We start from the raw sequence: 114,862 nt of genomic DNA on the forward strand, positions 1-114,862 counted from the left end.
GCTGTGTGCCACCTCCAGTGGCGTGGTCGCCGCGTGTCACCAGAAGGCCCATACTCTGCACCAGCTGAGCCTGTGCTGCTCTTACCATCACTGTCCAGCTTTCAGGGAGCCTTGGGGTTCACAGGGGCTGCACCTGCAGAGACCTTCAGTTACGGTTCCACTGAACGATCAGGACGTCGTAAGGATGGCAGCTGCCCTGCGTTTAAGTGGAGAATGAAATCTTCGCAACCGTGACGGATGCCCCTGAACAAACCTCACTCACATGCGCACAGAGGTGAGAACAAACGAGGAGCCCGCAAGTCATCATCGCAAAACTCTTTACTAACAAGACCAAAGAACCCCACACACTTTTTTGTGGCCATTGGCCTTTTTTTTCTTTCAAATTTTAAAATGGGATTGTGCATACATTTATTTTTTAAATTAAGACACATTTTGGAGGTCACAGACAAGTCAAGGGATCACTGTGAGAGGTTTCGAGATCTGAATTCCAAACACTTAGAACCGTGAGCCTAGCCGTCTGCTCCTTGAAGGAGCTGCCGTTTTCTGCCCTGCCTTCGGGGACAGACGCTGGGCCTGTCCTGCCGCAGCCACGGGGCAGGCGCTAGGAAGCGGGCCTCGGTACATTCGTCAGAAGGAAGCCTAATGCTTACTTGTCATACGTGGTGAGAGGCTCAGGGAAGTGGGTCACCTGCTGTTTCCGGTCTGGAGATACCTGTCCAGGATCAGGGCTTCCGCGCTCCAGGTGGGGCAGGCCGTACGGGGCGTGTCGGGGCGCACCCCTGTGTAGTCCCACCGGCTTCCCCTATGGAAGGAATGAGGTGGGGCAAAGCTCTCAGCTGCAGCCCCGAGGCAGGCAAGGCCTTGGAGGCCGGCGGGCTAGCGTGTGCGTGTGCGTGGTTTGGGTGAGGCGGGTGCGGAGGGAGGGAGCAGTGCTGTTTGGCTGGGCTGTGGGGTCGGGTGAGCACTCCTGCCTGACAGCCCCCCTCAACGCATTCAGGACGACGGGGGTGGGCTGCCCGACGGGGGCGGGCTGCCCGAGATGCACAGGAGCAGGCCCCGGGGCTGGCTAACACGTGACCATGAGCGTTTATGCTCTGGAAGCCATCAGCCTACCTTGAGAGAAGGCAATCATCTTAGGAACAGTGTCTGGGGGCCTCCTGGGGGCCCAGCGGTTGAGCGGCTGCCTTTGCCCAGGGCGTGACCCCGGGATCCCAGGACTGGGTCCCGCATGGGGCTCCCTGTAGGGAGCCCGCGTCTCTGCCTTTCTCTGTGGGTCTCTCATGAATAAATAAAATCCTTAAAAAAATAAAAAAACAAAAACAAAAACCCCAGTGTCTGCAGTGAAGGGATCCTTGAGGCATCATTTAGAGATGGAAGGTCACATGTTAGGGTGCCGGCCCCACAGACAGGGCTCAGCAGCAGCCTACGGATTGCATACGCGTGAGATTTGTCTTTTACATCGATTTTCTTGCTCCTTTATGATAGGAGTGGAAACAAGGGCTGACACATGATTAGACCGTCCCTCCTAGACAGGGACCACGCGGCCAGAGAAGCCTGTCTAGGCTCCTAGAACCCATGCCTTAGCTCCCAAGAGGAAAAGTACATGGAAAGTCCTAGGCCACTCGTATCGTGATGACAAAATTTTCTAAAAAGTGAAATCCCCATGAGGGTGTGCTTACACAAATTAATGTCCATCTTTTTACATAAAACATGTCAGACCCACAACTTTCTGGGTTCACGTTTTCCCTATGTATAAATGCAGACTAATCCCGTTTTGGCTTAATAGGTTTCAACAAACGTGAGATTTCAATCACCCAAAAGTAGACCAAAAAAACGACTGTATTCCTCCCAAATTTATAGTGTGACAACTCAGGAAACTTTGCAGTAAGTTTAATTGTAGGGACATGGGAACAGTTGACTATCTGCTTATCGCCACCTGGAATTGCATCCACTGAACTTAATAATGTTATGATGTTGATAAAATTGAGGTGCCGTCAATTTTAACACCATAAACCAAATGTAGAATTCCAAAGCTTCATCACTGCTGCTTGACTTACAATGTGGCCATGAAAGGGCTTCCCTTGAATGTTCTCTGCCACCAAGCCCACTGCCCAGGGTGCTGGGACCAAAGGAGCCCCAGGAGCCCCATACAGGGGCCCGACACTTGTGCTGAGGACAGGGAGCCCCGGGAGAGCTGCCCTGCATGCCCGGTGGCCTCGTAAAAACACTGAGGGTGAACACAAGACACAAAGTGGGAGCGTTCAACTACCCTGTGCAACGGCTCAACCCGCACCCCCAGCCATTCCAGCAAAAGCCCTCTTATCTGTTCTGTTTCTTTTCAGCGTTTGGAACGATCTCTGCCTCGTGCTTGTCTGAACAGTACTCACAGGAGCGCTGACAAAGTATCACCAGGACATCACCTTCGAGAAGCTTTCTGACACGTAAGAGAGACACCATTGACTAGTCCCTGCCAATACACAAGACACCTCACTTTAGCTATTATGTACAGAGAAGGGGTTGCTGCCGTGCTCTCGCGTACGGCCAGCTCAGGGCTCATGGCAAGAGCAGGGCTTTCTGTTTGGAACAACTTACACCTACAGACAACAAACACCAAGAAACATGCAAATGCTGCGGAAGGCTGGGTGTGAAGAATTCGTATTTTACACCAGTGAGGGGGACACTGCTACAAAACGTGGATGGGATGGTTTCTGTCGTCCATGCTCGAACACGAGGGTCTCTGCAACACAGGGGCCCGGGAAGGTGTGTGCTTCTCCTTTTTTCCTTCTTCAGGATTCACAGTTGGTTCTGTGTCAGGCACTGAGCAATCTGGCTTCTGGTCCGAACAGGTGTCTTAGGGGTCACTTTATATCTTTCTGTCCCTCTGCGGAGGAGCAAGTTCAAAGGCCGGGAACCGTGAGGTCTCTGGTGCCAGGATGTCGGAGAGAAAGTGAATGGCACCGGCCATGCCTGCAACGTAAATGTGGATCCTCTTACTAAAGGGCACATGGGGAGGGTCGGAAACACACTGACCTTTAATCATTTCCTGTACCAGGGGCTGTGACGCTGATGGAAAAGGCGCTGAGGACTTTACGAATGACTTCATAAAAAAAACAAGCAGAAAATGGAACGAAGAAATTCTGATATTAGCACCCAGCAGATAACAGTAAGTTTTCTTCCCTGTCTTATTTTTTAAAAAAAATCTGGGCTTTAATCTCCTAACAGAATGGCTCCCTAAATAGTTATGGGTGCTGCTATCCCTATTTCAACAAGAAACTTTCCTTTCTCAAAGCTTTATTCTTAGTCCATACAAAAGGCTGCATTTTGTATCTTCTTTAGATTTTAAGAATGCTACTTTAATTTTTGAGAAAGTTTGAGTTTTCATTTCAGTATAGTTAACATACACCGTTAGCTCCAGGTACAATTCAGTGATGCGACACTTCATACATTACTCAGCGCTTGTCAAGTGGACCCTTCATCCCCAGCACCTGTTTCCCCTCCTCCTGCCCCTCCCTCTGGTGACCAGCAGTGTGTTCTCTATAGTTACGAGTCTGTTTCTTGGTTTGTTTTTCTTTTTTCCCTTTGATTTTTCTGTTTCTTAAATTCCACATAGGAGTGAAATCACATGGTGTCTTTCTCTGACTGACTTACTCTGCTTCAGCAGAATTCACTTAGCTCCATCTATGTTGTTACAAATGTTAAGATTTCATTCTTTTTATGGTTGAATAGTATTCCATTATTCACACACTCACACACACGAATGCTACTTTAAAATAAACTTGGTTTTTGGGGTGCCTGGGTGGCTCAATAGGTTAAGCATCTGACTTCAGCTCAGGTCATGGTCTCAGAGTCCAGGGATCAAGCCCTGTGTTGAGCTGTGTTCAGTGGGGACTCTGCTTGTCTCTGCCCCTCCTCCTGCTCACGTGCTCATTCTCTCAAATAAATAAAATCTTAAAAAAAAAAAAAAAAGAAAGAAAATGAACTTTGTTTTCATCAGAATCCCCATTCCAGGTCACTGCAGTCTGCATTAAGATCAGGCTTTAAACTGACCTACAGGAGGGTGGGCGAGGAAGCCTGTGAGCCGGCTCCAGCCTACAGGCCTCTCATCTCCCTTTTCAATCAGAACAATTCTTCCCTTACTGGATTTTTATTTATACTTTTTCTTTTCTTTTTCTTTAAAAAAAAACACTTGAAAAAAATTTTTTAAGACTTAATTTATTTATTAATGAGAGACAGAGAGAGAAGGCAGAGACACAGGCAGAGAGAGAAACAGGCTCCATGCAGGGAGCCCGACATGGGACTCGATCCTGGGTCTCCAGGGTCATGCCCTGGGCTGAAGGTGGCACTAAACCGCTGAGCCACCCGGGCGGCCCTATACTTTTTCTTTTGATGTAAAATTTACATGCAACGAGACACACAAGTCTTCAGGGGACTCCTCTGAGTTTTGACAAATACATACACTTGTGTAAACCAAAGTCCTCTCAAGAGATATGGAATATTTCCATCACCTCCCCCAAGAAGTTCCTGTGTGTCCTCTGTAGCCTACCTCTGTCGCCATCCCCAGCATGGATTAGTCTGGCTTGTTTCAGAATGTCCTTCGAATGGAACCCCATGATACACAGCCTGTTGTGTCTGGCTTCTTCCCTCAATCATTTTGCAATTCATTCATATTTTGTGTGTGTCACTAGCTGTTTTCCTATATTTGGGTTGTTCCCAAAGTTCCCTATACCTTTTTGTTTGAAGAAAAGGTTCTAGTAGCTTAAGAAATCTGAAAACCACTGACTTATTAGAACCTATTAGAAATAGACAATGACTCATGACACCCTAGAGTGGTCCATGCTGAAATAACCTTTGTTTTCTTCTTTGGTGGGGTGGAGCATGCATCCTTCACGAAAAGATTTAGAAATATTTGAAGGGCACTAACAGGTGCACAATATAGGTAAGGCAGAGAGACTCAATATAGTTTTAGCAATAAACTATTTTGTTCACAGTTATTTTACAGTTGTGGAGTTATTACTCAAGTAAGAGCAGACGTAATTGACCCGGTGCCGAGAGACACAGAAGGACCAAATTCACTCAGGCAGAGAGTTAAACAGTGAGTTTTCTGCTCACTCTTACCTTCAAAGAGAGAATAGGGTCTGTCAGGAATGCGGCACCCGTGTGCTCCATATTCTAGACACCACTCTGCAAACTAAGAAGAAACATATTTAAGAGCAGAGATTTCACTTGGTGAAGAGGCAACAACGAATTCACCAAGAACCCAAGGAAGAAGATTCCTGAGCACCAGAGAGGGATCAACATGCCAAGACAGGCCAGGGGTATGGCTATCCTAGAGACACAGGGGAGACCATGGAGGTGGGAAAAACAGGTTAAGAGGAGAGAAGCTGTATTTTTGGATTTTGTGCATGCTCTGGAGTATTCAAAAGTTGCTGGATAAAGACTCCTTACTTTGCAAGCTCGGTAGAGATACTTTTTATCCTGCGTGAGATGGTACAGGGACAGGAAAGAGTAGCCATTCCCAGCTGTCCCGTGGCAGATCCCATAGCCCTTCCGAAGCAAACCTCGCTGCCAAATGACATCGCTACACTCCATGGCATCTTTCAAGTATTTCTCCTCCTTAAAGACCTGGGCAATGAAAAAGCAAAGCAGTGTTAAAAAGAGGTTTTTAGGGACTTCAGGGACACCTGGGTGGCTCAGTGGATGAGCATCTGCCTTTGGCTCAGGGTGTGATCCCAGAGTCCCGGGATCGAGTCCCATGTCGGGCTCCCTGCAGGGAGCCTGCTTCTCCCTCTGCCCGTGTCTTTGCCTCTCTCTGTGTCTCATGAAAAAATACAATCTTTAAAAAAAAAAAAAAAAAAGAGGTTTTCAGTGATGAGTTAGCAAATAGTTTCTCTTTCTGGTGAGTAAATGATACATTAAGAAACCTGAAATAGTTCTGGGGGCAAAACAAAAACTACCAGGAACATCACAGTACAGCACCTCACAATCTGCCCATCTCTTCTCCTTGTTCTCTTTGTTCGAGGTTTTGCAAAAGCAATTCTAAAATTCAGTTAAAAAATTAAAACAAGGGCACCTGGGTGGCTCAGTCAGTTGAGCGTCTGCCTTCGGCTAAGGTCATGATCTGGGGCCTGGGGTCAAGCCCCACATCAGGCTCCCCGCCCAGGGGAGAATCTGCTTCTCCCTCTGCCTACTGCTCTGCCTGCTTGTGCGCTCTTGTTCTCTCTTTCTTTGTCAAATAAAAAAATAAAATCTTAAAAAAAAAAAAATGAAAACAAGAGCTACCAGAAACTCTTTGATTAAGAGGTTACGTCACAAATAACCATTCTGTGCTTCCTAGAGCAATATAACCTGTAGTGCTAAAACCTCTGCTTCTGGTCAACTTCTGAAGTCAACTGAGGGATTGATGATTCCGCAATATCCTGTCACCTAGGTCAAGAATCCTCCATATCCTGGGGCAGCTACATTATCTGTAAGACCCTGAGGGCCTGGCACTCTCCACGTTGGGAGTTGTGTCATAATCCATCCCAGGGAAACCTGCACGACGCCTCCTGCAGTTCCTGGAGCAGACTTGCTGGGCTGCAGGACTCACTGGCACTGCCTCCACTCCGTGGTTTACATGCAGAGACACAAATGAGCTCAGTGAAGACAACTGCCTGGCAGGAGGAAGCGGTTTTCGCCTCCTCAAATTACCTTTTAAATTTTCTTCTCTTTCTCCTCACATTTCATTTATTCTGTGTCTCTAGTCCTTCCTTCAGAATCTATCAGTAATCTCCACTTGCTTCGCTCATTCCATGCTAGTGTAAGTCAGTTTTGGACAATGAATTTGAGGCAAAAAGGTCACCAGAGATGATCTCCTTGGGGGTAGCAAACAGGATTCATCTACCTGTGACTGATTAGTAGTGGCCAAAAAAAAGAAAAAAAAAGGGATGAACTATGTGAATCAGTGTCTGCAGAGGGCAGGAGAAGGGGAAAGAGAGAGACATTTGCGTTTTACCCACTATTCCTGATGCAGAATCTATTCACCAGGGTGGGAAGCAACACTCTAACTCATGAAAGCAACTGAGATGGGGACTCTGGGGTCAGAGCGCCTGAGTTTGAATCTCAGCTCTGTCACCTTTTAACTATGTGGCCTGGCCCTGGACAAGTCGCTCAAGCTCTTATGTCTCAGTGTTCTCAACTATAAGAGGATACTACTAGTTCTTCATCTCAGTGGCTTGTTATGAATATTGATGACATCAAATCAATCAAATGGGGGAAAATAAACATCTTTTCAATAAACAATGTAGGAACAATCAGATATCCTGATTAAAAAAAAAAGAATCTCTCTTCTTACCTCACATATAACAACCTAATATATAAAATATACATATAATATACAAAACTTATTCAGAGTTCTGAATCTAAAACCTTGCAGTGTGAAGAATATTAACTGTATAACCTGGGGGTGAGTAAAATTTTGTGACATATAAAGGGAAATCTCACTAAGATGGAGGTGGGAGGTGAGAAGGGAAAGCCCGCCACTCTAGTTAGTTCCATAAGACTTGTCAATTATAGACCCCAACAGAAGAGGAAACAGAACAGAATCACTGATTATAGGCCCCAATAGGGAAAAAGGTCTACTGAATCTCCTACTAGTCGATTTGACTACCCCTGCAACTCTGCCAATGAGAAACTGTCATGACCCCGAACTCCTTTTTTCCAATGGACTTACATTCAAAACAACCTCTCCCCCCTTTTTCCTTCTCCATAAAATACTGTTTGTCTCCTTTGTTTGTTGGATTGGCCTATGGTTTTGTCACAGCTTGTATATCCCAAATGTACTTCTCTGCTATTCTCAAAGAAGCCCGTTTTGCTGGTAAAATAACTGGCTGTTTTATTTTTTAGGTTAACAGCTTCTTAGACAAGATAATGAAAGAAATTACCATTAAAAACTTGATAAAACAAAACAAAAAAAAACTTGATAAAACATAGACTTTATCAGAATTAAGAACTCTACTCATCAAAAGATACCATAAAGATTATGATTAGCCAAAACATATATGCAAAACAAGTATCTGACAAAGACTTATAACCAGGACATATGAAAGACTCTCACAACTTAATAATAAAAAGATAAAAGAAAGAATAAAACAACATGGGTAAAAGAAATGAACAAACGTTCAACAAAGGAAGATATATGAATGACTCACAAACATAAGCAAAATTATTACCCATTAAAAAGTACAATGAAATATCCACCAGAATAAAATTAAAAAGCCTTTCAGTATCAAGTGCTGCCAAAGATATGAACTTTCTTACATTGCTGATGGAATGTAAAAGGTACAACAACTGTTACTTTTTAAAAAGTAAAAGCAGTTTCTTACAGTTCCTCTCTGATCCAGCAATTCCACTCCTAGTTTTTGGTCCAAAAAAAAATGAAAATGCACGTCTACAAAAAGATCTATACACAACAATGTTCATAGCAGCTTATTTGTTAGAGTAAAAAATGGGAAACAACTGGAAAACAAATTGCTAGAGTGTGGTAGATTTATATAAAAGTGATGCTTAAACTTAGGAAGGCATCAAATCTGGAGGAAGAGGGGAAGAAAGTATAATTTGAAAGAATCTCTCCAGCTGATCCTGATACGCACTCCTAGAAAGACAGTCCATGCTTCAAATAATCAACTTACAAATGAGCTTTGGGAACACAGTTTATATGAAAACGTTTTCTGACATATGGTCAACAGTTAACCATCAGGGAGCATTTCTAATACAGCTCTCCTCTGGGGTTTTCAGCTTGGGCGTGTAGGTATAGGCGTGGGGAAGGCATGGTGGCTTCAGACATTAGCACAGAATCAAAAGATTACATCAGTAGCACTGTGGTTTGACAGACATGGTTCTCCTGGGCAGTAGGTTTGTAAATACCTTCCCAAACACAATTTTCACTTGACCAATGTTAGCATTTGTTTATAGTGCCTGAAGCCACAAAACCTGCTAATGCCAGAGGGCCCATAGTGTGCAGTTAGAAGAAGGTAGAATTTGTTATCATTACCTGTAGTTTACTGTCAGATAATCAAGAACTGCTCAGCAAAATAGCTTCCAGCCATACAGTCCGCAATGGACCTTGTTAGAAAATCATTTGCAATTGATAAAAGTCCTAATATAGCATAGACTATTATTAAAACCTTGACATTTTTTTTCAAGGATCATTTAAAATCCCATATAATTTTAAATTAACAAATAATATATGTTCATACAAAGTAGAGTACACCTAACTACACGAATGATTAGCTATAGGAAGGGAAAACAAATTAAGTGAACCTAGACTCAATTTGCAGTTTTCTTTGTGAAGGATATTAGCATTCTTCCAAATACCTGAAAACCTATGCTTTCATAAACATTCTTGAAGTACTCATGAGTTCACATGCCAGCAAGAGAAACTGTTGAAAACTTATTACATAAAATGTAAGCACTTTGTAATTCTGAGAGAGCTTCAATGAATGCAGATGCTTGTAATTTGAGTTAACAATACCTGAGAGTTGGGACGCCTGGATGGCTCAGTGGTTGAGTGTCTGCCTTGAGCTCAGGACTGATCCCGGGGTCCTGGGATAGAGTCCCGCATCGGGCTCCTTGCAGGGAGCCTGCTTCTCCCTCTGCCTGTGTCCCTGCCTCTTTCTGTCTCTCTCATGAATAAAAAAAAACATAAAAAACCTCAATAACTTGAGAGAAAATGGAGCCTTGAGCTGTGTTTCTCTAGCTTTGCATTTCCACTCCTCCACCCACCAACCCTGCCCTGTCTCTGCCCGTACCATCCTCTGCCTTGGTCAAACACGAATCTCACACTTCACTCACACCTCTGATTGTAAAACTACGCCATATATGCCTTTTCATTTTTTTAAAAGACTTTATTCATTCATTCATGAGAGACACAGAGAGAGAGGCAGAGACACAGGCAGAGGGAGAAGCCGGCTCCATGCAGGGAGCCTGATGTGGGACTCGATCCCGGGGCCTCAGGATCACACCCCGGGCTGAAGGCAGGCACCAAACCACTGAGCCACCCAGGGATCCCCCATATATGCATTTCCAAATTAAAATCGATGCCTTCTGCCCCCAGAGATTCTGGTGTTCCTTGCCTTCCTCATGTTTGAGAATCTGGATATAAATGGACAGAACTGAGCTTCATTGGTCTTAGTATGTCTTTGTTCCATGCTTTCTAGGAGAGAACTTTCTGTTTTGGAGTAAGCAGAGCAGGGACAGAGGTTCAAATGATGTTCTGAGCCAAAGCTGGACAGGTAGCAGCTGGTCTGAGACATCTGTGGCATTGCTAATAGCAGAGCTCTGCTATGTTTGCTCCCGGCGTGACTAGCAGTGGTAGAAACAGATGGCAGTGCTGGTCAGCAGGGCTAGTAGAAATGGACCTCCTTACACTGATGGCCCCACTGGAAGCCCCGGCTCCTGATTACCTGCTTACCACTGGCTCAGGGGTAGGGGTGGGGGAGACCCCCAGAAGGCAAGACTATTAGTCATGCAGGGTGCCTCCTTGTATTGCTTATCCTCTTCAGTGTGAAAGACAAAAACGAGTCTGACAAAAGTTTTTACTTTTTATCAGTTATACAATCTTTTTTGAGTATCAAAGGGTCCTTTTTTTGTCAGCAGTACATTCCTATTATGGTTGGATATGTATGATATTATAGATTTATCTCTGTCGCTGAAATTACAACAATCACTCTAAAGCCTCTAAAAAGGGAGGCAGCAATTTGAACAGAATTCTCTTAATTTAAAAACTGAGGTGCTGTTAAGAAGATGAATCATAAAGTTCTTCTGATTTGCAAAGAGTTTATTTCACTGTGTTTTGCTCTGACCGAATATCATAACTTACTGAGTTATTTTCTTAAATGCTCATGCCTTTTATATTTCAATACTTTAGGTGTTACTGTTGTGGGGGGGGGGGTGAAAAATTCTAAAAAATTAGCCTAAATCATGAGTGGTAATTCCCCACAATTTTTCTAAATAATTTACTATGGTTAGTCACAAAGGGAAAATAAAATTGATTCAGAAACTTTTGTTATTTCCAAGTAGAAATATGAATTCTGCTTCATTAATTCTGTTTATTTCTACAAAACAAAGAGACTTTGCCAAGACTAATCATTCATTGTGGTTACTGTTAGGTACTACTGGGCAGAGGACTTGAAAAGACATTCTTGCAAAGAAAACCTACAGATGGCTAACAGGCAATGAGAAGACATTCAACGTCACTAATCACCAGGGAAATACAAATCAAAACTATAATGAAGTATCATCTCACACCTGTCAGAATGGCTAAACTCAGAAAGACAAGAAATCGTAAGTGTTGGAGAGGATATGGAGAAAAAGAAACCCTTGTGCACGATTGATGGGAACGTAAATTGGTTCAGCCACTGTGGAAAACAGTATGGAGGTTCCTCAAAAATTTAAAAATAGAGATAAGCATGTGGTCCAATAATTCCACTACTGGGTACTGACCCAAAGAAAACATAAACACTAATTCAAAAAGATATATGCACCTCTGTTTACTGCAGCATTATTTATAATAGCTGAGATATGGAAGCGACTTAAATTTCCATTGACAGATGAATGGATAAAATGTGGTGTGTGTGTTTATATATATATTACTCAGCCATAAAAAAAGATGAGATCATGCTATTTGGGAAAACATGGATGGACCAAGTGGATATTATGCTAAGTGAAATAAGTCAGACTGAGAAAGGGGCAAATAGCATTAAGACTTCCCCCATATGTATTATCTAAAAAAGAAAAATGAATAAACAAACAAAAAGCAGAATCATACCTGTAAATACAGAGAACAAATTGATGGTTTTGGGAGATGGGTAAAATAGGTGAAGGGGAGTGGGCGACACCGGCTTCCAGTTGTGGAATGAGTAAGTTACGGGAATAAAAGACATAGTGTAAGGAATGTAGTCAATGACACTGTGATAGCCTTGCATGGTGACAGACGGTGGCTACATTTGGGAGCACAGCATAACATAGAAGTTTGTGGAATCACTACACCGTATGCCTGAAATTAATAAAACATTGTGTGTTTAAAAATTTTTTTAAAGATTTTATTCATTTGGGAGCTGGAGTATACAAGTGGGGTGGGGGAAGGGCAGAGGGAGGGGTTGAAAAGCAGACTCCCTGCTGAGCACAGAGCCCAAGGATCATGAACTGAGTTGAAGGCCAACACTTAACTGACTGAGCCACCCCAGGTGGGCTCAAATAAGAAATTTAAAAAATAAAATGTGGTAGTTTTCTAAAAAAACTTGCTTGAAAACATGTTTTCATGTTTTACACATTCATTTTTTTTTCCAAGAAAGGATAAAAAAACTTAAATGTTACAGAATATAACAATAAGCCGTTTATAATTTCAACTATGTAAAATGTTAAGAAAACACTTAAAAACATGTGAAAAAAAACTAAGAAGCATTGTTTGCTTTCAACTTACAAGGTTAATTCTTAGTCCAGGAGAAAAATCAAAGTATTCTTAATATTGTGTCTAAATATTATCTTGAGACTACCAAAATTAATCAGTAAAGGTACTGCCTATTTTTCTATAACCCTTCATATGTGTAAAACTTTAAACATCACACTTATCCCTTATGAGTGATTTTATAACAATTTTAAACCCTAATTTAAAAGGCCTTGAATAAGCATCATCATCCAATAATAAAGTCTTGACTCAAGCAAGAAAATAAAATGATCTGAAGTCAAAAAAGCATTTGGTTATAAGAGCGCCTCTGCCTTATCGGACAGTCATACTCTGAATAAAATCATCACTATGCTGTCACCCAGGTTTTCTTTTACACATGAATATAATTCCCACTAACACACACACACATACACTTACACTTACAGCTCCAACCACAGGGGTGATAAAGCGAAACAGGGAGACTTTGTTCTGTAAAAACATGAATTCTAAAAGGTTTTTAGTTTGCAATCAAATGTGCTGGCCAGGATCAAACTGCAAACCTAGTAGAGGAAAAAGTGGATTTCTAAACATTAAATGCTTATGATACGTGGAAGTTCTGACCTTGTAAGCTTGCATAAGCATGTGGATGACACCTGGGGCACCGTGACACCAGTGGACCAAGCGATCTGTTTCGTTGCTTAATGATGACGGATAATTCCCAGATCGGAATCTTTTGTGGCGCACATAATCAATACTAGGCTTCACCATTTCTGTCAAGGTTTCTTGGTCCACTTTTGCTGCTGGCTTTAAATAAATAAATAAAAACAGAACAATGAATTTATTTTTTCTTAAGTTTTTTTTTTTAAGCCTTTGTATTATAGTTAATATAACAAAGCATCAATTACCTGGGCTACTTGAGAAGCATATAAAATTCAAATTAATTCAATTATCTGGGTATTTAAGACTTGGGCAGGTCTTTTTTTGTTTCAGCTTTTTTTGATGCTGGAGACAGAGACTGAAGGGCATCTGCTGGAGAACTGCCTTGCTCAGCGCAGGTCAGGAATTGCTCCGTCCCACTGCCAGGAGGCTGCACTGTGGACGGGCCCTAAGTGCTCAGCAGGGAAGAAGCTCGAATGAGCCAGCTCCAGCACACCACTGTCTAGTGGTCGCTACAAGAAAACTGACACTGATTTATATAGAGAATCTTGACTAAATAATACTTCCACGTTCTTCACTTTAAAAACAGATAAACGGGACAAACTCACTGGCGTTTCTCTCAGGGAAACCCCTAATATCTAACAAAATTAATCTCAACACCTACATCTAAACTAGGTTACGTCTCACTGGTGTGGTTTCCGTATGGTTATGTTCCCCTAACATTATCATTTAAAAAGAAAGTTTCGAAAGCTAGTGGTAAAACATTTTCCTGGGGAAATAGAAAACACACACAAACCAACTTTCCAGAATAATAATGCTATTTCTAAATGAGATAAGGAATTCTAGTTACTTTGGAAACGTGTTAGAAAATTATGGAAACGTGTTAGGAAATTATGCTAAGTGAAATAAGTCAGACTGAGAAAGGGGCAAATAGCATTAAGACTTCCCCCTATATAAAAAAAATGTCACAAATTGGAATATATTGTTTTACTGTCTACAACAATAAACAAAGACAACTAAGTACCAGAAAAGGGCACATTAGTCCTGTTTAGATATGAATTTCCTTTACTAACAGAATAGGTTTAAGAAGGGAACTTGAAATAAAAATTTTAAAAAAGGAATATATGAGTTTTTAGTAAAAAAAGATCTAAATTCTAATCCATGCTTCTTGACCAGCTTTGTGAGTCTGAACATTAATGAACTACTCTGTTATGGGTGTGGCAGATAAAGAAAGGTATAATTGAAAAAAAAAGTAGGTTACACGTGTACACAGCAGGGGAGGGAACCGCAGGCCACAAGGCTGGAAGCAGAGTGATGCAGTATTCGGGGTGGAGTCTCTTTCTGCCGCACAGAACAGCAAAGACTCAACCCAGTAGATGTCAAGTATGATTAAGAGACGAGTATACACACAATAATAAACTAGTAAAAATTTAGAATACAACTGATAGCAAGTTGGGGGTACCTGGATACGGAAAGTCTCTGCCCCTGTCTGGATTCTGGAGGCCCTTGTGCTCCCTGAAGGTTCCCCTCTATCCAGAGAGTAACTACTTCAATGAGCAGAAAAACATGGACAAAGAAAAATGTAGGCAACAGATACCTAACCCAGTACAAAGCTGCATGCGGAATGTGCTCTGAGCACCTCCCTGCTTGGGGTTCATGAAGCAGAGCTAAGCATCTATGATTCAATGTAGAATCCTTAGTTTATTCCAACCTGCTTGACTTACACTAGAATTTCAGTCCCCATTTCCTCTTTGGTCAAACACTTCATGCCGCAGTCACTATATTAGTATTTCAGAGCATTCGTACTTACCTGCATTAACATGTAGTAGATTCCAGCCATGCCATGGGCTGCTCCTACATACTGCTTCCTGTGCCACTGATACAGCAGCGGACAGCGCTCAGCCTTCCTTTCTTCCCTTGACAGAGTCTTGCCTGATTCAATAATAGCACAGACCACCTATGGAGATAATGAGACCGTGTCAATCAAGACACGATCCTGCTTTCATCTAATACTAACAATTCTGTATAGATTACCTAATTTAAAAATCCTTAAAGTAGCCAGTAGCCACCACTGTTATCGTTAGTTTACAAACTAATAAATAAAGGCAGAGAGAAATCAGAAGACAATCTCGGAGTAGAAAAAGAAATTAGGAAGTCAAATTAAAAGTTCTTTGTATGAACAGTTTACTGGAATCTAGAAAAACTTCCTTATAAAAATCAGACTGAGTTGCCTTGTCACTGCAACGCTTCCTCCAAGACTGGCCCTACATCTTCTAGGAGAGGCTGGAGGAACTGGCCTTATTTATGAAAGGCTAATGAAATGAGGTCTATTGAGGAAAGCGGATTTTAGTTAAATCAAAAGAATATCATATCTGTAATGACTATGTAGCAAAGACACAAATTGTTTCCTCCTATCGTTTCTCCCTTCATACTTGGGTAACCACGCTCCAAGTTCTAGCTGGGCATCGGGCCTCTTCGCTACAAACAGACACAGTCCTTTGACTAAGTTCTGGAAGTAGGATGTGAGCAGAAGCGAAGCAGACAACTAACTTCTGGATCACAGCCTTAAAAAAGAAGATGCTTATCCTCTACTCCCCCCTCCCCCCCAGTGTTGAGCCGAAGGGTGCTCAATTAGCTTTAGTCTTGTAGATAAGGGCATGCCCCTAGGATATGGGAGAGAATGAGAGAAGAACCCAGATCCTTAGCCATATTCACTGGGACGGCCTACCAATTCAGATACTTTATGAAAGAGAACTAAATATTCAATCTTTTTGAAGCTGCTGTTGTTTGGTTCTAGTTAAAATGGGTGAATTATCAGGCTAACAGGACAGATTTTTATTTTTTATTATTTTATTTTATTTTTTTTGAGGACAGATTTTTAAAGAACATTCCTAGAAAGGAAAAAAAAAGGAGCTATTTATTGATTTTATGAGCTGCCTTAAGAAATCACTCGTTCTGGGGCAGCCCCGGTGGCGCAGTGGTTTAGGGCCGCCTGCAGCCCAGGGCGTGGCGTGATCCTGGAGACCCTAAATCAAGTCCCACGTCAGGCTCTCTGCATGGAGCCTGCTTCTCCCTCTGCCTGTGTCTCTGCCTCTCATTCTCTCTCTGTGTTTCTATGAATAAATAAATAAAATCTTAAAAAAAAAAAAAGAAAGAAATCACTCGTTCCTATCTAGATGCAGAGTCCAGCCACTAACATAGCTCTGTGCTAACAGACGGGTTGGAATGATAGGGATGGCCCCACAGTTGGTGGCAGCCCCACAGTACCTCTTTAATAGCTGACTCACACACGGTGCCTGGACCGATCTCCGTGTTCAGGTAGAGTAAGGCATACAGATAACCTGCCCGTCCATAAAGCAGCTCATCAGGAAGGTCTGAATCGCGGCACACGATGGTTCTCTGGAGCTGCAAAAGTCTACCCAACAAGAAAAATTCTGTTTTCCCAGAGAATGTCTGAAATACCTCTTCCTAAAGCTGTTGGTAACCTAACACTTTAGAAATTACCTATTATTTGTTTTTAATTTAGAACTGATTTCGAGAAATACAAACAAAACCCAAACAACAAAAACCTATGACACTAATTTCTTTCTCAGATGTCACATTAATAACAATACACCCACCCTCTGTTCAAAATATCTATCTTTATATCAGTTTAAACCATGTAAGAGACGATATTCAATTTTGAAACCCAGAATTAGAAGGAAGTGATTTAAAATTTAAAAGAAAATAGTACTAAAATGTAGTCAATGCTTGGGAAATAGCTCGAGTCGCTCTGTCTTCCAGGCAACATCAACTGAGCAGCATGTGCCAGATACTCCGCCAAACCAAGGGAGTAGGCCCTGATTTCTACCCCTTAAAAAAAGAATGTAAACCAATAGGTGCAATAAAAATTTTATACTTTCTAATTGTTCCAAAACAATAGAACCTAAAAATAACTTGGTTATGGTACTGAATCTAAGGCATATGAGTTAATTTTCACGTGACGAAGACAACCAAAAGTTACTTAGGGAAAAGATTAGAGTAACACGAAGAAACATGTTTATTTGTCCCAAAATTAAGGCCGACACAAGCTTGGATAGAAAGGGAGGCATAGGGGATCCCTGGGTGGTGCAGTGGTTTGGCGCCTGCCTTTGGCCCAGGGCACGATCCTGGGGACCCAGGATCGAGTCCCACGTCGGGCTCCCGGTGAATGGAGCCTGCTTCTCCCTCTGCCTGTGTCTCTGCCTCTCTCTCTCTCTCTCTCTCTGTGACTATCATAGATAAGTGAAAATTAAAAAAAAAAAAAAAAAAAAAAAAAGAAAGGGAGGCATATGATCTTATCATTATGTTTAAGGTTAATATACAAACCTCTTCACTTCCCAGAAAGACCTGTTTGCAACAGCAGATGAATTAAAAAATAATTTCCTTTTTCAATGTCTTTCTACATAAGACCTTGAATGGAGAATTTAGACAAAATACTTCCAGTTTTAAAAACTCACTTTGTGATGCATTCCTGGGACTCGCAATCGCTTTTGAGTTTATGATATACCACAGCTCCTACAGCAAGGGGTCCAGCATCTCCACAGAGGAAAGTGACCCTGCGGCCGTTCAGATTCCGAAGTGTTCTCTTCACGTAATCCAGGGATCGGAGCAGGTAGGTCTGGTCGCATGTAACCCGGTACAACTGTAGGTACAAAAGAGCTATGCCTGCAAAATTCCCCCACCCCCAAAGAAAAGCATTATTACCTTTCTTTTTCACTTTCAGGGCATTATTTTATGATCCTATGAAAAACTTAACCTAAACCCTATGTTTCTGAAGGAGCACCATCAAATAAATTACGTATGGTACAACTTTTAAAAACAGAAGAAAAAAAAAGAAAAAAAACCCCTCAGGGTAGAGAAAGCTTAAACCATTTAAATTAAATCCATCACCTTGCCAACAGCTCTGATACAGTGACTCAGTACTTCCTAGACAAGGTAAAACTTAACACTTCCCACGCATCCCCATTTTCTGTACATTCAGTTCAAGATTTTATTCCTTCTCTGGATTGTAAACCAACTTGGATCCTTTTCCTTTTACTTCTCATATAATCATTTCCTCCTATCTTATCCAAGTTAAATAATTACTTTCTAAGTTTTACACCCTCTTTCTAATTTTTATATATTTCTCACAATTTTTCAATTTTTTTTAGTGACTAACCTATCCAAATGACCAACCAACCAGTGAGTCAACTCACTGCCTATGGAAATGCCATATGAGGCAGAGCAGGATAACAAACACACAAGGCAGTTTATCACCTATGCAACCTTCCTATCTTAAAGATTTTATTTATTATTTAGGGAGAGAAAAGACTCCGAAGACTCCGAGCTGAGTGTGAGCCCAACAGGGGGCTTTGATCTCAAGACCATAAGATCATGACCTGAGCTGAAACCAAGCGCCGGAGGCTTAACTGACTGAGCCATCTAGGCACCCCGCAACCTCCCTATTTTGAAGAACAAATCCGGACACGTAAGTGAACCAGAGAGATCTTTTTCCAAAAATCTACAGAGGATGACCTATATGGCTTCTGAAAGAAGCCTATTATTCTTGGACTCCAGTTACTATGATGGTTACATAAAAAAAAATCCATCTGTATAAATATAAACTTAATAAAACATAAAGTATTGAAGGAAATGTTATGATGGTGAGAAGCGCAAACAGAACGTTTATTCATGTTTGAATTGGGATTCTCTAATATTATGTTGTCTAATATCCTACTCTCACTTCTATTATTTTTCATTTTGCTTTTTATTTTGTTTTGTTTAATTTGAGTATAATTGGCACACATTAGTTTCACATGTACAACATAGCATGTTGTACAACTGGTGAACAAGTCACCATCTATGTTCTGCTATGCGTTTTGCTTTTTAAATTTCTCTAAATAGGTAGCTTCTTTTTTCATTAATTCTCCATTTCAGGGTATCCTCTTTCCCTTTCAGATGCTTAACATCTCTCTCTCTCTCTCTCCATACATTCAGAAAGTCCTTTTCGCATTATGCATTTCCTGGAAGTTGTTAAGTAAGACAGATATAAAAGTACGTGTTGTAAAGCCTTGGAAAAGTATCCTTCCATATGAATTACTTATGGGCTCCTGTATTTGTTTTTGTATTCAAAATATTCAAATTATATACATATAGAAAGCAAGTCAGGGGTGCCTAGGTGGCTCAGTTGGTTAAGCAGCTGCCTTCAGCTTAGGTCATGATCCCAGGGTCATGCCCACTGTGGGGAGCCTGCTTTTCACTCTGCTTCTCCTCCTTGCTCCTGCTCTCTCAAATAAGTAAATAAAAATTAAAAAGTTTAAAAAAAGTAAGTTAAATACCTACAAATTTCAAATGTAGTCATTATAAAAGGTTTACAAATAGGTACTTCATGATTGACTCAGAAATCCCTAAAAAATAGAATGATGATGTGGACAGCCTATGAACCTTAAAACCTATCGTTATGTATGTATCAAATCTTAAATATTTTAATTACTACATTAATTTTATAGAGGGAGGAAAGGCAGAAGGGAAGATAAGGAATCTTAAGCAGGCTCCATATCCAGCACAGGGCCCAATGTGAGGCTTGATCTCATAACCCCGAGACCATGACCTGAGCCAAAAACAAGAGTTGGACACTTAACTGACTGAACCATTCAGGCGCCCTATTTATTTTTTTAATGTTTTACAGTCAGGTCTTTTTTTTTTTTTTTAATTAATTAGTTTGTAAGTAATCTCCACACTCAACATGGGGCTCGAACTCTCAATCCTGAGATCAAGAGTCACATGCTCTTACAACTGAGCCAGCAAGATGCTCCAATGCTCAAGTATTTTAAAGCAAATGATAGGCAAAAATTTTTTTGAAAGATTTTATTTATTCATGAGAGACACACACAAAGAGAGGCAGAGACACAGGCAGAGGGAGAAGCAGGCTCCATGCAGGGAGTCTGACGGAGGACTCGATCTCAGGTCTTTAGGATCAGGCCCTGGGCCGAAGGCAGCGCTAAACCGTTGGGCCACTGGGGCTGCCCCGGCAAAATATTTTTAAAAAAACTCATCCTAACATTTCACCTTTAAATACTTCAGTATGATTATCTAAAATATATAAACCTGTTTCTAGAAGTCAAAATAGCACTATAACTATCGAGTGAATAATTGATAAGTGAAACTGAGCTGTGATTTTTTCTTTTTTAAGGAAATCTTTGTCAGTTTTGGTACCACTATCATCCTTGCTTCATAAAAATAACAGGAACTATTCCTTATTTTCCTAACCTCTGAAACGGTTTATTTATTTTTTTAAAGATTTTATTTATTCACAAGAGACAGAGAGAGAGAGAGAGAGTCAGAGAGAGAGAGAGAGGGAGAAACAGGCTCCCTGTGGGGAGCCTGATGAGGGATTCAATCCCAGAACCCTGGAATCATTCCCTGAGCCAAAGGCAACCACTCAACCACTAAGCCACCAAGACGTCCCTGCCTGAAACAGTTTAAAAGTAGCAAAGAAAAAAAGTAACACTGAGAGTTCCTGTTGTCAATTATTATTAAAATTTTTTTTAAATTCAGTGTAGTTAAGGTACAGTGTTATATTTGTTTCAGGTATACAAAACAGTGAGTCAACAATTTTATACATTACTCAGTGCTCATCACATGTGCACTCCTTAATCTCTATCACCTGTTTCACCTACCCTCCCCCACCCACTTCCCTTCTGGACATATCATCTTTATTCAACAGTCAATGGACATTTGGGCTCTTTCCAAAGTTTGGCTATTGTTGATATAGTGCTGCTACCAACATTGGGGTGTGTGTACTCCTTCAAATCTGTATTTTTGTATCGTTTGGGTAAATACCTAGTAGTACAATGGCTGGATCATAGGATAGCTCTATTTTTAACTTTTTGAGTATGGAGGACCCTCCATACTGTTTTCCAGAGTGGCTGCAACAGTTTGCATTCCCATCAACAGTGTAAGAAGATTCCCCTTTCTCTATATCCTTGCTAACATCTATTGTTCCCTGAGTTATTTTAGCCATTCTGACCGCTGGGAGGTGGTATCTCATTGTGGTTCTGATTTGTATTTCCCTGATGTCGAGTGATGTTGAGCATTTTTACATGGGTCTGTTGGCCATCTGGATGTCTGCTGTGGAGAAATGTCTCTTCATGTCTTCCACCCATTTTTAATTGGATAATTTATTTGGTGTTGAGTTGCATAAGTTCTTGATAAATTCTATTATTCCTTTACAAGTAAGTTGTTTGCAAATATCTCCCACTCAGTACATTGTCTTTTAGTTTTGCTGTTTCCTTTGCCTGTAAAAGCTTTTTATTTTGATGTAGTCCCACAAAAAAAAAAAGTGGCACAAGCATTTCCTGTTCTTTTAAAGAAATTGTCTCTTTTCATTAGTTTATTGTTTGTTTTCCCCTAGTTTTACTGAGGTATAATTGACAAAATTGTAGATATATGTGTACAAAAGGGCGCTTTGATAGACTTATTCATGAAAACATTACCACAATCAGGCTGACACGTCTATTACTTCACATATCATTTTTTAAATGTGTGTGATGCGACCACCTAAGATCTACTCTCTTAGGGCAGTTCAGCAGTTTAGCGCCGTCTTCAGCCCGGGGTGTGATCCTGGACTTCTGGGGTCGAGTCCCACGTCCGGCTCCGTGCATGGAGCCTGCTTCTCCCTCTACCGGTGTCTCTGCCTCTCTCTCTCTCTCATGAATAAATAAAATCTTAAAAAAAAAAAAAGATCTACTCTCTTAGCAAATTTTAAGTATACAATACAGTATTATGTACTATAGTCACAATGCTGTACATTAGATCTAAAGAACTGGTATATCTTGTAACTGAAGGCTTGTACTCTATCTCTCCCATTTTCCCCACTCCACAACCCCTGGTAACCATCATTCAACTCTGTTTCTACGAGTTCAATTTTGTTTTTGTTTTTAAAATTCATATTTTTGTGAGATCATAGTCTGGTTTATTGCACATAGCATAATGTCCTCTAGACCCATTTTTGTTGTCACAATGACAGGATTTTGTTTATTATTCATGTAAACATAGATAGAAATATATAAAAATACCACAACTTCCTTATTCATTCAACCATCATTGAATATTAAGGTTGTTTCCATACCTTGGCTATTGTGAATAATGCTGCAATGAACATAGGGGTGCATATATCTTTGTAAGTTAAGTTTTACTTCTTTGGAAAAAACCCAGAAGTGGAATTGCTGTATCATCTGGTAGTTCTATTTTAAACTTTTTACGTTTACATTTCCACCAAGAGTGTACTAGGGTTCCCCTTTCTCTGCATCCTTGCCAACATTGGCCATCTCTTCTATTTTTGATAAAAACCACCCTAGGGGATCCCTGGGTAGCTCAGCGGTTTAGCCCCTGCCTTTGGCCTGGGGCATGATCCTGGAGTCCTGGGATGGAGTCCCACATCGGGCTCCCTGCATGGAGCCTGCTTCTCCCTCTGCCTGTGTCTCTGCCTCTCTCTCACACATCTCTGTGTTTCTAATGAATAGATCAATAAAATCTTAAAAAAACAAACAAACACCCTAACAGGATTAAGGTGATATCTCATTACGGTCTTGATTTGCATTTCTTGATTCGTTAGTGATGTTGAATATCTTTTCATGTATGTGTTAGCCATATGTATGCCTTCTTTGGGAAAATATCCAATTGGGTTGTTGGATATTTCTTACATATTTTGGATACTGACCTTTGAGCATAAATGTTTTGCAAATATGTTTTGCCTTCTTTGGGAAAATATCCACTCACGTTGTTGGATATTTCTCATATATTTTGGATACTGACCCTTTAGCATAAATATGTTTTGCAAGTATTTTCTCCCATTCTATTTCTACCTTTTTTGTTAACTGCTTTCTTGCTGTTCAGAACTTTTTAGTTTGATGTAGTCTCCCCTTGACTACTTTTTCTTTTGTTGCCTATGCTTTTGGTGTCATATACAAATAATCATTGCTAAAACCCAGGTCAAGGAGCTTTACCTCTATGTATTCTTTTAGGAGTTTCATTGTTTCAGATGTTACATTTCAAGTCTCTGATCCATTTTGAGTTAATTTTTGAGAGTGGTGTAGGATAGGGGTCCAGTTTTATTCTTTTGCATGTAACTCTCCAATTTTCCCAAAATGATTTGGTGAAGAGATGACTTTTTCCCCACTGTGTGTTCTAATTGCCTTTGTCAAGGATTATTAACCATTTATGCATGGATTTATTTCTGGGCTCTCTATTCTGTCCCATTTCAGCTATTTTTCTGTTTTCATCCCACTACCATATTGTTTTGATTACTATACCTTTGCCATATATTCTGAAATCAGAATTGTGATGTCTCCAGCTTTGTTCTTTCTCAAGACTACTATTCTACTCTGGTTCTTTTGTAGTTTCATGCAAATTTTAGGATTTTTTTTCAATTTCTGTGAAAAATATCATAATTTAAAAACATTTTTATTTGAATTCAGTTCATTACCATATTATGTATTATTGGTTTCAGAGGTAGAGGTCAATGATTCCGTCTTATATAATACCTAATGCTAATTATATCACATGCCCTCCTTAATGCCCATCACCCAGTTACCCTGTCCCCCTCACCCATCTCCCCTCCAGCAACCCTCAGTTTGTTTCCTATGATTAAGAATCTTATGGTTTCTCTGATTTTGTCTTGTTTCATTTTTTCTTCTCTTCCCCTATGATCCTCTGTTTTGTTTCTTAAATTCCACATCAGAGTGAGATCCATATGATAAAAATTGTCTTTCTCTGATTGAATTTTCACTTAGCATAATATCCTCTAGTTCCATCCATGTCATTGCAAATGGCAAGATTGATTGATTGATTTCTTTCTTTCTTCTCTTTTTTGTTTAATGGCTGGTAGTAGTCCATTGTGTATATATATATACCACATCTTCTTTATCTTCTTTATCTATTCATCTGTTGATGGACATCTGGGCTCTTTCTATAGTTTGGCTGTTGTGGACACTGCTGCTATAAACAGTGGGGTACAGGTGCCCTTCTGATCACTGTATTTGTATCTTTGGGGTAAATATCCAGTAGTGCAATTGCTGGGTTATAGGGTAGCCCTATATTCAACTTCTTGAGGAACCTCCAAACTGTTCTCCAGAGTGGCTGAACCAGCTTGCATTCCCACCAAGAATGTACAGGGTTCCCCTTTCTCCACATCCTTGCCAACATCCGTTGTTACCTGACTTGTTAATTTTAGTCATTCTGACTGCTGTGAGGTGGTGTCCCATTGTGGTTTAGACTTATATTTCCCTGATGCCAAGTGATGTTGAGCATCTTTTCACGTGTCTGCTGACGATTTGTATGACTTCTTTGGAGAAATATCTGTTCATGTCTTCTGTCCATTTCTTAACTGGATTATTTGTTTTTTGGGTGTTGGGTTTGATAGGTTCTTTATAGATTCTGGATACTAGCCCTTTATCTGATGTGTCACTTGCAAATATTTTCTCCCATTCTATAGGCTGCCTTTTGGTTTTGTTAACTTTCCTTTGCTGTGGAAAAGCTTTTTCTCTTGATGAAGTCCCAATGGTTCATTTTTGCCTTTGTTTCCCTTGCCTTTGGAGACATGTCCAGCAAGAAGCTGCTGAGGGTGAGGTCGAAGAGGTTGCCTCCTGTGTTCTCCTCTAGGATTTTGATGAATTCCTATCTCATATTTAGATCTTTCATCCATTTTGAGTCTATTTTTGTGTATGCTGTGAGGAAATGGTCCAGGTTCATTCTTCTGCATGTGGCTGTTCAATTTTCCCAACACCATTTGCTAAAAAGACTTCTTCCATTGAATATTCTTTCCTGCTTTGTCGAAGATTCGTGGAACATGGCATTGAGGGTCCATTTCTGAGTTCTCTCTTCTGTTCCATTAATCTATGTGTCTGTTTTTGTGCCAGTAGTATACTGTCTTGGTGATTATAGCTTTGTAATAGAGCTTGAAGTCTGGAATTGTGATGCTACCAGTTTTGGTTTTCTTTTTTAATATTCTTTTGGCTATTCAGGATCCTTTCTGGTTCCATACAAATTTTAGGATTATTTTTTCCAACTTTGTGAAATAAGTGGATGGAATTTTGATAGGTATTGCACTGAACATAAAGATTGCTGTAGGTAGCACAGACATTTTAACAATATTTGTTCTTCCGATCCATAAGCATGGAATGCTTTTCCATTTCTTTGTGTCCTCCTCAATTTCCTTCAGGAGTATTCTACAGTTTTCTGAGTACAGATCTTTTGCCTCTTTGGTTAGATTATTCCTAGGTATCTTATGGTTTTGGATGCAATTGCAAATGGGACTGATTCCTTAATTTCTCTTTCTTCTGTCTCATTGTTAGTGTATAGAAATGAAACTGATTTCTCTGCATTGATTTTATACCCTGCCACTTTGCTTAATTGCTGCATGAATTCTAGCAATTCTGAGGTTGAGTCTTTTGGGTATTCCACATAGAGTATCGCGTCATCTGCAAAAAGTGAGAATTTGACCTCTGCCAATTCGGATGCCTTTTATTTCTTTTTATTGTCTGATTGCTGAGGCTAGGACTTCTAGTACTATGTTGGACAACAGTGGTGAAAGTGGACATCCCTGCTCTGTTTCTGCTTAGGGGAAAAGCTCTCAGGTTTTCCCCATTGACAATGATATTTGCTGTGGGCTTTTTGTACATGGCTTTTATGATATAGATATGTTCCCTCTATCCCTATACTGTGAAGGGTTTTAATCAAGAAAGGATGTCGTACTTTGTCAAATGCCTTTTCAACGAGGTCTTTCATCTCATTGATTAAATTTATTCCTAAGGATTTTTCTTTGATGCTATAATAAATGGAATTTTTTTTTAGTTTCTTTCTCCAGTAGTTTATTCTTAGTCTACAGAAACACAACTGATTTTTGCATATTCATTTTGTACCGAATTTGTTCATCACTTCTAACAACTTTTTGTTAGGATCTTTAGGGTGTTCTCTTATATAAGATCATGTTACCCTGCAAACAGAAAAATTTCACTTTTTCTTTCTGATTTTCTTTTCTTTTTCTTGCCTAATTACTCTGGGTGCATGTATATATTTGTTATTTCTTCTTGATGAAGTAACTTTGGGGGGGAAAATGCCTGCTGTCCACCCTGCTAAGGATTCTGAGGCTTTATCACAGCTTCCCTACAAATATGCCTACTCCGAACTTCTTGTTCCCTCTTAGGGGTGAATTCTTAGAACTGTATGCCTTCTCGTAATTCCATAAAGCCAGGCTATTTGCGGAGTCTCCTGTTTGTTCTCGCTAAGGAGTGCTGAATGCTCAAGTTTGTATGCTGTCTTCCAGTTCTACAGGGTTGAGCTGGCTTTCTACTTAATTCTCAGTAACTGTCCACAAAGACTTGCACTCACTGCTCTCAGAGGCACATGCAACTATGGGGTGGAGTATCCTGTGGGTAAGGAGAATAATGCTAGAAATGCTTGTGGTGGGGATCCCTGGGTGGCGCAGCGGTTTGGCGCCTGCCTTTGGCCCAGGGCGCGATCCTGGAGACCCGGGATCGAGTCCCACGTCGGGCTCCCGGTGCATGGAGCCTGCTTCTCCCTCTGCCTGTGTCTCTGCCTCTCTCTCTCTCACTGTGTGCCTATCATAAATAAATAAATTAATTTAAAAAAAAAAAAAAAAAGAAATGCTTGTGGTCAGCTAGAGGGATTCAAAGGCCAAGTGTCCCCAGCAGCTTGTGGTCAGGTTTCCTAATGGAGTCTGTGAAGTGGTAAGACCTGTGTAACTTGAGTTTTGAGGACTGGCGGTTAAGTGTAACAGCACAGAATCTCCCTGCCCCTCAGTCATGTAGATCATCCCCGTATTTTGAAAGAGTAGGAAAGAAGCGGGTGTCTTTGACAACATCCTTTATAGCTGGGGAAGTTGGAAACTCACTCACATGCTCTCACTTTACCCTGTGGGAAAAACTGCAGGCCAAGTTTGTCTCTTTTGGCACAGAGCTGTGCCATCTTGGAGATGCAGTGACATAGGTGAAATGAAACTTTTCTGCTTACCCTCTTCACTCTTTCCAATCTCAGATTTTTTTTGTCCTCCCAATGGTGTGCTGAACTTCTCTACTGGATTCCTGGGTCCCATAAAGGTACTCACAAAAACTTATCAAAATCAGTGTTCTTTGGGGGGAAAGATGGTAGATTGCTGAATTGCTGATGCCATTCTCCTTGGATTAACTGTTCTTTCAAGGTTTGATAAAATTTCCCAGTGAAATTTTAAGGGTAGATCTTTAACAATATTCTCAAGTTTTTATTTGGAAGTTTGTCTATTTTGATATTCCATCTCTTCTAGGGTGAGGTTTGGTAGATTATGTATTCACAAAGAATTATTCATTTTATTTACATTGTAAAATAAATTTATATACAGTGAAATGGAGTGTGGCTTCTAAATTTCCTGTTTCAATAGTTTCTGCATCTCATTAATAGTGTTTCTGTGCCTTCCTCCCCTATCTGCAAACTTCTGTTTGGAACTTAATTACATAATTAAAAATAATCAATGTCACTATAAGCTTATGCTGGTTTCCCCAATCATATCTTGGCTATGGATTCCTCTGCTGTGGGACTGGAATAGTACTTTTCTTTTCTTTTTTTTTTTTTTCTTTTTTTTGGCAGAAAGGGCCAGATAGCAACTTTATATTAAAGTCCCCATTCAGGGCAGCCTGGGTGGCTCAGTGGTTTAGTGCCGCCTTCAGCCTGGGGCATGATCTTGGGGTCCTAGGGCTGAGTCTCACGTCGGGCTCCCTGAATGGAGCCTGCTTTTCCCTCTGCCTGTGTCTCTGCCTCTCTCATGAATAAATAAATAAAATCTTTAAAAAAATATAGAGTCCCCATTCAGTCTCATTGCATGCTCTTCTGTTTATTTCAAAATTCTTAATATAAATATATGCTAGCAGTGAGAGCTCTGGTTGCTCCACATTTTCACGAGGAATTGGTATTGTCAGTGTTTTGGATTTTGTCAATTCCCTAACAACATACGATGTTGACTACTTTGCATCTGTATTATCTTCTTTGGTGAGGGTCTTTTCAGGTATGTTGTTCATTTTGTAATGGGTTTTTTTTTTCTTATTGAATTTTAAGAGTTCTTTGTATATGTTCCATAAAACAGATAAGTCTTTGCAAGTATTTTTCTTTTAAAAAATGGTATTTATTTATTTGAGACAGAGCACGAGCAAGAAAGAGAAAGAAAGCATGAGCAGGGAAGAGAGACAGAGAGAGGGAGAAGCAGGCTCCCCACTGAGCAGGGAGCTCAATGTGGGGCTTGATCCCAGGATCTGGGATCATGATCTGAGCCAAAGACAGATGCTTAACCGACTGAGCCACCCAGGAGCCCTACAAACATTTTCTTCTAATCTGTGACTTATCTTCCCATTCTCTTGACCTTATCTTTCACAGAGCAGTTTTTAATTTTAACATAGGCCAGATTACCATTTATTTCTTTGACTAATCATGCCTTTGGTGTCATATGTAAAAAGTCATTACCATACCTAAGGCTTTCTTCTAGGTTATCTTCTAGTTACATAGTTTTCCATTTTATATCTAGGCCTATGATCCACTTTATTACTTTTGAGAGGTGTCTAAATTAATTTTATTGCATGTGCATGCCCAGTTTTCCAGCATCACTTGTTAAAAATAACTATCTTCCATTGTATTGCTTAACTCCATTGTCAAAAACCAATGGAGCATCTATAGCAGACTAGATTTAAGTGAGTCTATTTCTGGGCTCTCTATTCTATTCTCTCCATCTATTGGTCTATTCTTGCACCAGTCCCACACTGTTTTGATTACCACAATTTTATAATATAATTATTATACACACATGTGGACAAGCAGGGGGAGCAGCAGTGGGGGAGGGAGAAGCAGATTCCCCGCTGAGCAGGGAGCCTGACCTGGAGCTTGATCCCAGGACCTGAGCCAAAGGCAGATGCCTAACTTACAGGTGCCCCTGTGTTGTGTTTTGTTTTTTAATGGAACATTTCATGATTTGTGTGTCATCCTTGCAGAGGGACCATGCTAATCTCTGTATACTTCCAATTTTAGTATATGTGCTGCCAAAACAAGCATAAATGGTATTGTGTTTTTAATTTCAAATCAAACTTACTCATTGCTGTTACATAGAAAAGTGACTTACTTTCCTGCTTATTAACTGATATTTTTGTTATTTCTGATTTTCGACATAGAAATATCATGTCATCCACAAAGACAGTTTTATTTCTTCCTTCCCAATCTATATAACTTAAAAGCAAAAGACAAAAAAGTCTTTACTTACAAGGGAAAACCCATAAGGCTAATAGGAGACTGTTCAACAGAAACATGGCAAGCCAGAGAGGAGTGGAATGATACATTCCAAGTGTTGAAGGGAAAAATACGCAAGGAGCTCGACACGGGACTCAATCAGGAGATCAGGCCCTGGGCTAAAGGCAGTGCTAAACCGCTGAGCCACCCCGGCTGCCCCTAGACCCTTTTAACAGTAAGACCAAAACACACCCAGGATTTAGTTTTTTTGTTTCTGTTTTATCTTTTTTCTTTCTTTTTCTTTCTTCTTTATTTTATGGACAAAACGACAAGATGGATAAATTCACTCCAAAGGAAAGAAAGTAGAACTCATGGCCAAGGGCTTAATCAATAAAGATATTAGTAAGATGTCTGAACTAGAATTTAAAACAATGATTATGGGATGCCTCGGTGACTAGTGGTTGAGCATCTGCCTTTGCCCCAGGGTGTGATCCTAGAGTCCAGGGATTGAGTCCCATATCGGGCTCCCTGCATGGAGCCCGCTTCTCCCTCTGCCTGTGTCTCTGCCTCTCTCTGTGTGTCTCTCATGAATAAATAAATAAAATCTTAAAAATAAATAAATAAAAATTTAAAAACCCAATGATTATAAGGATACTAGCTAGGCTTGAAAAAAGCATAGAAGACACTAGAGAATCCTTTATTACAGACATAAAAGAACTAAAATCTAGTCAGGTCGAAATTAAAAATGCTATAACCAGGCTGCAATCCCAAATGGAGGTCATAAAAATGAGGATGGATGAAGCACAGGAATAATACTGATATAGATGATAAAATTATGAAAAATAATGAAGCTGAAAAAACAGGGAAAGAAAGGTAGTGGACCACGAAAGTAGACTTAGGGAACTCAGCAGCGGATAAAAATGTAGTAACATTTGTATGATAGTAGTCCCAGAAGATGAAGAGAGAGAAAAGGGGGCAGAATGTTTATTCAAACAATTGATAGCTGAAAACTTCCCTGAGGGAATGACACCGATATCAAAATCCAAGAAGCACAGAAAACTCCCATGAAATTCAACAAAAGCTGACCATCAACAAGGCATATCATAGTCAAATTCACAAAATACACAAACAAGGAAAGAATCCTGGAAGCAACAAGGGAAAAATAAGTCCTCTATCTACAAGGGGAGACGGATCAGGTTCATAGCAAATCTATCCACAAACAGGAGTGGATGTAAATGTACAACGTACCGAATGGGAAAAATATGCAGCCAAGAAGTCCTTATCCAGCAAGGCTATCATTCAGAATGGAAGGAGAGATAAAGACTTTTTCCCAGACAATCAAAAACTAATGGAGTTTGTGATCTCTAAAACAGCCCTGCAAGGAATTTTAAGGGGAATTCTTTTGAGTGGAAAAAAACAAAACAAAAACAAAAACAAAAACAAGAAAAACTAGAAAGGATGTAAAATATCACCAGAAACACCAACTTCACAGGTAACACAACACAATGGCACTAAATTCATCTTCCAATAATCACTCTGAATGTAGTAAATGGACTAAATACTCCAATCAAAAGACACAGGACATCAGAATGAATAATAAAAAAAGATCTCTTTATAAGCTGCCTACAAGAGACTTATTTTAGAACTAAAGAATCCTGCAGATGGAAAGTGAGATGGAGAAATCATCTATCATGCTAAAGGATATCAGAAGGAAGCTGGGAGTGGACAAACAAAAAGAAATAAAAGGCATCCAAATTGCAAGGAAGGATAAAACTTCCACTCTTTGCCGATGACATGATGTTCCATGTAGAAAATCCGAAAAACACCACCAAAAAATTGCTAGACTACGTGAATGCATCAAAGTTGCAGAACATGAAGTCAATATGCAGAAATCTACTGTATTTCTATACATCAATAATTAAGAAGCAGAAAAAAATCAAAGAATCATCCCATTTGCCCTGAAAACAATAAGAACCTAGGAACAAACCTAACTAAAGAGATGAAAGATATGTACTCTGAAAAATGATAGATTGCTTATGAAACAAATTGAGGAGGACACAAAGAATGGAAAAGGTTTCCATGCTCATGTATTGGAAGAACACTTTTAACCTGTCTGTGCTACCCAAAGCAATCTACACATTTAATGCAATCCCTATCAAAATACCATCAGCATTTTTCAGAGAGCTAGCAAACAGTGCTGAAATGGATGTGGAACCAGAAAGGGCCCTGAATAGCCAAAGCAATTCTTAAAAAAGAAAAACAAAACTAGAGGCATCATGTATTCCAGATTTCAAACTATACTACAATGCTGTAGTCATTAAGACAGTACGGTACTGGCACAAAAACAGATACATAGATCAATGGGACAGAAGGGATCAGCTGGCTAGAGATGGGTGCTGGGTATTAAAGAGGGCAATTGTTGTGATGATCGCTGGCTGTTGTATATAAATGATGAATCACTGAAATCTACTCTAGAAACCAATATTGCACTCTATGTTAACTAAAATTGAAATTAAAAAAAAAAGAGAAAGGGACTATATAATCATATATAAGGGGGACAATCCAATAAGAAGATATAACAATTGTAAATATTTATAAACTCAATATGGGAGCACTCAAATATATAAAACAATTAATAATAAACATAAAGGAGCTAATTGATAATAATACAATAATAGTAGGAAACTTTAACACCACACATACATCAATGGACAGATGATCTAAACAGAAAATCAAACAGAATTCAATGGCTTTGAATGATGCACTGGGCCAGATGGATTTAACAGATATATTCAGAACACTGCATCCTAAATCAGAATACTCTGGTGCACACAGAACAGTCTCCAGAACAGATCATGCATTAGGTCACACAATAAGCTTCAAGAAACACAAAAAGACTGAAGTCATACTATGCCCCTTTTCTCACCACAACACTATGATATTAGAAGTGAACCACAAGAAACTATCTGCAATGGCCATAAATACACAGAAGTTAAACATGCTACTAAGCAATGAATAAGTGAACCAGAAAATCAAAGAAGATATTTAAAAATACATGGAATCAAATGAAAGTGAAAGCAAAACAGTCCAAGACCGTTGGGATACAGCAAAAGCTGTCCTAAGAGAGAAGTATATGGCAATATAAGTTTACCTTAAAAAGGTAGAAAAACCTCAAAGAAACAACCTAACTTAACTGAAGGAAGTAGGAAAAGAACAACAAACAAAGCCTAAAGCCAGCAGAAGGAAGGAAATAATAAAGATTTGAGCAGAAATAAATGATATAGAAATTCAAGAAACCAATAGGACAGATCAATGAAACCAGGAGCTGGCTCTTAGAAAATATTAATAAAATTGATAAACCCCAAGCCAGACTTATCAAAAAGAAAAGAGAAAAGACCCATATTAATAAAATCAGAAATGAGACAGGAGAAACAACAATGAATACCACAGAAATACAAACCATTTTGAAAAACAGACAATCTGGAAGAAATGGATGAATTTCCAGAAACATATAAACTACCAAAACTCAAACAGGAGGAAATAGAACAATTTGAACAGACCAATAACCGGCAAAGAAGTTGAATCAGTAATCAAAAATCTAAAAAGACTAGGACCAGATGGTTTCAAAGGAGAATTCTACTAAACTTTTAAAGAAAAGTTAATACTTATTTTTCTCAAACTATTCCAAACAATAGAAATGGAAGGAAAACTTCCAACTTCATTCTATGAGGCCAGCAATCTGCTACCAAAACCAGATAAGGATTCCACTACAATAGAGAACTACAGGCCAATATCCCTGATGAATATGGATGCAAAAATTCTCAATAGAATAATAGCCAACTTAATCCAACCAAACATTAAAAAAATCATTCATCATCATCAAGTGGGATTTATTCCTGGGTTGTAAGGTAGTTGAATATTCACAAACCAATCAGCATGATAACATCACATTAATAAAAGAAAGGATAAGAACTGTAAGATCCTCTTAATAGATGCAAAAAAAGCATTTGACAAAGTACAGCCATTCATGATAAAAACTCTCCAGACAACAGGTTTAGAGGAAACATATCTCAATGTAATAAAGGCTATCTATGGAAAACCTATCGCAAACATCATCCATAACGGGGAAAAACTGAGAACTTCCTCTTAATGATCAGGAATAAGGCAAAGATGTCCACTCTCACCACTGTTATTTAACAAGAGTACTGGAAGTCCTTGCCACTGCAATGGACAACAAAAAGAAATAAAAGGCATCCAAATCGGCAAGGGAGAAGTCAAACTTTCCCTGTTTTTATTTTATTTTTTTTAAGATTTTATTTATTTATTCATGAAAGACACAGAGAGAGAGACAGAGACAGAAGCAGGCTCCATGCAGAGAGCCGGACACGGGCCTCGATCCCAGGTCTCCAGGATCACACCCTGGGCTGAAGGTGGCGCTAAATCGCTGAGCCACCCAAGGGATTCCCACTTTCCCTGTTTTTAGATGACAGGATAATCTAGATAGAAAATCTGAAAGACCACCAAAAATTTGCTTGAACTGATACATGAATTAAGTAAAGTCGCAGGACACAAAATCAATGTACAGAAATCTGTTGCATTTCAATACACCAGTAATGAAGCAGCAAAAAGAGAAATTAAGGAATGAATCCCATTTACAATTGCACCAAACAATATCAAGGAATAAACTTAACCAATGTACTCTGAAGACTATAAAACACTGATGAAAGAAACCATGATGCAAAGAAATGGAAAGACAGTCCATGCTCATAGATTGGAAGAACAAATATTGTAAAAATGTCGATACTACCCAAAGCAATCTATATACACATTTAATGCAATTCCTCTCAAAATATCAACAGTTTTTTTTTTTTTTTTCAGAGCTAGAAAAACAATCCGTCAATTTGAATGGAATCAGGAAAGACACCAAATAGCCAAAGTAACTTTAAAAAGGAAAAACAAAGCTGGAGGCCTCACAATTCTGGACTTCTACTTATATTACAAAGCTGTAGTCATCAAAGCATGTAGTACTGGCACAAAAACAGATACACAGATCAATGGAACAGAATGTAAAACCAAGAAATAAACTCACAGCGGTCAATTAATCTTCAACAAAGCAGGAAAGAATATCCAATGGGGAAAAGACCATTTGTTCAACAAATCATGCTTGAAGAACTGGACAGCAATATGCAAAAGAATGAAACCAAAATAAATAATAGAATAAATGCAAAAGATGCAAAAGAATAAATGCAAAATGAATAAAAGACCTATATGTGAGAGCTGAAACCATAAGAATCCTGGAAGAGAACATAGGCAGTAACTTGTGTGACATTAGCCATAGCACCTTCTTTCTAGATATGTTTCCTGAAGCAAGGACAAAAGCAAAAATTAACTATCGGGACTATATCAAAATAAAAAGCTTCTGCACAGCAAAAGAAACAACCAACAAAACTAAAAGGCAACCTATGGAATGGGAAAAGATACTTGCAAATGAAATACCTGATAAAGGGTTAGTATTCAAAATATATAAAGAACTTATAAAACTTAACATCCAAAAAACAAATAATCTAATTAAAACATGGGCAGAAGACATGAACAGACATTTCTCCAAAGAAGACATGCCAGACGGCCGACAGGCACAGGAAAAGATGCTCTATGTCACTTATCATCAGGCAAATGCAAAACAAAACTACAAGATATCACCTCACATCTATCAGAATGGATAAAATTAACAACACAAGAACAACAGATATTGGCAAGGATGCGGAGAAAGGGGAACCCTCTTGCACTGTTGGTGGGAATGCAAAGTGGTGCAACCACTTTGGAAAACGGTATGGAGGTTCCTCAAACCTAGAATTATCCTATGATCCACAACTGCACTACTAGGTATTCACCCAAAGGATACAGGAACACTAATACAAAGGGATATGTGCACCCCAATGTTGATAGCAGTATTATCTACAACAGCCAAAACATGAAGACAGCCCGTGTCCATCCACTGAGGAACAGAAGGTGTGGAGTACATATGTATAATGGAATATTACCCAGCCATAAGAAAGAATGAAATCTTACCACTTGCATTGACATGGATGGAGCTAAAGATATCATGCTAACCAAAATAAGTCAGAGAAAGACAAATACTATATGATTTCACTCACGTGCAATTTAAGAAAAAAAAAAACAAGCAAAGTGGAAAAAAAAGAGAGGAGGGCAAACAAAGAAATACTCTTAATTATGAAGAACAAACTGATGGTTACCAGTAGGAAAGTCGGTGGGGGTGTTGGTTAAACAGGCGATGGGGATTACGGAGTGAACTGCTTGTGATGAGCACTGGGTGTTTATGGAAATGTTGAATCACTATACTGTATACTTGAAAATAATATTACACTAACTGGAATTTATTAAATAGAGACTTAATAAGAAAAAACATTTCCATCTTTCTAGTTACATTATTAATGTATTCTTACATGTTTACTTTTTTCACTAAAACCCTTAGCATATTAATAATAGTATTTGAAAGTTCCTGGTTTGATAATTGCAACATTCCTGCCATAGTTGATTCTGGGTCTGATGTTTACTTAGTCACTTCAAACTGTTTTAATTTTCTTTCTTTCTTTCTTCTTTCTTTCTTTCTTTCTTTCTTTCTTTCTTTCTTTCTTTCTTCTTTCTTTCTTCTTTCTTTCTTTCTTTCTTCTTTCTTTCTTTCTTTCTTTCTTTCTTTCTTTCTTTCTTTCTTTCTTTCTTTTTTTCTTTCTTTCTTTCTTTCTTTCTTTCTTTCTTTTTTGCCTTTTCGTATTCCTTGTAAATTTTTATTGCAAGCTGGACATAATGTACTGGTAAAAGAAACTTCAGTAACCAGTCCTTTAGTAACGTGGCGGTGAGGAATAGGGAAGTAGCAGCATCCTATGGTCCTATGATTAGGTCTCATCTCAGTCTTTTGGTGAAGCTGTGCCCCTGGACGATGACCTTTTACTAGTGCTTCTCAGTGTTTTCCTCCCTGTAGGTTGGACAGATAGTAGTTACAAGGGGCTGGAGTTGGGTTTTCCCCAGACCCAGCCAGAGCAGGGTGGAGTCAGGTATTTCCCTCCCCGCAGGGATGTCTGGCTTCAATAAAATTCCACTAGGTTAGGCTCTGGTAAAACAGTTTTTCCTGAGGGTGGGTCTGGTGAAGAAAAACAGAATGCTCTGGCATATTCTAAAGGGTGCCTTTCCAGCCCCCTCCAGAAGCACAAAGGGATTCTCCCCAATATCAACAGTGAGAACCTGAGAGAACTTCTTGCAAAAGTAAAGAAGCGTCCTTATAACTGGGTATACCTAGAGGCATTTTATTCTCCTGCTTGTTCACACTCAGCCTCTAGCAATTCATCAATTAACCTTTAAATCTCTTATCCCCATGCTGGTTCCCACGGACTTTCCTTCTTGGGGATCTCTGCTCCAGGAAATTGTGATTTTCTCCAGTAAACTCCTGTGTTTTCTTTCTTCTAGTATCAGTTCTTTCTTCAGCCCCTTGTCACTTGGAATTCATTTTTGAAGTGATTTTACCTTTTCCTTCAATTTCTTAGTTCTTTCAATTCCCATTTCACATCATCTTACTGTCTTGCCATTTCCTTTCTGGGCTCCTTTACTTCTGTTTTGTGATTCAACTGCTTAATTAAGTTCCAAAATAAATGTTGGAAATGCTGCAATTCTTCCCCACATTGTAATGGCATCTTCCTGGTGATTTTTCTTCTTCCATTGCCGAAATGTGATATTCTGTTTTCTTCTAATATTATGTATACAATTGAATTTTTTCTTAAGTTTGAATTAGGTGAGTTTTTCTGAATTAACTATCAACAGGAAGACTCTCTAAAAAAGGGAAAGTGTTAGGATAGCTTTCTTAGTTTTTTTCATCTCAAAGGCATCCTTTTCTTACTAAGTGACAGTTTATTTGTGTATGGTGACTTGTGGTGACCAGATTTCCTTTGGTTCTCATAACCTTACTTGTTTCTCGAGGGCTCCTACCACTGATGTTTCCTTCCTGATTATCCTCTTAGCCAGTGCCATAAGGGATGTAGTTCCTGCCGCATACAATAATCCCCTTTTGTAGAAGGATGCTGTTTAAAAAAATTCTATGACCTCTTTTCCCTGAATGCTCTCCAAATCATTTTTCTCTGCCTCTCTTGTCCACTTTACGTTCAGATATGCCCTCAAAAATTCCCCGAGTGTGTGTGTCATCCTTCTGAGAATAATTATTTATTGACTTGGGAGAGGGGGAATTGCAGAATACATTTTGCTACCTATGGGTCACTTGGTGGCTTTCCACAGTGTTTTGGATTTTATTTGTTTTTTTATTATTATTTGGTATATTCTCTATCTCACAATTTTGCCAAAAAAAAAAAAAAAAGTTGTGAGTGCTTCATTCATTCTTCTTGTATTGATTGCATGGTTTTAGGAAGAAAGGTAGGTGTGGGTGTAAGTAGATTCCATAGTGTTACCTGAATTCCAAAGCCCTAAATATTATTTTTAACCATTCACACAAAACACCTCCATGCTGGCTCTATCACTGATTCCAAAAGATGACAACAAATGGGGATTTTTAAGAAATACTGATTCTTGGACTCCTCTGCCAGAGATCCTCATGTAGTTATTCTGGGATGGCTGCTGATAATATGTTGTTTATTATAAAGCCCTCTGAGTGTTTCTGATGCACAGCTAATTTAGGACCTAATAATAATCATGGATTTAAATCCCCTATTTCAACAAGAAATGTTTTAAGTAAAATACTTTTTAGGGGAAATCTATGCTAATAATATCTATGTTATTTTTAATAATATCCATCCTGGGGTACCTAGGTGGTTCAGTCAGACTGAGCATCAGTCTTCGGCTCAAGTCATGATCTCTGGGTCCTGGGATCCAGCCCCATGTCCTGCTCCCTGGTCACTGGGGAATCTGCTTGTCCCTTTCTCTCTCCCTCTGGTTCTTCCCCCTAGCTTGTGTATTCTTTCTCTCTCTCAAATAAATAAAATCTTAATAAATACATAAATATGTCCCTCTTTGCTTTTAACTTCAAGTTAGCTAAAATTATCTAAATTTACATTTAAGATAAATTTCTTTGGCTCTTTAAGTTGAACTAGATCTATGTCTTTCTGGGTTTAATAGTTGGGAAAATTTAATTCTAATGTCTTTATGTAAATGCTGTATTCATAACAGGGAAATACAAATAAAACATCACAGAAATAAATATAAAAATGAAACAAAAAAAGATCAAGGCTGTCATGTTTGGTTGTACACTGTGAAAGCAGGTACCAGTTCTCAGTGATTCTAACATGAAAACTTATGTCTATGCTGTTGATTGACTAAACCATAAAAACTTAACAAGGGCTATATATTGATATGTAAATTGTTAATAACGGTAATCATCCTGCAGTCTAATCTCTCAGAAGAAGGTCTTTTATTTCTTTTATACTCCCTAAATAGTTATTACAATGTTCTGGTTACATGATAAAATAATAAGAGTAAAGATTAGTTATGGAAATCTAATTCTGAAATTAAGGTTTTTGACATAGGGTACGACAAGTTGCTTATTCAATTATCACTAAATTCAACATCTTTATGCGTACAAATGAGTCAAATGAGTACAAGCAATAGGTTAAACAGTTTATGCATAAAAGAGAAGTCATATCCTACAACTTGTTGCAAAGATCAAAGTAATAAAGGCAAACAAAAAACTGACCCCAGGGCAAGTTTCTCTTATTATGCATTTTCAGAGATACCCATATATTGGGCCAAATAAATAATGCTATAAAAATATATATACTTAATATCAAACTTCAAGCAGAAAAGATTTCCTTATAAATAAAACTCCGAAGCATCTTGTCACTGAAGAAGTTCAAGATTTCATTTAAAGAATATAAAATCTCACCATTTTAAAAGAAGAAAAATTTTAAATTCTTATAATCACAAAATAGAGCATACCAATTATTTGTATCCCACATTCTTACCTGTCCAACCAGTATAAGCAGAGCAATCATGGGGATCAGCTGTTTTTAGCCCTTCCTCCATTTGCTGTAGAAGATCTTTGATTTTGGTCTGGATTCGCTTTGTGAAATTCTGAACAATCTGAGAACCAAAAGAACATAGATATTTAAATTGCATAACAATATGGCAATACTGTAATGAATACTTTAATAATCTAAATTGTTGGGCAAAAAAATAAATAAATAAATAAAATAAATTGTTGGGCAACCCAGGTGGCTCAGCGGTTTAGCACCGCCTTCGGCCCAGGGCATGGTCTTGGGGATCCAGGATCCAGTCCCACATTGGGCTCCTGCATGGGGCCTGCTTCTCCCTCTGCCTGTGTCTCTGCCTCTCTGTGTCTCTCATGAATAAATAAATAAAATCTTTAAAAAAATAATCTAAGTTGTCAGAATATAAGAGAGAAAAATTATATTAACTGGCCCACTTCAATCTTTTATAGGTTAGAAGGTGTCTACCTTGCTTTTATATGGTAAGTTTTTAAATAAGATAATGCCCTATATAGACTATAAGGCATTGGCAGGATTACAAAAAATTAGTTCTAGAAACCAAAGTAAAAAACCATTTAAAAAAGATGGATTTGACTACACAAACATGTTAACTTCTATAATTTAAAGAATGTGAGAAAGATGACTTAAAAATTAATGACAAGGGGGAAATATCTGCAATATTAAACATTTTAAGTAAAAAAAAAAAAAAAAGACCACAATACCAAAATAGACCTAAAATTATTGATGTACCTTAAAAAAAAAGAAAAAAATCAAGTAACATGCAAAAAAGGTTAACTTAGCAATTAATGATATGCAAATAAATAAAAGTACCATAGTTTGCATTATTAGAATAATAATAAAAAAATTTAAAAATATCAAGTCCCAAGGCTGCTAAGAGCTAAGGAAACAAGTATTCTTATTTACTGGTAGTCTTTCTCAAGAGCAATTTAGCAATATCCTTAAATAAGTAGTTGATAGTGGTCAGATTTTTATGTATTTGATTTTTTAGAAATCTGCTGCCAATGAGCACTGGGTGTTATATGTTGGCAAACTGAATTTAAATTTTAAAAAATGTAAAAAAAAAATCTGCTGCCAGAGAAACTGCTAAAGTATCCATGACTATGATCACAGAATTTTCTATTTATCCCTTTAATGTCTATCTTTTGCTTTCCTGTATTTTGTAGTTCTGTTATTAGCACAAATTTATGACTGAAGCGTTTTACTGATGGACTAACTTGTTAAAATGAAATTTTCTCTGTAGTCTCATAGGGGGACATGTTTTTGTGTTACTGCACAGCTAGAGCTGTCAGGGAAGATTTTACTGAAATTTGGGATTTTAAACTAAAAGCAAGTATTAGAAATTAAGTTACAATTGTATATGCTGTAAGAAGTCCAGAGAGGTTTACTGAACCCAGGAGGTACGTGTTTATGTTTCAGGGGGATGAAGCTCTAGAACAGGGAGACGTTTCAGAGTTGCAAAACTGAAGACAAACAGGCTTATATTTTTCATAGAGAGATTTATTTACATTCCAAAGACTCAGAGTATAATATTTCCAATGAAACTCTCCCAGAAGGAAAAGGGAAGACAATTTTCTCTTTTCCATTTGTAAGAAGCAGAGAGAAGTTAATTTTCTTCATTATTTGCCTACAACACATAGACTTTGTGTATGGAGGACATTTGACCTGGGTGCATTGTGTTGTCCCACAGGGAAGACCTGAAGCACATGGAGCCACTTACAGGTAGGTTATGGTCTGTCTGATAAATAATAAATCTCTGAACCAGAAACTTCTTGTGTACATTCAGGAAAAAATTAATAGATAAACATTAAAGACCTAAACCAGGGTGACATCAGCATCACTGCAGCATTAAGATTAGGTATCCCTTGTTTTTGTCCTCCTTTTAACAATAAAAATCAGGCATCCATCTACAAATAGAAGTGCTTTTGCGTGAGTTGTCGAACCCAACACGTTACACCAAGGGACCTGTGGCAGGTCTAGCCCACCAGTCTATCTGGAAATAAGCAGAGATTCTGGTACTGGCTGTGGAACCTACAGGAGACTGGACTAGCTGTTTCCCCTGCCCCCTACCACCCTACCCCAGCAGTGATCTGAGAGCACATACAGAACCATGAGCTGAGCAATCAATTTCAGATCAGAAAACCTTTGGGGAAGTGCAGATTTTCAAAGGAAAAGTTCAGTCTATTAAAGAGCAAAAAATGAGTTTGTATACATTAAATTGGGTAAGACCTTGTCTTTATTAGCATCATCTCTTCCCTAAGGTGGAACATTATAGGATTAAATAGATGGCCTACTGTTACCTCCATGGGGAAAAGGGAGAGAGCCCTTGAATGAATGCCCAGTTTTCAAATCTCTGCAGGACTCTGCTTGAAGAGACTCATTTTTTTTTTTTTTTTCCTCATGGCATCCAGAACATTACTGAGAGAGAGTTCCATGACTAGGGAAAAGAGGAAATTTGGGGCAGTGGCATACAAGATTCCCAGAGCAGAGGGCACAAAAGATTGTGTTCTGGAGTCCATCAGGTTAATGAAAAATCAAGGAAACATGGCATAGCCAGAAGATCACAATAATCTTCCACTAACCACACCCAAACACATGAAAATGTATGATTTATCCAATAAAGAATTCAAAATGGCTGCTTAAGGAAATTTAGAGCTACAAGAAAATATAGAAAGGACAGAGGGGAGGCAAGAAGGTGGGAAGAGTAGGGGACCTTGCTTCATCTGGTACCTTAAATTTAGCTAAATAACTATCAAATAATTCTGAACACCTATAATTCAACCTGAGATGTAAGAAAAGAATCGCTGGAATTTTACAAATAGAAAAGTGACACTTTTTGCAAGGTAGGAAGTGCGAAGAAGTGAATCTGAGGGGATATCAAGAAATAACTGACAGGGAAAGGGAGGGAACCTCCATAAGCTGGCTACCAGAAAGTGATGCAGCTGAGGAACATGAAATCAGAAACTTTTAGAAGTCTGCTCCAGTGAGAGACATCCCAGCCTAAAAGGTGCTCAGGTGGTGAAGTGGGGCAGGATCCTAGGTAGGACAGTGTGGTCTCAGGATCCCTGGGGTCTCAGAAAGAATGGGGGTGCCTAAGCTGGCAGAGATCCCAAGCATTGAAACAGGGAAACCAGTTAGGGTCAGCAAGTAGGGGTGGGGAGGGGGGCCCTCTCAGCTCAGTTTGCCATAAACTGTGAACCAAGGCATGACTGAGCGACAGCTCTCCCTCTGAGAGCCCTGCAAAGAACAGAAACACTGCCACCCTTCACCTTCCCCCGGGGAGGATCAGTGTGGGCATGCACCAGAAGTGAAGACTGCTTATCCCTGAGGGTTTACTGAAGAAAGGGGACCATGATCTCTCAGCTCTGGGGCTGGAGATCAGGCCTGGCCGTTTTTATTTTCATCCTCTAAAGAGCCTCAGAAAGTCTTCAGGGAACAAGAGCCACATAGAACAACCAGTAGCAACTCACACAGAGCCTGGCCCCCTGGCAAGGGGCGGTGCAACTCGGCCCAGGCAGATACCTGAGAATCAGCACAGCAGGTCCCTCCCCGAGAAGACCAGCTGGAACAACAGGGAATATCAAGTTTACAGAGCACACAAGACTGTAAACTCCAGCGCTTGGGGAAAATACTGTATAGAATTTGAAGATTTTTCTCATTTATTTGTCTTTCAGATTAAAATTTTCCTTTTTCTCCTTATCAACTAGTTTATCAATTCTTTGTTTTTAAGTCTTAACTTTCATTTTTTTACATTTACATTTTATAGATTTATTTTTTGGCTTCCTTTCACTGTATTCAACTTTATTTTTATATATATGTAAGTTTGCATTTTTTACAATTTTGGGACTTAATGTCTTCTAACACACGGACCAAAATAAACCCAGGACCAAGTGGATCACCCTGTTTTGTCCACCTTTCTTATTTCTTTTTCCTTTCTTTTTGGCTTCTGACCTCTTTGGATTTGTCTAGTGTGTATTTCACTTGAGTCATGGTTGATAATTTTTATTTTGTCTTGTTGTTCATCCATTCCTCTCTGGGCAAAATGACTGGAAGGAGGAATTCACAACAAAAGAAAGAACCAGAGGTAATACTCTCTGCCACAGATCTAACTGATATGGATATAAGAAAATGTCAGAGATGGAATGCAGGATAGCAATTATAAAGTTACGAGCTGGGCTTGAAAAAAGCATAAAAGACACCAGAGAATCTCTTAGTACAGAAATAAAACCTAATCAGGTCGAAATTAAAAATGCTTTGAGATGCAGTCTGAATTGGATGCTTTAACAGCTAGAGTAAATGAAGCAGAATAGAAAATAGGTGACATAAAAGACAAGTTGATGGAAAGGCAGGAAGCTGAAGAAAAGAGGAAAAAGTAACTGATAGACCATGGGAAGAGGCTTCAAGAAATCAGTGATACCATAAGATGAAACAGTATTAGCATTATTGGGGTCCTCAAGGAAAAAGAGAGAGAAGGACAGAAGGTATATTTAAGCAAATCACAGCTGAGAACTTCCCTAATCTGGGAAAGGAAACAGGCATTCAAGTCCAAGAGGTAGAAAAGACCCCTCCTAAAAAATCAATAAAAACAGATCAATACCCCAATATATAATAAGGAAGCTTGCAAATTTCAGACCTAGAGAAAATCCTAAAAGCAACTCATGGCAAGAGGTTCTGAACCTACAGGGGTAAAAACATTAGGCTGACAGAAGGCCTATCCACAGAGACCTGGCAGGTCTGAAAGGGCTGGCATGATATATTCAGGGCACTAAATGAGAAAAATATGTAATGAAGAATACTTTATCCAGCAAGGCTATCATTCAGAATAGAAAGAGATAAAGAACTTGCAGGACAAGCAGAAATTAAAAGAATTTGTGACCATTATACCAGCTCTGCATGATGTATTAAAGGGGATCCTATAAGAGAAGAAAGAGCCCAAAAATAACACGGACCAGAAATAAACAGAAACAATCTGCAGAAACAGGGACTTTACAGGCAACACCATGGCACTAAATGCATATCTTTCAATAGTTACTCTGAATGTAAATGGGCTAAATGCTTCAATCAAAAGACACGGGGTATCACACTGGATTAAAAAAGCAAGACCCATCCAAATGCTGTCCATGAGAGATTCATTTTACACAAAAAGACACCTACAGATTTAAAGTGAGGAGGTAGAGAACCATTAATCATGCTAACAGACCTTAAAAGACAGCTAGGGTAGCAATCCTTATAAAAGAAAATTAGCTTTTAAACCAAAGACTATAGTAAGGGATGAAGAGGGACACTATATCATACTTAAACGGTCTATCTAACAAGATCTAACAATTGTAAATATTTATGGTCCTATGTTGGGATGGGTCAGTTACATCAACCAATTAACAACTAAATCAAAGAAACACATTAATAACAATACAATAATAGTAGGGGACTTCAACACCTCACTCACAGCAATGGACAGGTTATTTAAGCAGCAAGGAAACAAGGAGTTTAAATAACACACTGGACCAGACGGACTGCACAGATATATTCCATCCTAAAGCAACAGAATACCCATTGTTCTTGAGTACACCTGGAACATTCTCCAGAATAGATAACATACTGGTCACAAATCAGGTCTCAACCAATATCAGAAGACTGGTACTATTCCATGCATAGTTTCAAACCATAATGTTTTGAAACTTGAACTCAATAAGAAGAGGAAATTTGGAGGAATTTTGGAAGAAATTCAAATACTTGGAGATTAAAGAGCATCTTACTAAAGAATGAATAGGTCAATCAGGAAAGACGTCCTTCACCCAAACCCCTGTCAGTAAGTGCCCCTGAATAAAACTCTATAAACTGTATGAAGTCACCTGCTTTGTTTCCCAGTCTCAAAGTCTCTTCTCCAGTTGGGAGATACTTTACTGTCCCTTTCTCACCTTCTAACACAACACAAAGAGAGAAAAGATTATATATAACCTACAAAGGAACCTCCAGTAGGATATTAGTGAATTTCTCAGCAGAAATCTTAACAGGCTAGGAGACTAGGATGATACGTGCCAAGTGCTGAAACTCTGAGACACTGATTACTGAACATATGTTTATCTTTTGGCTTCTTATTACAAAGGAACTAAAGATACTTGGGGTCCATTGGTAAATAGGTTTGCCACATTGAAAAATTTACAATGAGGAAGAATTTACTTCTAGAAATTGTGAAATGTATTCATTAAATAACAAATTCACAGAATGTTTGTGGAACAGAATCCATAATTGTCTACTTCTTAGTTTTCACTAGAAATTAATGTCCCTATGGGTTAAGAATTCTTATCGATACATGTCATTAAGACTAATAGAACAAGGCTAAAAGGAAACAATTGTATTAAAAGTAGGCTAAGAAAAAGCACAATGTATTTTTTTTAATAAGGAAAGATATGAAAAATAGGTTTTTTGTTAAAGAAAACCAGTCTGTGTGTGTCCTAAAGTAAAATGACAGGTTGTTCCAGAATAAGAAAGAGGTAAAACCTGAATGGATGAGAAGGCTGTGGAAAAGGAGTCTTGGGAAAGGAATTTTTTGTGTGATCAAGTGGGCTAGGGCTGGAATGAATTTAAGTCTTTAAAGAAGGAGTCTAAATATCAAAAATACACATGCAAAATTAGAATTTGGTTTTCTCCCTGTTAAAAGGACATGCTTTCCTTGGACTGTTGGGTCTACAGAAAGGATGTGAAAGGTCTGTTTTTATGTTTTAAGTAATCGGTCCAGAAAGCAAAGACTCTGTGTCTTACCAAAGTAATTTTTTGTGCTTAATGTTTATCTGTAGCAGGACTTTGATTACTTGCAAGAATTGAGTCTTCAATATTACAAGAGTGAAGTTTTGTTCCCCACTAGGTTACCTTCTGGATTTGCCTTTAAAATTGTCTGTTGTCCTTTGGTTATGTGAACCACTAAGTATTATTTCATAATGATCTGTGATCCTATTAATCTATGTTCAAAATTTCTGACATTTTGATAACTTTCAAAACCAAGTTCTAAATGGTGTCTTTGACATCAAAACAACTTAGATTTCTCTGAGGGTCCCTGGAAAATCTCAAAGGATTTGTCTCTCACGTTGTAGGAGAGGTAAAAGTAGATATTTTTATTTGTTATGTTAAATTACATGGGAAGCACTGACAAATAAATGATGATAAACCTTTTTAGGGTAGGTAAGGGCCAAGGGGAGGCAGCCCCAAAATGGGCCACTTTGGCATGATGAACATTTTGAGTTAAAAGTAACCAAAACTCAAAACTCAGGGGTGGCTGGGTGGCTGGGTGGCTCAGGTTTTGATCCCAGGGCCCTGGAATGCAGCCCCACCCTGGGCTCCCTGCTCAGCAGGCAGTCTGCTGCTGCTACTTCTCCCCCAGCTTCCTCCACCCTGCCATGCTCTCTAATAAAAAAGAAAAAAAAAAAAAAAGTAAGCAAAACCCAGCAGATACAGGAAAAGCTCTGCCTCCCTCACAATTGCCTACATTTTCATTGGAAAGGAGAGCCCATGGGGATCCCCTGGGTGGCTCATCGGTTTAGTGCCTGCCTTCAGCCTGGGGTGTGATCCTGGAGTCCCCGGATCGAATCCCACATTGGGCTCCCAGCATGGAGCCTGCTTCTCCCTCTGCCTGGATCTCTCATGAACAAATAAAATAAAAATAAAAATAAAGGAAAGGAGACCCCATAACAGGAAGAGAGCTATGACGAGACCTCCCACCCTTTTACCTAAGGAACTTATCTGCCTAGTAGGGCAACTTTGTTTTTCCAAACATCTCCTTTAGCTTTCTGGCAATGGCCTTTCTTCCCCTTGGTGTCCTCAGACAATCCCCCCCTCCCCCAACCTCTGCTTATCTCATATAAGCTTCCGTTGCCTCACCGCCTTTGGAATGTCCTGTCTGCATGGATTCCCTGTAAGTACACCTGTGAAATTTGATTTCTCTCCTGTTAATCTCATGTCAATTTGATTCTAAATCCAGCTCGAAGGACCACAGGGCGACGGAAGGTCTTCCTCCCCAACAGGTGTAGGTGTAGGGATATACGGACCAGTACGTCCAATTACCCTAAACTGCCTCACAGCACGGAAATAATCACATTTCTTTATCAAATGAGTTCTCGTCCCATCTTTTAACCATGGTCACTTTTTCAGTCTTTCGTCATTTACAGTCATGGATTTACTCTGATGCTTTTGCAACCGTGCTTCGTCTCCGGAGAAGGTCTGAGGGTACAAAGCCTAACCAGTCGTCCAGAACACAGATTGTACAGGACTTTAAGATCGTAAAACGTAACTAGGTAAGATTTTCCAGAACTAATGGGAAAAAAAAAAACAAAACAAAAACCAGTATGCAGACAGAACAAGAATTAACAACACGGAACCAAATGAATGGACGATGATTATATACATATATATTTTTTTCCAGGCCGCCCAAGTGGCCCAGCGGTTAAGCCCAGAGCGTGACCCCAGGGTCCCGGGATCGAGTCCCACGTCGGGCTCCCTGCGTGGAGCCTGCTTCTCCCTCTGCCTGTGTGTCTCATGAATAAATAAATAAAATCATAAATAAATAAGTAAATAAGTAAATAAACAAATAAATATATTTTTTCCTTTGCGACTTTTTTCTTTGAAACAGTGCTGATTCCTTTTTTTTTTTTTTAATTTTATTTTTTCCTCTCCAGATTTAAGAAAACCTCTTTCTTTACTCATAAGCTACTTGTGACTGCCGGTAAAAGTACAAAATACATAGCGAAGCGGGGAGAACTAGGACTTGGAACACCAAAAAAAAAAAAAAAAAAAAAAAAAAAAAAAAATTGGAACATCGACGTTAGTGGAAAAAAAACAAAAACAAAAACCGAGCCCCCTGCAACCTAGCAGGTGATCGTGTGCTCTTACCGGACCCGGGCCGTCGCGCGGACGGCCCCGGAGTGCCTCGGGCCCCACCCAGGGAGCTTCTGCTCCGACATCCCGCGGCCTCGTCGTCGGCGCCCAGGGCCGCTCCGCACCACCCGGCTGACGGGGCGCCCGTCCGCGGCCGCGACGCCGGAGGCCGCGCCCCCCAGGCCCGCGCGCCCCCGGCGCCCCCCAGCCCCGCTCTCCCCGCCGCGGGCCTCAGCGCGCATCTCGACGGCAGCAGCGGCCGGCAGGCGGCGGCCGGAGGGACGCGGCGGACGCCACCCAGCCCGCCTCGGGGAGGAAGGCCCCGCGGGTGCCGGGCGCCGGGCTCCGGGCGCCGGGCGCCGGGCGCGGGGCGCGGGCTGCTGACGTCACGCGCCTCGGGGGCGGGGCCGGCGGACGCGACCATCGGCAGCTCCCCCCGCGCGGCCCGAGGCCCCGCCACCCGCCGACTCACCTTTCCGTCGTCGTGAAAAGGGAGGCCGAGCTCGTCGGTCGCGGGCGGGGGGCGAGCGCAGCCCGCGTCCTCGGCCCCTCCGGTGGCGGGCCCCGCGGAGGCGGCGGCCTCGTAGTCCGGGAACGGGTTGCCGAACGCCCGCTCCTCCATCTCCGCCTCGCCGCCCAGATGGAACTTGAGTCTCCTGGACATGGTCTCGCCCATCTCAGCCGCGCGCCGCTTCCCCGGCCCCGGGGCCGCGCGGTACGGCGGGCGCGCGGGGACAAACCTCCCGCCGCCGCGCTCCGGCCCGAGCCCCGCGCCGGCCGCCGGGGAGCCCGCGCTCGGCGGGGCGGGCGCTCCCGCCTCGGAGGCCGCCAGCTGCGGGGGCGCCTCTGCGGGGGGCCGGCGTCGCGGCGGGGGCCCGGCACATCTGGCGGCGGCCCGCGCGCCCCCCGCCCCCGCCGCTGCCCCCGCCCCCGCCGCTGCCCCGCCCGCTGCGGCTCCGGGGGCTCCGGGGGCTCCGGGGGCGCCGAGCCCGCCCTGCGCTTGCAGCCGCCGAGCGATCCGCCGCGTCCTCGGGCCCGGGCGCCGGCCGCGCGAGCAGCAGCCGCAGCAGCCCTTGGATGGATGGCGGGGGGGGGGGGGGTGGGAGTCTAGGAGAAAAAAATTACCCTAAAGGAAAGACTGTCAAAGCCGCCCACGACACTGCAAGGATAGTGCCTCCCGGGGGCAGGGGGGAAACACTGCGTCCTGTTCATCCCGGGTGGGGGGGTCGGAGGAGGAGCCACAGGCCGCTCCCCCCCCCCCCCCACCGCCACGTCTCGTTTCAGCCCCTTGGTTTCAATAGACGGATCCTCGGTAGCGGGAGGTGAACGTGGAAGCATCATCGACCTCAAAGATTCCCGCAACGTTGGTCGCGGGGGGGAGCGTCACCTGCCTCGTGAAAGGACTCAGCAAACAGACCTTGCGGTTTACGTAACTGTGGACCGAGCCCATGCAATGATTTCTTTCTCCTGGAGGGGAATATCCTCCCCCCTTCCTCCCCCCAACCACCACCACCCCTCCCCATTTAAATATCCGATGCAATAACAAATAGATAACAAGAAGATAGTTTATGCCCTACGGGTTACAAGTCCGTGCGGGAGAAAGGTCAGGGTTACGGTATAGGAGGATAAAGATTTTTTTTTTTTAATGGAACCAAGCAGTATATACCTTAGTATAATGAAGAGGGATGCGATGGAGGAAAACACTGTCCAACAGGAAAGGACACTGGCTCCCCCCCTCCCCCAGCTGCACAAGGCCCTGCAGGTGAAACACCCCCTGCAGATGGGAGGGAGGACCAGGGGCGAGTACAGTGTAGGAGGAAATCATTCCAATGGGGTTTTTTAAGCAGAAGGATCCTGGGAGTTCAAGGAAACTGTCGTCTAATAAAAGTGTGCCTGGGGGATCCCTGGGGGGCTCAGCGGTTTAGCGCCTGCCTTTGGCCCAGTTGGCCCAGGGCGTGACCCCGGGGTCCTCGGATCGACTCCCGTGGCCGGCTCCCGACGTGGAGCCTGCTTCTCCCTCTGCCTGTGTTTCTGCCTCTCTCTCTCTCTCTCTCTCTCTCTCTATGTCTATCATGAATAAATAAATAAATCTAAAAAAAAAAAGTGTGTGTGTACAGCTGCATCCCTGTCCACTTTGTGCTCCATCTCCCTGTCCTGGGGTCCCATCCCCGAGTAAGGGAAATCTTGCTGCTCCCGATTTTCATGCTTTCACCTGAAGTGAATGTAGTCCTCTAACTACTGATGCCCACTTGCCTTGGGGACCATAACCCTCCCACCTCAGGGACTTCATAGAGAAGATCATCCACGGCACATGTTCCCCGAGGCCTGTGTCATTTAGACCAGAAGGCCACAGGCAGGTGTGGCAGAAACGGCCACTACTGGCTTTGCTGTGGTAAGGCTGGTGACCTTTGCTCTCTCTCACCTATTTGCTGTCAGGTGAAAAGAGTTTTTCTTGACTCTTCTTCGTAGAATTCGGTGCTTACCTGGGGACGACCGTTGGCAAGTCCACAAACTAACCCCAAGGATGACCAATATATATTCAAGGACCCAAAAATTCAAAGGCAGTTTAAGGAACTGGCGTGTCTTCTTAAATATTGTCTGAGCTGCAGGTCTGCTGTTAGCGGAGATTTCACTTACGCTATTTTGCAGAGTTGTGACAGTCCTTCCTTCATGCTCCTGTTTTTCCTGGAGGCTTTTTAAAAATAACAGGAGGTGTGGGGACTCATTTTGCTGCCCTTCCAAGCTGCGGGACTGTCTTCCTCTGGTGGCCACGCTTTGGTAGCACGGACTTGGAGCAGTGCCTTGAAATGATGACTTTTACTTGCTTAAGGCCAAACCAGATTCTTAGGGTGTCCTTCCCCACTCATCTAGGTAAGTGAGCGGGGACAGTGCAAGGATTAATGTCAAAAACGAACAGCTAGGAGTGGTGAGGACAACTGGCAATTACGAGCAAAAGAATCTAGCAGAGAGGGGAACATCTGTTCACCTGGCTGAACCTTGGACAGCGCTCAAGGCTGGGAACTCTGAGAGGGCCCAGGGAGTGAGTCTTCCTCCTGCAGGAGACAGGTTTTCCTGGGAAGGTGAGCAGGGCTGCAGGACAGAAACTTCCAGGGCAGCGTGGATGTTGGCAGAGGGCCAGGTGAAGGAGATCTATTGGGTACAAGTAAAGTCCCAAGGTTTTGTTTGCTTGCCTTTTGATTAATTAAATAGCTTTTTAATTTATTCTTCACTTGTGTGTCATAGGACAAGCTTTTATTTATTTTTTTGAAGACTTTTATTTATTCCTGAGAGACACACACACACAGAGAGAGAGAGAGGCAGAGACACAGGCAGAGGGAGAAGCAGGCTCCATGCAGGGAGCCCCACGTGGGACTCCATCCCAGGTCTCCAGGATCATGCCCTGGGCTACAGGCAGTGCTAAACCGCTGAACCACCCGGGCTGCTCAGGACATGCTTTTAGATTTGTCTGTGTTCCTAAGTCACTGACTGAGTCCTCCAGTCCTATATGTGTTGGCCAGCACTGCCCAAGCCTCCGTGGAAGACCTTTCCTTTGGGAAGTACAAGGGGAAGCCCCAGTAAAGTCCCTTCTTCTTACACTGCAGTTCCCTTTTGAGGTTGCCCTACACTTTGTCCATCCATCAGCATCCAGGTCATTGGCTCGTTGGGGAAGAAACAGGCTTGCCCAGGGGTACAGAGGAGGGATTTGCTTTACCCTCATTCTCTCTGATACGTAAGATGGCACCTTCCAGCTGCAAGCCTTATATGTGCTACAGCTTTAGTTTAAGACAAATTTGATCCCTTAAGCCAGTAACTGGTGCTCAAAGTATCATCAGAGGCCTTTTGGGGCAGCTTTTCCTGATTTTTAATTTTGAGAGCAATTTAATATGTTAACTTCAACATACAACTATATTCGGATATCATTATTTGAAATATAAGGAAATAGATCCTCACAGAACCAAACCAACTCACAGGCCACGAGGTTTTGTCCTTTTCCTTTTCTTTCAATTTAAACACATTTGTACTATGATGTAAACAAACAAGGTAAATGCCGTGAATGTGAAAGCTGCAGTTTTCACTCTACCCCATCTAGAACCCAGGGGAGTGCGTTAGAAGTGGTAGTCATCAGGATAGCGTAAAGAATATAGTCCATAATATTGTAATAACAGTATGGTGACAGATGGTAGCTGTATTTATCAGGCTAAGTGTTACATAATGTATACAATTGTCAAATCACTGTTCTGTGCACATGAAACTAACATAGCATGTCAACTATACTTAAATAACAACAACAACAACAAAAAACCCACAAAATCGATTAGGTAATATGAAAAATTGGTTTACAGTATCAAAACTGCCTAATTAAATTTTTTTCTTAATTATCAGAAGTCTCATATTGTCTCCTGTTTCTTCATTGTATTTTATTTGAAATCCATCACCGAATGGGAAATTTTTGGATCATCAATAATCGTAGCACACATTGGGGCTGTCTTTCTGGGTGTGAAGGTTTACTGTAGATTTGCTGCAATGATCTTTAACATAAAATCTTTGTGAATTAGATAAGCAATTGCAGCTCTTTTAGCAGCACTGGTGACTCCTGAGATCCACTCAGCTGGTACTCTGGAAGTCAGATTCACTGCTTGCAAGGGTGCACACAGGACACTGAACACAAGTAGGCTTAGGTAGACAGTGGAGACAAGATGTGAGAAGAGCTCCCATGCATTCTTTGCTTTTTTTCACTACCATTCTCCATGAGTGTACAGTGGGTTTTCTAAAGGCAACATGACATAAGATGTCATAGCAAGCAGATTTGATAGAGAAGCAAATATGAGGATTTAACTATCTTCTCTTTGCCAGGTATAGAAAAAATTCGTAAAAAATGTAAAACAATGCCACTTGTGCTTTTTTTTTTTGGTTTAAAAAATAGCTATCTTTCATAAAATATGTTGTTCACATTAACCTATAGCATGTAATTTGTTATGTTGCCAAATTTAAAAATAATTAAAATTTTTCAGTACTTCCAAATTGGTACATATTAATAGATATTGTCCATACAAAAATTCTTTAGGATTCTCAATATATTTTAAATGTAAAGGGATTCTGAGGCCAAAAGTTTAAGAATTACTGCCTTCAAACCTATGGAATGAGAGAAGATATTTGCAAATGACATGTCAGATAAAGGGCTAGTGTTCAAAATCTATAAAGAACTTATTAAATTCAATACCCCAAAACCAAAAAATCCAATTAAGAAATGGGAAGAAAGCATGAACAGACATTTCTCCAAAGAAGACGTACAAATGGCCAACAGATATATGAAAAAATCCTCCACTTCACTTGGCATCAGAGAAATACAAATCAAAACCACAATGAAATACCACCTCACACCTGTCAGAATGGCTAAAATTAACAACACAGGAAACAACAGATGTTGACGAGGATGTGGAGAAAGGGAAAGCCTCTTCCACTTTTGGTGAGAATGCAAATTGGTCCAGCCACTCTGGAAAACAGTATGGAGGTTCCTTGAAAAGTAGAGCTACCCTATGACACAGCAGTAGCACTACTGGGTATTGATTCAAAGGATACAAAAGTAGTGATTTGAAGGATCACATGCACACCAATGTTTATAGCAGCAATGTCCACAATAGCCAAATTTGGAAAGAGCTGAGATGTCCATTGACAGATGAATGGGCAAAGGTGTGGTTATATGTACATATACAATAGAATATTAAAAAGCCATCAAAAAGAATGAAATCTTGCTGTTTGCAATAACATGGATGGAAGTAGAGGGTATTATGCTTAGCAAAATATATCAGTCAGAGAAAGACGAATACCATGTGATTTCACTTATAGGTGGAATTTGAGACAAAACGAATGAACATAGGGGAAGGAAAGGAAAAATAAGAGGGATGCCTGGGTTGGTCAGTGGTTTAGTGTCTGCCTTTGGCTCAGGGTGTGATCCTGGGGTCCTGAGATCTAGTCTCGCATCGGGGTCCCCACAGGGAGCCTGCTTCTCCCTCTGCCTGTGTCTCTGCCTCTCTCTGTGTCTCTGAAGAATAAATAAATAAAATCTTAAAAAAGACAAAAGAAAAGAAAAAGAGGGAGGAAGGGAGGCAAACCATAAGAGACTCTCAACTCTAGAAAACAAACTGAGGCTCCCTGTAGGGGTGAAGGGTGGGAGGATGGGGTAATTGGATGATGAGCAGTAAGGAGGGTACTTGATGTAAAGAGCACTGGGTGTTATATGCAACCGAGGAATCATCAAATTCTACCCCTGGAACTAATAATACACTTGAAAAAAAAAAAAAAGAATTGCTGTCTTCAGCAAGCTGTTCCATTAGGCACACTTCATTTCAGAGATACAGCGGATACTGCAAAGTATACCTGGCAAAGAGCACTTTCCTCACCTGCTGTTGTCTGGTGTCATTTTTACGGTGTCTCCCAATGGCAGCTCACTTATTTTGATATCATTTATATAATTATTTGCTTTATGGAACTCAATTTATGACTGAAAGGTGATGATCAAAGAAAGGCTAAGTGTCTTTTCACACATGTCAAAGGAGAGTTAGAGGATAATGACCCAAATTTTGTGCCTCGTCATGGAAGTTTCAATAGATTTAAAGCTTGTGCTGAAATTCAGAATGTAAGTTGAATGCTGGTGCTTACACTATACTAGTAGAACCCAAAAGCATTTTAGATTTTAATCAAGTTTAGGTTCTGTAAGCATTCCCAGGAAGAGTTGATGGCACACTGGAGAGCACCTGTTTCTGCTTTTGTCCCTTGGTGGCTGTCAACATGAGTTCTCTGCGACACTATGCCTGGTCTAGTGGGGTCTGCTGAAGAGGTTCTTAACAGAGGAGGGCTTGGTCATCCCTTCATTTGATTTCTATAGGAAATCTAGTTTCTCTAAGAATTAGTGAGGATTTAACTTGTTTCAGACTGAGGGACAGACAGGAAGGCAGAAAGGAACCAGAAGTTGCTTAGATCCCAGGAAAGGTTATGAGGGAGCAAGAGGCATTGGTAAGGAGCAAGCGCACACGTTCTGCAGGACTCGGTCTGGGCACTGCATCTCATGCGGGCTTCTGTGGAACATGAGGTCAGGACCTAAGGTGGAATGAGGAGCTGAACTTAGAACACTGTGCTTATGAAATGCTGGTAACTAGATTTCATATGGGAGACTTAGACTAAAGGTTTGTGGTGACACTAACATCTCTATCCTAGTCTCTTGCCGAGCATGTGTCTGTGGGGCACCTCTCCTCTGCTGTCCTTCTGGAACCTGGCCTTAGGAGAAAGGCCATACTGAGAATGCTTTCCAGGCAAGGCCTACAAAGGCCAGGCTTTCTAGGCAAGCTCATCTTGAGTGCTCCTAAATATAAGAGACATAAGGATTTACTCAGATAAGAATGTAAAGATACAGCAGGGATCTCACTGCTGGGGTTCAGATATCTCTGAGAAGGTCTGGGGACTTGCAGGCAGCCCCAACACAATGCTGTTTGCAAGAGTTTATCTTCTCTTTACCCTCTGAGAGCCAGATATAACCATCTGGCCCAGGAACAAAGCTTCAGTTGTTTGCAGGCAGGGTGTGATTCTGAGAACAATGTGGGATTGGGGCTTGTCCTCAGCTCAACCCGTGATGGGTGGTAGAAAAAGAGAAAGTCACATCGAAGGGAAAATGGGCTCTAGCAATCCTGTGCATTTCCAACTGCATTTTCTCCTTCTTGCTGCAGACCAGACATATAGCCAGGCAGGTGGCAGACACAGTGTGATGCCCTGCAAGGTAGAGGCAGCACTCTTGGGAGCTGATTTATTCATGAACATGGGAGACATACTATGACAACTCCCATATATTTGGGAGGGGTCAGTTTGCAGTTAATGAGCCAGTGAAATATGAATAACTACTGTTCATGTGACCTTATTCACAAGATGGGGGGATCTACCCTACGTGGAACACAGAGCAATCACAGAGGTAAGGTCTTTCTGGGAAAAAATACAGTATATTTTGTTAACGAATACGGTGAAATAACTTCTCTACTCAGATGGTTGCTCTGCCTCTATATAGAAATTTTTTTCCTTAGCTCTTCTCCATGCAAGAAACAGGCCTCTCCTGATGCAGGCTGAACTTCATTTGAGACAGCCCTCCCCACCATTTCATTTATGAAGAAAAAGTTGACTAACTAGTTAACCCCCTGACTTCCTAAGCAGATAATGACATGGAAAGCTCTGCCTCCTACCCTACACATTGCATTCCATTTATATGAACTACTCAGGATAGACTAATCTATAAAGACAGAAAATGGGTTAGTGGTTGTGTGGGACTTAGGCAAGTGGAGATTAGGAAGTGATGGTTAGGAGGTACAAGGCGTCTTTTTGTGACAGTGAAAATATTTTCAAATTGGTTGTGGTGATAGTTGCACAGCTTTGTGATGTACTAAAAACCGCTGAGTCATACACTTTCAATGAGTGAATGATATGGCATATGCATTACATCTCAATAAAGCTGTTACACACCAAATACAATGGAGGGACTGATAGCCAATTCCTAGTAGCAGAGTGCTATAATCCCACTGTCCAAAATTATAGGTGAAAAAGGACTGTTCTAACTTGCACTGTGTGGGGTAGGGAGACTCAAGACACCTGGGCTCCATGTTGGGACACAGGTTTGTTATTGATCATTGCCCAAAGAGAAGGCTGTGAGAGTAGGCATTACATGGCATCATTCAAAGTGCTCTGATGTGGCCCACATGAGATTTAGCAGGGTGACGGATAACATAATACCTCCCTAGGCCCTTCCTCGGAATTTTCTAAGTTCCTCTTCCATCCTAGGATTGGGGAAGGCTGGCAGTGCCATCTGGGTGGGGAGACCCAAGCCCTGACAAAACATACAAGGGGCCACTCTCATTTCTTTTCTTCAGAGCCCTTGCCCCTGCAGGGTAAAGACCAGATGCCCTGTGAGCTCCAGGAGTAGTAGCTGTGGTGTTTTCCTAGGGTCCCCATGCCTGACCCAGATTCTAAAAGAGTGGCCTAGAGAGTGATGAGACCACAAGAATGATGCTGATACACTGATGTGGGTGATTCAAATTGTTTATGTAAATTGTGACCCTGTAAAACACACCCTAAAGGTATACCCTCCCCAACCTCAGAAATAAGGTTAGCGGAGAAGGAGGAATGTCATGGGGCTCTGTCACAGACAATACATGCAGTCAGCTGATCTTCAACAAGGGTGTCAAGAATATACAATTTCTCTTCCAGAAATGGTGTGGAAACATGATAGCCACATGCAAAATCTTGTACCGTACACAAAAATCAACTCAAAATGATTGATGACTCAAACATAAGACCCAAACTGTAAAACTCTTCAAAGAGAACAGGTAAAGAGCTTCATGACATTGATCTTGGCAAGGATTTCACCAATGTGACACCCAAAACAGGCAAAAATATCAAAAATAAGCAACTAAGGCTGTATCAAACTTAAAAGCTTCTGTACAGCAAAAGAAACAATCACCACGTAAAAAGGCAAACTATGGAATGGGAGAAAAATATTAGCAAACCATAAATCTGATAAGGGATTAATTTCTAAAATATACAAGGAACTCCCACAACTCAACAGTAAAAAATTAATAACTATTTTATTTTTTATTTTTATTAAAGATTTTATTTATTTACTCATGAAAGACACACACAGAGAGAGGCAGAGAAACAGGCAGAGGGAGAAGCAGACTTCACGCAGGGAGCCTGATGTGGGACTCGATCCTGGGGACTCCAGGATCACATCCTGGGCTGAAGGCAGGCGCTAAACCGCTGAGCCACCCAGGGATCCCAATAACTCTATTTTTAAAATGGACTAAGAACTTGAATAAAATAGTCAAATTCATAAAATCAAAAAGTGAAATGGTGGTTGCCAGGGACTGAGGGAAGAGGGAAATGGAGAGTTAATAATGAACAGGCATCATGTTTTAGTCAAACAAAACGAATAAGCTCTAGAGAGCTCCTGCACAACTTTGTACCTGTAGCCAAAAGTAATACATTGTACACTTAAAAATTTGTCCATAAGGTAGAGCTTGTTAAGTGCTTTTTTCACAATGAAATAAAAACAACAAACACACGGTATGTAGTTCAGTTACGTCTCCCCTATAATATGTGTTGTTAGCATGTTTACATCGTCTACATATGTTATAAACATCACAATGAAATGTTGATCTTCAAAAATACGTCTTTAAAAGAAATTAATAAAATAAAAAAATTCAAATTCTGTTTCCTCTGCAGTGAGCAGCAGCTGAAATGTCTATCATTTTCATTTTCAGCTGTTAATTTTTTACTGGGCTCACTGGAGTCTCCCTAGGCATATGTAGTTTAGCAAATCAGCCAAGACTTTGGGCTGAGTTTACAATCAGATTTTGAGGTTTATCTCTTCTGTCTACCTGTCATCCAAGATCCTTCAGGCCAGAAGCTGCATAACTGCAAACCTCTTACCTATTGGGCTTCCCAATTTCCAAAGAAAAATTACGCTACAGCTTCTGCATGCTTTGGGTCCTACTCCAATGCCTATACACATTTAAAAAGACAATTTTAAATTTTGTGCTCAGATTTTATAACAGTTAAAGAGTTGTAGTTTAGCAAAATCATTCCATTATAGCAGCCAGAACTGTTAAACATTCTATAGCATGATTTTACTGGCTGCATAAGATGCCACTGTAATGCCTACCTGAATTTATTTTACCAATCCACTGTTATTAGACATTCAGTTGTTCCTGTTTGTTTAATAAGTAATAAATAACAAGAAAATGTTAATGACTACCCAGGTCGCCACCAAAGTGATCATGTAGCAATACCACGGCATTGTCCAACTTTGGGCGAGGCCACTCACACTGTTTTATACTTGAACATCCCCTGGAGCACCACTTAGAATGTGCTTGGCACACTGTGCTGTGGCTATATCCAGAAGTCCCCAGGGCCCTGCCAGAGAAAAGGAGGATATGAAACTCTTGGGGATCCCAGTGAAGTTGTGAGTTGAAGTCTTGGAACTAAATAATACCTTTGTTGTTAATCCTGAAATTACCAGGCATGCCCTTGTTTGGCTGTCTAGGTCCTGTGCTGCTGCGGAAAGCATGGATTACATATGGTATCAGACTCACTGGATCCTTTCTTCTGTTACTCATACCTGCTTTGTGCTTAGGTTCTTTGGTCTCTCTGAATCTTTTTTTTTTTTTTTTTCTCTGAATCTTTTCACCTTGTGTGACCCTTCAGCCCATTCCTTCTCCATTGTTCCCAGTACTCAGCTCCAGGAGTTAGTGTGGATCTGTGTAAGCATAAAGAGTGGCACCTTGACAACAGGGCATTTTTGAAGACTTGCCTAGAAGAGAACATTCTTTATTGCCAATTTACATTTAGGAATTCTCTTGCTGGGTAGTGCTTGGCTTAGAAAAGAAAGCATTATCACCAAAAAAATGACATAATGAGAGTTTCTTTGCTGACCTGGATATTTTAAAGATTCTTATTTTGATTGAAAGACTTAGAATATAATGAGACTTTAAGCATTGCATTTACTTTTCTTTATATTCCTTTCTAGAATAGTCTCTTGACTGACAATTTATATATAAGGCTACACAACTAAGATAATAAAAGGAAGGAAGGAAGAAAGGAAGGTAGGAAGGAAGGAAGGAAGAAGGGGATGAGGGAGGGAGAGGGGAGAAGGGAAAAAACAAAAGGATGGAGGGAAATGATGAACATTGGGGGTGTTGCGTGTAGGTGATGAATCACTGATTTCTATACCTGAAACTGATATTACACTGTTTGTTAACTGGATTTAAATAAAAACTGAAGAAAAAAAGGAGGATGGAGGGAAGAAATGAAAGGAAAGTATGTGGATGTTTCAAATGAATTAGCTCCTTCTGGGTAAGGTCAATTGAGGAACCATAAACCAAATCTTTTCAAATGATGGTTAATATTATATTCCTACAAGTGACTAAATTTTAGAATGTTAATCCTACTATAGACACAGTTTTGAATCTTCCATCTCTCCATCTGTCAGAGAAAGAATTGGCAAGGGTAGGGCTGACTCACATGATGGCAACTTGTTCTAGTCTTGTATTATTTCCCTGGCCATAGGAATATCATGGGCATTCTATGTGCTTGAGCAGAAAGTCTCTCTATGCTCTTTTGTTATTATTTTTAGTAAACTCTACATACCCAGAATTCATATCACCACTGGAGATTCAGTTCTTAAAAGGAATTGAGGATTAACTAAGATTGTTTCCATCTGTTGAATTCCAAATGTGGAATTCATCTTCCTCCCAGTACCTGGTTAACAAAGACAGAGAGATAGCCCAATATAACCCAACATGATTAAAAGGTAAAAAAATTATAGATTGGCTATCATGGATCTCATTAATGTAAAGTTTATTGTTACCACTACCAAACATAACAACTCACAATTACCTTTGTGGAAACATGATTAGGAAGACAGGAAGATTGAGCCTACTAGTATGATTTTGACTTGATTTCTGGGATCCTCTTAATAAGTAACACTGAGATGTCTCCAGATGGACATGTATCCTACATGTCCTCCTCAGGTTCAGCATCAATGTGTCAGTGAAATGCATACAATACATAAAATGCAATAACTTTTTTCAAAGCAATCTACAGATTTAATGCAATCCCTATCAAAATATCACCAGCATTTTTCACAGAGCTAGAATAAGCAATCCTAAAATTTGTGTGAAACCACAAAAGACCTCGAATAGCCAAAGCAATCTTGAAAAAGAAAAACAAAGCTAGTGGCAGCACAATTCTGGACTTCAAGCTATATTACAAAGCTGCGATCATCAAGATAGTATGGTACTGGCACAAAAACAGACACATAGATCAATGGAACAGAATAGAAAACCCAGAAATGGGCCCACAACTATATGGTAAACCAATCTTAACAAAGCAGGGAAGAAGATCCAAAGGAAAAAAGAGTCTCTTGAACAAATGGTGTTGGGAAAACTGGAGAGTGATGTGCTTCAGAAGAATGAAACCAGACCACTTTCTAATACCATACACAAAAATAAATTCAAAATGGATGAAAGACCCAAATTGTGATAGGAAACCATTAAAATCCTAGAGGAGAACACAGGCAGAAACCTCTTTGAGTTGGCTGTAGCAACTCTTACTAGACACATCTCCAAAGGCAAGGGGGAAAAAAAGCCAAAATGAACTATTGGGACTTTATCAAGATAAAACCTTCTGCACAGCAAAGAAAACAATCAACAAAACTAAAAAGCAACCTACAAAATGGGAGAAGATATTTGCAAATGACATATCTGATAAAGGGTTAATATCCAAAATCTTATCAAACTCCAACACCCAAAAAACGAATAATCCAGTTAAGAAATGGGCAAAAGACATGCATAGACATTTTTCCAAAGAAAACTTCCAGATGGCTAACAGACATATGTAAACATCTCCCATCATCAGGAAAATACAAATCAAAACTATGATGAGATACCACCTCACACTTGTCAGAATTATTAAAATTAACAGCACAGGAAACAATAGGGGTTGGTGAAGATGCTGATAAAGGGGGACCCTCTTCCACTGTTGGTGGGAAAACAAACTAGTGCAGCTACTCTAGAAAACAGTATTGAGGTTCCTCAATAAACTAAAAATAAAACTACCTTATGACACAGCAATTACACTACCAGGTATTTATCCAAAGGATACAAAAATTCTGATTCGAAGGGGCACATAAACCCTGATATTTATAGCAGCATTATCAACAATAGCCAAACTATGGAAAGAGCCTAAATGTCTATCAACTGATGAATGGATAAAGAAGGTGTGGTTTATATATATGTATATATATCCCCAATAGAATATTATCAGCATCAAAAAGAATGAAATCTTGCCACCTGCAGCAACATGGATGGAGCTAGAAGGTATTATGCAAAGAGAAATAAGTCAGAGGAAGACAAATACTGTGTGATTTCGCTCATACAGAATTTAAGAAACAAAACAGATGAATAGAGGGGAAGAAGATTTAAAAAAAAAGAGAGGGAGGCAAACCATAAAACAGACTATTAACTATACAGAACAAACTGAGGGCTGATGGAAGGGAGGTGGGCAAGGGATGGACTACATGGGTGACAAGTGTCAAGAAGGGCACTGGTTGTGATGAGCTCTAGGTGTTAAATGCAAATGATGAATAACTAAATTCTATTCCCAAAATGAATATTGCACTCTATATTAACTAACTAGAATTTAAAGAGACTCTTGAAACATTAAAAAAATCCAATACCTTAAATAGGGCTCAGGTGGAATCACTGAGTGTGGACTCTGGAGCTAGACTGCCTGGTTTGAACAGCATCTCTGTTCCTTACTAGCAGTAAAAATAATCTTGGGCAAGGTATTTAAACTCTCTGTGCCTAAGTTTTCTCATCTGTAAAATAATGATAGCAATAGTAAGGGTCAAATGAGATAAGGCATTTGAAACCTGATAGGGTGCTTAGTATACAGTAAATGCTCAATAAATGGTCGAGATTGATATTATGAATCTATTACTATGCAGCGTATTTTTTCAAACTCTTTAATCACTTTCAGACATTAAAGCAATCCAGATGTTAGGGTGGTCCTATTATATTGCTGTTCAGGCTCTGTTTAGGAAGTTTTTGCCACCTCAAAGCCATGAGGGTATTTTCATGTTATATCACCTGGGAGCTTTATTCTTAAACCTTTCACATTTATGTCTGTAACCTACTTGAAATTATTAATGTCTGTACTATCATTAGGAACTATTTTTGATTTTTTCCCGTTTGGATATGAAACTGACCCACATTTTTGCCTTTACTCACTGTTCTATACTGCCAATTTTGTCAGAAGTCAAGTATGCATGCATGTGTAAGTTTGTTCTTGGTCTCTATTCTTCACTTTGGTTTAATTGCCTATCTTTTCCCCAAGTCTGTTTTAATTATTCTCACTTTGTCTTAGAGTCAGGTAGAAAAGTTCTTCGTTCTTCAAGATTGTTTTGGTATCGCAAATGTCTAGGTCATATGAAATTCCAAACACATTTCAAACTCTCCTTGTCAATTAAAACAAATAAACTTCTAGGATTTTGATTGGTATTTTTGCTATTGCATAGACTAGTTTGGGTAGATTGACATTTTAATAATTCTGAGTCTCAAGTCCATCACATACATATATGTGCTTTATTTAGATCTTTTAAATTTTCTGTTAATACTACTCTGTGACTCTGTATAGAGATCTTATGTTTGTTTCATTAGATTTATTCCCAGGCATTGGCTTTTTAGATGATATTGTTTTTATTTTTTTATTGAGGTGCAATTAGTTGTACATTATATTAGATTCATGTGTACAACATGATTCAGTATTTGTATGTGTAGTGAAATGATCATTACAATAAATCTGCTTACCATCTGTCACCATACATGTTACAAAAGTTTCTTCTTGTGTTGAGAACTTATAAGAAGACATCACTAGGAGTGTAAAGTTAAGCCATAGGCTATAGTATATAGGCTATAGTACATTAAACTGATAGAGGGTGTGTATCTAGAATATATAAAGAACTTCTATTTTTTTGAAAAAGGCAATATAGTGGATAAAATACACACAAGCATTAATTTTTACCTCCTTGTTTTTTTTATGTATATAATGTCATTGTTTTGCTTCCTTTTATTTTGCAAATCCCTTGGCTGATGTATAGATTTAATTGATTTTACTGTTTTTGTGCTTTAATCTCTATACTAGTTTTATATGAATAACCCTCTACTTTTATTATATTTGTATTTAACTATGAAATTTTTTCCCTTCCTAATTTTCTTACTCCTGATTATGGCCCTTCCTTTCCATTCAATGAATTTTCTTTAGTGTTTCTTGTAAGGCTGGTTTAGTAGTGATGAACTCCTTTAACTTTTGTTTGTCTGGGAAATTGTTCTGTCTTTCTATTCTGAATGATAGCTTTGCTGGATAGAGTACTCTTGGTTGCAGGTTTTTATCCTTCAGCACTTTGAATATATCATGCCACTCTTTTCTGGCCTACAAAATTTCTGCTGAAATATCAATTTCCCTTGCATGGAACTATTTTCTTTTCTCTTGTTACTTTTAAATTTCACTTTCAATTACTACATTTGTCATTTTATTTTATTTTTAAAAGATTTTATTTATTTATTCATAAGAGACACACAGAGAGAGGCAGAGACCTAGGCAGAGGGAGAAGCAGGTTCCCCACAGGGAGCCGGATGTGGGACTTGATCTCAGGATCCCGGGATCTTGACTTGAGCTAAAGGCAAATGCTCAACTACCGAGCCCCAAGGTGCCCCTACTTTTTATTTTAATGTGTGTGTGTGTGTGTGTGTGTGTATATACCTTCTTGGGTTGATTTTGTTGGAGGCACTCTGTGGCTCTTGGATCTAGATATCTGTTTTCTGACCCAGATTAGGGAAGTTTCTAGCTATTATTTCTTCAAATAAATTTTCTGTCCCCTTACTCTCTCTTCTCCTTCTGAGAGTCATATAATGTGAATGTTATTATGCTTGATGATGTTGTTGAGTTTCCTGTATCTATCCTCATTTTTTTATTATTCTTTTTTCTTTTTGCTGTCCAGCTTGTTTTCCATTACTAAGTCTTCCAGCTCATTGATCTGTTTTTTTTTTTGCCTCCTCTAGTCCACTGATGATTCCTTCTAGTGTGTTTTTATTGTTTTAATTTTATAAAAAATATTTCTATAAAAAAAGAGAGAATATGCATGAATGGCAGGGGGAAGGGCAGAGGGAGAAGGAGAAGTAGGCTCCCTGCTGAGTGGGGAGCCCAAAGTGAGGTTCAATTCTAGGACCCTGGGATCATGATTTGAGCTGAAGGCAAATGCTTAACCAACTGAGCTACCCAGGCACTCTGTAGTGTATCTTTAATTCCAATTATTGAGTTCTTCATCTCTGATCGGTTCTTTTTAATTTGTTTTTTACAGATTTATTTATTTATTATAAGGAGAGAGAGAACACATACAGATGAGAGGGTTAGAGGAAAAGGGAGAGAACCTCAAGGAGACTCCCTGTTGAGTGTGGAGTCTAATGAGGGGGCTCTATCTCATGACCCTGAGATCATGACCTGAGCCAAAACTCAAGAGTTGGACGCTCAACCAACTGAGCCCCCCAGGTGCGCTAATATATTTTCTCTCTTTTGTAGGTCTCACTGGGATGCACCATTTTCCCCCTCAAGTCCAGTAAGTATCTTTATGACAATTACTTTGAATTCTCTATAAAGCATATTGCTTATCTCCATTTTATTTAGTTCATTTGTCCTTTTCTTTCATTTCTGACTATTCCTCTTTCTCCTTATTTTGTCTAACTCTTTGTATTTGTTGTTATGTATTAGGAAAGCCAGTTATATTTCCTGATCTTTAAGGTAGTGGCTTTATAAAGAGTCCTGTTGTGCCTTATAGCACAATGTCCCCTGTTCACCCAGAACTAGATATTTCAGGGATGCCTCCTATGTGGATTGTATGCACCCTAATGTTGTGGCTGGGCTTCATTTGTTTTTTGTTCAATCAGCTGCCATAGCCCATTTTGCCTGTGGTGGGCAAGGTTTGGTCCCTGTGCTGTGGAAGGACCAGTCTATAGCCATCACGGGCTTGCAGTTAAGCAGTATTAGCAGTCATACCAGATTCCTGTCCTCAGACCCTTTGCTGAGGTTACCCAGTGCTCAGAACTACAGGGCACCCTCCCTGTTTTGTCCTTTGAGAAGCCTTAGTTGGTGGGTAGGATCTGAAGACAAACCAGAAAATTACCTCCAATCCATCTGCTCAGACTGCAATGATCTTGAACTTCAGGGTTCTCTCCCTGTGCTATCTCTGGAGAGGCTTTTGTTGGTGGGCAAGGCTGACAGGTCAGATGCCTGCCCCTACATAGTCTCTGGGGCTGCAGACTTAGTGATCAGTAGGACACTCTCTGTACTGCCAGTTATAAGGTTTGCCTCTTGGGGCTACAGTGAAATTAGTGTGTGTAGTTATCTTCCCCTTTCTCCAGGGCAGAAGTCACTTTGGAGTGGTGCTGGTCCTGCTACAACTACTTGCAGAATGAGACAAGGAAGGAGCTACTTGAAAGGTACTCCTGCTGGGTGAAACTGGTTGGATAGGGTTGGATCCACAGGACAAAGTAGTACTGGGTCATATGGTGTTAACAAGTGAGGTGGAGAGTGTTTGCACTGGCTTCCGCAGGTATCCTGCTATCTAATTTGGGGATTCAGGGAGGGTAATGGTGCCCGTAGATCTTTTGTTCTTGAAATCTTAAAGGTCCTTGCATCTCTAATACCTCTTCTGATATTAGTAAATAAATCTTCAAGTATACTCTGGAAACTTTTCAAACTGCTACTTCTGTGCTATATCTCAATGAATAGTTTTTTATGCTGTCTCTCTAAGCATGGCAACTCAAGTTCCTGTCATTTGTAGGCTCTTCCAGAGCCAAGCCTGCTGATTTTTTTAAAAAAACATTTTATTGAGGGGCACCTGGGTGGCTCAATTGAGTGTCTGCTTTGGCTCAAGTCATGATCCCGGGGTCTTGCATTGGGCTCCCTGCAGGCTCCCTGCCTGTGTCTCTGCCTCTCTCTCTGTGTCTCTCATGAATAAATAAATAAAATCTTAAAAAAATTATTTATTTACTTAATAAGTTTAAATAAATAATAAATGCCTTCACCATCATTTAGCTACTATTATCTTTTTAAAATATACATCTACATATATATATATCCTGATTTTTAACATACATTTCATCATTAGCATTTTCCCAAGCTATGCTATAATCTGCCAAAATGTGATCTTAGTGGTTGTGTAATATTCCATCTGATGAAAACATCTTAACTTTTTATTTTTTTTAAATTTTTTTATTTTTTAAGATTTTATTTATTTATTTATGATAGACATAGAGAGAGAAAGGCAGGTGCCAAACCGCTGAGCCACCCAGGGATCCCCAACATCTTAACTTTTTAAGTAGGCTCCTATTTTTAGACTAATTTATATTCAGTATTTCCATGTTATTACTAATATTTGGAGAATATTCTTATTTTTAAGACTATTCTCTCTGTATATCAAATTATTCCACTACAACTATTCCTGGATGTACAATCAGTGGATCAAATGATTAAAAAAAAATTTAACTCTTAAATTATTTTCCCAAAAGATTTTCTTCAAGAAATGACTTGGATTTTATTCAAACGCAGAGAAAAGGAGAGAAAAACACCCAATGCTCTCTACATCATAGAATATTAAGTAACATTTGTACCCTGAAAAAATGGTTAGAGTGGATATAAGGAAATGCTCAAGTAAACCATTAAAAGAAAAATCAGTGTAAACATTACAACAAATTCTCCATAAAGTGGCTTTATTTTAGAATCCCTTCCACTCCTTTAAACTACTTTCTCGGACAAGTTTTCCACTGTCCCCAGGTGAACCCTGCATTTCATGGCTTATCTGCTCATTTATATCTGATCAAGAGCCTTCAGGTCACTGCAAAACACAGCCTCAATGGCATCCACTTTCAGTAAAATCATAAGCTAGATACTCCATGAACCCACTTGCTTGAAAAATACTAAAAATCCTATATAAATTTATGTTCACACTCCTTAAAAATTTCTTTGAGATGATAGGAAAGTTAGGCATTGTCAGACCAGTGTCCATTATAAGAACAGACATCATTGCACCCAGTTTATGTGGCAAGGTTATTTGCTAAACCTGGAGAACTTGAGCTTTGTTTTTCACAGTCTAGTGGGGCATGAGCAGAACCACACACGGAACAACTCCAGTCATATCATGGAAAGGGAAAGAAAACCCCAGAGCCTGATCAGGTGTCAGATCCTTTCCCATAAAGCTAGACTTCTAATGCCTCCACTCTTAGTGTGAAGTACGTGTGTGTGTGTGTCTCCAAGACCAAGGCTAAAGAGATTTCAAATAATTGGAATAAAACAGATTTCATTAACTGACCACAGTGCAGTCAATAAATAGTTAATAAATTAATAACAAAAAGAAAACTCCAAAATTTCATCTATCTAGAATCATAATGAAAATTAGGAAATAGTATGACCTGAATGGTAATGAAAAATTACATATAAAGACTTGTGAAATGCATCTAAAGCATTTTTAGAGGAAAATTACATACATTTAAAAGGAAGAAAACCTCAAACTTAGTAAAATCAGCCCTCAAATGGGCAAGAAAACAACTGTGTAAAATCATTATAGTGTGAATTAAATGTAAAAAAAATCTGTTTTTCCATCAGAAAAAATTATATGATCTCTCAGAAGCCTGTTGCTTTAGATTTGGAATTTCTCAGTAAAATTGAATGGTAGGTTCTTTCAGAAAATGTAAAACAAAGTGACCTAGTACATAACCAATTCCCCCTGTTCACAGAGTCAAAGCCTCAAGAAACGTCAAAAAGCCCTTAAAATTACTTTATTCCTGAAAAATTTTCCTCAAGAAAGATCAAAGATTAAAACGTTTTCAACAGTGGAAATGAGTAGTTAGCTAAAGCTGCCTTGTTATAAAATATTTGGTGAACAACTGGCCTACATTCTAATTGAAAAAATGAAAGTATCTGTGATGCAAAATGATCATCCGTCTTTAAAATAGCCATGGTTACGTAATCTGAAAGCCTGCTTCCTTCTCCTTTATCCTCCGTTCACTCCAGTCCTTTTTTATTTTATTTTATTATTTTATTTTATTTTATTTTATTTTATTTTATTTTTATTTTTTTATTGGAGTTCAATTTGCCAACATATAACATAACACTCAGTGCTCATCCCGCCAAGTGCCCCCCTCAGTGCCCATCACCCAGTCACCCCAACCCCCCGCCCACCTCCCTTTCCACTACCCCTTGTTCATTTCCCAGAGTTAGGTGTCTGTAATGTTTTGTCACCCTCACTGATATTTTCACTCATTTTCTCACTCCAGTCCTTCTGCACTGGTCCCCACCTCCCTCCAATACACTTGAGAAAGAAGGTTAGTTCTGAGTTTGCTCCTGAATTTTCCTCAGCTGTCATGGCCTCTGCATGTAACATGCTTCTTCCACCATTTCCTGCCAATGTGCTGGATGCCTCCCAAAGCCAGCGCTACCTGTGACTCTGTCTAGCCTCATCAGGAGGGTGGGCGTGGAAGACTGTGTTCACCTACATGCTCTACTCTTCCATTTGTTCTAATTCCCTAATTCCTTTTTTTTCCTTTTAAAATTGTTAAACTTGCCCTCTCATTCCTATTTTATTTTATTTTTCTATCACCCTATCACCATTTCAAAATACTATACATTCCTGTTTTTAGGTCTGTACATTGGAAATAGCTTAGAAGCAATAAACACATGTAAGATCCTAATCATAGTTTCTAAATCCCATTGCTCCAAAAAGGGAAACAGGGATCCCTGGGTGGCTCAGTGGTTTGGCGCCTGCCTTCCGCCCAGGGCGTGATCCTAGAGACCCGGGATCAAATCCCACATCGGGCTCCCTGCATGGACCCTCTTCTCCCTCTGCCTGTCTCTGCCTCTCTCTCTCTGTGTCTCTTATGAATAAATAAATAAAATCTTTAAAAAATAAAACAAACAAACAAAACCCAAAAAGGAACCAAGACTCCTTGAACAAATGTCTGACAGTAGGTCTGGGGGGTCTGAAGTAAGCCTAAATATCATCTTATTTTATCAGAAATCAAGGAAGTGTTTAAAGATGGGTATATCAGGCCAAAAGGACACAGAATTTACTTTTCTGTTTTTATTGTATTCCTCAATGACATTCACAATAATTTTTAAAATGGTCTGGAAGAGGCTCCCACTGTCCAAAAATTGGTCAGTTTGCCAAAAAGAATAATGAAATAATGAGTTATAACAGAGGAAAGTATTACATGAATCCACACAATATTCAAACAAAAAAAGAAGGAGAAAAAGTAGAATATGGAAAGCTCTAATTAACAAATGCCAGCAAAGGAATAAGAGAATTTATTTTATTTTTTAAAGGTTTATTTATTTATTTATTTATTTATTTATTTATTTATTTATTTAAGAGAGAGAGCCTTAACACTGGGCTCAGTCCCAAACCCTGAGATCATGAACTGAGCTGAAGGCAAATGTTTAACCAACTGAGATATCCAGGTGCCCCAAGAATGAAAGAATTTATACAGTATCAAGGTGGTAATTGATTTAAACAATAATTATTAGAGAGATGATAAAACTGTGAGACAAATATTGTGAGGACAAGATATTATACACAAAATACATCACCCCACAGATTATTTACAGATTACATAATTATTACTAATTATATCAATAAAATATAGTTTCGGAATTGAAGAATGGTTGATTCCTTATCCAAATGATTTAATTTAACACATCAGTGGTGGGAAAATCTGATGCTGAGGAATTCCTCATGTGATGCAATAAGAAATAGACTATATCTCCTAGGTTGTACTTTCATCAAAGATATTTGGCTTAAAACTTTGGGGAAACCATCAGACAAATGCAGAAGTTCATTTAGAAGTTAATTTATTTGACAGCTATCCTGAATTCTTTGGAAACAGTCAATTATCATTAAAAACAAACAAACAAATAAACCAGAAAACACATGGGGAAAGTTCTACACTAAAAGAAACTAACATTTAGCCAGGTTCAATGTGACTTAATTGGATACAGGAAAAAAGCTTTAAATGACACTCTTTAGACAATTGGGTAATTTGAATAGGGTTTCTCTCTTAGAAGCTATTCTTGAATTATCTTTGTAGCTATGAGAATGGTTGTAGGTCATGTAGGAGAATGTCATTCTCAAGAGAAGCATGCTGGGTGAAGTGACAGTGTCTAGAGCTTACTTTCAAATCATTTAGAAGTTTTATATTATATAAATATAATTTATTACATAAATTATAAAAATTATATATAAACCACATATAAAATATGTTTCTATCATATAAATTATTACTATATTTGTATAATATAAAATATACCCCTGTACACACATACAAATAAATACAGCTAATGAAAATGTGACAAAATATGAAAAGTAAATGAAGTCAGATAACTATTATGTAAATGTTTGATGCTAGCAAGAGAATATTTAAATATTGAGCACTGCTGGGAAATACAATCAATCTCATTGTTCTTGAGAAAATAAAGTAGAAGATAAACTTACCTTAAGAAATTCTCTTAAAAAAAAAAAAAAAGAAAAAAAGAAAAGATTCTCTTAGTTCCCAGCCTAGCTCCCTGTCCTAAGAAATTGGCTTCCCTCAATAAACCTTTATAGTGTAAACTTCCACTTTAGAGAAACTCCATCCTTAACTCTAGAATTTGCTTATGTCTTGGGCTCATCAGATTTCCATCTTCAGTGTCTCCCAGGCTTTCTGCCTCAGGGCTTTCTATGAAGGCCAAAGAGGACCCTTGGCCCATGCTCCAGAACAAAAGTGTTAAAGTCCCTGGAGGCAACCCTTACCTCATGGAACATGGAAACGCATGGACACATGCCTCAGTCTTCCTGAGGCATTTTTGAAACATGTTCTACTTAGTTCCTCAAAGGCCTCCTGGATGGATTGAGCCCCACTTGCCTATAGCAACTGAGGCTCAAAAATACACCCTTTATTGACATTTCTCCCTTCCCTGTCTGCCCACTGTTGCACATCTGCTTCCTGAGGTCATCTTTCTAAATAAACTAACTGCACCTAAAAGACCCTGTATGTGGGGGAACCCAGATTAAATTATCTACTCCAGGAGTTGGTGTCACCCTAGGATCTATTTTCTCACACACTACTATATTCCTATTGTGCGATAACCACATCAGCATGTTTTCTAAGTCTGTTTAATTAAATTATAGCAATATCAAGTTGCAAGGGAGGACCTTTCAGCAGAACATTGCTAAAACACATGAGCTTTGAGGATGCAGAGAAAGGGGAACCCTCTTACACTGTTGATGGAACTGCAAACTGGTGCAGCTACCCTGGAAAACAGTATAGACATTCCTCAAAAAGTGAAAAAGAGAACTACCCTATAATCCAGTAATTGCACTACTAGGTATTTACCCAAAGGATACAAAAAACATCATTCAAAGGTATCTACGTGTACTCTGATGTTTACGTGTATTCTTAACAATAGTTAAATTATAGAAAGAACTCAAATGTCCATCGACTGATGAATGGATAAAGACCCACGCACAGACACAGACACAGACACACACACACACACACACACACACACACACAGTGGAATATTATTCAGCCATCAAAAAGAATGAATCTTGCCATTTCCAATGATGCGGATGGAGCTAGAGTCAGCCAGAGAAAGACAAATACCATATGATCTCACCCATATGTGGAATTTAAGAAATGAAACAGATGAACAAAGAAGAAAAAAAAGAGAAAGGCAAACAGAAAAACAGACTTAAGTATACAGAACACACTGAGTGATGCTGGAGGGGCAGTGGGTGGGGGTGATGGGTTAAACAAGTGATGGGGATTAAAGAGTGCACTGGTTGTGATGAGCACTGGTTGCTATATGTAAGTGATGAATCACTAAATTCTATACCTGAAGCTAATATTACACTGTATGTTAACTAACTGGAATTTAAATAAACACCTGAAACTAAAGAAAAACAAAGAATGTAAGTTAGGACAAATTTTTTGAAAAAGAAAACATTAAGCACATGGGCTTTGGTACTTAAGTCCAAGCCCTTTAAAATTTTTCTATTAAGTGAAAGCCTTCCTGTCATTCTCAGTTGACTAATAGAAAATGATTTGCTTAAATACATGCACACACACACACACACACACACAATACATAATCTTCCAAAGACAAACATTAATTTTCAGAGACTTTATTCATATTAGAGAAGATAAATCATTTCCTAAATACAAATAATCTGCAAAGACCCATGCTCACAATGTTTCAAACTGTCAGTGCCCTTGATCATCCTCCTGCTTTCCTACTACACTCAGAAGCTTACAGTCCTAAGAAGCAGGGCCCGTTACCATAAATGTTTAAACAACAGAACATTTTGCTCATTGAATGGCATATTTGAAATTACTGTTTATATCATTCAGGATTTGGTGCAGAAGACAGAAATCACTCCAAGTACTTTAATGAGTCAGAGATTTAATTCAGGAATTAGGTACTTAGAAAGTTGTTGGGAAGAGGCCTCCTGGAATGATGGCTGGAAAAAATCAGTCTTGAATTAAAAAAAAAAAAAAAAAAAAAAAAGATCAGTTCTCAGCACTCTGAAGGGTGTTACTTCTGAGGCTGTCACTAAGGCTATGCCCCACTGCTTCTGCTGCTGCCCTAATGCCTCTTAAACCAGGAAGCTGAAGAATGGCTATCCAGAGAATTTAACAGGGATTAGGAGTCATATTTACAGTGCCAATGCAAGATTGTGTGTAGCAGCTGCATTTATATGCACTCAAGACTGGAAATAACCCAAATATCCATCAATAGGAGAATGAATCAATAAATTGTGGTTTATGCATGAGATAGAACACCACTCAGCAAAAAGAAGGAATAAAATACTGGTAAATATAACTTAGATGAATCTCAGACAGCACAGAGCCAAAGAAGTCAGACACAGTGGAGAATAATGTTGATTTTATTTATTTGAAGTTAAAAACAGGTCAAAGAAATTCTGTTTATAGAGGCCAGAGGAGTGGTTACTTCTGGAGTTTTCTGTATGTCAGGGTGTGAGGACAGAGTGGACACAGCAGGTCTGCTGCACTCAATTCTTCTCTCTGAGAACTCCTGGAATCCTGATGATGACTCTTGGCCACACTCTGAGAACTACCCTTCTGGAATGGTCACACAGTCACTGCTTACTGATGCCATCTTCTATGACCAAGGCAGTGGGGGCAGAATGTTCCAGGCTGTCAGCAATGTCTGACATGAGCACCATGTTTCCTGTGCACCCAGGGCAGGCTATCCCAAGATGGGCCACTTTGGCATAAAGATTATTTTGTCTTAAAAGTAAGTAGAACCCAGCAGATGCAGGAAAAGCTCTCTGCCTCCTCCACAACTGCCTAAATTTACATTGGAAAGGAGAGCCTATAACAGGAGGAGAGCTATTAACAGAGACCCTCCTTTTTTTTTTTTTTTTTTTTTTTAAGATTTTATTTACTTGTCTGACACAGAGAGGGTGAGGAGGGGGAGGGCAAAGGCAAAGGGACAAGCAGATTCCCCACAGAGCACAGAGCTCAATGGATCCAGAGCCCAATCCCAGAACCTGAGCCAAAGTCAGGTTCTTGACCAACTGAGCCACCCAAAGGCCCCTAGAGACCCTTCTTTACCTAAGGAACTCATCTGCATGATAGGCAACCTTATTTTTACAAACATTTCCTTTTACCTTCTTGCTAATGAGCTTTCTACCCCTCTGTATCCTCAGATCCTATCACTTTCCTTAACTCATGTCTACATGGAATCTTCCTAGATACACCTAGTAAATCTGATTTTCTCCTGTTAATCTACCTCTTGTCAATTTGATTCTAAGTCCAGCTAAGCACCCTAAGGGGAGAGGAAGTTCTTCCTGATAGCCCTTGTATCTGATCTGAGGCCCTTGGTTTCTATCAGAGCTGGTCATGTAACAGGCACATGTCTACGTGACTAGCTTCCTATAACGACTCTAGACAGCAAAATTCAAGTAAGCTTGCTTGGGCAGAGATTCATGTGTTTGTGGTTTGCAGTTGGAGAACAAGCAGCAAAGAGAGGATTTGGAAGCCTGTGCCTGACCTCTAGCTTTCTTGCAGTGGAATTTTTGCTGTAATAAACTTTAACCATGATTATGACTTTATGTTGAATCAGTTGAGTCCTTCCAGCAAAACATCTAAGTAGCGAGTGGTACCTCAAAATAGAGGTAGAGGGAGCCTACTTGGATGCTGGTATAAGGATACATATAAATCTAAAAAATGGAATTTTTTTGGCACAAGAAGTGAAGAGACTCCCCCTACCTCCACTTTCCTTAGAACATTTACTTTAGGATACTGGTAATTTCTTTTCTGTCCTTTTAAAGGCATATGTAAAAAAACTAAATAACCTTTTCACCAGCTTTACAACCAAAGGATGCTTTTGTAAAAGGCTTGGGAGCTCTTTGGAACCTGAACATCAAGAAAGATTCCACGGGAAGGTATAGCCTAACTTAAGTGGGCATCTTCCCTAAGTTACAAACCTATCTTCTGTTGATGCAGGAAACAAAGGCAGAAGAAAAATTATTAAATTTCTTTACTACTTTCAGCCCATTTGCAAGTCCTTGAAACAGGCAGTTTCCTCTAGGGACTCAACTGCCTGGAAGTTGACACTTCGCTAAGGGCAAAAGGCAATTAGCATGATCACCAGGATCCTGTAACTCTCCTTTAACATATAAAGATTCCTTTGAAAACTTCATTTATCTCCTCTCCCCTCCAAGATATATGTTGGCAATCATCTTTCAAGCATATGACCCAGTGACATACATCTGAAGGGTCTCATGAGTAAGGTTTTATTAGACAGTAAAGAATGACCTTTTCCCAACAATAGCTATCCCCCTGAAAGGTCCTGGAAACCTTGCTTCCAAACTTCCTTAGAGACTTAAGCTATTCCTAACCCTCTCCCAACTTGAAAGTTTATTGGACAACTCCTCGTGACCCCAGTGCAGCTCTTTCTGCCCACAAGTCCTGTCCTTGTACTTAATAAAATCACCTTTTTTGCATAAAAGGTGTCTCAATAATGCATTCTTGGCCATCGGCTCTGGACTTCACCAACATTCCAAAACTAGATCATTTGGCAACCCATTCGGGACCCCTCTCACTCTAGAGAGCTCTCTTTCCATTCTCAGCTTCACTTAATAAACTATTACTTCAACCTTTTGTGTCTGCAAGATTCATTCTTTGGGGCAGCCCAGGTGGCTCAGCGGTTTATCGCCGCCTTCAGCCCAGGGCCTGATCCTGGAGACCCGGGATCAAGTCCCACATCCGGCTTCGTGCATGGAGCCTGCTCCTCCTTCTGCCTGTGTCTCTGCCTCTCTCTCTCTCTGCGTGTGTGTGTCAAAAATAAGTAAAATTTAAAAAAAGATTCATTCTTTGACTCCATGAGACAAGAATCTTGCAATACTGCAACACTGTCATAAAAACAAGAGAAGTTTTCTTTTTCCTTTGGATAAAAGCAATTAATAAACACAGTGGCTATACCAATTACCAGGCGAATATAGGATGAACTGTGTGTGAAAAATGCTATAAAGTCTTCTTACTTGAAGACTAGTTATCATTTATCTTGAGAACAAATATGCAATGGAGTATATCTGCCTGATTATATAAAAGGATGGGATTTCCTTGTCTTTGCAATCTATTTAGTGGCTAGCTTGTATACACATCATATCCTAGTTTCATGCTTATTCAATAATAAAACTGTTTACTTTCACTTCTAATCTCATGAAGAGGTTTTCTGAATTGCCAAGAGATTCCATTTTTATTTATATTTCCCCAATATTGGAAATGTTCTGTATCTTTGATGTAGGGAAGTTGTTAGGGTTTGAAGCTGAGGGCCAAGAAAGAATTCTGGATATCTGTTTGATGCAAATAGGTTATTTTATTTGCCCTTAGCAAGCATCCATCCAGGCAGTTGAGTCCCTAGAGGAATGTCATTCTGCTTGTTTTAAGGACTTGTCAAGGGGCTATAAATGCAAGGAAATTCAATTTTTCTTTGCCTTTGTTTTCCACATCATCTTGATCTAGGTGGTGGTTACATGAGCATATAAATATGTAAAAATTCTTTAGACTTTGTGTAGTATAGGTAAATTACACCCCAATTTAAAAAGAAAAAGAAAGAATATTGGGGAAAGATGGGATCATTAGAAGTACCATGAATCTGTCTCCCCACCTAAACAACTATTACACAGGCAAAACCAATTTGATGTAATATTTTGGAACTCTAGAGCCTATTGAAGACTTGCAACTTCCAGGAAAAGCTTTGGATAATAAGTTGTGAATTTTGGTGAATTTCAGCTCTTAACACAATACCATCTATCCATCCCCTTTACCCCTATAGCAGGCAGCCACACACATGTTCCAGGAGCAGCTTGACTCAGTCTGCAGGAGCAAGAGCTGTCAAAAATTATCCTGTCCTCCAAATATTAGGGATCTGTGCTCTTATCACAGATGGATTCTTCCAATCACAGAGGTTCAGAAAAAAAGGAGTATTGTTACTGCACATACCCTAATTGCTGCCAGTCCCTCCCCTCTGGATGAAATGCTTTCCAAGGGAATTTAAAAGGCTGCTGCCTTTTTCGTTCCCTTCATTTTTTCTTTTTCTTCTTTGGAGAGCCAGTCATTGAAAACTAGCATATTCAAAAGCAACCACACAGACAGCAAAAACTAGAAAGCCACCATGCATTCCTAGGTGAAAGTAGAGGTTCAGAAAAGATCTAAGAAGATGTTAAATTTATGCTTAAGACCATAGTTTGTACAGAGACAGCCTATAATAAATACACAAACAAAAACAATAACAAAATTCAGCAAACCAGGGGAATAAGAAGACTGATTTTAAGAGTTACCACATTGCTAGATTCGAGTGTCCAGTGTTTAACAAAAAAAAAAAATCACAAGCCATATGAAGAAACAGGAAAATATGGCCCACTCAAAGGAAAAATAAATCAATAGAAACTGTCCCTGAAAAAGATCTAATGGCATACACAGTAGACAAAGACTTTAAAGTAGGTCTCCTAAACATGCTCAAAGAAGTAAAGTAAACAAGTATGGAGAAAGTAAACAAACAAACAAACAAAAAACAGCATGTGAACAAAATAGAAATATCAATTGAGTAATAGAAAGCTTTAAAAGAAACAAAAACAATTCTAGACCTTAAAGGTGCAATAACTGAAATGAAAAACTCACTACATGGATTCAAAGGCAGATTTGAACATTCTGAGAAAAGGGTCAGCAAACTTGAAGATAAAACAATGGCAATTATCTAATATGAGGAACAGAAAGAAAAAAAGATAAAAAAAAAAATAAGTGAATCAGGGACACCTGAGTGGCTCAGCCGTTGAGCATCTGCCTTCAGCTCAGGGCATGATCCCAGGGGGTCCTAGGATGGAGTCCTGCATCAGACTCTCTGCAAGGAGCCTGCTTCTCCCTTTGCCTATGTCTCTGCCTCTTTCTCTGTGTCTCTTGTGAATAAATATAGAAAATCTTAAAAAAAAAATAAGTGAACCAGGCCTAAAAGTTTTTTGGACTGAATCTTAAAAGCAGCATGAGAGAAATGAATCATCACATGAAAGGAATCCTCAATAAGATCAAAAGCATATTTCTCATTAGAAGCTTTGGAGGCCAGAATTCAGTGGACCAATACATTCAAAGTGCTAAAAAAATAAAAGATAAAAACTGTCAACCAAGAATCCTATATCTGACAAAACTACCTTTAAAGGTGAGGGAGAAATTAAGACATTTCCAGATAAACAAAAGCTGAAGGAATTCATGACCAGCAGATCTGCCCTGAAGGAAATACTCAAGGGAATCATGCAAGATGAAACAAAAGTAGACAGTAGCTTGAAGCCATATGGAGAAATAAACAACTGAATAAAGGTAAATGCCTTAGCAAGTATAAAGCTAGCGTTATTGTAACAATGGTTTATAACCATTTTTGGTTTCTACATGATTTAAGAGACTAATACAATAAAAAAAGCAATTTGTACAAAAGCTAGCATTACTATAACATTGGTTTGCAACAACCCATCTTGTTTTCTACATATTTTTTTAAAGAGTTTTTATTTACTTATTCATGAGAGACACAGAGAGAGAGAGAGAGAGAGAGAGAGAGAGAAAGGCAGAGACACAGGCAGAGGGAGAAGCAGGCTCTATGCAAGGAGCCTGACGTGGGACTCAATCCTGGGTCTCCAGGATCACACCCTGGGCTGCAGGCAGCACTAAACCGCTGAGCCACCAGGGCTAAGGAATTAATACATTTAAAAGAATTACTAGTTTATGTTTTGGGGCACACAATGTAAAGATGTAATTTTGTGACATCAACAATCAAAATAAGTGGGAACATATCTGTAAAGAAGCAGAGTTTTTGCAAGTTCTTGGAGTTAAGATGGTATAATTAGAGTGTTATAATGTTAGGCTACTAAATGTAATCCCCATGGTAACCACAAAGAATATAGCTGTAGAATATTCATAAAAGAAAATGAAAAAGACTTGTAAACATTTCACAACAAAAAAAAAGTGAACTGAATACAAAAGACGATAGTAGTGTAGGAAGTGAGGGTCAAAAATACTGTAAGGCACATAGAAAACAAATAGCAAAATGACAGAAATAAGTACCTTTCTATTAGTAATTCTTTATATGTAAATGGACTAAACTTTCTAATTAAAAGACAGAAACTGACAGAATGGGTAAAAACATGATTCAACTACAAGTTGTCTACAAGAAATTCACTTTATATCCAAAGGCACAAAGAGGTTGAAAATGAAAGGATGCGCAGAGATCGCCCACATAAATAGTAACCAAAGGAGGGCAGGCATAGCTCTGCTGATATCAGACAAAATAGAATTTAAATCAAAAAAGTTTATGAGACAAAGAAAGAAATCATGCATTAATAAAGGTTTAAGACAGCAAGAAGATATAACAATTATAAACAATTATGCACCCAGTGACAGACCCTGAAAATATATGAAGCAAAAACTGACAGAATCAAAAGGAAAAATTAGTAGCTCTACAATAATAGTGAAAGATTTAAGATCCTACTTACAATAACGAATAGAACAACCAGAGAGATATAAATAAGGAAATGGAGGACTTGAACAGCACAATAAACCAATGTCTGTAGTAGAACACAGACCCAACAACAGCAGCATAAACATTCTTCTCAAGGGTATATAGTACATTTTCCAAGATTTACCATATGTCAGGTCACAAGTGAAGTCTTAATATATTTTTAAGAAGTAGATATCACACAAGGTGTATGCTCTGATCACAGCAATATCAAGATAGAAATCAAAACCAGAATAAGAACTGAAAAATTCGCAAAACTGTGGAAATTAAGTAACACACTTTTAAACAACTAATGGATCAGAGAAGAAATCATAAGGGAGATTAAAAAATACTTAGAGATGAATGAACACAAAATCACAATACATCAAAATCTAGGGACGCTGCAAAAGCAGTGCTAAGGGGGACATTTATAGCTATAAACACTTACACTAAAAAACAACAATAGAGGAGGAGGGGCAAGACGGCGGAAGAGTAGGGTCTCCAAATCACCTGTCTCCACCAAATTACCAAGAAAACCTTCAAATTATCCTGAAAATCTATGAATTCGGCCTGAGATTTAAAGAGAGACCAGCTGGAATGCTCCAGTGAGAAGAGTTCGCGCTTCTATCAAGGTAGGAAGACGGGGAAAAAGAAATAAAGAAACAAAGGCCTCCAAGGGGGAGGGGCCCGCGAGGAGCCGGGCTGAGGCCGGGGCGAGTGTCCCCAGGACATGAGAGCCCCGTCCCGGAGGAGCAGGAGCTGCACCGACCTTCCCGGGCGGAAAGGGGCTCGCGGGGAGGTGGAGCAGGACCCAGGAGGGCGGGGATGCCCTCGGGCTCCCGGGGACACTAACAGACACCTGCGCCCCAGGAGAGTGCGCCGAGCTCCCTAAGGGCTGCAGCGCGCATGGCGGGACCCGGAGCAGCTCGGGGGGGCTCGGGGGCGGCTCCGCGGAGGGGCTGCGGGGCGGGAGCAGCTCGGGGGGGGCTCGGGGGAGGAAGAGGCTCCGTGCGGAGGGGGCTGCGGGGCGGGAGCAGCTCGGGGGGCTCGGGGGCGGCTCCGCGGAGGGGGCTGCGGGGCGGGAGCAGCTCGGGGGGGGCTCGGGGGAGGAAGAGGCTCCGTGCGGAGGGGGCTGCGGGGCGGGAGCAGCTCGGGGGGCTCGGGGGCGGCTCCGCGGAGGGGGCTGCGGGGCGGGAGCAGCTCGGGGGGCTCGGGCAGAGGAAGAGGCTCTGCGGAGGGGGCTGCGGGGCGGGAGCAGCTCGGGGGGGCTCGGGCAGAGGAAGAGGCTCTGTGGAGGGGGCTGCACGGTTCCAGGAGCAGCTCAGGGGGGGCTCGGGCGGAGGAAGAGGCTCCGCGGAGGGGGCTGCGGGGCGGGAGCCCGAATCCACCAGCGCAGTCCCCAGCACAGGGCGCCAGGACACAGGCCAGGATCCGGCCTCCCCCGGGACAGGCAGAGGCCGGGAGGGCCCAGGACAGCGAGGACGCTCCTGCCCCAGCTGAGCAGATCAGCGGCCCCGCCCGGAGCATCCAGGCCCTGCAGACGGAGAGCTCCAGAGCTACTGCGGGGGCTGACTCCAGGGCTCCAGAGCTGCCCCGCCACTAGGGCTGTTGCTCCTGCGGCCTCACGGAGTAAACAACCCCCCACTGAGCCCTGCACCAGGCAGGGGCACAGCAGCTCCCCCAAGTGCTAACACCTGAAAATCAGCACAGCAGGCCCCTCCCCCAGAAGACCAGCTAGACGGACAAGTTCCAGGGGAAGTCAAGGGACTTAAAGTACACAGAATCAGAAGATACTCCCCTGTGTTTTTGTTGTTGTTCTTTTGTTTTGTTTTGTTTCGGTTTGTTTTGCTTTTTGATTTGTTTCCTTCCCCCACCCTTTTGTTTCCTTTCTTTCTTTTTCTTTCTCTTTTTCTTCTTTTTTTTTTCTTCCTTTTTTCCCCCTCTTTTTCTTTTCTTTCCTTCTTTCTCTCCTCTCTTTTTCTCCTTTTCCCAATACAACTTGCTTTTGGCCACTCTGCACTGAGCAAAATGACTAGAAGGAAAACCTCACCTCAAAAGAAAGAATCAGAAACAGGCCTCTCTCCCACAGAGTTACAAAATCTGGATTACAATTCAATGTCAGAAAGCCAATTCAGAAGCACTATTATACAGCTACTGGTGGCTCTAGAAAAAAGCATAAAGGACTCAAGGGACTTCATGACTGCAGAATTTAGAGCTAATCAGGCAGAAATTAAAAATCAATTGAATGAGATGCAATCCAAACTAGAAGTCCTAACGACGAGGGTTAATGAGGTGGAAGAACGAGTGAGTGACATAGAAGACAAGTTGATGGCAAAGAGGGAAACTGAGGAAAAAAGAGACAAACAATTAAAAGACCATGAAGATAGATTAAGGGAAATAAACGACAGCCTGAGGAAGAAAAACTTAGGTTTAATTGGGGTTCCCGAGGGCGCCCAAAGGGCCAGAGGGCCAGAATATGTATTTGAACAAATTCTAGCTGAAAACTTTCCTAATCTGGGAAGGGAAACAGGCATTCAGATCCAGGAAATAGAAAGATCGCCCCCTAAAATCAATAAAAACCGTTCAGCACCTCGACATTTCATAGTAAGCTTGCAAATTCCAAAGATAAAGAGAAGATCCTTAAAGCAGCAAGAGACAAGAAATCCCTGACTTTTATGGGGAGGAGTATTAGGGTAACAGCAGACCTCTCCACAGAGACCTGGCAGGCCAGAGAGGGCTGGCAGGATATATTCAGGGTCCTAAATGAGAAGAACATGCAACCAAGAATACTTTATCCAGCAAGGCTCTCATTCAAAATGGAAGGAGAGATAAAGAGCTTCCAAGACAGGCAGCAACTGAAAGAATATGTGACCTCAAAACCAGCTCTGCAAGAAATATTAAGGGGGACTCTTAAAATTCCCCTTTAAGAAGAAGTTCAGTGGAACAATCCACAAAAACAAGGACTGAATAGATATCATGACACTAAACTCATATCTCTCAATAGTAACTCTGAATGTGAACGGGCTTAATGACCCCATCAAAAGGCGCAGGGTTTCAGACTGGATAAAAAAGCAGGACCCATCTATTTGCTGTCTACAAGAGACTCATTTTAGACAGAAGGACACCTACAGCCTGAAAATAAAAGGTTGGAGAACCATTTACCATTCGAATGGTCCTCAGAAGAAAGCAGGGGTAGCCATCCTTATATCAGATAAACTAAAATTTACCCCTAAGACTGTAGTGAGAGATGAAGAGGGACACTATATCATACTTAAAGGATCTATTCAACAAGAGGACTTAACAATCCTCAATATATATGCCCCGAATGTGGGAGCTGCCAAATATATAAGTCAATTAATAACCAAAGTGAAGAAATACTTAGATAATAATACACTTATACTTGGTGACTTCAATCTAGCTCTTTCTATACTCGATAGGTCTTCTAAGCACAACATCTCCAAAGAAACGAGAACTTTAAATGATACACTGGACCAGATGGATTTCACAGATATCTACAGAACTTTACATCCAAACTCAACTGAATACACATTCTTCTCAAGCGCACATGGAACTTTCTCCAGAATAGACCACATATTGGGTCACAAATCGGGTCTGAACCGATACCAAAAGATTGGGATCGTCCCCTGCATATTCTCAGACCATAATGCCTTGAAATTAGAACTAAATCACAACAAGAAGTTTGGAAGGACCTCAAACACGTGGAGGTTAAGGACCATCCTGCTAAAAGATAAAAGGGTCAACCAGGAAATTAAGGAAGAATTAAAAAGATTCATGGAAACTAATGAGAATGAAGATACAACCGTTCAAAATCTTTGGGATGCAGCAAAAGCAGTCCTAAGGGGGAAATACATCGCAATACAAGCATAGATTCAAAAACTGAAAAGAACTCAAATACAAAAGCTAACCTTACACATAAAGGAGCTAGAGAAAAAACAGCAAATAGATCCTACACCCAAGAGAAGAAGGGAGTTAATAAAGATTCGAGCAGAACTCAACGAAATTGAGACCAGAAGAACTGTGGAACAGATCAACAGAACCAGGAGTTGGTTCTTTGAAAGAATTAATAAGATAGATAAACCATTAGCCAGCCTTATTAAAAAGAAGAGAGAGAAGACTCAAATTAATAAAATCATGAATGAGAAAGGAGAGATCACTACCAACACCAAGGAAATACAAACGATTTTAAAAACCTATTATGAACAGCTATACGCCAATAAATTAGGCAATCTAGAAGAAATGGACGCATTCCTGGAAAGCCACAAACTACCAAAACTGGAACAGGAAGAAATAGAAAACCTGAACAGGCCAATAACCAGGGAGGAAATTGAAGCAGTCATCAAAAACCTCCCAAGACACAAGAGTCCAGGGCCAGATGGCTTCCCAGGGGAATTCTATCAAACGTTTAAAGAAGAAACCATACCTATTCTCCTAAAGCTGTTTGGAAAGTTAGAAAGAGATGGAGTACTTCCAAATTCGTTCTATGAGGCCAGCATCACCTTAATTCCAAAACCAGACAAAGACCCCACCAAAAAGGAGAATTACAGACCAATATCCCTGATGAACATGGATGCAAATATTCTCAACAAGATACTGGCCAATAGGATCCAACAGTACATTAAGAAAATTATTCACCATGACCAAGTAGGATTTATCTCCGGGACGCAAGGCTGGTTCAATACCCGTAAAACAATCAATGTGATTCATCATATCAGCAAGAGAAAAACCAAGAACCATATGATCCTCTCATTAGATGCAGAGAAAGCATTTGACAAAATACAGCATCCATTCCTGATCAAAACTCTTCAGAGTGTAGGGATAGAGGGAACATTCCTCAACATTTTAAAAGCCATCTACGAAAAGCCCACAGCAAATATCATTCTCAATGGGGAAGCACTGGGAGCCTTTCCCCTAAGATCAGGAACAAGACAGGGATGTCCACTCTCACCACTGCTGTTCAACATAGTACTGGAAGTCCTAGCCTCAGCAATCAGACAACAAAAAGACATTAAAGGCATTCAAATTGGCAAAGAAGAAGTCAAACTCTCCCTCTTCGCCGATGACATGATACTCTACATAGAAAACCCAAAAGCCTCCACCCCAAGATTGCTAGAACTCATACAGCAATTTGGCGGCGTGGCAGGATACAAAATCAATGCCCAGAAATCAGTGGCATTTCTATACACTAACAATGAGACTGAAGAAAGAGAAATTAAGGAGTCAATCCCATTTACAATTGCACCCAAAAGCATAAGATACCTAGGAATAAACCTAACCAAAGATGTAAAGGATCTATACCCTAAAAACTATAGAACACTTCTGAAAGAAATTGAGGAAGACACAAAGAGATGGAAAAATATTCCATGCTCACGGATTGGCAGAATTAATATTGTGAAAATGTCAATGTTACCCAGGGCAATGTACACGTTTAATGCAATCCCTATCAAAATACCATGGACTTTCTGCAGAGAGTTAGAACAAATTATATTAAGATTTGTGTGGAATCAGAAAAGACCCCAAATAGCCAGGGGAATTTTAAAAAAGAAAACCATATCTGGGGGCATCACAGTGCCAGATTTCAGGTTGTACTACAAAGCTGTGGTCATCAAGACAGTGTGGTACTGGCACAAAAACAGACACATAGATCAATGGAACAGAATAGAGAACCCAGAAGTGGACCCTGAACTTTATGGTCAACTAATATTCAATAGAGGAGGAAAGACTATCCATTGGAAGAAAGACAGTCTCTTCAATAAATGGTGCTGGGAAAATTGGACATCCACATGCAGAAGAATGAAACTAGACCACTCCCTTTCACCAGACACAAAGATAAACTCAAAATGGATGAAAGATCTAAATGTGAGACAAGATTCCATCAAAATCCTAGAGAAGAACACAGGCAATACCCTTTTTGAACTCGGCCACAGTAACTTCTTGCAAGGTACATCCACGAAGGCAAAAGAAACAAAAGCAAAAATGAACTATTGGGACTTCATCAAGATAAGAAGCTTTTGCACAGCAAAGGATACAGTCAATAAAACTCAAAGACAACCTACAGAATGGGAGAAGATATTTGCAAATGACATATCAGATAAAGGGCTAGTTTCCAAGATCTATAAAGAACTTATTAAACTCAACACCAAAGAAACAATCCAATCATGAAATGGGCAAAAGACATGAAGAGAAATCTCACAGAGGAAGACACAGACATGGCCAACATGCACATGAGAAAATGCTCTGCATCACTTGCCATCAGGGAAATACAAATCAAAACCACAATGAGATCCCACCTCACACCAGTGAGAATGGGGAAAATTAACAAGGCAGGAAACTACAAATGTTGGAGAGGATGCAGAGAAAAGGGAACCCTCTTACACTGTTGGTGGGAATGTGACCTGGTGCAGCCACTCTGGAAAACTGTGTGGAGGTTCCTCAAAGAGTTAAAAATAGACCTGCCCTATGACCCAGCAATTGCACTGTTGGGGATTTACCCCAAAGATACAGATGCAATGTAATGCAGGGACACCTGCACCCCGATGTTTCTAGCAGCAATGGCCACGATAGCCAAACTGTGGAAGGAGCCTCGGTGTCCAACGAAAGATGAATGGATAAAGAAGATGTGGTTTATGTATACAATGGAATATTACTCAGCTATTAGAAATGACAAATACCCACCATTTGCTTCAACGTGGATGGAACTGGAGGGTGTTATGCTGAGTGAAGTAAGTCAATCGGAGAAGGACAAACATTATATGTTCTATTCATTTGGGGAATATAAATAATAGTGAAAGGGAATATAAGGGAAGGGAGAAGAAATGTGTGGGAAATATCAGAAAGGGAGACAGAACGTAAAGACTGCTAACTCTGGGAAACGAACTAGGGGTGGTAGAAGGGGAGGAGGGCAGGGGGTGGGAGTGAATGGGTGATGGACACTGGGGGTTATTCTGTATGTTGGTAAATTGAACACCAATAAAAATAAATTAAAAAAATAATAATAAAAAAATAAATAAATAAAAAATAAACAACAACAACAACAACAACAATGGTCTGGATCAAGATGGTGATGTCATAGGATCCTGAACTCCCTTCCTCCTACAGACATATTGAGTCTAAAGTTACATATTAAAAAAACTTCTCAGAAACAACAACAACAACAACAATCTCAACTAACTGAACAACTTCTACATATCAAGCAAATGAGAAAAAAATGCACCTCATACTGGGTAGCAGACGCTGAGACACAACCTTGTCATAAATCCCAAGCCTGGCGCAGCAGCCCACAATTGGGGAACTTAAAACCCCAAGATTTTACCTGAGGAGTGAAGGGTTTGAACTCCACATTGAACACTCCAAATTCTAAGACCTGCAACTGAAAGACAGGCTTCAAAACATCTAGCTTTGAAAACCAAAGGGTTCATGTCTATGAGACCCACGAGGCTATAGAAAACTGAGAAACAGTTCTCACAGGGTTTCTGCGCATGAGCTTCCCCACTCCCAGGGCCCAGGGCAGAGGCAACTGGCTAAAAAGCACCCAGCTCTTCTGCAAAAGGGTGCTTTTGCTTAACTTAAAGCTTATTTGCTTAACTTAAAGCATCAACCTGAGGGCAGGCATTTAATTTCACACACACTTAGGGGCGGAGGCTGGCCATTACCAGCTTTGTGTTCTCCCTCTGCTTCGCTCCAGCTTGCTGATATTGCCCAAAAAGGAACACATACCCTTCTCTGGCCCCTTGATTTGGGCAGCTGCCTCCCAGCAGACACCTCTGGATCACCTGGCTCTGGTGTCAAGCAAAGCTGTAACATATGGAGAAAAAGGTCTTAACTGGCTACGAACCCTCAGGGCACACAGGAGGCAACTGACTGAGGAGCCCAGTCCTTTTGTGAAAGGGGTCTCAGCTCATCTTCGCAGCTATGGTTTTTAGAAGCAGGCTTCTCACTAAATCTACATCTAGGGACTGACTGTAATCCTCTCCAGAGACCTTGGAGCCTGGGTGCTATCTTCATCCTCTCCCCCTGCTGTGCTCCAGAGCATGTGTATCTTCAAGGGAAGTTTTACATGCATCCGGGCTCCTGGTTTTTATGTCTGGTGCACCAATTTTTGTGTCTACCACCTAGAGGACACTCTGATTGGCTGGCTTTGGTGGCCAACAGGGCTTGTGTTTCTCAGTTTCATGGGGCTGTACCAGTTAGGGAAACAGTTTTTGCCCAGCCACTAACCTCAGGGCAGTGCAAACAGACCAGAAAACAACCTCAGTTATCTTGTGAAAAAGAGGCTATTTGCTTGTTCTGGATCTTTGGTCTGAGGGTCAGTTTAGCTCACACCTAAGAGTCTAGTCTAGTGGGCTCTCTGGGGACAGAGGCCAGTGTAGGCCATTTTTGTGTTTGCCCTCTGCCTTGCCTCAGGTTTCTGGTATCTATCAGGAAGCAGTCTGTACCCTCACCTATCACCCTGATCTTTGTGCTGCTGCCAAGGGGACACCTCTAGATCACCTGGTTCTGTGGCCTGTAGAACTTATGTTTGCTGTCCCATGAGACACTATATATTTGCATACTTTAAAAACTGCTGTGTGAGAATTGAAGCTTATAATCAGCCTAATCTAGATGCTGACTAAAATCATCTGCTTTAAGGTACTCACAGATCTTGCACACTCTTACATACTGGAGGCCATGAAAAGTAAATTAGGCTGCTTGGACAATAACAAATATTTGTGACAATTATACATTAGGGTAGGATTGAGAAATATGGTTCATCTCCTAAATAAGGTCATTCCTTCAAGATTGAAAGAGGAGGCTGTTTTATGTATTGCTTAGAAACCAACACAGAGAGTCAAGCAAAATAAAGAAACAGCAATAGGTTTCAAACAAAAGAACAAGGTGAAACCTCAAAGACTTTAATGAAATGGAGATAAGTAATTTATCTGATAAAGAGTTCCAAATAATGCTGCTGGAGCTAGGGAAAAGATGTCACAAACATACTGAGGACTATAGAAAATATTTTTAAAAATTTTAAAAATAGAAGTTACATAGCTGATGAATTTAATAACTGAACTAAAGATAAGATAGAAGACTTCAACAGCAGAGGAAGGATCTAAATGAAACAGAGGGAAGGATCACTAAATTTGAGTACAGAGCAGTAAAACTCACCCAATCAGAGCAGGAAAAAAAAAAAAAAAGAACATAGAGAGTACAGATAATATAAGGAATTTATGGGACATTTGCATGATAGAGGTCCCATAAGGAAAAGAGCAGAAAATTATTTGAAGAGATAATGACAGGAAAATTCCCTAACCTAGGAAAGGAAACAGACATCAGTTCCAGGAAGTCCACAGAGTTCTAAAAAACATGGACCCAAAGAGACCCAAACCAGGATACAATCATAAAGCAAAAACCTACAGTAGACACATGAAAATTAAAGATAATGTAATCTAAACATGCCAATAGAGAAAATTATCAAGTCAGAAAGGAAGAGAGCAAGAGAAGAAAGTGGCTGAATGAATAAAAAAAAAAATGAGACTAACCTATATGCTTCCTATAAGGAACTCAGTTCAGACTTAAGGAACATACAGCCAAGACACAGAAGCAACCTAAGTGGCAATCAACGAATGAATGGATAAAGACAATGTGGTGCACACACACACACACACACGGTATATATATATGTATATATGTATGTATGTATATATATATATATACATATAAATATACCGTGTGTGTGTATACACACATGCACACACAATAAAATATTATTGTGGCTTTAAAAGGAAGAAAACTTGCCCGTTTGGGACAATATAGATGAGACTCAAGGGCATTATGCTAAGTGAAATAAGTAAATAAAGTGAGACAAATACCATATAATCTCATTTATGTGGAACCTAAAACAAAAGCAAAACCCAAGCTGATAGAAAAAGGAACCCTCTTGCACTGTTCATGGGAATGCAGACTAGTGCAGCAACTGTAGAAAACATTATAGAGTTTCCTCAAAAAGTTAAAATAGAACCACCCCATAATCTAGTAATTGCACCACTAGGTATTTACAAAAACACTAATTCAAAGGGATAATTGTGCCCTTATGATTATAGCAGCATTATTTACAATAGCCAAATTATTGAAGAAGCCCTAGTGTCCATCAATAGATGAATGATCAAAGAAGATTCATATATAATGGAATCTAATTCAGTCATTAAAAATAAATAAATGTTGCCATTTGCAATGACATAGATGAAGCTAGAGAGTATACTACTAAAAGAAATGTCAGAGAAAGACAAATACCATATTATTTCACTTGTAGTTAGAATTTAAGAAACAACACAAATAAGCAAAGGGGAAAAAAGAGAGAGGAAGAGAGAGGGAGAGAGAAGCCAGAAACAGATTCTCAACTATTGAAAATAAACTGATGGTTACCAGGGGGGAGGTAGGCGGGTGAAACAGGCAATGGGGACTGTGATGAGCACCTGGTGATGTATGGAATTGTGGAGTTGCTATATTGTACACTTGAAACTAATATAACACTGTATGTTAACTATACAGTGGAATTAAATAAAATTAAAAAACAAAACATTAAAATCCAAAAAGTTCAGGTTATAAACAGAGGAAAAAAATCCATGGGAACCAAAACCAAAAAACCAAGCTCAGATTTAAAGAACAGATTGGTAGTTGTCAAAGGCAGGGGCTGGTGAGTGGGTGAAATAGATAAAAGGGGTCAAAAGTTTCAAAATTTTAGTTATGAAATTAAGAAGTCATGAGGATGTAGTGTACAGCATGGTGACTGTAGCTAATAATATTCTGTCACATATTTGAGTTTCTGGGAGAATAGATCTTAAAAGTTTTCATCACAAGAAAAAAATTGTAACTAGATATGGTGATGGATGTTAACTAGACTTGTGGTAATATTTCACATCCTCTACAAGTATTGAATCATTATGTTGTACACCTGCAATGAGTATAGTGTTATAAGTCAATTATATCTCAATAAAAAAGAAGAAACAAAACAAAAACAACGTCAAGTCAAAAATACAACACCAATCCTCTAACACCTCCAAAAAATTAAACGGGAGGAAATACTCATTCTACAAGGCCAGCATTAGGGTGATACCAAGCCAGACGAAGACACTACAAGAAGACGACAGACCAATAACTCTTTAAGCATTGATGAACAGATCTTCAACAAAATAGTAGCAAACAGAATTAAGCAGAATTAATTAAAAACAATCAGTCGCTATGATCAATTGGAACTTAACTTCTGTAATGCAAAGATGATTCAACCTACAACTGATGACTGTAAGATGTATATCAAAATGGGAGGAATAAATCCTACACGTGTTTATCTTCATTGATGCAGGAAAAGCATTTGACAAAATTTAACATGCTTCATCGTAAAAACACTCTACATACTAGGAATAGAAGGAAACAACCTTAACATAATAAAAGTCATATATATAAAAAACCCACACTGTACATCATACCTGATGGTGAAAGAGGAAACGTTTTTCTACTATGATTAGGAGCAAGGGGAAGATGCCTACTTTTGCCACTTTCATTCAACCTTAGTACTGGAAGTTCTAACCAGAGCTACAGGCATTGATCAATGATTAGATAGATGATAGGTAGATGATAGATAGATAGATAGATAGATAGATAGATAGATAGATAGATGATAGATAAAATAATGGCATCCAATTAATTATACATTAACTCAAGTGTGAACCACTTGGGTGGAAATAGAAATAAAATCACATCTATTTTATGGCTACAAAGAACAGAAGATCTCACTGTCACATTAAAGACAAAGTGCCACATTCTGGTGGCCTGTGGATTTGCATACCAAAGATATCCAAGGCCCCTTTAACCGGAAACTACCCTTCCTGAGAGGACAGGACCAGTGGCACTGACGGTGACTAACCTTCCCCAGAAGATATAAATTTGCTGAATCGCCCTCTTCCTGGAGGAAAGGGCTGACCTTAAGTCTCAGGGGTCACTGATGGGTTGCCCTCAGCCTCTAAACACTTGTGGGCCTAAGCCTCCAGCACCTGACCACACCAGCTCCATCTTCACTGAGAGAGAGTTGAAGTGGACGCCTCTGGATCCAGACATACACAAGAACAACATTAGGACACGTTCAAGACCATTCTGAGTTGCAGTTTGAGGTGACAGACTTTGAGGTGTCTGTCTTCAGACATAACTTTTCAGTCAATCTATACTTATCAATTAAAGGGTTAAACTATACCATCAGAGAGAAGTAATAGGTTGACATATTCACACTAGATGGAAATCACTCAGGTAAATAAGTACACTGATGGATGAATGCATCAGCTTTTATCTCTTACTGAATTAGACGAACATGATTTTAAAGCTGAAAAAAAAAAAACAGGCAGTCTTTTCAAAGGACTTGGTCTGTGCCAATCTGATTTCTACTCCAGGGATGTCAAATTTGAGACTGAAAAATCTGACAGCTTCTCTGGGAAATAAGACTAAGTTTAATTTATCCTTTGGGGCCGAAGTGGCCATTTTTATACATTTGCAAGAGGAAGAAATAGAAAACTCAGGCGGGAGGACAGAGACACAGAAGGAAGCAAACAGAGGCAAGTCAATCCTTAAGAGAGGGGATAGAGAGCAACCCTGCTTTGCCTCTCTATCCCTGGTTGCCTTCCCAGTTTTCTTCTCTGGTTCCCTATGAGTTAGTTCCACGTGTGTTTCCCCTTCCTTACATCTCTATGAGATTTCTGTTTATTAACCCCACCCTCCTCTACATGCTTACTGTGACTGGGTCTCTGATGCTATCAGTAGGGTCTTCAAATAAATATGCTCACGGATTGGATTTGGGTCCTCTTATGAATTTATTGATGGCCTCCAATGATCCAAGCAATCAAGGAGAGAATGTCAGCAAGGTCACTCATTAGCTTAGGGACATTCTCCCAGACACCAAAGTAACATCTGTACCCAGTGCAACTCAGAGTGACTTGTGAATCACTGAGGTTGCAAATGTTTAACTCATGAGCACCAGGATTTCAGCATCTTTGTATGTGCATGTCTGTGCGCACATGTATGTATGTATGTATGTATGTACTAAATTCAGTGTTCCGGTAATCACTTAATAGGATTATGATCCATTCTGATATTTTATTTCTAGAACTGTTGATATGTGTTATTATTACATTTGCCAAAACAACTGCTCTATTCTTCAAGAACAAAAAGCAGATGGGCCACAATTGACAATTCTATATGATGAATGTTTTTAGAACCTGGATTGATTAAGAAAATGTGTACCTGTAATTTACTTAAAATGTGTCTATGATTTTACTATGAAGTTGCATACAATGTCATATGATAGGTTTACCTATGTGTATGTTGTCCTGGAGAGAACTTGGGAGAGCAGGAACAGAAGAGAAGAGCAATAGCCAGGAGCAAACTTCTTGGAGGTGTCCCCCCATGCATTCCTCCTACCGTGGAAAAAGCTAAACATACAGGATCGTCTTTCAGGCACAGGATGTCCATATGCTAGCTTGGTTTACTCTGGCACCTTTTTTTTAACACTTATGCTGAAATATTATGTATCACAGCACAAAATAATGAGAAATATCATCACGGGAAATTCTTCCTTATATTGGGGATCAGGAACTCTCCTCTATAAACTCCATTCTTGGCAATTTACTAAGAATAGTGGAAACAACATGGTATCCACCTGCCCCCCCCTACTCTTGGTTATCTTGGAAAAATTCCCTCTACCTCTTGTGTTATGCTTTGTAAATCAAATCCAGAGGAAAATAAAATCACAAAATACTTTATTCTTGCATCTGACTTTTTTGGCTCAAAGTCAGTGGAGACCCTGAGCAGATGTCCCATTAAGCCCTAAGACAATGGCTTCATAGCTGTCTGTCTGTGAAGACTTATACCCTGGCTTAGGTGAATGATCACTTGACAATTGTTTTAATAGTATGATTGTGGATGAAGAAAACCCCACTAGCTACTGTTTTATATTAAATGTTCAAGCAACTTGAAGTTCAAGCAACAAGCATGATAGGTTTACCTATGTGTAACCTGTTTTCTTGACCACTCGTCTCAGAAAGGACAATAGAGCGAAGGGGGATGAACCTTCCTTCTCCTTGGTAACAAAACCAACATTTATTGGAACCTCAGGCATCCCTCCTTCTGTCGTCTTGTTTCCTGATAAAGCAAGAGGAGATGGAGCTGGGGGTGTGAGTGTAGGATCCACAGACTATTCTTGTTGCCTAAAGAGTGTTTCAGAATTCTTAGATTCCTACTGATTATGGGTTCCTGAAATTTGCTGCCAGCACTGCTTGAAAACCGTCTGATACCTGCTGTGTATGCTGAATTACTGCTGCTGCCCTCTCTCAGGGTCCTCCCATTCTGACAACATTGCTTGCCTTAGCAGAACACCAATATCCTAATACTCCAGCACTATCTCCTTGCCACATCACCTGATTAGAGATCTGCTCAGTTACCACACAGGCTGAGTTATGACAGCTCTATTCCTTCAGAAACATTTTTTATTTTAGAATTCTGAAGAGTATAGTTAACATAATTCTTGTATCACGTTAGCTAATACTGTTGAGTCAAAGGTTTATCAGTGGCCAGAGGGGACAAAGTGTGATTTCCTCAGCTTGCCAAGTGCTGACCAATCTGTTTATTTCATTGCTGTGGCCAAGCTTTCTGCCATTACAGTATGTTCATCTGAGTAATTTTGATCTATATTGGTTGACAAAAGGCATTCAGATGATGTTGCGATGGGCGCCTACAGGTGCAAATGTTAGGCCACTTGAAATGCAAGTTAGGATGTAAGTTTCATGGCATCTTTAAGGAATTACCGGAGTAAAATCTGGCATGTAGGATTACTGGAAGTTAACCTTTTTTAAAAGTATGGGTGACTTACAGTGTTACATTAGTTTTCAGTGTATACCATGGTGATTCAATAGCTCTGTATGTTATGCTGCTCTCATCACAAGAAGGTTAACTTTGGAGAGGGATTTTTATCATTATGCAAATGGTGAAGAAAAGACCAGAAGCTGTATGGATAGTAGCTGGAAGAAGCTGTAGGGTGATGTCATGACTGCAGGGGATTTCAAGTGAAAAAAATATTGGGGAAACCCCCATTCTCTTACAGACCAATTTAGGAAGCATTCTCACTTCCAGCAGAACAACCCTTGAAAGGATATTGCTGTATTCAGAATATGTCTATTGTTTGTTCTTGTTGAGACTCCAGGTATGCCACATACCTCTCTTGGCCACCAGGTTAGCATTTGCCTTGTTCAGCAGAGCTCCAATTTAGATGTTCTTTAGACTAGTGAATTCCCTCTCTTTTTTCCTCTCTCTTTCATGCTTCCATAAAAAAGATCTGGGGGATCCCTGGGTGGCGCAGCGGTTTGGCTCCTGCCTTTGGCCCAGGGCGTGATCCTGGAGACCCGGGGTCGAATCCCACATCAGGCTCCCGGTGCATGGAGCCTGCTTCTCCCTCTGCCTGTGTCTCTGCCTCTCTCTCTCTCTCTCTCTCTCTCTCTCTCTGTGACTGTCATAAATAAATAAAAATTAAAAAAAAAAAGATCTGGAAAAAATTCACCCATGCCTTTAAGTTGACATCTAATATTTTTCAGCTTGGGCTTAAATAGTTTTAAAGAAAGTTCCTTACATATTGCAAATACTGTCTTATGATCTATCGACTCTTTGATCCATGATCAAATAGATGTCTTGCTAATCTTCCAACTACAAGGTATCTTTTTGTTATTTATTATTAACCCAGTTGCATTGTAGTCAAAGAATGATATCAATTCTTCCACATTTGTTAAGATTTGCTTTCTGGATTTTAGGCAAACCCATAGAGACAAAAAAGTAAATTAGTGGTTACCTGGGGATGTGGGGAAGAAGAGTTGAGCATGATTGCTAATAGTTCTAGGGTTTCCTTTTGGGGTTGTAAAAAGATTCTGGAATTTTATAGGGGTGGTGGTTGCATAATTTTATAAATATAATAAAAACAACTGAATTACATACTTTAAAAGGATGAATTTTATCTCTCAATTAAAAATATATTTTCTTCAATTATTAATGCAAGTTTGTTAATTATGTTTCAAATCTCCTATAACCTGATATTACTTCTCCTTGATTTATCAAATACATTTAAATCCATGATCATCATGGGGCACTTGGCTATCTCAGTCAGAGGAGCATGCGACTCTTGATCTTGGGATTGTGAGTTTGAGCCCCATGTTTGGTATAGAGATTAGTAGGTTAAAAACAAGTCCATGGCCATCATGATACACACACAAAAGAAACTTCACTCATTACTATGGGAGAACACTAGTAGATCAAAACATTATTTTGAAGTGATATGTAAAGAAAATAATCAAATATTTAACTTACCTTTCTCCTATGAACTATACCAGTGGGTAACTAGATAGAAGGGGTAGTTGTATGTGTGTGTGTATGTACTTTAGCTAATAGATGAAGAAGGGAAGACTGAATTAGAATAACACCTTTTCACAACTGATAATAAATTAAGAGATATAGGCTTTGAATATTTGAACAGTAAATGACAGATAGAAAGAAAGAGAGAGAGAGGAGAGAGAACCATACACCTCCTCCTTGAAGTAGACAGTACCACCAGTGAAGAATTGAAAAACATTGAGGGGAGGCAAGATGGCAGAAGAGCAGCTGACCTCATTTCATCTGGTCCCTTGAATTCAGCTAGATAACTACAAAATTAGTCTAACACCCATGAATTCAACCTAAGACATATATAAGAAACAAATATCTGGAACTCTACAAGTAGGAAAGCAACCAGTTTTTGCAAGACAGCAGGTGGGGAGAAGTGAATCTAAGGGGAGATATCAGAAGGTAAACAGAGTGGCGATGGGGAGCCTCCTGAAAGCTGGCTACTGCAAAGTGATATAGCCCCAAAGGGCTAAATCAGAACCCTTAGAAATCTGCTCCAGTGAGAGACGTCCTTGCCAGAAACATGCTCAAGTGGTGAAATGGGCATAATTCTAGGTGGGACAATGAGGTCTCAGGATCCTAGGAGTCACAGAGTTAACAGGGGGTCTGAGCTGATAGAATTTCTGAAAAGTTATGTGGGAAACTGGTTGGGGTCAGCAACCCAGGAAGGAGCTCTCAGCCTAACACCATAAACCAGGAGCTGGGCCTGATCAGGGGACTGCTCTCCACCCGGGGACCCTGCAGAAGACTGGAACCCAGGTACCCTCTACCATCCCCAAGGAGGGGCAGAGGGCTACATGGACAACCAGGCAACAGCTCCCAGGATGGGAGCCCTGTAGAAGACGGTACCAGATGATCCTCTGCTTTCCCCTGGGAGGAGCAGAGCAGATCCGCACAGCATCTTGCAACAGCTCTCAGTGCCAGGGCCTACAAAGGGCAGTAACGTGGAACCCTCTGACTTCCCCTGGAAGGATTGGTATGGACACCACCACCAGAGTCTGTGGAGTTTGGCATATGTAAAAGTGAAGACCGTTTATCCCTGAGATTTTACTGAAGAGACAGGATCTCAATCTTTTGGCTCTAGGGCTGGAGATTGGCACAGCCATTTTTATTTTTATTTCTAAAGAGGCATGGAAAGCCTTCAGGGAACAAAAGCCACACAGAAGACCAACTTACACTGAGCCCAGCTCCCTGGCAAGGGGTGGTGCAACTCTGCCTGGGCAAAGACATCTGAGAAGCAGCACAGTAGGCCTCTCTCCAAAAGACCAACTGGAAGAACAGGTGCACAGCAAGAAATATTAAGGGGGATTTTATAGACAAAGTGAGAGCCTAAGAGTAACATAGACCAGAAAGAAACAGAAACAGAGACTGTACAGGTAACACAATGGCACTAAATGCACATCCTTCAATAGTTACTCTGAATGTAAATGAACTAAATGCTCCAATCAAAAGACATAGGGTATCAGATTGGATTAAAAAAACAAGACCCATCTATATGCTGTCTACCAAGAGACTCATTTTAGACCTAAAGACAACTCAAGACTGAAAAGGAGAGGATGGAGAACCATTTATCATGCTAATGGACCTCAAAAGACAGTTGGGGTAGCAATCTTCATATCAGACAAACTATATTTTAAACCAAAGACTGTAGTAAGGGACAAAGAGGAACACTATACCGCACCTAGAGGGTCTATCCAACAAGATCTAACAATTGTAAATATTTGGCTCCTAAGTTGGGAGCAGCCAATTTATAAACCAGTTAATAACTAAAGTAAAGAACCACATAGATAATAATACATTAGTTGTAGGGGACTTCAATGCCTCACTCACAGTAATGGACAGATCATTGAAGCAGAAGAACAGCAAAGAAACAAGAGCTTTGAATGACACACTGGGCCAGATGGACTTCACAGATATACACAGATCATTCCATCCTAAAGCAACAGAATACGCATTGTTCTTCATACACGTGAAACATTCTCCAGAATAGATAACATACTGGTCACAAATCAGGTCTCAACCGATATCAAAAGACTGGTATTATTCCGTGTGTAGTTCCAAACTATAATGCTTTGAAACTTGAACTCAATCAGAAGAGGAAATTTGAAAGGAACTCAAAGTATGTTTCAATACAAGATTCTTTCAAAAAATTAGAAAAATCTAAAATACATAAGTTAAACTTATAAAAGGAGCTGGAGAAAGAATAGCAAATTAGGCCTAAGCCAAGTGGGAGAAGAGAAATAATAAAGGTTAAAGCAAAAATCAATGAAATAGAAACCAGAAGAATGATAGAACAGCTCAATGCAACTAGAAGCTGATTCTTTGAAAGAATTAGTAGGACCAATAGATCCCTGCCCAGACTTATCAAAAAGAAAAGAGAAAGGGCCCAAATTAGTAAAATCATGAATGAAAGTGGAGAGATCACGACCAACATCAAGGAAATACAAACAGTTTTAAAAAGATACCATGAAAACAATACGCCAACAAATTAGGCCATCTGGAAGAAATAGATACATTCCTGGAAACTTAGAAACTACCAAAAGTGAAACAGGAAGAAATAGAAAATCTGAACAGACCCATAACCAGCAAGGAAATTGAAGCAATAATCAATAACTTCCCCAAAATCAAGAGTCCAGGGCCAAAATTCCCAGGGGAATTCTATCAAACATTTAAAGAAGGCATAATACTTATTCTTCTGAAGCTGTTTCAAAAAATAAAAATGGAAGGAACACTTCCAAACTTTTTCTACAAGGCAAGCATTACCCTGACCCAAAACCAGACAAAGACCCCATCAAAAAGGAGAATTACAGACCAATATCTCTGATGAACATGGGTGTCAAAATACTCAGCAAGATACTAGCCAATAGGATCCAACAGTACTTTAAAAGGATTATTCACCATGACCAAGTGGGATTTATTCCTGAGATACAAAGGTGGTTCGACATTCACAAATCAATCGTGATAGATCACATTAAAAAAAGAAAAGAACCATATATGATCCTCTCAATTGATGCAGAAAAAGCATCTGACAAAACAGAGCATCCTTTCTTAATTAAAATTCTTCAAAGTGTAGGGATTGAGGGAACATAACTCAATATCATAAAAGCCATGTACATAAAGCCCACAGTGAATATCCTTCTCAGTGGGAAAAAACTGAGAACTTTCCCCTAAGGTAAGGAGCATGAGAGGGATGCACACTGTTACTTCTGTTAACATAGTACTAGAATTCATAGCCTCAGCAACCAAACAACAAAAAGAAATAAAAGGCATCCAAATTGGCAAAGAAATTAAACTCTCAGTATTCCCAGATGACATGATACTTTATGTGGAAAACCCAAAAGACTCCATCCTAAAATTGCTCGGACTCATACAACAAATCAGCAACATGGTAGGATATAAAATCAATGCACAGAAACCATTTGTATTTCTATACACTAACAACAGACAGAAGAAAGAGAAATTTAGAAATTGGTCCATTTACAATTGCACCAAAAAGCATAAGATAGTTAGGAATAAACCTAACCAAAAACGTAAAGGACATGTGTCTGAAAAACTACAGAACACTTCTGAAAGAAATTGAGGAAGACACAAAGAGATGGAAAAAACATTCTGTGCTCATGGATCGGAAGAATTAATATTGTTAAAATGTTTATGCTACCCAGAGCAACCTACACATTCAATGCAAACCTATCAAAATATCTGCATTTTTCACAGATCTGGAACAAATCATCCTAAAATTCATCTGGAACCAAAAAAGATCCGAATAGCCACAGGCATGTTGAAGAAGAAAACCAAAGCTGGGGCCATCACAATGACTTGACTGACTTCAAACTGTATTACAAAGCTGTGATCATCAAGACAGCAAGGTACTGGCACAAAAACACACACATAGATCAATGGAACAGAATAGAGAACCCAGAAATGGACCCTCAACTCTGGTCAACTAATCTTCAGCAAAGCAGGAAAGAATATCCAATGGAAAAAAGACAGTCTCTTCAATAAATCATGTTGGGAAAATTGGACAGCCACATGGAAAAGAATGAAACTAGATCATTCTCTTACACCAGACACATAGATAAACTCAAAATAGATGAAGATGTAAATATGAGACAGGAATTCATCAAAATCCTAGAGGATAACAAGGGCAACAACCTTTTTGAACTTTGCCACAGTAACTTCTTGCAAGACACATCTATGAAGGCAAGAGAAACAAAAGCAAAAATGAACTACTGGGACTTCATCAAGATAAAAAGCTTCTGTGCAGCAATAAAACAGTCGACAGAGCTAAAAAGCAACCTACAGAATGGGAGAAGATATTTGCAATGACATATCAGATAAAGGGCTAGTATCCAAGATCTATAAAGAATTTATCAAATTTGGGCTGCCTGGTGGCTCAACAGTTGAGCATCTGCCTTCAGCTCAGGGCATGACCCAGAGTACTGGGATCAAGTTCCACATCCGGCTCCCTGCATGGAGCCTGCTTCTTCCTCTGCCTCTCTCTCTGCCTCTCTCTGTGTGTCTCTCATGAATAAATAAATTAAATAAAAAAAGAATTTATCAAACTTTACACCCAGAAAACAAACAATCCAGTCGAGAAATGGGCGGAAGACTTGACCAGACATCTCTCCAAAGAAGACATACACATGGCGAACAGATATAGGAAAAAATGCTCACATCACTTGCCATTAGGGAACTACAAATCAAAACCACAATGAGATACCACTTTACACTGGTGAGAATGGCTAAAATTAACAAGCCAGGGAACAACAAATGTTTGGCAAGCATTTGGAGAAAAGAGAACCCTCTTACACTGTTGGTAGGAATGCAAGCTGGTACAGCCACTCTGGAAAACAGTATGGAAGTTCCTCAAGAAGTTAAAAATAGAGCTATCTTATGACCCAGCTAGGGAACAAATGGGTATTTACCCCAAAGATACTGTTGTAGTAAAACAAAGGGGCACCTGCACCCTAATGTTCATAGCAGCAATATCCACATTAGCCAAACTGTGGAAGGAGCCTAGATGTCCTTCAACAGATGGATGGATATAGAAGGTGTGTTTTGTACTATGGAATATTACTCAGCCATCAGAAAGGATGAATACGAACCATTTACATTGATGTGGATGGAACTGGAGGGTGTTATGGTAAGTAAAATAAATCATTTGGAGAAAGATAATTAGCATATGTTTTCATTCATATGTGAAATATAAGAAATAGTGCAGAGTATCATAAGGGAAGGGAGGGAAAACTGAATGTGAAGAAATCGGAGAAGGAGACAAACCAAGAGAGACTCTTAACTCTGGGAAACAAACCGAGGGTTGCTGAAGGGGAGGTAGGTGGGGGGATGGGCTAACTAGGTGATGGGCATCGAGGAGGGCACACAATGTGATGAGCACTGTTATATGCAAATGATGGATTATTGAACACTGCATCTGAAACTAATGATGTACTATATGTTGGCTAACTGATTTTATTTTTTAAAAAGACTTTATTTATTCATGAGAGACACACAGAGAGAGGCAGAGACACAGGCAGAGGGAGAAGCAGGCTCTCTGCAGAGAGCCTGATGTGAGACTTGATCCCAAGACCCCAGGATCACAAACTGAGCCAAAGGGAGACGCTCAACCACTGAGCCACTCAGGTGGCCCTGGCTAATTGAATAAAATAAAATAAAATAAAATAAAATAAAATAAAATAAGGCAAAAAAAAAAAAAGAATTGATTAAAGTGGATCGAGTCCTCATTACCAATTTGCAGGAAATGAGGATAAAGAGGTATGTTAAATGGCACCTCAGGGATTCCATTAGAATAATCCATAGTATGATAAACTCAATCTGACAAAAGACTTGGTTTCTTCAACAAACAAATGCAAACAAAATACACAGGGGTGGGGGTGCTTATAGATATAAGAGATATATCAATCTGAATAGAATATGTATGGATCCTAATTCAAATAAACTAATAATAAATTTATGACATTTATGAGATCATTGGGCATTTGAACATGGATATTTGAGGCTATTAAAGAAATTAATTTTTTCTTAGGCATAAAATTAGTAATGTAGCTATGTTAAAAAAGAGTTCTTATCTTTCAGAGACTCCTACTAAATCATTTCTGGTTGAAATGATAAAATGACTACAATTTGCTTTAAAATAATGTGGGAGAGGAGAAAGTGGGTGATGAAATAAGAGGGGCCACGAGCTGATAATTGTTGTAGCTGATTGATGGGTTCATAGAGGTTCACTCTATTATTCTCTCCAGTTTGTATATGTTTAGACTTTTAAATAGTATTTTTTAAAAAATTAAAAGGAAAACATTTTGTATGTAGGAGTCTTATTAGTAGTAAGACTCTCTGGCCCGATCTTCAGTAAACTTAGTTCCTCTATTCCTCTATTATAGAAAGAAAAGTAATGTTTACACCCACTTATCACATTTATTGCAGTGAATCATAAAAATTATTCCTGCAGTAATGGCCTTGAAGAGCTTGGTGCCATCTGGAATAGGCTAGCTGAGTGATTTCTGTACTTAAAACGGAGGCTTTTCTAATGAGTGACTAAAGATGGCATCCTAGGGTTGGCAACTGCTGTAGATCTTTAGGCTAGAGTCAGATCAGGTGTTGTGAAGGCCTCCAAAGACCCTGCCCTTGACCGTCCACGGGGACAGTAAATCCTGCTTTTCATGTCCCTGCCCCTCTTCCTTCCCAGCAAGACCAAGTAGAGTTGAGACCTGGAAAGATGACTTTTTGGTGGCACTTCTTACCCTAGAATATCCACCAGTTTCTAAACTTTCAAAGAGCTAAGCCTGGGGGTATGGTCAGCCCCACTGAAAGAGTGAGCGTGTTAGCATGGCACTGCTTTCAATCAACCTCTCTCTTTCTCCCTCCCTTTCTCGCTCCCTCTCTCTCTCGATTATATTCCTACTTCTCCAAAGTCTTCCTCATAGTCTAGTTGTCATGATGGAATATAACTTTTAAAAAGACATTATTGTCTGAGTGTCACCTTACCTTGCTCTACTTCTGACCTAAATGGAATCAGTTCAGATTGCTGGTTCCTTGTCACACTGAGTATGTCTGACAGAACCACTGAGTGTTTGAAGGACAGCCCCTCTTGACTTACCAGGAACCCCTGCTTAGGATCAGAATGAATGGGGGGACTATGTGGGAAGTGAGGAGTGTGGCTTTTTCTCTAGGATTAAAGGGAAGGGGGTAAGGAGGAAGGCTATAGGTGAGACATATCTCCTTGACCATCATCATGCTTGGTATATAAGTTCAACTCCAGCTTTATGATGAGAAAATAGGTGTCCTGAGCAGAGAGAGCCCAGGGATGAAAGGACGTTCAGGAGGAATCATGTGAGGGTGTCAGCTGGCTCTCAAAACTGGAGCTGTCATTCCCTCCCTGGGGCTTAACAACGTGGGGAGAAGACAATGGTTGATGATCTTTTCTTCATTATAAAGAGTAAACGGAACATAACTGGCAACTTTTATTGCCAGGAAGACACATCTCTATTTAGCTACTTCAAATCTTCTCTGGAACTAGAAAGGACCTATTAAACAAGTGATTAAATATATTTGACATATCTCTTTTAGGAGGCTGAAGGTCAAATTTCATAGTGTTCCATACAAGTTTTTCAGATTTAATAATATTTTTATATTATTGTTGTTATGTTGTTGTTATGTATTATTATTGTTTATATGCATTATATGCATGTTGTCCAAATTTGAATTTCATATAAACAATGCATAATTTTTAGTATGAGTATGTCTTATGCAATATTTGAAACATAATTATACTAACAGCTTGTTTGCTGTTCATCTGATATTTAAATTTAACTGAATGTCCTGTGTTTTATTTGACAACCCTACTCCACACACAACTTTTCATTTTTTTTTTAACTTTTTAATTAAATTGTGACCAAGAGACAGGAGACAGTGTATAGCACAATTTTTTGGATTGATGAAAAGGAATGAGATATACTTTTGGTTAAAAATGAGGGAGAACAAGCTGCATTTTTCTTCTTAGGAATTTTTTAACTGAGGCACCTGGGTGGTTCAGTCAGTTAAGCATCTGACTCTTGATTTTAGCCCAGGTCATGATCTCAGGGTCATGAAATTGAGCCCCATATATGGCTCCAAACTGAGTGTGGAATTTCCTTAAGATTCTCTCTCTGTCTATCTCTCTATCTCCCTCTCCTTCTGCCCCACTCCAGCTCACATGTGAGCTCTCCTTCTCTTAAAAAAAAAATCAACGGAACAGAAGAGAACCCAGAAATAGACCCTCAACACTATGATCAACTAATAATCTTCAACAAAGCAGGAAGGAATGTCCAAAGGAAAAAAAGACAATCTCTTCAATAAATCATGTTGGGAAAATTGGACAGCCACATGCAGAAAAATATAACTGGATACTTTCTTACCCAATACACAAAAATAAATTCAAAATGGACGAAAGACCTAAATGTGGGACAGGAATCCGTCCAAATCCTAGAGGAGAACACAGGAGGTGACCTCTTTGTCCTCAGCTGCAGCAACTTCTTGCTAGACATGTCTCCAAAGGCAACAGAAACAAAAGCAAAAATGAGCCACTGGGACTTCATCAGGATAAAAAGTTATGTGCAGGGAAAGAAACAGTCAACAAAACTAAGGAGAAGTTTAACTAACTTCTCCATAGGAGAAGAGGGCATCTCTGTCACAAAAGAAAGAAACAGAAGGACTTCAGGGAGGCCCAGGCAGTACATGTGCTAATGAGATGCAGAAGCTCACCTGGAATAATAATCTTGTGAGTATAATGCTGCACGTGACACCAGCTTTCCAGGCTGCTTGAATAGCTGTTTCTGCAGAAACAGAGGAGATAATCTGCCCCGGCATCTGGGAGTACCTGCTGTCATTTTCACAGTTGTGCTGCGAAAGGAGTGAATCAGGCATTCAACTTCTCCATCTGGACCTTGGCTGGTTACCGTGGAGACTTCAAGTCCCTGTTTCAAACGAAGTTACTTACCAGTCAGAAATGGACCAGGAAGGTGTGGACATACTTGAAATGTAGTAAATAGCAGCACAGAATGCAGAACTCAGTGATTGAAGAGAAAGGTCATTTGAAAGATCGTCGCTGGGGGGGCACTGGGTGGCTCAGGGGTTGAGCATCTGCCTTTGGCTCAGATCGTGATCTGGGCCCTTGCGGGGAGCCTGCTTCTCCCTTTGCCTGTGTCTCTGCCTCTCTCTGTGTGTCTCTCATGAATAAATAAATAAAATCTTAAGAAAAGAAGAGATCATCGTTCGGACCAGACTTTCCTTTCTTAACAGATGGGGTTTCTGGGAGCCTGGGATCAGCTGACTGAAGGTGCTTGTCTCTCCCACTCCTGGAACTCACCATTCCTAACCCCAAAGTAGGTTTATATCTTTCCACCAAATTCAGTTCTCACCCTGGAGTCTCTATCTAAATGAATGGTCCCATATTTACTTGAACAACTGTTTGGGGAAACATTGAACATGTCCTGGTATCGGTACTTGCTGCTCAAGCAGAGGCCATCTTGGAGTAGTCCCTCTTCAAGTCTTGAGGCATCATCCTCAGCAGAATCTCTCAAACTCATCTGATCCACATTTTCACTCTCTTAGTTTTAGCCCTTATTTCAGCTGCTTCGTATATTTCTGCATATATTATCTTTCCTTAGGCTGCACATTTTCACATTTGCTTTCCTCTTTCTTTCTTTACCCCTGACTAGTTTATTTTAATCCAGTCTTTAAAACATAATCCAATCTTCAGTGTCTTTGAGAAGCCATCCTTGGCCTCTCTCTCTCCAGTTAGGTCTGGTTGCCTCTCCGTATGCATCCAACTCATATGAGCATAACTAAGGGAGCATTTAACCCAGTGCACTACAATTGTTCATGTATTTGTCAGTCTCTCTTTCTAGACTCTAAACTCCTGGAAGACAAGGGCCTTATTTTGTTTTTCTTTGTATTCCTTGGAGGAATTATGAGGCACTATAAACTCCACACACCCAAAATGGAACTCTTTATGTTTTCTTTCAAATCTGGTCTTTTTTTTTTTTTTTTCATATTTTCCACCTGTGGGTGGCCATGCCATCCATCAGTAGCTCAATTAGAGTCATTTCCATCCTTTTTCAAGTCTATCATTAATTTCTTTTGATAGATCTTGAATCTCTTCACATCTCTTCACCTCCCTTGTCATCACATTAGTCTAAACCAGTGATTCTCAGCTGGGGATGATTTTTCTCCCAAGGGACATTTGACAATGTGTGGACACATTTGGTTGTCATGACTGGGAGAAGGCATTACTGGTATCTAGTGGCTGGGACTGTTGCTAAACATCTGCAAACAGCCCTAAAACAGAGAAGTATCTGCTGTAGAATGTCAACAGTGCTGCTGGTGAGAAACTCAGCTCTAAACCAGCACTTATTACCTGCCCCAGTGAGTTTGCAAAATACCTGAATCCCTGTATATGTTCTTCTACATCTCTGACCTTTCTTCACATGACAGCACACTGACCTTTATAAAGGCTAATTTGATCATTTTCATGCTTGAAATCCTAGTGCTTTTAGGATAAACCTCAAATTCTTTAAATAGTTCACCACCCTTACATGGTGTAACCTTTGCCAAGGTCTCTGATCCTACTCCACACCTCCCTGCCCTCAGTGTTTATTCTCCATGTGTGCTGGCTACTGGCCTTTCTCAATTCCTTGAAATCAGGGACCTCTTCCCTCCTTAGGTCCCTGGCACTTTCCCCCTTGCCCCTTTTCACTTACTTAATTTCACCTAACTCCTCCAAACTCCTACAGATTTCAGCTCAAAAATTGTCTCACTCGGGAAGCTTTTCCTTATTTCCCAGACTAGTAGTTAGAATTAGATTTTGTTTGCTTGTTTGTTTCTACTGTCAGGTGTAGAATTTAGTGAAGTGCCCTTCTTTACACCCATCACCCATTTTAGCCCACCCCCTGCCAGCAACCCTCAGTTTGTTTTTCATAGTTAAGAGTCTCTTATGGTTTGTTTCCCTCTCTCTTTTTTTTCTTCCCATATGTTCATCTGTTTTGTTTCTTAAATTCCACATGTAAGTGAAATTATATGGTATTTGTCTTTCTCTGACTTATTTCGCTTAGCATAATACCTTCTAGTTCCATCCACATCATTGTAAATGATTTCATTCTTTTTGATGGCTGAGTAATATTCCATACCATATTTTCTTTATCCATTCATTGGTCAATGGACATTTGGGCTCTTTCCATAGTTTGGCTATTGTTGATAGTGCTGTTTTAAACATCAGGGTGCATGTGTCACTTTGAATTTGTATTTTTATATCCTTTGGATAAACAAACACCTAGTAGTGCAATTACTGGGTTTTAGAGTAGCTCTATGTTTTACTTTTTGAGGAACCTCCATACTGTTTTCCAGAGTGGCTGCACCAATTTGCATTCCCATCAACAGTGCAAGAGAGGGAGCTAGAAGTTTGGGAACACCTAGGTTGGAAAGCTGCATTTTCTTTTTGCAATACTTAAAATGATAATTAACTAGTTGTATAATGGTTGAAAGTCTGGCTTTTCTGCTAATACATAGGCTGTAAGGGCAGAGACTACATCCTCAAAGCCTAGTGTGATGTTTGTACCTCATAGGCCCACAAATGACTACTAGTGAAGGATGAAACCCCTGATAACTACTTGGCATGGTTTCTGGTGCACAGTACACACTTAGTATATGCTTGATGAATTGCCGACTACATAGATATCCTTGAACTTAAATGCTATCCAGCTTGACTAGGTGAGATTTTAGGAGATTGTGTAGTTTCTGCCCTATAATTCAAGTCAAAGACGTGCTCTTTTGAAAGGTGTTCCTTCACTTTCCTTCAATTTCAAGTTTATTTATAATGACAAGTAAAAGTGCTGAAAACACTTACTCACTACCAGATTGCAGCTGGTGATCCTCTAAGGCTCTGACTTCAGAAAGTAAATTTAGATACTCCCTGACTCATAAGAAATAATTACAGTTCTCATTGAACAGAAGTGTGGAAAAGACAACTACCTTTGGGCAAGCTGACTGCTCTGAGCCTGTGTCCTCACCTGTAAAATGAGGGCAATAACAGCACCTCCCACGCAAGGTTGTTGTGAGTGTGAACTGAACTAACAGTTCAGTGTCTGGCACCTGGTAGGTGCTATGTAGGCATTTGCCATTTCTTTCTCCTTACATTTTGCATCTTCATTCTCATTTGGGGATTATCAACTTCAAACTAGGAAGATTGTAACTGGAAGCAGGATATTGAGCCCAGGATAAATGATGAAACTAAGCTGGGAATCACAAAATCTGCCCAGAAAGGTTCCAGGAGGCCAATATAAAGAGGTCATGTGAGCCAGGTGCGATGAGAAACCCAGAAATTCAGGGTGCCCCAGGATATCTGGCATCCCACATGGAAATTGGAAAATCAGAGCTTCCAAATTTTCAAAAGAGATAAGGAATCCTGATTTTTTGTGGTGTCTTCCATGTTCAACATTGGCAAATAACTCAAAGTATCAAAACCCTTATTGAACAAAACAAAATACAGTTGTGTTCTGAATATGGGCAACATCTGCTGGTTGATGACCTCTCCTGAGAGATTATCTAGTTGCTCTATAGGGCTGGACCAAAGGAACATCAGACATCAAACAGCTGAACTCACCAATGATGAGTAGTAGTCTTTCAAAATCACAGGCATTTGGAGTAAGGTACATGCTACATACTATAAACTCTACCATTGTGGAATAGTTTAGCAAACAAATCACTTGTCTATGCTTGCACAAGCTAGAGGTAACTAAATTTGATGGTAGATTCAATTAAAAACTGTACTGAAGTAGCTTCATTTCCTTTTTGATTCAGTTGTAAAATTGAAAAATTGGCAGAATGGTCAACATTTGCTTCTGAAATTCAGCAATCTTTTTTTTTCATTATCCTTTCAGATAAGAGGGAAGTGTAGATTAAATGGTAATGCAATTAGATATAGGCTTTGAGCACTAATGTTTGGTGCCTGTGTCTTTAAAGACAAATCTTCCTACTGAAGGCCCAAGTAACATCAAGAAAAAATTGCTCTCCATGAAATCAGATTTTAGAGGGAGATGGAGAAAAAGACATAGAAGGGGATATCAAACTGAAGAGGATGAAAGTGATGTGGCTGGGATTGTGTGTTCTGATCATGTTTCAGGTGGATCTTCTGCTCTTTCACTGGGGTTTTCAATGATAGCATGTATGTCTCATTTTCTAGCTTCTCTTTCTGCCTTCTTTGTTCTGTTACTCACAACTACCTCCTGCTGGATTCATCTCCAGCACTGGCTTCTCTCATCCCAGACTCCAAATCAATCCTGTCTAGCAAACTTATTAGCAAGTTGTCACCCCTAGTCTTGGATCAAGAAGTGCTGTTCCTGTGCCCCCATGACCTTGCCCAAGAGAAGCTCTTCTTAACCCCTGTTTGCCAGGACTGGGTTTCCACTGTGTTTCCTGTCCTATTTTTGCTAACTCTTCTTTCAGGGATCGAGCTTTCTCTTTGCACATTTTAAATAATTGTAACCCTTGGGAGAGCTCCACTGGACCTTGATTCCTTTCCTGTTGGATCCTTTCCTGTTCCTTCCATCACAATCCTCCAGAATAAGATTTCACGATTTTCTTTTGGAAATATTAGGGCTCTCTGTGGCCAAATTCATGGCTAAATTGGTCATAGGTTGGCTTGTGTATACCTGGTTTCCCCCTCCATGTGTGGCATTTCTCTGCCTAGGCTCCATCTACCTTCCTGGTAAAGGTCATTTCAGGTCCTGGCTCCCTCTTTTACTCCACCTATTCCAGGATGCTGTAGGGAAGATTGTGTCTTGTATCCTAATCCTGGGATATGGCAAGCAGAAGGCACAGTGTTCACACTGGTAGATTACAGTGAGCTGTCAGACAAAATCAGGATTCAGTAAGATCTCGACAAGTAGAAGTTAATGGAAAAGTCCTGATCTGGGTCCATATACCCATTTGCTCAAATGAAGAATAAGAAATATGTAGCTTTGAGGGCAACTCCTGTTAAGACTTTGGGATTTTTAGCGCATTTTATTAAAAAGTTATCTCAGTGTGAGTCATTGGTTTGTGAGATGACTGCCAAAAAAAGCTAGAATGAGCTCAGACTGCATTAATACAAGTATAGAAGTTGGAAGGCAGAAAGTGATAGCCCCACTTTGTGCTGTGCTGGTCAGTCACACCTGGAATAGTGTGTTCACTTCTGAAAGCCACCTGTTCAGAGACCTATAAATAATTTGGAGCTTAGAAGCAAAAGTGAGGATAGTGATGAGATGAAAAATGTGCAAAGATGAGATTTATTGAAAAACTAGAGAATGCTTGCCCTACAGGAGAGAAGGTTTGGGAGCTATAAAATGTGTTTTCAAATGTAATGAAGAACTATTATGTGGAAAATCTGTTTGTAGGACTGCAAGAAATTGATACCAGGGCAATGGGTGGGAATTTTAAAGAAACACTTTCCAAAAGTCAAACTGGACCCTAAATAAAAATGGATTTTTGGCAGTTAGAGAGCATTTCTACCACTGGAGGTATTTAAGCACAGATCAGATGACCACTTGGTCGGGATTTGGTAGAGAAATGTCAAGCACCAGGAGGCTTTGGGGTTAGGTGACCTTTACAAGTCCTTTCAAACTCAGTCACTTTGTGGTTCTAGGTATGTCTTTTAAAACCAGACCTCCATTCCAAGAGAAGAAATATAAAAAGGAATTCATACTTAATGAATGCCAACTCTACAAAGATACTTCAAATAAATTACTTCACTTATTATTTTTAAGTAATCTCTACACTCAGTGTGGGACTGGAAATTACAACCCCAAGATCAAGAGTCACATGCTTTACTGACTGAGCCAGGCAGCAGCCCTAATTACTTCATTTATTATGCATAACATTCCCACAGGATAGACATTATTATTCTAATTTTCAAAGGAGGATATTGTGGTTAAAGGATTAAATATTTTGCTCTAGATGGCACATATAAGAAAGGTGTTTGGAGCGCCTGGCCAAACTTAGCCAGTATGTGTAACACACGATTCGTGATCTCAGGGTCATGTATTTGAGCCTCATGTTGGGTGTAGAAATTACTTAAAAATATAAATCTTTAAAAAGGAAAAAAAAGAAAAGAAAGATAGGTGGTATCCGGTTTGAGCCTTGATCTTTAGGTCTCAAATTTTGTACTTGTCCTATGAAAAAATTTAATTCTTAAAACTTCGCAGACTTCGAAGACTTATGAAGGTAGTTCTGTAGACTTTTATGTTGAAAGATGCTATGGAGGAAAGAGCCCTATCCTGGAACGCAGGAGACATAGTATTTAGAGCCAATTCTGCTAAAAACACAGTATACCACTTGTCCTTGGTTTCCTTGATAGTAAAATTGGGGTATGGAATAGAAGATCTCTAAGGCTCTGTCTAGATTTAATATTTTATAGTTTTAAAATGGTTAGTTAGGGGATCCCTGGGTGGCGCAGCGGTTCAGTGCCTGCCTTTGGCCCAGGGCGCGATCCTGGGGATCCGGGATCGAATCCCACGTCCGGCTTCCGGTGCATGGAGCCTGCTTCTCCCTCTGCCTGTGTCTCTGCCTCTCTCTCTCTCTCTGTGACTATCATAAATAAATAAAAGTTTTAAAATAAATAAATAAATAAAAATAAATAAAATGGTTAGTTAGGAAAATTATGTTGAAGTACACATCTTAATTCTCCCAAAGTTCTTTGCAAAGTTTGAACACTTCTTAACTACAGGGAGTTTTAACCCTATAGAACTTGACCCCTAGACCACATTCTCTAAGACTCCTATTTCCTTTCTTCTTCTTCTTCTTTTTTTTTTTTTTTTTTAAAGATTTTATTTATTTATTCATGAGAGAGAGAGAGGCAGAGACACAGGCAGAGGGAGAAGCAGGCTCCATGCAGGGAGCCCAATGTGGGACTGGATCCTGGGTCTCCAGGATCATGCCCTGAGGCAAAGGTAGGCGCTAAGCCACTGAGCCACTGGGCTGCCCTCCCATTTTCTTTCTGAGCCAATTTAAAATAACACAGCAAAGATCATCAAAGACAGTTGTGCTCACCAACATCTCATGTGTTCCTTTTCCAGCCTCCTTGGTAGGTATGTTGGAGCTACATTTCTAGCTCAGGCTAAGAGTCTGTGAAAAGAGGCAGGTAAAATTAAGCATGTCTCCTTCATGTCTCTCTTCTGCCTTGGCTGAACTAGTAGCATCACAATAAGGAAAGTCTGGATCCCTGAGTCAGTGAATGGAGGAGACTTTATCAAGCGCTTTGAATGTTGAGTGGATGGTATATAATTTTTATGAGACAAGTTGTTAAAAGTTTTAGATTTTATTTGTTACCACAGTTTAGCATGACAGATGTATGTACTTTGCATTAATTCTTTTTTTAAAATTTTTTTTGCATTAATTCTTAGTAATGTAAATACACATAGTGTTCCAATTAAAAGGCATAGGTTTTCAGATTAAATGTAAAAAGCTGACCCAATTGTGTGCTGGCTATAAAAAAAACAAGTTAAATACAAAGACACTTATAGAGTAAAAGAATGGAAAAAGATATACCTTACTAACCCTAATCAAATGAAAACTGGAGTTATGTTATTAACCAAAATATTATGTGAAATATTTCAGAAGAAACAATAATGCTAGAAATAAAAAAAATTCATGTCATAATGATAAAATGCCAATTCAACAAGAGGATATAACAATCCTAATGTTTATGTTTCCAAACATTATAACAGATAATAGAGCTTCAAAATACTTGCAACAGGGATCCCTGGGTGGCGCAGCGGTTTGGCGCCTGCCTTTGGCCAGGGCGCGATCCTGGAGACCCGGGATCGAATCCCACGTCGGGCTCCCGGTGCATGGAGCCTGCTTCTCCTTCTGCCTATGTCTCTGCCTCTCTCTCTCTCTCTCTCTCTCTGTGTGACTATCATAAATAAATAAAAATTAAAAAAAAAACAAAAAAAAAACCCAAAATACTTGCAACAAAATCTGGTAATACAGGAAGAATAAAAAAATACATAATTATAACCATAGATTTCAACACCACTCTTCCAATAATCAATAGAACAAATAGAGAAAAATCAATAAGTACAGAAGATTGAATAGCACTAGTATCCAATTTGACCTAATTGACAATCATATGCTTCTCTATGCAACAATAGCAGAACATACATTATTTCCAAGTGTGCCCAGAATATTTGGCAGAATAGACTGTATTCTGGGTTATTAAGTGAATATTTATACATTATAAAATATCCAAATTATATAAAGTATGCTCTTCTACCACAATGGAATCAAATTAAAAATCAGTAATAGGAAGATACCTGAACAATCTCCAAATATTTGGAAGCTAAATTACACTTCAATAACCCATGGGATCAAGAAGAAATAAAAAATTAGAAATTATTTTGAATTAAATGAAAATTAAAAGAAAACACTCCAGCAAATGTAGGATGCAGCTAAAGCAGAGCTTAGAGGAAAATTTATAACATTAATGCCTGTATGAGAAAGGAGAATGGGCTCAAATCAATGATCTAAGCAACTTAACAAATAACCTTGAGAACCTAGAAAAAGCAGAACAAATTAAACTCAAACTGAACAGAAGGACATAATAAAAATCAGGCTGGAAATCAATAAAATAGACAACATCTCTATAATCAATGAGATCAAGAGCTTTTCATTTTTAGATCAATAAAATTGATATACTTCAAGCCAGACTGAGCAGAAGGAAATAGTGAAGACACAAATTATCAATACCAGGAATGAGAGATAAGACCTCATTATAAATTCACAGATATTAAAGGGAAAATCAGGAAATATCATAAGCAATGTTATGACAACAAATTTGATAATTTAGATGAAATGGACAAAGTGCTTGAAAGACGTAAGCTACCAAAGCTCACTCTGTCAAGAAAGAGAGCCTGGATAACCCTGTGGGGAGACAATTCTCCACGTCCTCCGAGCCGAGGCTCTGCTGCTCTGGACTATGTTTTCCAAAGATGTTTGTATGGTGAACAGTCTTGGAAGATAGAGATAGAGTCTCCTTTTGGAGCAGAGAGTAAGTTTGTTTGCTGTTCAGTGTAATGTCTCCCTTTAAGGCAAAGGTCAGATTTGCTAGCAGCCTGTGTAATAAATAAAAGATAAACAAACACAAGATTAATAAAATATTTTGTGTTTCCTAAGCTAGGGGCTCCTCAGCAGAGATACAAATGCCTAAGACATTCAAACTTTTGACCCCTTTCCGTGATATTGTAGGTTGGTCTTCCTCACGTCTGGGACTTAAGATTTCGTAAAGACAATACAGATAACTTTCTTCTTCAGCTTTCTTGTTTCTTCTCTCTTTTTTTTCTCATTCCCTTTATTTTCCTTCCACGTTTGACTCTTTTTTTCTTTTAAACTTTTAATAGCTTTACTGAAATAAAACTCGCACACCATAAAATTCATCCATTTAAAGTGTGCAAGCCAGCAGTTTGTAGTA

At 39.8% G+C, this 114,862-nt stretch overlaps 1 protein-coding gene, 1 long non-coding RNA gene and 1 other non-coding gene across 3 annotated transcripts; 1 reads left to right on the forward strand and 2 right to left on the reverse strand.

The window, feature by feature from the left end:
* Positions 1 to 300: 300 nt before the first annotated feature.
* Positions 301 to 48,926, reverse strand: LANCL2 (LanC like glutathione S-transferase 2). Its single transcript, XM_077864149.1, has 9 exons — positions 48,698 to 48,926; positions 39,316 to 39,433; positions 17,557 to 17,764; positions 16,346 to 16,493; positions 14,889 to 15,035; positions 13,043 to 13,225; positions 5,446 to 5,622; positions 5,116 to 5,188; positions 301 to 2,967 (listed from the first exon to the last, which is right to left on the reverse strand). The coding sequence occupies exons 1-9, from the start codon at positions 48,899 to 48,901 to the stop codon at positions 2,864 to 2,866; spliced, it is 1,362 nt and encodes a 453-aa protein (XP_077720275.1). The 5' UTR covers positions 48,902 to 48,926; the 3' UTR covers positions 301 to 2,863.
* Positions 29,065 to 29,167, reverse strand: LOC144293549 (U6 spliceosomal RNA). Its single transcript, XR_013360758.1, has one exon. It is a non-coding gene; the product is annotated as a U6 spliceosomal RNA (small nuclear RNA).
* Positions 47,401 to 47,953, forward strand: LOC144293071 (uncharacterized). The gene is made up of 2 exons (XR_013360573.1): positions 47,401 to 47,645; positions 47,774 to 47,953. It is a non-coding gene; the product is annotated as an uncharacterized LOC144293071 (long non-coding RNA).
* Positions 48,927 to 114,862: the final 65,936 nt, after the last annotated feature.

This window comes from Canis aureus, chromosome 21 (assembly GCF_053574225.1).
Source record: "Canis aureus isolate CA01 chromosome 21, VMU_Caureus_v.1.0, whole genome shotgun sequence".
Classification (NCBI taxonomy): domain Eukaryota; kingdom Metazoa; phylum Chordata; class Mammalia; order Carnivora; family Canidae; genus Canis; species Canis aureus.

What these genes read in the sequence shown, in the direction of transcription:
- LANCL2 (XM_077864149.1), bottom strand. Translation starts at nt 48,901, where the DNA reads ATGGGCGAGACCATGTCCAGGAGACTCAAGTTCCATCTGGGCGGCGAG. An exon ending in CTTTTCACGACGACGGAAAG is followed by an intron (nt 39,434 to 48,697) that starts GTGAGTCGGCGG and finishes TTTGGTTCTCAG; the next exon opens with ATTGTTCAGAATTTCACAAA. An exon ending in ATCTCTACCGAGCTTGCAAA is followed by an intron (nt 5,189 to 5,445) that starts GTAAGGAGTCTT and finishes GTTTCTTCTTAG; the next exon opens with TTTGCAGAGTGGTGTCTAGA.